Below are 144,179 nucleotides of genomic sequence, written 5' to 3' on the forward strand. Positions count from 1 at the left end.
TGCAAACCACCACAGGCCCCTTGTTCAGGCCGCCCCACACCCCAAGGGAACCCCCACCCTGATCTGGGACAGCCTTCAGGGCAAACCAGCTGGCTCCCACCCATGCACCAGGCCTCTATCCTATCTAATGAAAGAGTAATATGCAGATTGACCATCACTCCAACACACAAGATGGCTGCCCCCATGTGGTCAAAGATCCTGCCCCCATGTGGACACAAGATGGCCACCACAAGATGGCCAACAGGGGAGGGCAGTTGGGAGGAACCAGGCCTGCAAGGGAGGGCAGTTGGGGGCGATCAAGCCTGCAGGAGAAGGCAGTTAGGGGTGACCCGACTGGCAGAGGAGGGAAATTGGGGGTGACTGGGTCTGCAGGGAATGGCAGTTAGGGGTAACCAGGCCTACAGGGGAGGGCAGTTAGGGGTGACCAGGCCTGCAGGGGAAGGCAGTTAGGGGCAAACAGGCTGGCAGGGGAGCAGTTAGGCATCAATCAGGCTGGCAGGGGAATGCTTAGGGGGTGATCAGGCTGGCAGGCAGAAGCGGTTAGGGGCAATTAGGAAGGCAAGCAGGCGAGCAGTTGGGAGCCAGGAGTCCTGGATTGTGAGAGGGATGTCCGACTGCCCATTTAGGCAGTCAGACATCCCTTGAGGGGTCCCAGATTGGAGAGGGTGCAGGCTGGGTTGAGGGACACCCCCCCCCCCCCGGTGCACGAATTTCGTGCACCAGGCCTCTAGTTTAGAATAAAATATGAAAATATTCATTGGATGAACAAAAGTGATGCTAGTTACCTCAGAGGTGGGAGAATGTGATCAGAGAAAAGTGCTTCCCATATTTTATGTGACAACCACATGGGTTTTAATTAGGTGATTTTCTGTATCTCTCAATGTGTTTGAAATAACTCATAATAAATAAAAATTAAACACCATTTAGACTTCTTTTACCTGGAGATGAGAATAAGGGTTGGGAGAGGAGATATCAGTGCTATGTTCCTTCTTCATATTGCACCATGTCACTCCTTGTTATTAAATACACTTCACTAAAAAACCCCAAATGTTCATGGCATAAGTGAAGTTCAATTTTGCACATGCAGAGCAGCTGGCTTCCTTGTGGTGGCTCCGCATTCCATTTGGCTCCATATCAACCCATGTTTATACAACCACCATGGCGAACAAAGAGAGCAGGAATAAGGAATCGCCCAAGGGATCATCCATGCTTCCCAGCCTGGCCACATACGTCACCCGGCCATCCCTCACTTCAAGGGGGCCAGTTTTAGCCTGCATTACCCTCCCTCAAAGCAGCAGAACCTGAGTCAAGTGCATGGCTATCAGTCATTATTTTGTAAAGTAATCCTAGAAACAGGAGGAGACTGGGAGGGAAAGGCAAGCGGATTGTCTCTGTGAGGCTGTCATGCTGGGAAGCAGCACAGAAGCTAGATAAGATGTATTGCAGAATTGCCCATCTGAGTGTTAAAAAAAAGAAGAAGCGTTTATCCACTAGCCTCCATCCTCATCAACCAAGAACTGCCCCGTGGTAATAACTCTCACACTTCCTGCTGGGTGTACACGTCAGAGTGGCGAAGCTGGTTCTTGCCGATGTTCTACACTGGCGCACAGAAAAATACCAGGGCAACAAGCAAGAGATAAGCAGTGCAGCTGAGGTAAGTTGCTATCTAGTTACACCTCTCAGGAGTGGATCGCCACTGTGGTCGCTGGAATAGGAAGGTGGGCTGAGACAGGAGCAGAGCACAGGAGTCATTCAATACAGTTGCCCACCTGCACTGCTCAGATCCACTGTGCTCAGCATCACATCCAGCACGTCAGAGAGACACGTCCTGGTCCCTGCCGCAACTCCTCCCGAGGCTATCACTGCTTTTGTTATTTCTCTCCACCACACATTTTAGACTTCCCTAATCCTTGGGCAACAATGCAGTAGCACCAGAGTTCTTGCCTATGAAGATAATTAGATATCCAGGAGAAATCAAAGCCCTCCATTACTCCATTGTGGTTTACTCTGACCAGGCATAGAAGCACCTAGATATTCTCCTGGACACCAGATATACCCCTCTTGTCCCCATCATGTAACACCTCTATCACAGGGAATCAGGATCAATCATTCCCACCCAGACAGGAACTCCGGATAGTATCTGGTGATTCAGCAGCATTAGGAGTTAAAATAATAAGGTAGTAGTAGGGTGTTGGGCCATCTGAATCCTTACCTCTGGTAGAATTACTTCCCTGATAGGACCCAGGACCTCTATTGCAGCAGAACCAAGAACTGGGAAGCACAAATGCTAAGCGGTTACTTGGAATATTGGTGAGCAGAGCCAATCCTCCCTTTGGTTCTCATTCCCATGTGATCTAGTTATTGAGGACAGAGCACCATATTTCACCCTCTATAAACCATTGTTTCAGTGTATGTACTGCACCCTGAAGGACAACCCCAAACCAGTTGTGTGCTGGTACACTGGCTTCTTGTCAAAGACATCACTTGCTCTTGACCCCGTTCAGACCCAGCCAACTATCAAATCACTGATAAATGGGTCAGAGATGTATTCCCAAGAGCATTATATACCACCTCCAAAATCCAAAGAGGATTCTCCAGTGCCGAGTCTCTTTTTTATAGACTTCTAAACATTTTATATATATGACAGGCCCCTGAATCTTCCTCGAGTTTATTCCTTATGCACTGCTTCTCCTGTGTCCTACTGACACATCAGAGAACATCCTAATTCCCATTCAACATGTCCAACTAGCCCGATGCCAGTAACAGAGTGAAGCAGCATGATAGTAAACCATGTCAAGAAGCTCACAGTCTTCAGACTAATCTTATAAAGAACAGGAGAGTTAACATAACCCTGGGACAAGACAGCATTTGTGCAATGACTACAGGAGATAAGGCTCTCTAAACAGCATGGGCTGAAAAACTGAACCACTCATTTTCAAGGTTTCTAAAGCTGTTCAAAACCAGCCAACTCCACAATTATCTTTACCACAATATCACTCAGTGCTACTGTTAGTGTATACACCAGCAATTTTCCACCTTTTTCATCTCATGGCACATATACTAGTAAAGGAGTTACTAAAATTCTACACCACACCAAAAAATATATTTGTTTGCCAGTTTTACAAAAAAAAAAAATAGGTATAATTTTGATTCATTAATGCTGGATGGCTATTGTGATGGCTGTTGTGATTTTTTTATTGAGAATGTAAAGGAAAAAGGTCAGTGCCCCTGACTTAGTAGTCAGGTATTGCATGTTTTAAAAATTCTTGCAGCACACCAGTGTGCAGCGGCAGACCAATAGAAAATTGATGGTATAAGCCAATGGCTTATTATCTTCTCAACCCATCAAATTCTTAATTACTCTGCTGCTACTGCATGCCAAAAATTATACCACCCCACCTCGAGCAGTGGTGTCTGATCACTGTGTGGCCAGTGAGTCACCACTTCCAGAAAACCAGCATGAGTTCTGTCAGAAAAATACTACTGTAGCAACTGTCCGAGCCTGGGTTTCCTAGAAGCAGAGGACAACAGGGCTTGCAGGCATGTGTTTTATTGTGGGATGTGCTCACCCACTAAAGTGATTCCCCCAGAGGAACCACTTAGAACCTCAAAATTCTCTGCCAGTGGATGGAAAAGAGTAGTATTTATCTATCAGCTCCCACCCCATTGTCCAGGTTTATCTCAGGGGCGATAACTCTCTCACCCCTCCTGCTTTGAAGATTCGTCCAAAGGACAGGTGTCCCATGCAGGTGTGGCAGAGAAGCGCTGAGATAGAAAGGGAGAGACCCACAATACAGCCTAAATGGGGTGCTGTGAGGTTATACCTATTCACACCAAGTTTCTACAGCAGAGGGTTTGGGGAGGGAGAGGCACTGAAAGGCAGCAGCAGTGTACAGAGCAGGTCATGTTCCTGAAAGGAAAGGAAGTCTGAAGAGTCTGGTAAACACTAGCTGGTGTACCACCCACCGCGTTAAATACATAACAGGATCAATCAGTACACTCCAGGAGGCCAAGGACAGCGGGTGTTTAGTCATAGCAGGTGCTGAGCAAATATCTGAGTAAAAAACAAATTAAAACATGAGTAAAAGAACAAATTAATAAGTGAACAATGCTGCTCACAGTTGAATTCTGAATGGGATGAAATTAAAAAGTATGTCATCTCACCTACTAAGTAGGTAGGTATAGGTCCCCTCACTATCAAGTAACAGTGAACTGGAACATTTTATCCTGCTTTATGAAGCACACATTTTCCAGGCTGTCAATCTCCATGAAGTCTCAATAGCAGACAGAAATTAGAAACCAAAAAAGGCTCAAATACAGGTTCAACCAACTGTACTTACAGAAGACATAGAAATTTTAAATAATGACTCCGGGATTATTTTTTAACACAGGTTAACCTGGAATGTATTTGAAATGAAGTAGAGTTTAAGGTAGTTGGCAAAAGTGCTCTAATTTTTCCATCCCTTTTAAGGCAAAAAGCTTGCATATCTAACATGGCCAGTTATGCTGAAGCTATAGCCATACAGTGTGTTGTTTTTTTTTTTATGAGAAAAGTGCTAATTGGCTTAACGCTAAGCCAATGACCCCAAGATCAACATTGCCAACTTCTAATTTTATGGCTTTTTCAAATATGCAACCTCTTTTTTACTATTAAAAAAAAGGTATCAAAATCTCTCATCCTTGATAGCTACTCTTAATTCAGTTCTTATAAATGAACTTGCATTTTAATAGCCAGAAGAGTACTAAATATAATTGCAAATAGTCTTATGGAAAATATGTCTCATTTACAGTCATTGCTCACTCGCTGATAGCAGAGCACTCGTTTTAAAATGCATGATTTTAAAATTTAGACAATAAGAAAACTCCAAAGCTCAGTTTTCTCACCTATGAGAAAGAGGATGACATAACATACTTAACATGCTCTTATAAAGATTAAATGAGGAATTCTACGTAAAGTGTTCAGCCTAGTACATAGCAAATGTTAAGCTCTCACTCCGTGTTAATGTTTTTTAGCTGCATGCATATGGATCCATTGCCTATTTGTATGACATTGACCCCCCAAAAATATTGGGGAAAAATAGTTGTATTAATTAATCTACACAGTCCAAGTTGCTAAGCAAAGAACATTTAGACCACAACAGCTATAGCGTAGGAATAGAGCCATTACTAACGTGACCATGCAGTATTGGGAAATTTTTGGCTAGTTCATTGAGAATTATTGTTAAATGCCAACTGATTGCATTGGAATTTGACAACCTTGGAGTAAATTTAAGAATGACCCAAAACATGGAGTTTATAATTAAAGAAAAATTATCTAGAAAATAATCTTCATCACTTCTTTGATATACAACAAATCAGGAATCTTCTTAGTAGGAATTCTAAATTCCTTATTTGTAAACTTTATAATGCATATGTAAGAACAACAATAACCCATCTTTTGGGTAATCTGGGAAAAATTAATGTAAATTCTTCAGCACTGTACACATCTTAGGTAATATATCATGGAGGTAATTCAAGTGTTAAAAGAGAAAAAAGGTGATAACAAGGAAAAATGGCAATTCTTTTCTTTTTCTTATTGTTAGCCAACCCCCCCCCCCGCTCCACTACCACCACCAAAAAAAAAGAGCTGCATCATTTAATGTTTATACACTTTTCATGTGGAGATTCCTGTTCTACATGCTGTTAAATCCATGTGTGTTTTTATTTACCTTTTTTTTTTTACTGCCCGCTACTGTTCTACTTTTTACTTTTGTGATTTAGAACTATTTTTATGGACTAGAAAAGAAAAAATAATACAGTGGAATCATAAGTCTAATTCTCTTTGGTAGTCAGTGACTTTTTTAATAAAAGAGGTACAAAACTTTAAAAAACAAATTGCATTGGGGTAGACTGCTCATTATGAAACAATTTTCCTTGGGTAAAAATTATATAATTGTATCTGAATAAATATGCCCTACACAATTTAGAAGTACATGGGCTTAGCAGGTTTCTACCAGTGTACCTGGCATAAATCATCAGCAAAGCGACCTATTAAAAATGTTCACATCAGAAAGCAATTATTACTACATAACATGTAACTACTTAAGATATAACTACCTAACATTTATTAAAACATAATTATTATCTATTAAATATCATTATAATTACACTCCATGAGGGCAAATGTTTTTGTCTGTGTGTTCTTTACTTTGTCCCAAAACTTAGAACAGTGTCTAAAACAATAAAAATATTTGAATGAATAAATACTGTTATCAATGCTAGTCTAATTACTGTAATTGGCAATATAACAAAAAATATATGAACAATGTGTTACTATACTTATGCCACATGGCTGCAGCTGTGGTACAGTTATAGTTTTTAAAAGGCAGGCATTTTATTTTATTTTATTTTATTTTATTTTATTTTATTTTATTTTATTTCTTCCTCTGACTTGTTATATCAGTCAAGATTTGTAGAACCAAAAATTTAACACATTACACATGAATTTGCCATGATTGAAAAAAAACACACACAGTTTATTCTAAAAAAAAAAGTAGTTACATTATGTATGTGTATTTTGAATTGAATGTTTGTGTTTAGCTAGATGCTTTAAGTAAATTTTCCATTTAAACTATTATTATTAAACTCATTGTCATTTTATTAATCAAAGTTAATTAGTAAAGCTTTCATACACATATTTACCTATAACCAAAGTCCATGCTTTTTATTGTCATAAAACCTTTTTTTTCACTTTTTGCCTCAGTGGATAGAGCATCAGCCTACAGACTGAATGCTGCCAGGTTCAATTCCAGTCAAGGGCACATGCCTGGGTTGCTGGCTCAATCCCCAGTAGGGGGCATGCAGGAGGCAGCCAATCAATGATTCTCTCTCATCATTGATATTTCTATATCTCTCTCTTCCTCTCCCTTTCTCTCTGAAATCCATAAAAAAATATTTTTTTAAAAAACTTTTTTTCCAAGAGCTATAAATTTACACCAAATTTTCTTTGTGGAAATGCAATAGAGTCTCAGATATTTGAAGTAAAACAAATTACATATATATATACACACACATACTGAATGGCCAGATTATTATGATCTCTGAATGCATAATAATCTGGCCACTCAGTGTATATCCTATATAATAAAAGGCTAATATGCAAATTGTCCCCTCGACCAGGAGTTCGACCAGCAGGCAGGCCAGCCAACCGCCCATGTCCCCTCCCCCTGGCCAGGCTGGCCGGACCCAACCCATGCACGAATTCATGCACTGGGTGTCTAATATATATACACACACACACACACACACACACACACACACACACATACACTGGGTGGCCAGATTATTATGCGTTCAGAGATCATAATAATCTGGCCACTCAGTATCAGTATACATATATATATGTGTGTGTGTGTGTGTGTGTGTGTATATATATATATATATATATATATATATATATATATATATATCCTATCTAATAAAAGGGTAATATGCAAATTTACCATCACTCCAAGACACAAGATGGCCGCCCCCATGTGGTCAAAGATGGCTGCCACAAGATGGCCTGCAGGGGAGGGCAGTTGTGGGCAGTTAGGGGTGACCAGGCCTGCAGGGGAGGGCAGTTGTGGGTGACCAGGACAGCAGGGAAGGGCAGTTGGGGGAGACCAGGCCAGCAGGGGAGGGCAGTTGGAGGGGACCAGGCCTGCAGGGGAGGGCAGTTGGGGGGGACCAGGCCTGCAGGGAGGGCAGTTGGGGGGGGCAGGCCTGCAGGGGAGGGCAGTTGGGGGGGACCAGGCCTGCAGGGAGGGCAGTTGGGGGGGGCAGGCCTGCAGGGGAGGGCAGTTGGGAGAGACCAGGACTGCAGGGGAGGGTAGTTGGGGAGGACCAGGCCTGCAGGGTAGGACAGTTGGAGGAGACCAGGCCTGCAGGGGAGGGCAGTTGGGAGAGACCAGGACTGCAGGGGAGGGTAGTTGGGGAGGACCAGGCCTGCAGGGGAGGACAGTTGGGGGAGACCAGGCCAGCAGGGGAGGGCCATTGGGGGGGACCAGGCCTGTAGGGAAGGGAAGTTGGGGGAGACCAGGCCTACAGGGGAGGGCAGTTGTGGGTGATCAGGCCGGCAGGGAGGGCAGTTGGGGGAAACCAGGCCAGCAGTGGAGGGCAGTTGGGGGAGGGGGACCAGGCCTGCAGGGGAGGGCAGTTGGGAAAGGACCAGGTCTGCAGGGGAGGGCAGTTGGGGGTGACCAGGCCTGCAGAGGAGGGCAGTTAGGGGCAATCGGGCCAGCCAGGGAGCAGTTAGGCATCGATCAGGCTGGCAGGGGAGTGGTTAGGGGTTGATCAGGCTGGCAGGCAGAAGCGGTTAGGGGCAATCAGGCAGAGGCAGGTGAGCAGTTGGGAGCCAGCAGTCCTGGATTGTGAGAGGGATGTCCGACCTCCCGTTCTGGTGGTCAGACATTCCTCAAGGGGTTCCAGATTAGAGAGGGTGCAGGCTTGGCTAAGGGACACCCCCCCCCCCGTGTACAAATTTCGTGCACCAGGCCTCTCCTCTAGTGTGTGTGTGTGTGTGTGTGTGTGTGTGTGTGTGTGTGTGTATACACATGGCCAGTGTTTATTTTGCACTATATTCTTTTATATTTAGCTGGACTCCTTTTTCAGAGTGCAACCTTATATAGCATTCACATGGCAGTAACTTGAATAGAACAAAAAGGAAGAAATATGTAAAGTTATCTATTATCATTAATTATGCATTAACCTCCTGTTTAAAATCTCCACATTATAAATGAAAATCATAAGTGAATTTTCTAATAAATAATCATAGATTCCATTTTTTTAAAGAAACTAGGTCAGAAAAAGAATGAGAATAAAAGTTTCTATGTTACCAGAAAACAACTTTTCTAGTTCTTGTTATCCCCAACCAAATTCGAGTTTAGGTATAACATAAAACCGAGTCCATCAGATACCTTTCTTAGTCACATATTTGAGTATTCTGAATAGTTTGACTGACCTGGGTAGCAATTTGACCATTCTCCAATCAATTCAGTCAAAAGGATGTCTGAATAATACTAATTAAACTCTGGGATATCAAGAATGGGAAAAACAATGTGAAAACCACTTGTTATGTTATAGGGAATTAAAAAAAATTAAAACATATAGAACTGTCAGGTTTTCACAGTGCTTGTCCAGTCTATTACTAAATATGAAAAGAAATGAAAATTACCAAAGATGAAAAGAAATAAAAATGTCACCCGTAATTCAATAAAAATCAACTCTGAGATAACCCAAACATAGTATATAGTTGATAAAGACTACAAAGAAGCTTTTATGTAAAGAGATCTAAAGACTAATATGTTTGAAAATTCCAAAGCAATCATAGTCTTAATGAATAAACAGAATCTCAACTGCAACATAGAACTATGAAAAATATCAAGTAGAAATTCTAAAACTGAAAAATGCTGAATTCATTGAATAATATTAGAGATAGAAGAAGAATCAACTCAGATTAATAATAGGAATTATCCAAACTAAATAACAGAGAGAACAAGGGTTAAAGAAACTAAATAGAATCTCAGAGACATGTGGGATAATATCAAATAGTCTAATAAACTACTGGGAGCATGTGTAATTAAAGTCCCATAGAGAAGAGTGAGAATGACACGGAAAAGTCCTTCAAAAATAACAGCTGAACATTTTACATCATTGGAGAAAAACACAGACTTAATAGATACAAGTTTAATGAACACTTATGAAAACAGATATAAAATTAACACTATATACAGAGAATAACTATTGAAAGTCCAAGGTAAAGTGATGATCTGGGATAAAATCAGAGAAAAAAGACTCACCACATACAGGGCAGCAATACTATAATGCAAGAATTTCTAAGCAGCTTTGGCAGAAAGAGAAACAATGTGATAGAAAAAGAACTAAAGATGGGCTTTGTTTCATGATTTTGCCTAGAACTCACCTTGTTTAGAAGGGGGAAAAAAAAACAACCTAAATTTCTTCTGAAGCCAGTGGCAAGAAAGATAAGGAAGAGGAAGACCATTTCAAATCAGTCCTTCATGTGCTAAACAATTCCTGCAAAATCCCACAGCCTTAATATTTAATAATTCTTTAAAAATCTATTTCTGTAATAAATTCCTGAGTTGCTGCAAGTACGGCTTGTAACATAGTGTCAGAATATTGGACTTGGTCTTTTTCACTTGTTTTTCCCCTTTCATCTAATTTACTAGAGTGGTCATTGCAACATGAGACTTTTCCCTTGGGCCAATTATAATTTTTCCCCAGTTTTAGTATCAATACAAGAAATCAACATTTGAAAGACTAAGGAGAATTACATAAATAGGACTGAGAAAAGGTTCATGCATTTAGCTACCAGCATGTGAGTGCCAATTTTCAGTTAGAAAAAGATAAATTCAGCCAAGAGAATGCACTTGGCAGCTAGTGTAGAGATTTCTCAAGAGGACACCTAAATGAGATGTTGCAATTCTTGCTACATGCAACTTATCATTAAACAAAAGTGGTAGATGTTGTTGCAAAAGCAGAGACAAAGTCATAATTTTTTTAAAGTAAAAAAACAGGCTGGACTTAAACTTTTTAGCAAAATCATAGCGAACAGTTAGCTGTATATCTGAATGAACTAATCATCAGAAGATGACTGAAATTTCAACTGCTAAATAAAAACCTACAACGTACATATATTAAATAAAATAAAAACTATAAGGTGTTAACAGTTATTCTCTGAGTTCTGGGTTTCTCAGTTATTTTTAAACTCTGACAGTTGTTTAAAGTTTGTTTCCAAATAATTTATAGTAAAACTAAAACATTTTTAAATTAATTTGCAAAGTAAACCAGAAGTTTAGCAAAAAAAAAAAAAAAAAGTTTCGATTTGTAGGCAGGAAGATGATCCTAACAGCAAAACTGTTTGCCCATTACTTCCTCTCGCAAGATCTCCTTTACCTAACAGGCACCCATTGACCTTACAGGATATCTTTGCTTTTCTTAGTTATCTTTTTCCAACTAAATGAGCTCCATTTCCTGAACCTAACATCCAAGTATCTTCAATGTAGATGGAGGATCTGACTAAAACTGTAACTGCTTTGTGCGGTTTATTGAGATTTTGATGGACTCTGCCTGCACAGTTAATCCTTGGCCACTAAATTGTTCATGGATTTCTAGATCGCTTATCTGTGATACTTCTAAGTTTCATTGGTTCCAATGATATTCTCAGATATCAATTTTGAAGGTCAATGAAGAAAGGGATAATAACTAGAATAAAGACTACTAGATGACATCAATGCATGTTATCATGTGTTTAATGTTATGGTAAATCTGCACATGGATTATCTTAAACTCACAATAATCTTGTGACAAAAAATACTGAGTTATCACCACTTTGCATGTGAGAAAAATGAGACTTAGAAAGAGAAAATAATTTCCCAAGGTTATACAGCCAATAAGGGCTGAGTGAGGATTTTATTCTAGAGCCTGCATATCCCAACCCTACCTGACCCTGTTTCCAGAAAAAAAGGACCCCTGCGAGGAGCAGGAGCTGGCCTGATTCTGATGAAGGGTGATGAATGATTGGAATACACCTGTGCTCTCGGGGCAAGTCACAGACTCTATCTAGGGCTTTGTTCCCTCTTCTGTAAAATGAAGATATTGAATTCCACGTTCTACAGGGCCACTGTGAGATCTCAGGTTACAGTACCCTAAAATATACCAGTCGTATAGTGTTAGTAGAAAGAACTTGAACTTAGCCGTACAAGTCCAAAATTCACCATTAACTTTTGTGAGTTGGGGTAAGTCATTTAACCTCTCCAGCTATTTGCCTCACTTCAAAGGTTTGTTTTTTGTTTGTTTTAAAGATGTTAGTGGCTTCAAAAAGTGTAATATTGCACATAAAGTACTATCCCAACATCTTAAATAAATTTTATAGCATTGAAATTATGGATTTGAGCAATTATGATAAATTGGCTTCTCACTCTTTTTTATTCCTTATTATTTAAAACACCTAGTGTGAAATATTTTAGGGTAATCCTTATTTGTAGTAGGTTTAAACAGAGAGGGGCGGGCAGGAGGGAGGAATGGCGAGAGGGAGAGAGAGAGAGAGAAATAACCTCCAAGGTTCCGTTCACACAAGAAAAGGGTAGAGATGTCCAAAAGAGGCATACAATCCTATAAAGAAAGGGGAAATGTACCCACTAGGACACTAAAACTTTTCAGTAAAAAGCAGCAGGAAAGTAACCTACCTATACACTGACTCTTCTGCAGTTTGACCAGGTTAATAATTAAAAACGCTGCCATGTGTCACATTTTCCCCAGAGTGTCTATTTACCTTGATATTGATATTATTTTCTCTCTGTGAGCCAAGGATGCCCTGGCTTCTGTATAGAGATTAATGATTGATTAGTTCATAGCCGGGAAGCTTACTAAAAGGGAACTGGCTACTCTTGGCTGCCATTTTTTTCTGGATCACCTGCAGGAAACAGGTTGCTGCAGGACCTGCCAAGCCGGGAAATGAAGAGGATCCTGTTTCTCCTGCTCGCTGTGAACGCTCTGGAGAGAGGTGAGACTTCCCGTGCTGGGACCATTTACAAGAACTCTTACTAGTCTAATTGTCCGTCGCCACTTTAAAAAGTATACAAAGGTGGAAAACAGAGTAATTGGAGAAGATATTAGAAAGAGAAGATTCAAAGCAGGGTTAATCTGAGCTGAAACGTGGCCTAGAGCTTTCAACTGGAATAGCCAAGAAATCAAGATAATCTCATAAAAGGAAGAAAAAGTATACAATTTGTCAATTATCCTTCCCTGCTTTTTTGATAACCAAGACCTGGGGAGAACCTTTTGAAATTAGAATATTTTTTAAACGTATTTGAGAGAGAGAAACATCAATGTGTTGTTCCAGTTATTTATGTATTCATTGGTTGATTCTTGTATGTGCCCTGACCTGAGACTGAATGCGAAACCTTGGTGTATAGGGGCAATAACCGATTGAGCTACCCAGCTAGGGCAAAATTAGAATCTTTTTAGTTAATAGAAGATAATGCAAATGGAGGCTTTGATACATTCATGAGCACTTTTTTTCAGATTTCAAATATTTATTGCCACTAAGAGCATAGTATACCATATCAATGAGGTCAACTGAGATTTGAGTCTCTTAAAGGAACCCCAAACATATATTTGAAAATACATTGTAGTTTCTAAAATATCCCACATAAAATAATTTAATGAATATGAAACATGATTATCAAAAGATAATTGAGCTATATTTTATTAAGATTATTCTTCAAATAGTATCTTCATCTTTTAGCAATATTTAAAAACCTTTTTAAATGATACAGGTTGAAATTATGTGAAGTATACAACTTTATGGAAATTTCCCAAACTGAAAATTTTATAATCAGTTTCAATTTAGTTTTCTGGATGATGCTTAAAAACTTATAAGGGAATCAGCATCCATCCGGCTTTGAGAAATTAGTTTTCATTTAGTACTGTCAGTCTCACCGAAGTCATACATTAATATTCATACTAGTAATGTATTTAACCTGTGGAATAAAATGTGTATAGTCTAGGAATTATTGGTATTAAATGTGACATGAACAATCTTACTCCTGACTTATTCTATTTACATTAATTTTTCCTTGATCTTACTTTTGTCGTACAAATTATTTAAAATTTTGTCTCATTCACCAATAGATTTTTAAGTAAGCTATGGGTCTTATTTAAGACTACAAAATCTGAGATGTACTGGGGTACAAATAAGTAAAATAAATTGTGTCCCTTACGAGACCTCTGAATAGGCCAAGACCCAAGAAACCCTGAAAGCTTATTCCTTTGCCCAAGGGTTTCCCTGGAGTAGATCTGAACCTAAAAATGCTTACTGAAGCAGTATTGATCAGGATGTTCAAAACACCAGAAGGTTCAGTAATGGCTAGGACCTGGAATTACATGTGGATATTATCAGGTGGGACATGAGTCAACATGTTGGACTGCTGACTAAGTAAGTGTGCATTGCCTTCGCCTAAAAGAGTTATAGTGTCCTTTGAAGAATAACAGAGAATTCTGCAACCTCTATTTCGACATCCTTCAACATCCTCTGACTCTGATGAAATGGATGCTGAAGTCAGCTTTCTTGAAGGTGTAAACTTCACGTCACACAGGTGCCATAGGCTTGACGATATTCCCTGAGACGTATATAATACATTTGCAAGTAACCAATGTTCAATATTTGGCTATAGAGGTCCTGACCCTTCAGTCCTCTATTCCAGGGGTGGGGAATGTCTTGTCCACAAAATCATTTGGTCTGGTCCTGCCAAGGCATTAGGGGTGAATTAATTAAATGACCAAATATAGCAGGCTAATTTTTAACTTGATAATTTTGTATGACCCACAAATAATTTTATAAATATCCAAATGGCCATTGGCTGAAAAAAGGTTCCCCAACCCCAAATACTAAGTCAGTGATGTGCCTGGAAGCTAGAAGTGTGCTGGGCATTTTATATTTTTGCAATTTCATTTCTGTGGCATTTTTATTTCTGTGGGGGATTGCAAAGTACATGAATAAGAGAGTTGAGAGAACCTTGGATAGTGGAGGATTGGTTAGAGCTGCAGTTTTCTCTGCCTGTTACAGTTCTAGATAGCTAACCGACCACCCACAGCATTTGTCTAGACCACCTTTTCTAAAGTGTATTTCACTCAAGACTCGTCTTGGAAAAAAGTTTCTATGGTCAAACACATTTAAGAAACAAGCTATACATTAGTCCTTCTTGGTTGGTTCACAATCACTGTGTTTGTTTGCCTAAAGGTTCTGAGAAGTCCTGTAAGAAAGAAACCTTACTTAACCCAGAGTTTCCTAAACGTATTGGCTTTTCCCTAAATTGCTTATATCCTATGGGAGCATTTTTGGATATTTCAGATCCATAATGGTTACTGCTGTAGCTCAGCATGAACATCAACTCCAGTTAGGCCAGTCCTCTCCTATCCAACAGCACTGGGGATACAGTCCACAAACCCTTCTGTGCCTCTGGGGAGATGCACAGAATCTGAATGGTGTCACCCAATATACCTACCCCTTGAAAAACAAAACAACAGTGTTTGTCTATTGCCTCCATCTGGCTTCTTTCCCCAAGACTGAGATGAATGTAGTGCTAATCTACAATGTATCTCCCCCTCTTCCCAAAATACAAGCAAAGGCTGCTGACACAGCTATATAATTACCAAGGAAATAATGCTAACCGGAAGCAAGTTATTGCAGTTCAGAAGAGCTATTGGCAAGAACAGGATATTTATTATGAACATTTTCATTTTTGCATCAAGCACTTCATTCTTAGCGTATATATTTTTACTAAACATGATACCAAACAGCAAGAAAGTCATGGATGGGTAAGCTGTATTTTCACTTCTTCCATTTGCCTGTTAAAACAGCCCTAGACAGTCTGGGCTTTCCCAGTCTCCCAAACCACCACTGAATCACCTCGTTTCTCTTTTCTACAAGTTGCCTGCCCCTTTATCAGTAACCACTTGAAAATTAAAGTTGCCTTTAGTTTGATTCAGGAACATAGCTGTACAGAATGCCAGAAAGAAATAATTTAGGATTAGTAGATATCCTCTCTATTTTCCCAAATACTACATCATGGTTATTAAGGAGTTGATGTAGAAAGCGAGAACTATGTGACAAAAAGGACACAGCCATGTAAAGAGCTAAAAGTGAGTTTCAAGCAGAAGGAATTCAGGTGCAAAAGTCCTGAGCTAGGAACAAGCATGGCCAGAGTAAAAGCATAAAAGAGGCTTCAGCCAAGAGCAGACAGGAAAACAGCCAGAAAAACACCATCAAAGGCAATGTTAACCTCCCTGGAAATCAATAGCAATGTCACACTTCACTGTTGTGAGGTGCAATGCAAGGTTTCCCCTCACCACCATGTGTGTGGAATAGGGACAAGTGTGCATACTCTTTAAAAGGCCATAATTATTAATCTCTAGGGGAACGAGATTTTTTTAAATCCTTAAAAAGAATTGATCACTCTCTCCCCCAGTATCCACGGTCACCTAACTTCGTTATTCTGCCCACTGCTGTCCTTCCCCTTTTCTCTCCAATTTCCCCCCAGTTCACTCTGCTCTAACCACTCTGGCCCCCACAGTATCCCCCTCTCTATGTACTTGGCACTCCAGGGCTTTGCACTAGCTCCTCCCTCCTGTTAGACCACCGATCCCCGATATCCACATGGCTCTCCTCACCTCCTTCAGGTGTCTGCTCCAAGTTCATGTATAAAGCTGGCTTCCTTGAGTAATCTACCTCAAATAGCACCTACCACTCCATGTTTTCTCCTGTCCTCGTACCATGCTTTATTTATGTTTTAGCACTTGTCATCTGACCCTATCCCCAGCTGTTCATTTGTTTATTGTAACAAATTAAAATCTAGAATATAAAACGTAGAATTTGGGCAGAACCAGAATTTTATGCCAATGAGTTGGGTTTACAAACGCAATATTATCACTGCTGCCCTTATTTGAGATACCTCAAAATCTTTGACTAAAGACCAAGTATAAGAGAAATAACCAGTCACTAACACCAATGTAGAGGGAATTTAGTGAAATTCATGCTGCCTACGATGAATCATCCAACTGGTCCAAAAACCTGTTCATCGCTATCCCATAAAACTGTCTCTGTCTCCTAACTTCCCTTTTTTCCTGACACATGTTATCTGTTCAGTCCTGTACAGCCTTCGTTGGATTTTTAAATTCATTTTTATGATCCCTATTCAATCTTTCCACATTGTGTAAATTTCAGCCTTGAAGTGGCTCAGACTTATACAAAATATTCGACTATAGAAACCTCCTCAGCATCCTTTTTGCCTCCTCCTTTACGTCCTGCATATGCCTGGCTCTCCAGGCCTGTGAACACACCACTCAAGCCTGTGTTTCCACTGACATTTCCATACCCTGTCCTTATCCAGGCCCTCGTTCCCCTTTACTGGGCTATTATAATGGCTTCCTAATCTAATCCTTACCTCCCATGCCTTGCCCAACCAATTCACATTATTAAAATACAATAAGAAACTTGGCATGATGTGACAAATGGAGTCCATAAATGAACTGATTGTATTTTTAAAAATCAGGATACTATTTTGGTGAGATTACAGGGATCAGGCTGTCTGATACAAATCCACCCCAAGTCTACACCCTTTTTTACTAGAACCATGGAAACAACATTGGGCATTTTCCTTTCTTCTCTTGGATCCTAGATCCTAAGGGCCTTTAAGTTTGCCATTCTTGCATGGATAGTGCCTGATAATGAGTCTTCAATTTCTCACTGGATTTTAGAAAATTGTATTTCATTAAGGAAAAAAAAAGTTTGTTGGTACTTCAGCATAACAATTACATACTATAGAATTGTTTTGGCCTTGTAAAAAGTTTATAGAATTAATTTTATTAATAATAGAAAATAATGATTACTAATATTTAAAAAGGAAGTTTCTCTTTATAAAATAATGCCATTTATGGTAATCTGTTGGACTTAAAAATGCATTTAAATGGTTCAAGATATCTTCTTGACAAAAAACATGTATAATGGAGACCGACAGTGATAAATATATCTAATATAGGCTTGCTACTGGGTTAACCATATGAATAGAATTCATACAGTTTTAATAGCCATTGTAATGTATGGATGGATAGGAAAAGAAAAATCATCTGTGTCCAACATTTTCTAAATTATTTTAGTCAAGAGATAGAGTGCAGACCCTGGCTGGGTAGCTCAGCTGGTTAGAGCATCATCCTGATACACCAAGATTGCATGTTCTATCCCCTGTCAGGGCACACACAAGAATTAACCAATAAATACATAAATAAGTGGAACAACAAATCAACATTTTTCTCTGTCTCTTGTTGTTTCACTTTCTCTGTGTCTGTCTCTCTGTCTCTCTCTTCCCTCCTTCCTCTTTCTCTCCCCTTTCCTCCCTCTCTCTCTAAAATCAATCAATACATTTAAAAAGTGGTTTTTTTTTTAAAAAAAAAAGAGTCCATAACTAGCCAATGAAGCAGAATTATCAGTACTTCCTGTTTATATCAACTCAAATGTATACAATATGGAAATATGACTTTGCCATTCCTTATTGAATGATACTTTCTTCAGATTTCATAATGCTTAATGAATTGGCTTTTTGAAAATTCATGTGTGTTCAGAATTATGCAAGCACACAAGACCTAAAAATATGATCATTGCACTAAAGGAATTTCTATAAAAATAAGATAATTTTGCTTAAGGAAACAATTAGTATTGGCCTGCTTTTTAAGGTCTATTTGCAAGTACCTAGCGAGTATTACTATATGTCCCTGTCTTCACAAAAACCAAAGCACTAGACAGCCTTTCAGCCATACTGCTCAGCTTTCTATTTGTAAGGTTTAACAATCCTTACAACCTTGTTTTTAAAAGGGGAATATCGCCCTGGCCAATGTGGCTCAGTTGGCTGGGCATCATTCTGTGCACTGAAAGGTTCCTGGCTCAATTCCCAGTCAGGGCACATGCTGGGGTTGTTGGCTAAATCCCTGATAGGGGACATGCAGGAGGCAGCAGATTGAGGTTTCACTCTCACATCAATGTTTCCCTCTCTCTCTCTCTCTCTCTCTCTCTCTCTCTCTCTTTCTCTCTCTCCCCCCTCTCTGTAAAAATCAATAACAAATATTAACAAATATTTAAAAACATAAATAAATAAAGGGAATATGAAGAGGAAGAATGAACTTTTCCAGGACTTGTAATTACAAATTAAGACTTCAGAAGGGCAGTAATAATAATCTTTCAATACCATAAACAGAATAATACTGAATTCTAAGAGTAATTTTCAAACCTATAGATAAAATATGCTCAAAAAAGTTAATGTTGCTTATTTGTATGTTAACACAATTTTCCATATAAACCATTTATACACAGAGATGAAGTTCTTAAATTGACACACAAAAATGTGTAGTAAATATTGGAAGTGAACTGTGATAACTACAAATCTCATAGGAGTTTTGAGATTGAGATAATATGTAAAATATTTGGAACAGTGCCTGACTAATTGTTGGTACTTAAATGTGAACCATTATCCTGATATTATTTATTCTTCTATTGCTTTAAAAACTAAGCCCTGAAATGCATTCTAAGTTTCCAAGTCAGGATGTGGGGGACATCAGCCTCACCCATCCCAAACTTACTCCTTTATTTTCACCCCTCCAAAAGCATTTGTAGATGACAAAGTGTCCAACTTATGAAGGGAAAGGGAGGTGGAATGAGATCCATGGAGAAATAATGCCTCCTTAGGACTTTAGCGAATATATCATCTACACAGGCTACTACCCATGATGAACCCAACGACATTGGTTTGAGTGGCTATCAAGTCACTATTGCAGCTGGGCAACTAACCCATTTATTCTACATATTCTACTGTTTTTAAATTTTCAAGATCTGAAAAAACAGGCCCCATTTGTTCCACTGATGGCATACTAAGAGGGACATTTAATTTCCTCTAGAGTAGTTCATCGGCAGATGTCATGTAGACCTCTAGATTTAGTATTAAAAGAATTGAATTTCTTCTCATCGATTCAAACTCAGAAAATTGCACACCTGCCTGAAAACATCAATATCAATATGAAAAAAACAGATGAATGTTTCATATAAAGATGAAAAACATCGAAGGAGATGAAACCAAAAGAAAAAGCCTAAAATGGAATAAACTTGATTGCTACTTCTTCATTGACAGTGTTTCTAGTGATACATTTATAATTTTCTTTTTTTTTTAATATATTTTATTGATTTTTTACAGAGAGGAAGGGAGACGGATAGAGAGTCAGAAACATCGACGAGAGAGAAACACCGATCAGCTGCCTCCTGCACACTCCCTACTGGGTATGTGCCCACAACCAAGGTACATGCCCTTGACCGGAATCGAACCTGGGACCTTTCAGTCCACAGGCCGACGCTCTATCCACTGAGCCAAACCAGTCAGGGCCATTTATAATTTTCTTTAGCTCCAATATTCAGGTCAGCTTCCTAAAAGAGGCCAGCAATGTTCAAGTTCTCAAATAAAATCATTACTCCAAAATCACCAATATCTCGTCCGACCGCTTAATAAGCACTGCAAACCATAACCTTAAAAATAAAACTAAGAAAGCAAAAGCAAATATACTGACCTTTGCTGACATAGACGAGCCTGTCAGCATAGAATAGAAATAAAAATGCCACCGAAATGAAATTGCAAAAATATAAAATGCCCAGCAGAGCTCTGAAACCCCATGATTCTTCTGAACAAAATTGGAAAACAGCAACTTAAGACAATTCCCAGCTTTCTGTATCAGCATGTATTCAATTCAATATTATTTAGGGTCCATCCATCGCTCCTGGTATACAAACAGCTTTTCTAGGAGACCAAGTTGCTTTTACAGAAAGATTATAACAGCAATAGTTAAAGCATTCAAAATACCTTCCTAAAGTGGAGTTTGTACCAATACAGTATCTTATGTCTATCCCCAATAGATTAGCAGTTCCATGAGGGCAGAGATGTGTCTATTTTGCTCTTTGTTTGTATATTCAATACTGAACCCAATGTCTGGCACAGAGTAAATCTTTTAGGCATGTCTGTTGCATGCATGAATGAATATTGTCAGCTGTGTTGGGAGAGGTAAGTTACATAGAGCACTAAAGATTTTCTGAAAGTAAAACTAATTTCTTTTCAAAGTTCCAGAATTAGACATGACTTACCAGAATGTTTCACAATACAGGTAGAAATGAGACACACTATTGCAAAAACCAAAAATTCTGTTAATGAAATTTGTAAAGATTTAGTGCCGAAAGGTCACTGTGTGAGAAAGATTTCACCAGTGTCACTGAGATTATGCCAATATTTACTGGGGCCACGTCAAAGTCCAGAGTGCCCACTTTATAACCACGAGGCACATTAAAGCATAGAGGATGTCATTTACAATTCGTTCAAGATAGATTTAATTATATGAATCAACGTCGGCTCAACTGGAATGAAAAACAAATTTATTAAGCAGTACTCCATGAAATGGAAATTAATTTGTAATAATCACACTGCAAATTAACTTCAGTTTTTGTTGTCTTTTGAAATATGAGAATATGATTAGCATATTTGCCTGCTAGTTTTATAAGCTGTATATGTTCTCTTTGGATAAATAAAAATTTTTTTTTAATTTTTTTTTTATTAAGGTATTATATGTGTACATATCTTACCATTGCCCCCCCCACCCCACTCCCATACATGCCCTCACCCCCCAATGTTTTGCATCCGATGGTTACTCTTATATGCATGCATATAAGTCCTTCAGTTGATCTCTTATTTCCCCCACCTCTCCCTAACCTTCCCGCTGTAAATAAAAAATTTAAATCAGAGATATAGTTTGAGTCTTCCACCTGGAAGACACATGGCGCAACAGCTCCCTCTGCAGGTAGGTCTTGTAAGAGCAGTGTTACCTTTTTATATATTTAATTCTGAATTTTCTGAATGCCTCCCTTTCGGGGTTCCTCCTTGTTTCTGTCATGCTCAAGGCTGAATGTTCCCGTAAAAATGGCTTCAAAACCATTTTAAGTCTTATATAGTCAATCTAGGTTTCCGTTTCTCTCTAATAATTTTGTATTCTAGCGAAAGCACTACATAAAACCTGTGAATTCCAATGTACTTTGGTGCAAACACAAGTAGTTGATTTCATTAAAGCTATTTAACAAGGGATAATCTATAGTGGTCATTTACACTACATTCACATATACTCACACATTCCTGTAATACACTGAATAAAAACTTTTTTGTTGAAGTGAAAAATCCAACCCTGACAGGCTAAAAACAAATTATTTCTGAAAAGGTTCATCAGAGTGCCCCATTTGAATACAGGCTCCCACCATGAATGTTACTGAGTAGTCATGATGAAAAGTATTAACAAAAATAATATCTGCAATTTTACATGGAGATTTTATTAAACAAAGTTAGAGCCTATGCATTAAAAAGAGAAAGCTATTTTTTTGTAAACAAGCTTTTGGGTAAAAAGGTTCCATATAATTTCTTACTACTTCTAAAAGGGATTATTTTGTAATCCCTTGGAAGTGATTTTAGACATCAAGAGGATACAATCTTGTACTAAAATCAGGAATCTTTCATATACTAGTATATGGTTATTTCAGTTCCATTTGAATATTTCCAGTAACAAAACAAACTCACTTCTCCAAGAGGCTGTTCACCATTTCAGCTAGTATTTAGCCATGGCTACAGTCAAGTTCTGCCACTGAACCAAAGTCTCCTGACAGCCACTTCTCCCAGCTCTACCTTCAGAGCAACCTAAAACCACTCTGCAGACATCCTGAAATTACGGCTCTTCATTCCAGGAGGACAGCTCTACCTTCAATTCTTCCCCTATATGTCCTGCTCTCCAGTCCCACAGAATACCATTAATGATTAATGGACATTTTCTGCCTTATTTTGACCCTTTGAAATTGTGACAATATCCAACTTTGTAAACCAGTCAATAAATTCCGGGAAGTGTGCTAGATTTAAAGGTTCTCAGATACCAGTAGCTTTCTGTACTCCACGGACTATTAGTGTTACAAATCTTACTGTGTTTGTCCTAGTTTCCAAAATAAGAGGTTTTGAACATGTGGGTTCTTCTGTGTTGTTTTTATGGTATTTTAGTTGGTCCCTTATTACAAAGTGCTGCTTAAGAATGTCTTTGTACTAAAGACATTTAGTTCTGACTCTTCTCATGTCAGTACTTATACTTTGAGTCATCCACCTGAAAGATACAAGATGCAACAGCTTCCTCTATGGGTAGTTTGCACCAGTAAATCTAATAAATCCTATAGAGAATCTTTTTTAGAAGAAGAAGAAGAAGAAGAAGAAGAAGAAGAAGAAGAAGAAGGAGGAGGAGGAGGAGGAGGAGGAGGAGGAGGAGGAGGAGGAGGAGGAGGAGGAAGGGGAAGGGGAAGGGGAAGGGGAAGGGGAAGGGGAAGGGGAAGGGGAAGGGGAAGGGGAAGGGGAAGGGGAAGGGGAAGGGGAAGGGGAAGGGGAAGGGGAAGGGGAAGGGGAAGAAGAAGAAGAAGAAGAAGAAGAAGAAGAAGAAGAAGAAGAAGAAGAAGAAGAAGAAGAAGAAGAAGAAGAAGAAGAAGAAGAAGAAGAAGGAGAAGGGAAGGAGGAGGAGGAGGGGGGGAGGGGGAGGGGGAGAAGGAGGAGGAGAAGAAGAAGAGGAAGAAGAAGAAGAGGAAGAAGAAGGAGAAGAAAAAGAAGAAGAAGAAAGAAGACTTTCTCTAGCCTGTATCCAACCACCTTCACTCTAAACCATAAAACAAAAATTTCTATCCTCATTTATGTAAAGTTGCTCTTCCACAGATTATAACTGTTAGGGAGGTGAGGACATCTGGGTGATAAAGCATGACAGCAATTGCCATCACCTGAGATGGATTTTCTAATGTTTAAAGTCAGGAAGATAAGTCACTAAAGTTAAAACCACTTATCTCAGAACAGAAACTGAGTCATTTATATACTTTATAATTTATTTTATTTTATTTTTTTATTTTTTAATAAATATTTATTGTTCAGGTGTTCCTCTTTTTTATTTCCCCATAGCTCCACTCCACCTGATTCCCCACCCCACCCCATGCCCTTACCCCCCACCACTGTCTTCATCCATAGGTGTAAGATTTTTGTCCAATCTCTTCCCGCACCCCTCACACCCCCTTCCCCCTGAGAATTGTCAGTCCACTCCCTTTCTATGTCCCTGATTCTATTATATTCACCAGTCCATTCTGTTCTTCAGATTTTTTATTCACTTGATTTTTAGATTCACTTGTTGATAGGTATGTATTTGATGTCATTTTGTTGTTCATAATTTTTATCTTTACCTTTTTCTTCTTCTTCCTCTTCTTAAAGAATACCCTTCAGCATTTCATGTAATCCTGGTTTGGTGGTGATGAACTCCTTTAGCTTTTTCTTGTCTGGGAAGCTCTTTATCTGACCTTCAACTCTGAATGATAGCTTTGCTGGGTAGAGTAATCTTGGTTGTAGGTTCTTGCTGTTCTTTACTTTGAATATTTCTTGCCACTCCCTTCTGGCCTGCATAGTTTCTGCCAAGAAATCAGCTGACAGTCGTATGGGTACTCCCTTGTAGGTAACTAACCGTTTTTCTCTTGCTGCTTTCAAGATTCTCTCTTTGTCTTTTGCCCTTGGCATTTTAATTATGATGTGTCTTGGTGTGGTCCTCTTTGGATTCCTCTTGTTTGGCGTTCTGTGTGCTTCCTGAACTTGTAAGTCTATTTCTTTTACCAGGTAGGGAAAGTTTTCTGTCATTATTTCTTCTAATAGGTTTTCAATATTTTGCTCTCTCTCTTCTTCTGGCACCCCAAAAATTCGGATGTTGGCACACTTAAAGTTGTCCCAGAGGCTCCTTACACCATCTTCATATTTTTGGATTCTTCTTTCTTTTTGTTTTTCTGGTTGGGTGTTTTTTGTTTCCTCATATTTCAGATCTTTGGTTTGATTCTTGGGGTACACTGATCTACAGTTGAGTTTCTGTATATTCTTTATTTTAGACAGTGTATGCTTAATTTCTGACTGGTCCTTTTCCATTTTTTTGGCATTCTCATTAAGATCCTTAAAGGTCTCACTAAGTTCCACAGAGGTTTGTTTTGTTTTTTTTTTTAAATATATTTTTTATTGATTTTTTACAGAGAGGAAGGAAGAGGGATAGATAGTCAGAAACATCGATGAGAGAGAAACATCGACCAGCTGCCTCCCGCACACCTCCCACTGGGGATGTGCCCGCAACCAAGCTACATGCCATTGACCGGAATCGAACCTGGGACCTTTCAGTCCACAGGCTGACGCTCTATCCACTGAGCCAAACCGGTTTTGGCACCACAGAGGTTTTTAGAAGTTTCTTGAGTAACCTTATAAATGTGGTTCTGAACTCTATGTCATCCAGTAGTTTGCTTTCCTCCATTTCTTTCATTCGTGACATGTTTTTTGTCTTTGCATTTTGGCTGCTTGCTTGTGTTGATGGAGTGGCTTTGTGTGGTAAGGTGACCTATAGGGGCCAGTAGCCAGCCTCCCCAATCATCTGAGGTGGATGCTCTTGGTACACCCCTTTGTGGGCTGAGTGCAAAGTCTTGGTGTAGTTAAGCCTTGATTGCTGTTAGTACACTGGGAAGAATTGACCTCCAGGCCAATTGGCTGTGAGGACCCGCTGTGTCTATAATGGAAAAACTGCTGTGCTGGAGACATGCTTATGGTACAGGACTTGTTTCAGTGGGGCTTTGGTGCTCACTGAGTCTGTCTCTTGAATGTGTCACTTATGGATGTGAGGAGTTGAAATCTGGTGTCTCACACTGACCACTAGGTACACTGGCTTCTGGATCTCCAATAGGGTGCAGGTCAGCTACTGTCTGAGGCCACCCAGCAGGAGCTACAATGAGAACTACAGTTTTCTCCTCTTTTCTTGGGGTTTGGAGGTTTTGGAGCTGTCTGACCCAGACTGCAAGTTTGCTAGGTTAAGCTGCGATAGGGCAGGCCATTCATATGCTAAAGCCGCTGCTTGGAGCTTGGGTGGGTTTGTAGGTTGTGCGGGGTGGGGTCTCAGGGCGTCACTAGGCTAGGGTGTGGCAAACAGTGATGGCTGCCAGTTAGCCGGCTCTGCGTCTCCTACTGCGTCCCCGCGCCCCGCGCCCCAGCGCAGTAAACAATTATTCCTGCACGCAGCTCTGCAAGCAAGCCACCCTCACTTTCCGACCTGATGGCAGACAGTCCAGCTTCTCCCCGTAGGAGTTTGGGTCCCCCACGTCTCCCCAGAAACTGGATTTCAGAGTAATCAGGGGCTTGTCTCCCTTCAGGTTGAAAAAAGCAATGCCTGCTGCTAGCCAGGATAGCACGCCTCCGTACCTCAGCTTTTCAGCGCTTGTGCACGTCTCAATGCTCTTTTCTCTTTCCTTCTAGTTGTAGAACTTCCACTCAGCCAGCTTTCCCGTGGTTCTGGGTGATAAACGTTTTGTCTTTTAGTTGTAGTTTTGAAATTGTTGTGCGAGGCAGCAGTTTAGGTGTTTACCTACGCCACCATCTTGGATCCTCCTCTCTAATTTTTTTTAAAGAAAGAGCACCATAGCGTGTTGGAAAATGTCCTAGACTTATTTGCATAATGACACAGAGAAGAACACTGGTTACCTTCCATGTGTTTTCCCCCACCCCCCACCGCTGCCCCCGCCCACTGCGTATGGAATAGGTGTGTTGAACAAGTGAGTCTCACAGACAGTGGAAAACACATCTCCTCCTGAGCAATCTAGCTCTTTCCAGTCTCTTGAGTGGACTAAAGAGTAAGTTCCATGATTTTTCTGTTCACTCTCAAATAAAAGGTCTTCTGGTCCCTTTGAATCTCGAAATAACTACCTCGTAACAGTCGTGGGAATATGTTTGTGTTTAATAGACAAAAATGCTTAAAGGTGAAGCTATTCCACAGGATCAGGCCCAGGTCAGTCCCACTGCCTGTGGTGCCAAAGAGGGACAGGTACACTTTCCTCTCTTTTTCTCTGCTGCTCTCCTCTTTCCTCCCACTCTCTGGGCTGCTTTTGGTTCCTCAAACACAAGCAAGGAAGAAGCCAGCAGGAGAGGCAAGAGCAGGAAAAAGCAATTCACTGGGCAGCTTAGTGAGCAGGGTTGTTTCCTCTGGTTATGGGAGATGTTCAATGTTGACATTTTCTTTGTGGCTTCTTTGGAGATCTTTCTCATCATCCTTGGAGTTCTCTCACATCCAGCTAACACCTCAAAACTTTCCTTTGGACCTCTGATTTCAAACTGCCTGCCTCTGCACAGAGGTATCCCACAGTTGGTGGCCCACTGTCCTTTACTCAGGCCTTTGGGGGAGGGATGGGAGGAGGGAGCAACACAACTCCAGGCAAGCTTGCTCTTCTGTTTGATCCATATCAGGTCCACAAGCCTCAGCAAAGCTTCCCACTCACAACCCTCTCCTTTGTTGCCCCAGGCACTGAATCAGCCCCCAACACTTTAGCTTTCTCTAGTCTGAATCAGACACCTGTTCATTGTACTCCACACTCCAAAGGTCATCTGTCAAGGTCTCTGAGTATTTTTCTCGAAGCCCCTTTTACTACACTTGAAATGAGAGGAAGCACACCCCTCCAATCCCCCAAACCCACCACACTTTATCCAAAAAAACATTTTATTTAATTTTCATCTTTTGCCACCGCAGAATTCCTAGGTTTCTCTTATACAGTCTGGAAATGGGTAATAGAGCAGCTCTCACACAGTCCCTTTCAAGGTCCTGCATCAGTGGGGTAGCTCTTTACTTAGGAATGTAGACACTCTCTTTCCATTTATTTCTTATTCTTTTTTTTTTTTTTTTTTTCTTGAGAGCTTAGATGAAACAAAGATAAAGAAGGGAGAAAGGCCCTAGCTGGTTTGACTCAATGGATAGAGCATCAGCCTACAGACTGAAGGGTCTCAGGTTTGATTCCGGCTAAGGGCACATGCCTGGGTTGCATGCTCAATCCCCAGTAGGGGGCGTGCAGGAGGCAGCCAATCAATGATTCTCTCTCATCATTGATGTTTCTATCTCTCTCTCCCTCTCCCTTCCTCTCTAAAATCAATAAAATATATTTTTTTAAAAAAGAAGGGAGGAACAAAATGTCCCATTTTAGCATTATTATAAAGATGGGACCTAAGAGAATGATTGACACATCAATAGGCTCTGATAATCATTTGACTTATTTACTTTCAGTATTAGATCACTTTTTTCTGCTGTCCATTAAAATTTATAGCATGCCATAAAATTCTGATCTATTTTTATAAAACAGTTAGAAAGACACCAAAAAATGGAGTTGCATATAGAAAAATGCTAGTTTCACCACAGATAAGTCACATAAAGGATCCCATTATACATATGCATTTAATGAAACATTAATTAAAAGGGAATAGATACAAAACTTTTTTTGTTTTTGTTGTTTTGTTTTGTTTTGGTTCCTAGGCCGAGAATATGAGAAAGATAAAGTCTGCAAGGAATTAACCAATCTCGGAAAAGATGACTTCACATCTTTGTAAGTATGAAGCACTCACTCACCCTCTAGGTTACTTGACCTTGAATGAAACTGCATGTAAGGTTAACTTCAACTCAGCATGAAGGGCTGAACTGATTTCTGACAAGATTAACAGGATAGAGTCCAGGGTCAAAGGAAGCTGAGAAGGCAGACAAATGGAGGACATCCAAAGATTCCAGTTGAACTATCATTACTATGGTCTAAACATTTATTAAGCAATAGTTTTCTAAGGTAAATTAAAATGCAAACAGTACATGCTAGGACTGGCAAACAAAGGCAACAGTGTGCGGAGCATTTGGGGAGGCTTGAGAAAAGAAAGAACAGGAGGCTGTTTTGATGGAACTCTCAAGATCAACTTCTGCCACTTTATAAGATCAGTTTACCTAGAACAAAAACTAAAAGGCAACCTCATATTCTTTTCATTCATCAGAAAATATGTGCACTATTCCTTTAAAAAACTGAAAAGATTATTTTAACATGTGCAAATGTGGGAAAGAATAATTCTAATTGAGTATTGATTTACTTTTCCCCTCAGATCAATGGTCCTCTACAGCAGAAAATTTCCCAGTGGAACTTTTGAACAGATCAGTCATCTTGTGAAGGAAGTTGTCTCCCTGACAGAAGCCTGCTGTGCTGAAGAGGCTGACCCTGACTGCTATGACAACAGGGTAGGTTTCTGTGGCCTGGCAGGGTCTGTGGTGGCCCACAGAAGAAAGCCAAGACAGATCTTCATGCCATATCTTAGGGAAATCCTAGACAGCAACTCCACCTACTCCAATTTTGGAGGAAATATGAAGCCTGTTACTCTAGAGCTGAGATTTATTCTGGCATAACAAATCAACTCTGCCGATTAGTCCTACAGGTTCAAATGAGAAAACTGGGGAATGATATACTGACTCAGGAAATAGTTCTAATAGATTGTGTGTATCCTAAAATCTACACATTCCTTTATCATGCCAAGCCTGGTACTGATTGACCCAGAGCAGTGGTCGGCAAACTGCGGCTCTGTTGACTAATGAGTTTGCCAACCACTGACCCAGAGCAATTTATTGTTGGCCTCAAATTAATTTGGTGTTCAAAAGTTGCCCTTTATACATAAACCACCAGGTTTTGGGATTTCTCCCCTGAAGTATACATGCAGAAATTAAAATGCTGAAATGACAGGGTTCAAAATACAGACTGAAGAAAGGTGAACCCACATGTGTTTCTAGCAATTTAACTAGTGTAGTCATCAGGCCCAATGCAAATGACATTTAAATGTATCTTGATAAAGGCCTCTACGAGCAAATGTCTCCCCGTGTAAGCCTGCAGCAATTAGCCTGCGGAAACAATGTTCCAAAGATCATTGGACTAGAATCTACACAATGATTATTCTTATCATTAATTGCCTTATCTGGCCCTTATCTACTTTCTAAGAATTTCATAATCATTTTCTCCTATCACTAAGTCCATAAACAACCGCCATTTCAACCTGACCTTCTGAACCACCTTAAAGCAAGCAAGCATCAAACTACTGACCATGATCAGAACAACAAAACACATTGTTATTATATATATTTGCTAAGCCATGCCTTCATTTGAGAGAAGCTGCTGAATTATAAAGACAGATCATAAGAGAGCAGAAATAGCATTGGCATTTTTGCATACCACCTTCCTCTTTCTCCTGCTTATTCAAAGTATTTTTTTAAAATGTGTTGATGCTTTTTCTTTTTAAATTCCTTATTTGAAAGGAGGTAATAAAAAGAAACCATGGGAAAGTTGACAGGCAAATAAAGGGAATAGACGAGGATATTCACTGAAGAAAGAGAGAAGAATAAAAAAGAGTTCTTAAGTTCGGAAGTTAGATGTGGGAGAAGATGAGAGATATTCACTTTTACATAAGTGATTCATCATGTTGCTTTTCTTCATTGATAGAAACATCTTTAGGTGTTTTCCCTTGAAAAGATGGCTAACATGTAAAATAAGTATAAGGATTTCCCTTGAAAAGTTGGCTAACATGTAAAATAAGCATAGGGATTTGAAAGCACTTTTTCCCAAATAAATCCCAAAATAATTTTTTCCATGATAACTATTTATGCTCTAAATTTTCTTTTCAAATTCTTTCCAAAAAGATCATTTTTGTGGCTATAATTGCTTTGGTGGTCTTCTCACCACGGGCTTAGCTTGCCCACCTGTATCAGTGTATACGTGTTGAGGCAGTAGATTAAGTTGTACTAGTGATTTTTCAACACATGCTACACAGGAGAATAAGCTTTGGGAGAAAACAGATCCTAAGGCCTCATCTTTGACCTACTGTTTCAGAATTTATGTGATGGGAAACTCAGGCATTTAATTTTTATATATTCTATGAGAGATTTTGATGCAAAAGCAGGCTCAAGAACCACTGGCTAAGAGAATGCAAACCAATGTAGAAGACAAAAGCACTTAATAAGCGTCTGCTCAGGTAATAAAGGGAGGAGGGAAGGGCAGGAGGGTCCTGATTCTCAATGGGGTATTTGCAGCAGGAATCGGGTAGGATATCACATGAGATCTTTTGGAAATGACTTCCCTTATTCTCAGTGATGTTACTATCCTCGTGGAGAAACACTGGCCTAGAGGATAAAGCTTTTAATGACTGCAATCAAACACAGTCCATTTATTAATGATGGTTCTGTTTTCTCATGCTTTGAGGAAAGTCATTTATTAACATAAATAAGACCCTGTACTTTCCCATAACTATGATTATGCAAATTGCCACATTGCCAAATCATCGCATGGAGCCTTTGGCATGGACAGTTTGTTATTAATGAGAATTTTAAACTAAAGATGTTATACTGAATGGAGAACTATAAGCTTGGAAACTTGTATATATTAGATTGCTGTTTTCTTTCTTTCTAGACGTCACAATTGTCTGCTAAGTCCTGTGATAGTGATTCCCCATTCCCAGTGCACCCAGGAACTGCTGAGTGCTGTACCAAAGAGGGCCTGGAAAGGAAACTCTGTATGGCTGCCCTGAATCACCAGCCACAGGAATTTCCGACCTACGTGGAGCCAAGCAATGATGAAATCTGTGAGGCATTCAGGAAAGATCCCAAGGAATTTGCTAACCAGTAAGTTGCTTTCATCAGAAGTAAAACTTTAAGGCATAAAATATCAGAACTATATCTAATCTAAACCCTACTCTATACAAACACCTCTTCTACAGCAACCTGGATAACTTCCAATAATGAGAACTTGACTTCCATCCAAGACAGCTCATTGCTGTCACTGTCGACTACTGTCAATGCCTTTCATAGACAGAGATAAAAACCACCGTTCCCCAGTTCCCCAGCTCCCACCCAATTCGTCCTATCTAGTACTTGAAGCAGAACTACTTGGATCCCCTGTCTTCATGACAGATTTTCAAATATTTGACAGTAGCTATAGTGTTTTCCCTTAAGCTAGTGATAAAATTTTATTGCTATGCACATGTTTAATACTTAATTTTCACTAAATCATAATAAACAAACAGCTTTATTCTTCACATTCCAAGAAGCAGTTGTGAATAGGATGCATGTTGCACTACATAAGAGAACATATTACTCTGACCCTCTCATTGCTTAACATTACTAAGGAGCCAGATTATATAGAGATTCTTTAAATTTGTCTTGGAAGATCATAAAAATGAACACAAATGGTAAAAATTAATTATAATGAAAAAATTTATTTACTAAAAAAAAATCAAAAGCAATGGAATTCAAATGGGCTTTAAAAGCATGAAATTCAGGTCACAATTTTATAAAAATTGGCTGGCTTGCCCATCCCTGTAAATTTTCAGAGTCTCTTTCAGATCCATAGAGTCTTATGGTCCTGAAAGTTAAAAAGATTTCAATAAATAAGTAAACCTACTCATAGCAATTTTCTAGAATAGTAAACAGAGATAGGTTATGAAAGGTAAATTCATAATTGCATTTGTTTTAATTAATTCAACTAACATTAATAAACATCTACCATTGGCCATGCACTTGTAGATATTAAATGACTAAAGTGACAAATGGCCCCTCCTCTCAAACTATCTACATGGAAATCTAGAAAATCACGTATTTTTATTTAATGAAAATATTGATTAAAAGTTATTGGTATTATAAGCCTTTCTGTACATCCTTAGTGCTTTTTAGATATTAAAACTATAAGTTAACGTGTATCTTCTCTCCATGGAAATACTTATGAAAAAACTAGAGTCCCGGTGCACGAAATTGGTGCATGGGGGGGGGGTTTGTCCCTGCACCCTCTCCAATCTGGGACCCCTTGAGGGTTGCCCGACTGCCCATTTACGGGCAGTCAGACATTCCTCTCACAATCCAGGACTGCTGGCTCCCAACCGCTTGCCTGCCTCTGCCTGATTGCCTCTAACCACTTCTGCCTGCCAGCCTCATCACCCCCTAATCACTCCCCTGCCAGCCTGATCGATGCCTAACTGCTCCCTGGCTGGCCCGATAGGCCTTAACTGCCCTCCCCTGCCATCCTGGTCACCCCTAACTGTCCTCCCCTGCAGGCCTGATTGCCCCCAACTGCCCTCTATTGCCTGGTCACCCCTAACTGCCCTCCCTTGCTGGCCTGGTCACCCCTAACTGCCCTCTCCTGTTGGCCAGGTCGCCCTCAACTGCCCTCCCCTGCAGGCCTGGTCCCCCAAACAGCCCTCCCCTGCAGGCCTGGTCTCCCCCAACTGTCCTCACCTGCAGACCTGGTCCCTCCCAACTGCCCTCCTCTGCTGGCCTGGTCCCCCCCAACTGTGCTCCCTTGCTGGCCTGATCTCCCCCAACTGCCCTCCTCTGCTGGCCTGGTCACCCCTAACTACCCACAACTGCCCTCCCTTACAGGCCATCTTGTGGTGGCCATCTTGTGTCCACATGGGGGCAGCCATCTTTGACCACATGGGGCGGCCATTTTGTGTCTTGGAGTGATGGTCAATTTGCATATTACTCTTTTATTAGATAGGATAGATTTTGTTTCGCACAAATGATTTGACCAATGCTTTCTCTCCCTACCCCCCACAGGTTTATGTATGAATATTCCATTAATTATGGACAAGCTCCTCTGCCGCTGTTAGTCAGTTATACCAAGAGTTATCTCTCTATGGTAGGGTCCTGCTGTACCTCATCAAGCCCCACTGTATGCTTTTTGAAAGAGGTAGGTGCCATTTATTGCATAGTTATGCTCTTTCTCGTTTCTTCTATTAATGCTATTCCTTTTTAAGAATGGTAGAAATTCAAATTCTGGAATCAGTAAAAGTCCCTAACAGGCCTATTTTGCATTTTGTTAATTGGAAAAACAAACATACCATCACTTCTGGGAAAGAAATATCAGTAAGTTTCTTTGGTCAGAATTCAGTTTTGTGGTCATCAAAAAAAGTCATGATATTCAGAGTCTCTTTTTTCCATTCCTGCACATCACTGTGAATGGATCTTAACCGCCTAAAGGGATTCTCTCATTTCTTTTCTAGAGACTCCAGATTAAACATTTATCACTTCTCACCATTATGTCAAATAGAATCTGTTCACAATATGCTGCTTATGGGAAGGAGAAATCAAGGCTCAGGTAAGGATTAAGCATCAGTATGTGCAGCTGTTTCATTCTGCACTATCTATCCACAATATTAGGGTTCCCTAAGAAAGTGTTTGTGTTAGAAGATATTGACTACAGTCTTACGCTCCAATAGTTCTCAAATGTATACCCAGTTCTTTTTTGTCTACACAGAATATGAACAATAAGAAATAAGGCTATGTTGTAAAACATGAGATTTGCTCTTAATCAACCTTTTCCATATACTCATTAGGGAAAACCAGGAGACCATTAGAAATTATTTCCTCAATGTTCACATTAGCATTACAAATATAAATATAAATTACAAATATAAAGGAAAAAATAAAATCACCTGTTATTTGCTTTGTCCATTTTTGTCTTGGGAGGAAACTTCTTGGATTCTTATTTGTTATATGAAGCTTTGTGCTGTATAATATGTATCTCTTGAGTTTTGTGAATGTACACTAATTTCTTAGCTACTCTATTTGTAACTTCCCCTTTGTTTTTTGTATGGCTGCTGTTAACTCCATATTTTAATTTTGACACTTTCTATATTTATACTTCTCTCATATATCCTCAGACATCTAGATTTGCCAGCTTTATGTTATCTTTACAGCATTTAAGTCTCTTTAATTCCTTCTTCTCTGATCCATAAACTTTTTTTTCCTTTAATGGCAATAAAATAATTTATTTTGTGTTGGCACCAGATCCTAAGCTTCCCTAGTGGGAATAGAAACTACTTTCATTAGTCCTTTAAAAGTAATTTTCCACTAGAACTACTCAAATACTAAATGGCATTTTCTCTAGACCTTCAATTTGGTTTTCCTTTTATATTAAGATAATATAGTTGGAAAGTAGAACATAGGAATTTATAATATAAAAACAACTAAAAGATATACCTACCTTCATCATTAATTTATACTTACATTAGTGTCTAGGAAATTACCCCAAAGAAATAGCATTAAATGTGAACAAAAAAATTAGCTACAAATATTGCTATCCCCCCTTTTTAAAATATGAAAAAATAGAGACTTTTTAAATGTCCCTAGACTCGAAAGCATACTTAAATCAGTTATGGTATATCCATCTCAGAGGAGGCCAGTTTGTTGTAATTATAATAGACTATTAATGAAATTATAAAACATTACTAAAATTGATGAAACAAAATAAATAGGAAGACAGTCCATGCTCACAGATTAGAAGAATTAATAGTTAAAAATGTTCATACTATCCAAAGCAATCTACAGATCAGATTCAATACAATTCCTACGAATATCCCAACAGCATTTTTTGGCAGAAATAGGAAAAAAAAGGCACCCTAAATTCAAATGGAATCTCAAGGGGCTCCATATAGCCAAAACAATCTTGAAAAAGTAGAACAAAGTTGGAGGCCTCGTACTTTCTGATTTCAAAACATACTACAAAGCAACAATAATCAAGATGCAGTAGTACTAGTATAAAAAGATATATAGACCAATGAAACAGAATAGAGAGCTCCGGAACAAACCCTTATGTATTTAGACAAATGATTTTTGACAAGGGAGCCAAGACTACACATGGAAAAAGGACAGTCTCTTCAAATAGTATTGGGAAAATTGCAAAAAAATGAAGTTGAACCCTTACCTTATACCACATATTAAAATTAACTTAAAATGGATTAAAAACCTAAATGTAAGACCTAAAACTATAAAATCCTAGGAGAAAGCATAGGGAACAACTATAGGACATCGGGTTTGGCAATGATTTCTTTGAATTAACTCCAAAGCAGAGGCAACAAAAGCAAAAATAGACAAAGGAGATTACATCAACCTAAAACTTCTGAGCACTAAAGAAAACAATCAACAGAGTGAATGGGAAAAAGTATTTGCAAATCATATACCTACCAAGGGTTTAATATCCAGTATGCATTAAGAAACTGCTACAACTCAACAACAAAATACCAAATAACCTGATTAAAAAGAATTAGAGATTTCTCCAAATGAGATATAAAAATGGCCAATTAGCATATGAAAAGATGCTCAACATCACTACTAATCACAAATCAAAGCCACCATGCCATTTCACACCCATTAGGATTGCCACTGCCAAAAGCATCAGTGAGAATGTGAAGAAGTAGGAATCTTTGTGCACTGTTAGCAGAAATGCAAAATGGTGCAGCTATTATGGAAAACATTGCAGTTTCCTCAAAAAAATTAATAGAATTAACATATGACCCAGCAATCCCACTTCTGTAAACAGACGAGGGCAAAAGTAGGTTTTATTATGGAAAATATAATAATTAATAAATAATACAAGAATAAACTGTTTCGTGTACTCATAACTGTAAACCTACTTTTACCCCAACCTGTATATATATTCCTAGGAATTCAAAGCAGAATCTAAAGAGATATTTGCACATCCATGCCCATGGCAGCATTATTCACAATTGCCAAGAGGCGAAAGCAACCCAATATCCATTGATAGGTGAATAGATAAAGAATGTGATATATACATACAATGGAAGATTAGGCTGCCTCAAAAAGTCTTGTCACATGCTATTACATGAATAAACCTTGAGGACATTATACAAAGCAAAATAAGCAGTCACATAAGGACAAATACTGTATGATTCCAGTCATATGGAGTACCTAAAGTAGTCAAAATCATAAAAACAGAAAGTGAAAACATGGTTGCTAAGGAAGGAGTCCCAGAATCAGTATTTAATGGATGTAGAGTTTCAGTTTTCAAAGACAAGAAAATTCTAGAGATCTGTTATAACAGTGTGAATTTACTTAACATTACTGAAATATACTGAACTATACACTTAAAAATTATTGAGAGGTAGTCCAGCTGATAATGGTAGTGGTTGAGCATTGAGCTATGAACAAGGAAGTCAACGTTAAATTCCTGGTCAGGGCACATGCCCAAGTTTTGGGTTTGGTCCCCAGTAGGGGGTGTGTGGGAGACAAACGATCAATGATTCTCTCTCATCATTGATGTTTCTCTCTCTGAAATAAATTTTACTATATATATTATTATATATGTATAAATGGTTAAGATGGTAAATTTAATATTATGTTTTTTTCACAATAAAGAATATTTAATGATACAGAACATATTCCTGATTAAGTGAAAAGATAAATTTATCAGCAGTATAGCATAATCCCTTATAAAATGCTTAATGTCCTGTAAACCTTATAAAATATGTAAGGGTTTCATGCCCTATCATCAACATGTATTAACACTGTGATTTAGGGCTATAGGTCTTCACTACTTTATTTCTACTGTATTTTGTAAGTTGATTTATAAAAACATTTAAGAAGATTATGAGAGGCCCCAAAAACACCACATTGGTCTTAAATAGAGATATATTAGTGCCTTCTTTATTGCCATTTTTTTAAAAAATCCTCACCTGAGGATATGATACATTTTTATTGATTTTTAGAGAGAGAGGGAGAGACAGAGAGAGCAAGAGAAACATCTATGTGAGAGAGAGACATCAATCGGTTACCTCCCCTATGTGCCCTGACTAACCGAAGATCAAACCCACAACCTAGGTATGTGCCCTGCCCAGGAATTGAGCCCACAACCTTTTGGTTTATGGGATGATGCTCCAACCAACTGAGCAACCTGGTCAGGGTTTAAAGGCACCCTTCAACTATGTAGATCTGGCCAAAAGAGAATGTGAGTGCTGAAAATTTGAAAAAATCATTGGGGACGACTGAATTTTGAGTGGTAGCTTCAGCACATAGGCTCCATTGCAGAGTAGATGTGCTCAGTGCAGCTGTTAAGGAAGAACTGTTGAAACTATGTAATTATTTCTCTAGTGTGTTTGTTCATAATGAAACCAAGGAAACTGAGATTTGGAGAAAGCTAACGATTTTTTATAACTATCTAGCCATCTCATAAAATTAGCCCAAAAAGCACCTACTGCTAATCTGGAGGATGTTTTGCCACTCGCTGAAGATGTTACCACAATCCTCTCCAAGTGCTGTGGGTCTACCTCTGAGGACTGCATGGCCAAGGAGGTAAGAGAATCCCTGTCGTCGTCATCATCATCATCATGTGCCACACACTAAGTGGCAAGCACTCCTCTAAGCTGCTTTTTACATGTATCATCTCAATGATAGCACATATATCCTATGAAACTTAAATACATTAAGTCCATTTTACAGATGAGAAAACAGAATAGTGGTAAGGGTCAATAATTAAAGTCACACAGCAGTAAGTAGCAAAGTCCACACGTAAAGACAAGGTTATCTGATTCCCAGGAACTTAGTGCACCTGCAGAGCCTAGTACCACATCACTAGCCATATATAGTTATTTAAGTTAATTATTATTAAACTAATAGCATTTAAACTTCAGTTCTGTAGTCACCCTGGCCTCCATTTCAAATGCTCACTAGTATCAGTACAGAAACAGATAATTTTCATCATCATGTAGTAAAGTTCCATTAGACAATATACTATTAGAAATTATTATTGTTTTTATTATAACTGTCAGAATTTGATGGTCATTTCAGTTTTTTCCACCGTTTTTCATTTGCACAATACTTTCAAGCAGATAAGAGTTTGAACAGCTATCTATAATAATAAAAGCATACTATGCTAATTAGACCAGACAGATGAACGACCTTCCAGACGTCATTCCAGAGTCCTCCCAGACGAAGCTGCAATGGTGGGGGCTGAGGCAGAGGCAGTTAAAGGCGAGCAGTTAGGGGCAATCAGGCAGGCAGAGTGGTTAGGGGCGATGAGGCAAGCAGGCAAGTGGTTAGGGATGATGAGGCAGGCAGGCAGGCAGAGGGGTTAGGGGCAATAAGGCAGGCAGGCAGGCAGAGCGGTTAGGGGCAATAAGGCAGGCAGGCAGAGTGGTTAGGAGCCAGTGGACCTGGATTGCAGGAGAGTGCAGGTTGGGCTGAGGGCCTGCCCCCCTCCCCCACCCCACCCCTGCATGAATTTCGTGTACTGGGCCTCAAGTTTTAGATAAAAGTCACTCTCCTTTATCAAAAGTCTGTGGATCTCTTTAGGAACAGCAACATTGTGCTGCCTGGTCTTTTTCCTTTAAGAATATGTGTCTGTGTTAATGGGTGTTTTCTATAACCTGACCTACAATGGCTAAGTCATTAATAGGTCTCTCTCTCTCTGTCTCTCTCTCTGTCTCTCTCTCTCTCTCTCCCCCCCCCCCTTCTCCATATAGCTATATAAAATATACTACATTGATCGCCTAGGTATACCTTACTTTTATTTAACTAGTCCTCTATTATTGGGTTTAGGTGTTTTGGTTTTTTGTACTTTAAGTGACTCTGTCCTTAAGAGTCTTATAACTAAATCTTCTCTTCACCATAATTGTTTTCTGAGGATAAATTCTTGAAAGTTAAATTGTACATTTTAAGGTTTTTAGTACATAGTGACACATTGCCCTCCAAAAAATATCATACCAATTTACTTTCTAAGATCATTCCCACTGACTTTTTTTTATACACCATGCCAGGGCTGGTAAGCCTGTGTAAACCTTCCTTATTTTGGATCTACCAGAAAACTAACAATGCATAAAAATCACAATTGCTTTTGTAGCTGCCTGAACACACAGTAAAAATCTGTGACAACTTATCCACAAAGAATGATAAGTTTAGTGACTGTTGTCAAGAAAGAACACCCATGGACATATTTATGTGTGTCTACTTCACGCCAGCTACTCAGCCGCCAGAGCTGCCAGAAGTTGAGTTGCCCACAAGTAAAGATGTGTGTGGCAAGGGAAACACCAAAGCCAAGGACAGGTAAGTAGAGATGATCTAATTACCTTCTGGACAGTATGTATATTCACTGGCATTAAATGACAAAAAAACTAGATAGGGAAGAAATGGTAAGCCTGGCATCACTAAGAAAAGAATTAAAATAAATACACCATGAGTTGCATATACTATGAATAGTATATGAACATTCATGGATGGCATAAATTTCACAAGTAGGTGAAATTGCCAGCAAAAAATTTATCAATATCAGAGGGCAGAATGTAGACTGCACTGAAATTCTGTATTTACCTAAATATTCATTGTTTGCATAAATGCATAGAGAGCAATGGGATAAGATAATCAAAGAATTTATGCAAATCTATTTTCACAGAATAGCCACATAAAGTACCTACTTAATGCTTTATATAAAATTAATTGTGCTATAGTTACACAAAGGACAGTTCCATATGCATTTGATGCTTTATATAGAATTGTGTTATAGTTACAAATGGACAATTCCATATGCATTTGAAGTAGATATATATAATATAGTATATGACTATATATATAGTTCATACAGAGCTTTAGTTCAGTATTAACTAGTCACAATAATTTTAAAGCAACTATTAATAACTTGTGTTTCAATGAGAATATTGTTTTTAATCCTAAACTTATTGATTTGGATTTTAGCTAAATCTTTTATTTTTAATTAAAGATACAGAAACCAGGTGCTCTGCCTTTGTTATAGATGCCAAATTTCAAAACATGATACATATTCACAAGTATACCCATGCATGTTAAAGTGCATCTTCTTTCTCTCTTATGCCAGGTATACATTTGAACTATCTAGGAGAACTGATGTTCCGGAAGTATTTCTCAGTAAAATACTTGAGCCAACTTTCAAAAGCCTGGAGGAATGCTGTAACTCTAAAGATCCTGCTGTCTGTTTTAATGCTAAGGTGCAGTTTGCTAGATTTCTTTAAAAACCCTGTCGAGATCAAGCATTGGCAAACTGGGGCTTATGGGCCACAGTTAGACTAGTGCCCATTTTTGTATGACCTGTGAGCTAAAATGGTGTTACATTTTTAATGGCTTTAAAAAAAGATTAGCATTTCATGACATTAAAATTATATGGAATTCAAATTTCAATGTTCATACATAAACCATGATCACCGTTTATGCATTGTTTGTGACTGTTTTGTGTCATAACAGCAGAGTTGAGTTGTTACAACAGAAACTATATATGGCCTACAAAGCCTAAAATTTTTACTCCTGGGCCTCATACAGAAAATGTTTGCCAATGTCTGGTGTAGATTAAACACTCTTACCGACATGTTAGATGGAATTCTGATTTAGCACCTCCCGGAACAGGGTTAAGATAAACATTTTTGTGTAATTATTATTTTCGTACAGGTTCCACAACTGAAGGAGGAACTATCTTCTTTCATTGACAAGGGACAAGAACTATGTGCAGATTATTCAGAAAACACATTTACTGAGTACAAGAAAAAGTAAGGAACTAGTTCTACTTGTGTCCCCCAAATTTATCAATATAGCCTGGTATTGTAGTTTGAAAGCACAATTGAAGACTTAAGATGTGCTAAGTAAGCAATCAAAAAAGGAGGTTCAATTAAAATAGTTTTAAAAAGTACTTAGGCCGAAACTGGTTTGGCTCAGTGGATAGAGAGTCGGCCTGCGGACTGAAGGGTCCCGGGTTCGATTCCGGTCAAGGGCATGTGCCTTGGTTGCGGGCATATCCCCAGTGGGAGGTGTGCAGGAGGCAGCTGATCGATGTTTCTCTCTCATCGATGTTTCTAGCTCTCTATCCCTCTCCCTTCCTCTCTGTAAAATATCAATAAAAAAATATATTTAAAAAAAAAAAGTACTTAGAATCTATTATCTGTGTAAGAAACAGCTATTTTGGGGGGAGGAGGGAGGAAGTTACTTATATCAGCTTAGAACACAGCCAAAAATGAATAAATTACAAGATCTGTAATGACTTGATTAAGAAAACAAAATTAGTTTATTAACATTTTTGCCCTAAAACAATCTGTAAATTTTGCTCTATATAAGAAACTATAAAACTGCTAGAAAATGTTATCTAACTTAAAACTATTTTGTCTGACAAGAGGACCCAAACTTTCAATTAAGTATAGTATCACCCATCACCAGTATGTAGTCACTATAGATTGTAAGTACACATGTTAATCAATCATTCATAATGTACAATAGTCATTTTTCTCCATTAAGAGGAGAAGGCATTTCTTTACAAGGAGGTTTTTTAACATTAAAATAAGGAGCCATAATAATGAAAGTAGTTTTACTGGGTTCCCGGAAAATGTCTCTGTTGAGAAGATGCTGTCATTCTCAGTTTCATTAAGTAGATGCCTTAGATCTATTTCACAGCATCTTGAACAACAGAGGCCTCACGTAAGCACAAATAAAACTCCGCAAAAAGACCTTTCTAAAGAATCCCCAAAGTTGGACACCTCCTTCAATGACCCCCATGAAATCAACCTTAGCAAAGCTGTAATAGAAAATGAAAAACAGTGAAAGCCTTAGGTTCAAAATTGTTTAATATTTTATCAGAAAATTATATAATAGAATAACATGAAGGTAGCATAGGGTAATGTTAAACAGATAATGCAAGATTAAGTTTTTTTCCAACAGTTTTGAACACCAGGTTTGTCAGGGGCAATTAAGTGATAATTTATATAATCTCAATTCCATATAAACGTGTCCTAGCATTAAATTTAAGGTTGTGAAATTAGAGAAGATTGGGGCTATTCCATCTAAGTATTTGAAACCCCTCCCCCCTATCTCCTCCCCCACTCTCTGAGTTCCTTCTGGTCTCACTTGCTTTTCCTTCCAACTCGAACCAACTCATTTCAATAATGCTTTCAGGAGCAAACTAGTCCCCTAACCCTCTTATTCCTTCCCAGCATCCACCTTGCCAACCCCAACTCCAACTCAAGATAAATGTGGGTCTCTTCCACCTCCCATTGCCTACTACTGGGCTGGAAAATATTCCTGGAGAAAGTCATAAAACCAGGCTGAATGTCCACCATGAGAGTAGAGTTACCAAGATCATAGACAGTTCAAACTGGGAAAGAATCAAGTGAATTCAAGTCCTAGTACCACCTTGGCAGTGAGATGGAGAGCTGGTCAATAAGCAGAACTAAAAACAAGAGCCAAAGATCCCTGACCTTGTTTTCCTGCATAGTTGAGGAAAACTGAGGAGGAAATTGTTCAAAGTAGAAGAGGAAAAGCATTACAGTGGCATGAATTTCTGTAAGGGAAATGTCCTTGAAGGAGCTTGAAACTTAGAAGTGGAGAGAAGATGAAAGGTTAAGGAAAACAAGGAAGTTATCCACAATGATGTAATTGAGTGAATGAAAGGGGAAAAACTGGAATTCAAGTCAGCAGCAATTTGTATGTATAGTTTCATGATCTTTAGAGGTACAGATTTTACTTTCTAATCTCAAATTGAGTCATTAAAGATAGTTCCCCAAATAGATACATAATTTTCTTGTATGGCCTGTGAGCTAAAATGGTGCATTTTTTATTGTACCAGATCTTAAATGGCTATCTTTTGCATTAGAAACCTTTATAGAATACATCTATTAAACCTTACCAAAAAATGGTCTTTCAGACTGACAGAGCGATTGAGAGCGAAACTGCCAGATGCCCCAGACACAGAACTGGAAGAACTGGTTGACAAGCGCTCAGATTTTGCCTCCAAGTGCTGTTCCATCAACTCCCCTCCCCTCTACTGTGACTCTGAGGTAAGAAGATTTGATAATCCATTATCCCTGCACAGTTTTTAAAGACTCATGCACTCAGATTTACTCATTTCTTTTTGTTATTGAAATGCCATTCTGTCTTTTCCTGGTGCTGTGATAACTTTGTTGTATTTACAATAAAAGAGAAATGACTGATTTCATGCTATGCTAATTTAAAAGCAAATTGAGGGAGTTGCAAAACTTAGGAAATTTTACACTTTAGAGAAAAAAAGTGCGAATACAGTCAGCAAAGTGCAGTGTTTTTCAAATTGTAGATTGTAACCTTTAACAGCTTTTTCAAATGAAAGAAGAGAAAAAAGAAGACAGTAGGAATATTAATCCATCTAACAGAGCATGGTTAAATATTTTGTGAAAATTTTATTCCATATATATGGTATGTGTATACACACACACACACACACACACACACAAATGTATGAATATAGGTAGCAATAGGTAGATTAATTACTAGGTAAAAAATAAAAAAGACACAGAACTGCCACTTGACCCAATGATCCCACTTCTAGGAATATATTCTAAGAATCCCAAAACACCAATCAGAAAAAATATACAGACCCCTATGTGCATCACAGCACTAAGATCTGGAAACAGCCCAAGTGCCTAACAGATGAGTGGATAAAAAAGATGTGGTACATTTACACAATGGAATACTATGTATGCAGCAGTATAAAAGAAGGCTCTCTTACCCTTTGAGATAGCCCTGGAGAGTATTATGCTAACCAAAATAAGCCAGAGAAAGACAAGTATCACATGATCTCACTCATATGTGAAATAAAATGGTCAAAACAAACTGATGAACAAAATAGATCCAGAGACATAGAAGCATGGAACAGGTTGATGAATGTCAGAGGGAAGGGGCCAGTGGGGTCAGGAAGAGATTAACGAAATAACTTATATGCATATATGCATAACCCATGGATGCAGACAATAGTGTGGTGAAGGCCTGAGGGGAAGGGTGTGGAGTTGAGAGGGTCAATGGGGGAAAAAAAGGAGACATCTGTAAAACTTTCAACAATAAAGATAAAAAAATTTTAAATGTAATAAATGAGAAATTTCAAAAGAAAAAATAGATGCTTTTAGGAAAACTGGATCATACCATACCTTATATCTTAATTATTAAAATAAGTACTTAATTTTCAATGAAATGTATTGGGGTAACATTGGTTAATAATATCATATAGGTTTCACATGTATATTACTATGATACATGTTCTGTACATTTCATTGTGTCCCCACCGCCCAAAGTCACATCATTTTCTATCACTATATATTTGGCTCCATTTACCCTTTAATTTAATTTTGCTTCAATGTAACACAAGAAAAAGAAATGCAATTTCATTACTAAAGGTTACACAAATATTTCTTTACCATTAATTATTTTCTAAAAATTAAAAAACATACTAATATTAAAATGCTGGAGTCATTTTTTATTACAAGTTTTTCTTTTAGACACTACCAATTGGTTTCCAACTCTGAAAGGTAAAGAAATTTGAACTCATACTTTCTAGTTTCCCTCCCCACTCCTCCTAATTTGTTAGTTCTTGGGTTCATCTTTCTTTAAACATGATTCCCCTACCTCTAGCCCCCAGATCCCTCCCATTCCTGTCTCCTCCCTTCCCTCACCCCTTCTCTATATTCTCTTCCTCCCTTACATGTAGTTGCATAATTGGTCAGATCATTTATTTTTTATCTTGTGAGGCATTTTCTGATAGGAGGTGAATTACTGAATTCCTTTCACTGAACCCGAGCTTATTGGTTTCCTCCTATAAACTAACGTGAGGTTGGTACTGGGTGTCCTATCTTTATGTAGACTGAAGGAGTGGAGGACAGAGGAGAGCCCAGGTCAGGCTGTGTGGTCCATTGTTGGTAGACCTGATGTCTGCTTTCTCTAACATTTTGTTACATATCTTACACTAGGATTTTCTCCACCAACTCAGTTTCTATCCTATTTCATGGGGAGATGTCTGTTAGCCTTTTTCATATGCATTCAGCCCATTTATTCTCATCATCCATTTGACCTGTAACAATCCAGCAGTCAATTTAATTACTAGAAGAGTTGAAAGATAAGGACAGCACTTTCATTCACTATACTGCTAACTTGGAGACATAGTAACAATTCCAAGAATTCTGTTGTCTCACCCATTCCATTTCTGGAATATAGATTTAAGGGTAAGATCAACTCGATGCCAGATGCCATATTAAAATATTTTCCTCCTTTGCCTACTTTTTTTCCAATATATTTTTATTGATTTCAGAGAGGAAGGGAAAGGAAAAGAGAGATAGAAACATCAATGATGAGGCAGCATCATTGATTGGCCTCCTGCAAGCCCCCCACTGGGGATTGAGCCTGCAACCCAGGAATGTGCCCTTGACCAGATTCAAACCTGGGACCCTTCAGTCCACATGCCAATACCCTATCCATTAAGCCAAACCAGCCAGGGCATGCCTACTTCTTTCTGAATTTCATGATATTAAGTTTCATCCCTCCCCAACTCCGGTGGTGACTGAGATTTTTTGAGTGGGTTTTATTATTGTTTGTCATGTGTTAGAGAAGTATCATTTATGATGCGTTTTTTACTCATTCTTTTGCACATAAAATAATTTACCTACAATGTAAAAGCAAATACCACTTAGTCTAATTAATTAATGCCTATTAGAAGCTTTAACTATAAGTTAAAGAATGTCCTCCCCCGCCCCCCGCAAGAAGCCATATGAATTTTTATTCATTTATTAAAACATGAAAGCAATGAAGCCTGGTTTCATTTTATTGTTCTATTATTTTTAATTCTGTTTCTCTCATTTATTTTTATATTAGAGCACACTTAATATACCCAAAAACCTAATTTAAAAAATCGTATAAGTTTAAATGTGGGAAGAAGACTGTAAGAGCACCTATAATTTTTCACTCGGTATTTCCTTCTGGAGATCATTCTACCTCCATTTAAATACCTACACTCAATTTTCTTCTTGAGGTAGCCTATTTCACTGCCAGATAGCTTCTCTTATGAGAATATTATTCTGCTAATTAAGCCATAATTTCTGCTGAGTCTAGTCTGGCTTTCTCTATCAACCAGAAAAAGTCTATTCTGTTCTTAATAGCTTTTTTTTTTTTTTAATATTTGAAGTGACTTTTTAAAAATTAGGCTGTATAAAATCTGGAAGGTGGAGGTGGGTGGGTGGGAAGAGATCAGCCAAACAACTTGTATGCATATATGCATAACCCACGGACACAGATGATAGTGTGGTAAAGGCCTGGAGCGGGGCAGGCTAGAAGGGGTCAATGAGGGGGTGAGGGGGATATATATATATAATACTTTCAACAATAAAGATTAAAAAATAATAAAATAAAGGCTTGAACTATGCATACCAGTTCTCTTAATGATTTAGTGAGGTTTTGTTTGTTTTGTTTTTCACTGATAGTGTCTAATAAAGTCTTAACATGTCTAACGAAGTCTTAATCCATTTGACAAATTGAGCTACATCATCTTGTTTATCCTATATAATAAAGAGGGAATATGCAAGTTGACCATCACTCACTCCTTCACAAAGATGGCTGTACCCACAGCTGAGGCCAAGTTCCCATAAGGAGCCTTAACGAGCAATCAGCAGGGACCTGATGCTACGCCCTCCCCCGCCCCCATGGGGCTTGACAGGGGACCTCAGGCAGCACCCCCCACCTGGCAGGGCTTGACAGGAGACCTCAGGCCGTGCCCCCCACCCCAGCGCCAGGTGAGGGGACCTGAGACCATGCCCCCCGCCCAGCAGGGCTTAACGAGGTACCTCAAAGTGTGCTTCCCGTCCTGGTGCTGAGCTAGGGGACCTCAGGCTGCTCCCCCTGCCCCAGTGCCAGGCCGGGGGAACCTCAGGCTGCACCCCCCCACCAGGAAGGGCTTGACAGGGGACTTCAGGCTGTGCCCCCCCACCCCGGCACCAGGCCAGGGGACCTCAGACTGCACCCCCCGCCTGGCAGGGCTTGACAGGGGACCTCAGGCCATGCCCCCCACCCAACGGAGCTTGACGGGGGACCTCAAGGCACACCCCCAGTGCTGGGTTGGGGGAACTCAGGCCACGACCCCCCGCCCAGTGGGGCTTGATGGGGGACCTGAGGCTAAGCCCCCCTCCCAGTGCTGGGCCGGGGGACCTGAGGCTGCGCCCCCCCTGGCAGGGCTTGACAGGAGACCTTAGGCCATGCCTCCCACCCAGAGGGGCTTGACAGGGGATCTCAGGCCGTGTCCCCCACCTGGTGAGACTTGACAGGGTACCTCAAGGTACACCCCCTGCCCCAGTCTGGGCTGGGGGACCTCAGGCCATGCTCCCCATCCTGGCACCGGGCCAGGGGACCTGAGGGTATGCCCCCTGCCCAATGGGGCTTGACAAGGGTGGGAGTGGCTGGGTCTGGATCTAGCCCAATGCGGGGGGCCAGCTGGGTCTGGGTCTCACGAGATTTTGAGGCACATGTGGGTGGGTGGGGACTTGACTCTGGGTTTCGTGGTGCACCCCAGACTCTGACAGGAGGAAGATTTTCATATACATTTTACTAATTTTCTTTCATCTCTGACACTTCTATTATAAAGGGCAAATAGCAATATTAAATTATTTCCTCTAATTAATCCCCTTTTAATGTGCACGAATTTTGTGCACCAGGCCACTAGTTTTTTTATACTCTTAGAGATTCTGATTTCTCTTCTAATTTCTACATTTACTCTCTTGTCCCAAATCTAATTGCTAATCTTATTTGAAAATATTTATAAAGTCAGAATTCCAGATGAAATGAGCACAGTAGGATAAATGCCTATTCTTTAAATATGCCTGAGAAATATATATTTACCTTTAAAATATTGGATATCAATATTATGCTTTTGTTATTAGTTAAATTAGGGCTGAAATCTGAACAAGTAAAATTCAAACCAAGTAAAATTCTAAACAAACAATATAAAACAAACCTGAAAGATCTAGAGTGTTGGGATATTTTTGTCATTATTGACATGAAAACATTTAGCATTAAAAATTAAATTAAGCAGTTCCTTTCTTTACTACCAGTTTGCTTTTAGTAATATAACAGGTAAATTTAGGTTGCCTTATCCCAGAAAAATAAAATCATCTTACCAGCAGAATTTGCTCTGAGGATCTAAGTCAGTTATTGAAAAAAGGGGCAAAGTCTAAATATTTTTTATATTCTGTCATATCACTTTTGTAACTCTTCCCCAGTCCCTGTGATCTCTAATAAATAGTTTTCTTTTTTGACATCATACAAGACAAACAGCTTTATGATCAAAATGCATGCTTCCTTCCCTCAAACATCTTGCATTTCTCTGAGTTTCTTTTCAGTGTATTTTTCATTGTAACATATTATCATTTAAAAACTATTTTCAACTACAATGATGAGAAGGCAAGTGTTTAACTTTTTTTTTTCTTCCTTGATGAGCCAGTACATTTATAGCAGTGGTACTGCTGAGTAGCCAATCTTTCAGTGACTGCTAACGAAGGGTGAGATGAATGGAGCTATGGAGACACTTGTGCACATTTGATTACTTAGAGCTCTCAGAGGTTGGCCCTCTGCTGTTTCCATTAACCTTTTGGATAGTCTTTCTCCATTGATCTCATAGCTAGACAAGCAAGATCACCGCTGGCTTCTGACTTCATGTTCTGGTGAAATCTCATAGAACAGCATTCACTTTAAAGTTTTTAATGCTTAGTATGTATATTTGTCCCACTTACCCTATAACATCTGAATTATAATTTATTATTAAATGTCCTTGTCCTATATTTGCTTGACTAATTTTTTTTTCCCTTAAAAGTAAAGCCCATTCACTCCAAGTCATATTCAGGGATACATCCCTATCTGCCATTCTAAATATACTTGGCAGAGTCACCCAAAGAGTGGAAAAAGGGGCATCTGAACCCCACTTGTGCTTCTTCTATGATAATCTAGCCTTACCCTCACCCTGATCTTGAAATGAACAGTAAATAGAACAACCAGTGCAATTTTCATTTGCCTTCACTATGGCACTCTATGTTGCCAGTGAGGTTCACTGATTGCAGAAAAACCTTCTGCTGCAAAATCAGACTTGAAATTATTTTTTCTCTCTCCACTATCATTCAGGCAGGGCATCCTTATGACACTTCTGAGAACTCATTACTATGCTTCCACTACAATGTTCCAAAGGAGTGCTAGTGGGCATCAACTATGATTTCCCAAAGTATTCAGAAAGCCACATTACATGCTGGAGGTGATCATTAAAATCTTGAAAACATAGAGACAAATGCAAATAGCCAAGTGGGCACTGGGCAAAGAGGAGACTATCTTTTCCTCTCTCATGCCCTCCCACCTCTCCCTCTTTCTTCGTCTCTCATATTTCAGGAAAAGCTGGCATATCCACTAAGATTTCTCTCTCTCAGTATATAACTAGATTTTGTGATAATAAATGTTAGCTATGACATTAAGTCAATACTATTTAATAAGCAGAATATTAATAGCCTTGTTAGGCAGAATATTAATAGCCTTATATATTTGTGTTTATAGAATAATTGAAAACAATTCTAGATATTAGGTACCATTTTAATTCCCCTTTTACAGATGGGTTGAATGATATATACAAGATTTCAAGATGTTTGGAAAATCCTAAGTATATTCCACATGAGTCTATTACTCTCCATGTCATTGTCATATTTCAGCCCTAATGTAACTAATAATAAAAGCATAATATTGATATCCAAAGACTATTAACTATTGATTAAAGTGCAAAATTATTTTTTATTGTTAAAAATATCAATAATTCACCAGATCAGTAGTGACACTGAATTCCATTATCATATTCTACATTTTATCCTTCTATGATCCTTTGCTTTTCATTCTGTGTCATATTATCCTCTTCTTCTACCCACACCTTAAATTTATGTTTTCCAGAGAATTGTTTTTTCATGATCTTCTTCTCTGTGAATGCCACATCCATTTGCAGCTAGTGTTCCGGATCTAGAGAAGGGGCCATGCACAAATGGATACACTAGACAAGAAATATGAATTTAGAAGGGATGGGGGGGCCAGACGGAAAACCTTTCTCTCTAGTGGAGAGGCTCCTCCGAAACTCTGTCCTGTCTGCTTTTATTCACTTGAATACACATTTTCCCTTTTAGGAGTGCAAACAGGCATATCAAAGGTAAAGTTTGGTAAACAGTAAAAGGATTATCAGGTTAGGGGATTGCCTTGAGCCATTTGGCCAATAGCAGGGCAATATTATGCTGATTTTCAGCCCTGCTGAATATCAAAGTCTATTAGCCTTCTAATGGAACTTTCGCATAATTATGCTAACTACTGTTGGTCTTTGCCACCAGCAATTCCCCCTTTTTGTTTTCTTAATAAATCTTGAAAGGTGTATGCTTGCAGGGCTCGTGTTCTTTTAAGACTGTTCATTCTCCATCTGCAGACTAGAAATAAACATATAAGAACAAGAATGAGACCGGCAATAGTGGTTATGATAAAAAGCAGATGTAGGGAGATTCAATGAAAAGGATTGAGTTCTTTCATGTCCTTTTTAAAAATTATTCAGGCATTTAAGGAATTATTCCATAGTAGGCTTCTTTCTGGGCCATCAGTTCTTTAAGTCCCCTTCCAAATCACTGTCCCCTGTGACATGACAGCAATGATATTCGAGTTCTGAATTGTGAACAGTGGGCAATGACAATGCAGGTCCGACCTTCTTTGGCTTTGTCCAGGGCAACCTGCACCATCGCACAACTGATGACTGCTAGCATGGCAAGGCTTCTTTATCATTCCCCAGGTCATCTCTGGACTGTTTCTCCTCTGTCTTGTTCTCCTCCCATTCCTTATCTTCAGCGTGTTTTGTCTGCAGCCACAGGTACAGGGTGAGGCCTTGCAGGAATCCACACGGGCTTGAAGGAGTTTTCTGGAAATACACAAGCATATACTTGACCAAAGGTTAATAAAGGGACCCTTCCATAAACCAGACTCTGGATCTTTCCATTTAACCAGACCATTTTCCTTTGGCTTATTCTGACACCAGTGTATTACCATAGGTGTCTAGCCATCAGCATTATAAGTGAAAAAAACTTAAAGTAATTAAGGCTTGATGTAGTTTACTTACAGGAGATTTCTCCACTATTCCCCCTTTTTGCTTTTTAAGTTGGGATTTTAGAGACCCTTGAGGCAGATGTAATATTCAAGGGGGACATTCCTTGATAATTTGTTTTGCCTGCTGAGCAATACTTTGGCAGGCTGATTTAAAAGTTGATGAGATTCTGTGGCCTGTTTCAATAAAGCAACTAATTGATTGGCATATGTGTTTCCTTTTGTTAAAGGACCAGGAGCTGTTTAAGTAGTATAAATAGACTTTGGTCACTGAACCATTTTAATTGAGTAGTTGCAATTCTGTTTACCAGGCCAGTAGCATAGGCAGATCAGAAATAATATTAAGAGGCTTTTGAAATCCTGCAATGCAGCCTTAATAGCTTTTAATTCAATTCTTTGCACAGAAGTATGACTGGTCTGAATTCATTGCATGATAAGCAGCTTTACCATTAAATGAACCATCAGTAAAATCAGTTAAAGCTCCAGGAAGAGGTTCCTGCCTAGTATTTTTGGGTATAATAATAGGGGTGTAAGATAAAAAATGTAGTAATTTGTTTTTTAGTAGGTGACAAGTTTCCCTGAATATCCACTTATTTCAATTTGCCAATTTAAATCAGTCTGAAATAAGGTTTATTTTCTAACTTCATTCATCCTTGGGTGTGGACAGTAAATGACACTAGTTGGATTTTTTCCTATCAGTCTTTTTAAGTATATAGACATAAGCTTTGTTTAAGGAGGCAAAAATGCAAATTATTTACTCTTAAGTGTCCTTGGTTTAGGGAAGATAGGATTTACTAGATGGCCCCAAACCGCTTGGCATTTATAGAATTTTAGATGGTTGCAAACTGCTGTTACATGTGAGCCATGAAATTAGAAAATGATTCTGTAGGTCTTTGTATACACTTAACACGTTAAGCACCATGTCACTCACTGGTGACTGACATTATACTTTCTGTCCAGAAGACAAAACAGGCTGGGCGCTTAACGTGTTAATAAAAGCTATCTTAGGATTTCTAAGTATATTGAATAAATTTGTTATTTCTCCCCTAGAGATTTTTAGATAAGGTCTTAACTAATTAATGTCCTTTAATAATTTTTTTTAAAAAATTCATTTAAGGTCTTAAAGCAATCCTTTCATATTTCTACTTTTTAAAGCCTAATACATTGACTTTGAATTACAGTTCCTAGACATTGAAGAGCATTTCCCTTTACTTCCTCCCAGAGCAATTTTTAAGCTACATTTAGGGAGTTTCTTTTAAAAAGTTTTACTTTCTTTTAAATAGAGCAACAAACTTAGTTGCTTTTTATTTTTTTTTAATTTAATAAATCTTTATTGTTCAGATTATTACAATTGTTCCATTTTTTCCCCCATAGCTCCCCTCCACCCTGTTCCCATCCCACCATCTGCCCTTCCCCCCCGCCACTGTCCTCATCCATAGGTGTACGATTTTTGTCCAGTCTCTTCCCGCACCCCCACACCCCTTTCCCCCTGAGAATTGTCAGTCCACTCCCTTTCTATGCCCCTGATTCTATTATATTCACCAGTTTATTCTGTTCATCAGATTTTTTTATTCACTTGATTTTTAGATTCACTTGTTGATAGATATGTATTTGTTGTTCATAATTTTTATCTTTACCTTTTTCTTCTTCCTCTTCTTAAAGAATACCTTTCAGCATTTCATATAATACTGGTTTGGCGGTGATGAACTCCTTTAGCTTTTTCTTATCTGTGAAGCTCTTTATCTGCCCTTCAATTCTGAATGATAGCTTTGCTGGGTAGAGTAATCTTGGTTGTAGGTTCTTGCTATTCATCACTTTGAATATTTCTTCCCACTCCCATCTGGCCTGCATGGTTTCTGTTGACAATCATATGGGTGCTCCATTGTAGGTAGCTAACTTTCTCTTGCTGCTTTGAATATTTTCTGTGTTTTCCTCTTGGCATTTTAATTATGATGTGTCTTGTTGTGGTCCTCTTTGGATTCCTTTTGTTTGGGGTTCTGTGTGCTTCCTGGACTTGTAAGTCTATTTCTTTCACCAGGTGGGGGAAGTTTTCTGTCATTTCTTCAAATAGGTTTTCAGTATCTTGCTCTCTCTCTTCTCTCACACCCCCATAATTTCGATGTTGGTACGCTTGAAGTTGTCCCAGAGGCTCCTTACACTATCTTCATATTTTTGGATTCTTTTTTCTTTTCTGGTTGAGTGTTTTTTGCTTCTTTGTATTTCAAATCTTTGACTTGATTCTTGCGGCCCTCTAGTCTGCTGTCAGGTCTCTGTATAATATTTTTTATTTCAGTCAGTGTATGTTTAATTTCTAGTTGGTCCTTTTTCATATCCTCAAGGGTCTTGCTAAATTTATCAGCCTTTTCTAGGAAATTCTTGAAAAACCTTACAACCATGGTTTTGAACTCTATATCCAGTCATTTGCTTTCCTCCATTTCTCTCATTTGTGATCTGTTTCTTTGTCTCCGCTTTTTGGCTGCTTCCCTGAGTTGATAGAGAGGCTTTGTCTGCTAGGTGTCCTATAGGGCCCAGTGGCTCAGCCTCCCCAGTTACCTGAGGTGGACACTCTTGGTGCACCCCTTTGTGGTCTGTGTGCACAGTCTTGTTGTAGTTAAGCCTTGATTGTTGTTGGTATCACTGGGAGGAATTGACCTCCAGGCCAATTGGCTGTGGGGATCAGCTGTGTCTACGCTGGGAGAACTTCTGTGCTGGAGACACCCTTATGAAACAAGACTTGCAAAAGCCTCTGTGCTCAGCTTGGATGGGGCGGAGTCTCAGGGCGGAGCAGACAGCATTGGTTTCCCATCAGCCCTGCCCTAATATGCCCCTGTGTCTCAGTGTCCCATGGTAATCGCTGCAAGCACCTCTGAGAGAAAGCTGCCCTTGAGTTCCGCCAGCTGGCAGACAGTCCAGTTTTTCCCCGAATGAGTCTGGGTCCCCAGAGTCTCACCCGGAACTGGAGTTCAGTGCAGTCGCGAGCTTTTGTCTCCCTCTCACTTGAGAAAGCCAGCAGAGCACTCAGTTGGAGTCCTCTCCGTGGGCGCATCTCAGTACCTCTGCCTCCTGCATCTCCTCTGAGTCTCAGTGTGCTTTTCTCTTTCCTTCTAGTTGTAGAATTTCCACTCAGCCAGCTTTCCTGTGGTTCTGGATGATGTCCGTTTTGTCTTTTAGCTGTAGTTTTGAAATTGTTGTGCGAGGCAGCAGTTTAGGTGTTTACCTATTTTGCCATCTTGGTTTTCAACTTACTTGCTTTTTAGAAAAACCAGTAGGAGAGAGGTATGCTGGCCAATACTGCAATGCATATATTTCAAGTGAAAGTAACTCTCTTTTTCCTTATGGTGTCTCATTAATGGTGAGATTTAATGCTAGAATAATAACTTTTAGTTTACTTTGTAAATAGTAGCAGGAGAGATTTTAAAATTTCTCCTTTTTATTAATCTTAAATTTACTTTTAAACAGCATTATTTTTGGCTAGTGCTCATTTGCATATGTATGCAAATTTTACTTTGGACTTTGTTAAAACCAATTGCTCATAAAATATTGGCTTCTCATATATATGAGACCTTAATTATATTGTGAAAAGCTAATTTATTAAGTAATTAAAGTATGCATATTTATTGAAAAAGTAAAGTAAGCAAACTTATATATTTGACCTATGAAGTACAGATGCCACCCCACCCCCCAGCCTATTTGAAGAGCAGTCTGACTGAGGCATTATGTATGCAACCTTTTTCTGCCCTCCCTTTCTGTATTAACCATTTACTCTGTTCTTGGCAGGAGATAAGGTTAATGGTCTAGCCTTTGTTTAAACTTCCCTGAGATTTTATGACCCTTTTACAACTTTTGCAAATCGTTAACTTTAGAATTCATTTTTCTCTTTCAAAACTTTTTTCCTTCTCATCATATACATAACCTTCATAAATTTCATACTTTCAAATTAGTCTTCAAACCTTTTTATGTCCTTCAAAAATGCATTTCTACTCTAACATTCTTTCTTTCTGTCATTAACTTGTATATACCTACAGCAATTTGTATAGACCCTTTTCCTTTAAAATGTATGTCCTGCCTTCTATTATTAAAACTATATTATATTTCAACATTCATTTTTCCATGATAATTAAAAGTAAAAGCCAGCATTTCTTATATTGACATTTATCAGTACACTTTTTGTAATTATTCTAAAAGATATCAATTAAATTTAAACCAGTTTTTATACTAAAAATTTGGTTCAGACCATAGAATTAATCCTCTTTTTTAATCAAGCCAATAAAATATTATATCATAGGTTGAAATTTTACCACACATAGTACACATAAGGACTACAATATATTTTGAACTATTAACTTTTCTAGAATATAAGAATTATTTTTCTCAAAAATAAATTTCTATACCTTATGCATTTTGATATCACAACCACATAATTTCTTCCAACTTAATTTGAACTTTTATCTTTTAGAAGCCTCAAATTTTAGGTGGCAAGTTAAATACTTGGCATTTCTTTGATTAGTAATATATTTATATTTTAAAGGATGTATTTCAAATAAAATACGACATAATAGATTCAATTCTATCCTCTAAATTTTTTATATGAGGCAAACTCAGTTTATTTCAGTATTTTTTTCCTTCCTTCTCAGCTTTTCTTTTTTTATTGTTTAAAGTATTACATATAGTAGTACATATATCTCCTTTTTTCCCCCATTGACCTTCCCCCAGCCTCCCCTACCCCTGTCACATGGCGTCATCCCACCCCCTCAGTGTCTTGTGTCCATTGGTTGTGCTTATATGCATGCATACAAGTCCTTTGGTTGATCTCTTCCCCCCACCCCACCCCAACACCCCCCAGCCTTCCTGCAGTAATTTGACAGTCAGTTTGATGATTTACTGCCTCTGTATCTATCTTTTTGTTCATCAGGTTATAATGTTCTTTATTTTCCACAAATGAGTGAGATCATGTGGTATTTTTCTTTCATTTCCTGGCTTATTTCACTTAACATAATGCTCTCCAGATCCATCCATGCTGCTGCAAAAGGTAAGAATTCTTTCTTTTTTATAGCAGCGTAGTATTCCATTGTGTAGATGTACCATAGTTTCCTAATCCACTCATCTGATGATGGGCATTTAGGCTGTTTCCAAATCTTAGCTATGGTGAATTGTGCTGCTATGAACACAGGAGTGCATATATCCTTTCTGATTGGTGTTTCTAGTTTCTTGGGATATATTCCTAGAAGTGGGATTACTGGGTCAAATGGGAGTTACATTTTTAGTTTTTTGAGGAAAATCCATACTATTCTCCACAGTGGCTGCACCAGTCTGCATTCCCACCAGCAGTGAACAAGGGTTCCTTATTCTCCGCATCCTCGCCCGCACTTGTTGTTTGTTGATTTGTTGATGATTGCCATTCTGACAGGCTTGAGATGGTACTGCATTGTCATTTTGATTTGCATCTCTCGGATAATTAGTGACTTTGAGCATATTTTCATATGTCTCTTGGCCTTCCTTCTCTCTTCTTTCGAAAAGTTTCTACTTAGATCCGTTGCCCATTTTTTTTATCGGATCATTTATTTTCCTTTTATTAAGCTGTATGAGTTCCCTGTAAATTTTGGAGATTAAACCTTTATCAGTGATAACATTTGCAAATATGTTCTCCCATACAGTGGGCTTTCTTGTTGTTTTGTTGATGGTTTCTTTTGCTATGCAAAAGCTTTTTATTTTGAAGTAGTCCCATTTGTTTATTTTCTCTTTAGTTTCCATTGCCCTAGGAGCAGTATCAGTGAAGAAATTGCTTCGGCATATGTCTGAGATTTTGCTGCCTGTGGATTCCTCTAGTATTTTTATGGTTTCCCATCTTATGTTTAAGTCCTTTATCCATTTTGACTTTATTTTTGTGTATGGTGTAAGTTGGTGGTCTAGTTTCATTTTTTTACATGTATCTGTCCAATTTTCCCAGCACCATTTATTGAAGAGACCGTCTTGACTCCATTGTATGTTCATGCCACCTTTGTCAAATATTATTTGAGCATAGTGGTTTGGGTCGATACCTGGAGTCTCTATTCTATTCCATTGGTTTATATGTCTGTTCTTGTGCCAGTACCAGGCTGTTTTGAGAACAGTGGCTTTGTAATACAGCTTGATATCTGGTATTGAAATCCCACCTACTTTGTTCTTACTCAGGATTGCTGTGGCTATTCGGGGTCTTTTTTTATTCCAGATGAATTTTTGGAGAGTTTGTTCTAGGTCTGTGAAATATGCTGTTGGTATTTTAATGGGGAGTGCATTGAATCTATAGATTGCTTTGGGTAGTATGGACAATTTAATGATGTTGATTCTACCAATCCATGAACATGGTATGTTCTTCCATCTATTTATGTCTTCCTCTATCTCTTTTTTCAGTGTCCTGTAGTTTTCTGCATATAGGTCTTTTACCTCCTTAGTTAAGTTTATTCCTAGGTATAAACTTAATTTTTTTGGTGCGATGGTAAATGGGATTGCTTTTTTGGTCTCTCTTTCTGTAAGTTCACTATTGGTGTATAGAAATGCCATAGATTTCTTGGCATTAGTTTTGTATCCTGCTACATTGCCGAATTCATTTATTAAGTCTAATAGTTTTTGGATGGAGTCTTTAGGGTTTTTTATGTACAGTATCATGTCATCTGCAAATAAGGACAGTTTTACTTCTTCTTTTCCAATTAGGATGCCTTTTATTTCTTCTTCTTGTCTAATCGCAATGGCTAATACTTCTAGTACTATGTCGAATAGGAGTGGTGAGAATGGGCATCCCTGTCTTGTCCCTGTTCTTAGGGGAAATGGTTTTAGTTTTTGCCCATTGAGTATGACATTGGCTGTGGGTCTGTCAGATATGGCTTTTATTATGTTGAGGTATGATCCTTCTATTCCCACCTTGCTGAGAGTTTTTATTAAGAAAGGGTGTTGGATTTTGTCAAATGCTTTTTCTGCATCAGTTGATATGACTATGTGATTTTTATCTCTTAATTTGTTTATGTTGATGTATCATGTTTATTGATTTGTGGCTATTGTACCATCCTTGCATTCCTGGGATAAATCCTACTTGGTCATGGTGTATGATCTTTCTGATGTACTGCTGGATCCGATTTGCTAGAATTTTGTTGATGATTTTGGCATCTATGTTCATGAGGGATATTGGTCTTAATTCTCTTTCATTGTGTTGTCTTTATATGGTTTTGGTATTAGAGTGATGCTGGCTTCATAGAAGGAGCTTGGAAGTGTTTCTTCCTCTTGAATTTTTGGAATAGTCTGCGGAGGATAGGTTTTAGTTCTTCCTTGAATGTTTGGTAAAACTCCCCTGTGAAGCCGTCTGGCCGCAGGCTTTTGTTTGCTGGAAGCTTTTTAATGACTGCTTCAATTTCTTCCATAGTTATTGGCCTATTGAGAGGTTTAGATTCTTCCTGATTGAGTTTCGGAAGGTTGTATTTTTCTAGGAATATGTCCATTTCCTCCAGGTTGTCCAGTTTGTTGGGATAGAGTTGTTGGTAGAATTTTTTAACCCTTTGTATTTCAGTGGGGTCTGTTGTTATTTCTCCTCTTTCATTTCTGATTTTATTTATTTGGGTCCTATGTTTTTGCTTCTTGGTTAGCCTGGCTAGAGGTTCATCAATCTTGTTTAACCTTTCAAAGAACCAGCTCTTGGTTTTGTTGATCTTTTATATTGTTTTTTTGGTCTCAATGTCATTTATCTCTGCTCTGATCTTTATTATTTCCTTCCTTCTGCTTACACTGGGCTTTTTTTGTTGCTATCTTTCTAACTCTTTGAATTTTAGGGTTCGGTAGTTTATTACCATTGTTTCTTGTTTTCTGCAGTAGGCTTGTAGAGCTATGAACTTCCCTCTCAAGACTGCTTTCACTGTGTCCCATAGATTTTGGATTGTTGTGTTTTCATTGTGGTTTGTTGCCATGATGTTTTTTATTTCTTCTTTGATCTCTCTGGTAACCCAGTCATTGTTTAATAGCATGCTGTTTAGTCTCCATGTGTTTGATTTTTTTGGATTGTTTTTATTGTAGTTGATTTCCAGTTTTATGCCATTGTGGTCTGAGAAGATGCTTGATGTGATTTCTATCTTCTTGAATTTGAAGAGACTTTGCCTGTGACCCCATATATGTTCTATCTTTGAAAATGACCCATGTGCACTTGAGAAGAATGTATATTCTGTGGCTTTGGGGTGAAATGTTCTGAAGATGTCAATTAATTCCATCTGGTCTAGTGAATCATTTAGGATTGATATTTCTTTGCTGATTTATTGTATAGAGGATTTTTCCAATGGTGATAGTGGGGTATTAAAGTCTCCTACTATGACTGTATTGCTGTCAATCTCTCCCTTGATATCCTCCAGGAGTTTTTTTATGTATTTGGGTGCTCCTGTATTGGGTGCGTATATATTTACCAGAGTTATTTCTTCTTGTTGGATTGCTCCCTTTAGTATTATGAAGTGGCCTGCCTTATCTCTTTTTATGTCCTTTGAGATCTCATTTGTCAGATATAAGTATTGCTATCCCAGCTTTTTTTCATTTCCATTCACCTGAAAAACCTTTTTTCCATCCCTTCACCCTCAGTATGTGTGCGTCTTTTTTTCTGAGGTGGGTTTTCTGTAGACAGCAGATATATGGGTCATGTTTTCTTATCCAATCGGTTACCCTATGTCTTTTGACTGGGGCATTTAATCCATTTACATTTAAAGTTATTATTGATAGGTACTTGTTTGTCGCCATTTTTATTCTTTACCCCTGTATTCCTTCTTCACTTCCTATTTTTTCTTTTTACAACAGACCCTTTAGCATTTCTTGCATTGCTGGTTTGGTGGTAATAAACTCCCTTAGTCCTTATTTTGTCTGTGAAGCTCCTGATTTCACCCTCAATGTTGATTGATAGCCTTGCTGGATCAGTATTCCTGGATTCAGACCCTTCCTTTGCAAGACTTTGTATATTTCATTCCATTATGAGTTTCTGTTGAGAAATCAGTTGCTAGTCTGATTGGGGATCCTTTGTAGGTAACTTTCTGTCTTTCTCTGGCCACTTTTAAGATTCTTACTTTGTCATTGGTGTTTGCCAATGTAATTATAATGTGCCTTGGCATCGTTCTTTTGAACTTCATTTTGCTTGGGACTCTGTTAGCTTCTTGGATTTGTGTGGGTTTATCAGGGAAGTTTTCTGTCATTATTTCTTCAAACAGGTTTTCTATTCCTTGCTCAGTTTCCTCTCCTTCAGGGACCCCTATTATGCGGATGTTGTTTCGTTTCATGTTGTCCCAAAGTTCCCTTAGGCTCTCCTCCTGTTTTTTTATTTTTTTTTTTCTAGAAACTTCTCTACTTGGATATTTTTTCCTACCTTGTCTTCTGGCTCACTAATGCGGTCCTCTGCTTCTTCTAGTCTTCTCTTGATGCTTTCTATTGAGTTCTTTATAGCAGAAATGTCATTTTTCACTTCTTCTTGGTTCTTCTTCATTTCCTCTTGGTTCTTACACATATTGTTGAATTTGTTTTCCATTCTTTTCATCCCACCTTATGATCATTTCTCTGAATTCTTTCTCTGACAGGTTGCTTGCCTCCATTTCATTTACTTCCTTTTCTGGTGATGCCTGCTTTTCTTTCATATGCGGGCTGTTTGTCTCCCCATGATCTCTCTTCTCCGGGTGTCTGGTTATGTAGTTCTCTCTCTCCTTTCCATGAAGGGGTGCAGAGCTCCTCTGAATCTGCGTGCTCGCGCCACTTGGGAACTGGTGTTCTTGGGTTCACAGCTGTTCACAGGATGCCATAGTTGTAGATTTTCAGGCTTCTGATAACACCCACTTTCCCCTTCAAGATGGCGTGGTCTCTGTGTCAGAGCTGGTCACTGTGGGAGGGAACCCAGCAGCAGTGGGGGTTGCCTGTTCAGGGGAACCCCATCCAGCCATCCCCCACAGTCTCCTGTAGTATAGCTGTCCCTCAACTCACCAACAAACACTCCCCATGCGACCACACACTCTCCCTTTGTTCTCTCACTCACACACTATCTTGTAGTCTGCCTTCCCTTTGGCAGCCATCTTACCTTGTCCTCAGTATTTTTCTCATTTTAAAATACATAGATATTTAAAAATTTTTTATTATTTAATTCAGCAATGTTCTAAAGTTTTAAGTTACCAAAGACTTTGGAAAATTATACATGAGGCTGGCAAATATCCCCACCTGTCATGTGGAAGGCTGATGAAAAGGCAGTGGAGGAGGGAGCAGTCCCATAGCAGCTTGAATGTAAAACTGCTACATTCTTCCTTAGAGATAACATCTATGATTACGGTTGCGGCTTCTCTGGAACTAGCCCTTTCCTCCAACAGATAGCACAGCCAGTCTCCTTTTGAGTGACTGGACTTTCATTATTAATACATTTATAATTATTACTGAAAAGCTTTATTACAAATTCTTCATTTTAGTTACATTCATTTACTTATGTTTTAATAATTTTGAGATTTTTAAAGCCAATTATTATTATCCAAGGCATTTTCTTTTGGCAAATTCTGTAACAGAGATAACTTACTGACTTTCAGTGGCTTTAATGTTAAAGTATTATTTTATTTTTATTTTATTAAAATGGGAGTGCCCCTGGACCTGTGAGGCACTCACATTATTACAATAATAATATTATTGCATTCCATTATTATTCAAGAATGACCTTTTATTATGGAAACACTAATCTTGTCGCCCAAACCCAGCCTGTATATTTTCCTTGTATCATTTTTGCCATTTTTTAAATAAAAAACAGTCTTGGGTTTAGTCTATAGCATCTGTGAAGAGATAGGGCTCAGTCCAAGAGGCCACCCAAAATAAGGCACACCTTTTCGTAAGCTAGCCTTTTTCTCTTCATGGGTACAGAAATCCCAGATGCAGCCCTAAATTGTGAGAAATGTTTCATTTATCCAAATTTCAAATGATGAACTGGGAAATAAAAACATGGCCAAAATGAGACTTTTAATAGCACTCCCGGGAGTGGGCATCCATTTTACAGGATCACCAAAAGACCTAGTAATTAATGGGCTGGGGCCTTTTTTAGATACTTCCCTTTGTCTAGGGAATTTTCTTAGAGCCTGTGTTATCGGCCACATGTACCACTCATATTCTTTCTCCCCATCCCCACATCCTGTTTGCTTTGGGGAAATTTAGTAATGGCCTGTCCATCTATTGTTTCTTTTCTATTAAATTAAAGGCATGCTTAATAAACTAACAATAAACAACAAAGACAGATAAAACAACAATCAATAGACAAGCACCAATAACATTTAGACAAGACTTAATAAATCAGAGTTCTTTTCATGGATCTTATCCTATTCTGCTCTCCATAGCATTGACTGGTCTCAAGTTATTTTAGCTAAAAGCTTCCTGTCCCAAGGCATCATGTGGTAATTTTTAGACAAAGCATTAAAAAGTCCTTTTGTAAAATGACTGTCAGCCCCATTTTCTCTAGGTTTTGAGCCTTTCCACACTAGAGGTGGAGGATCCAGAGCCTTAGATATTACAGACTTTTGATCCCCAATATGAATTGGACATAATGGAGTTCGAACAAGAGCCCACCTAGTTAAAGATGACAAGGGCACTTGTTTTCCTTCAGCCTGATGTAAGAGAGTGCCTTTTGACATTTTAATTCCTTTATCCTTGAGCATACAAGCTAAAAATTTACAATGATGTTTTTGCCTTTTACTTAAATCCTTCCCCATTATAGCCTGGCTGAAATAAAAGACGTTCCCTCCCACTTATGGCTCGTGACTCTGAAGCTGGCACAGGTGTTGTACGTGGTGACTTTCCCCAACTTTTCAGTGAACTTCCCACCTTTCTGGTGAATTTCTTCTTTTTTTGCTCAGGCAAATATTCTTCTCCAGGTCCCTGTTTGGGCGCCAGATGTGAATGCCACATCAATTTGCGGCTAGGGTTCCAGATCTAGAGAAGGGGCCATGCACAAACAGATACACTAGACAAGAAATATGAATTTAGAAGGGATGGGGGACCAGGCAGAAAACCTTTCTCTCTAGTGGAGAAGCTCCTCCAAAACTTGGTCCTGTCTACTTTTATTCACTTGAATACACATTTGCCCTTTAGGAGTGCAAACAGGCATATCAAAGGTAAAGTTTGGTAAACAGTAAAAGGATTATCAGGTTAGGGGATTGCCTTGAGCCATTTGGCCAATAGCAGGGCAATATTATGCTGATTTTCAGCCCTGCTGAATATCAAAGTCCTTTAGCCTTCTAGTGGAACTTTCACATAATTATGCTAAGTACTGTTTGTCTTTGCCTTTAGCACTTTGTCCAAGTGTTCTCATCCATGAACATGCCTTTAATCTCCAAATCTCTACCTCCATTCAGGATATCTCCCCACAGTACCAAGCTGTTTATTCAAATGATTAAGGGCTCTATTATCCTACAAGAAATTCAAACTCAATATGCCCCAAATATTCCCCTTAAAACCTCTTCTGTTATTGCCTAAATTTATCACTATCATTACCATTCATGCATTATCCAAGATACAAATAGTGATCCTTAATTTCCTTTTCCATATAAACCCAAAAATATTCCAAATCCTACCAATTTTAACTCACTATCTCTAAGTCCCACCCCCCAACTTCTTCTACATTATTGATGCTTTTACCTGGATTATCTCTTCCCAATTGGTCTCTCATCTCCAGTCCTCCACATACCTCACACCAATCCCATCTCTATACTAAGGCAAAATAACCTTTGTAAAACACAAAATGGTTAGTATGTTCCTCTAATTGCTCTACATCACTTCTAAATTGAAGTCCATTCTTTTTTTTTAATCAAGAGAGTTTGGTCCTGTGTTTTCCTCTCCAGCCTGATTTATCACTGCTCCTATTCTTCCTGCTTTGGTTCTCCTGTATCACTTGCAGTTTTCCTAAGTACATTAAACTTGCTCTTACCTTAAGGATTTTGCACATGAAGACTCATCCTATATTGCCCTATCTTCATTCTGTAACCTGGCTGTCTTTCATTAAGATTCAGGATTCAACTTAGATCTTTCCTCTGGGAATCCTTGCCTGGCACTCAAATTCTTCTGTTGCCCCTTAACATTCTGTGCACACCCAATAATTAGCACTTATTTTTCTCTTATCTATTTTTCATAGGACACTGTAAATTCTTCAAGGGCAGAGACGTTGTAAAACTAAATGTGAAGGATGGCCAATAAAAAGTTCAATATAAAACTGCATTTTAACAAGAATCCTTCTCTTTAATCTAGGTTCAAATTGTGTTTACTTTCATGATCCAGTAGTCTATAAATAAAATGCTTCATGAATAATTAGATAGCATTTTTTTTCATTCTAGATTGATGCTGAAATAAAAAATACCCTAAGGACTGATGCATATATATTATCTTAGGTAAGTATTGTTTGTAAAGGCAGAAAAAAAAAAACCAAAAAAAAAAACAAAAACAAATAACCATCCAGCTTTGTGCAATGTATTTTAAAAATCTTAGAATAAATAATTTGATAGTGTTCTTCCCTTCCTATTCTAACTATTCTCTATTCAAACTCATTTTACAGTGAGAATATTAAGCATCTGGAAAAGTTAAGGAGCTTACACAAGTATGCACAACCAACTTTTGGCAGATTTAGGACTAGAATCTGGGTCCCCAGTCTGGTACTAGATCCTATATAATAAAAGCCTAATATGCTAAGTGTCCAGTTGCCCGATCATCTGGTCATCCATTCAACCAATCAAAGCATAATATGCTAATGATATGCTAAGGCTGCCAACCACTTGCTATGACGTGCACTGACCACCAGGGGGCAGACGCTCCGACCGATAGGTTAGCCTGCTGCTGTGGTTAGCCTGCTGCTGTGGTCTCTCCCTAAGTGTACCTGATGATTTTATATGCAGGTCTTGGGAATTTCCTACATTTTTTATTCTGGACTCATTAGGTGAGCCATGGTGGATATATGGGTCATGCTAGACAGGTTTATCTTGAAACAGAAAAATAACTTGACTGCTGAGCAGTGCTATATAATTGCTGCCCATTAGCTCTGTGTTTCTAATATTCATTTTCATTATTCTCGTAGACCTAGAACTGGAACCTTCCTGTAAACGCCATCTGAGGCCTAACTTAGGCCAAACCAGGGCTCTCAGGGAGACAACTCGGTACTCCCTGATTTTCATCAGCTCCAGTACAATAAGTATGATGATTTGCTATAAAAATAAATTGAAATACAATGCAAACCATAAATGCTTCTGAGGGTGATATACAATGCGGACCACCAGCACTGTTCCTGTGATTTTCACCAAGATACCACAGTAGGCAGCCTCAACCTCACAGCTCCTGTTTTTTTCTAGATCTCTGCTGGGTCTCTCTATAATACTCACCACTTTAAGCATCCACTTTACAATTCCCAACACACTAACCTCCATTTCTTGATTGCTTCTTAGGCTTAGGTGGTATTAAGGAAAAGTTAGGCAGCCTTCCACCAGAAATAGCCTAAGATGGCACACTTCTAAAAGGAGAAGGAGAGGAGAAGGAGGAGGAGGGAAAGGAGGAGGGGGAAGAGGAGGGGGAGGAGGAGGGGGAGGAGGAGGGGGAGGAGGAGGGGGAGGAGGAGGGGGAGGAGGGGGAGGGGGGGGAGGGGGAGGAGGGGGAGGAGGGGGAGGAGGGGGAGGGGGAGGAGGGGGAGGAGGAGGGGAGGAGGAGGAGGAGAAAACTCTTGAGAATACCTTCTTGCTCCCAGCTGCAAATTGTATGGCATTAGTTAAGTAGTACCTGCCTTGCAAAAAATAAAAATAAATAAATCTTTGTGGGCTGAAAATTTAATTTTACTAAAGCTTACTCCTAAGAGCAATTTATTGAGTCAAAGTTCTAGACATCTTAATTTCAGCTTGATTTAATTAACCATATATATACACTGTAGATTATATTCTATGTGCTTTCTTTGCCCAGAGAAAATGAAGGTGTTCTAACTTAACATGTTTTGCTTTGAAAGAAAGATTCTATTTTCATAATGAATACCTCTCTGAAACGAATACAAGTCAAGGAAAACCTATATTTATAATTAATTGCCTCAAGGAATTCAAGTTCACTAATGGGAGATACAGAGTTACATGTAGAGATGAAACATATTTTATAGCAAATTTAACTGCAGGCACATTAACCAAAGTCATCCCTGATCACTCCTCAAGATTCTAAGTCCCAGGAGGGAGCAGTTCGTCAACTAAGCCAAGGTCAAGCACCCAACATGTAAACTGCCAGGAACTGAGAATAAAATGCCTGCCCCTTGCAGCTTCTATAGAACATATAGTCCCACCTCCCACAAACATTTCCAATGAGAAATTAACCTCAAATAGAGACGTTCATCAGATGCCACCAAGTAGCAAAACCAACAAACTATCCACTACATGTTTAGCAGCATTTTTTAATTTTTTAAAATTATATTTTCCTTCCAAAATTACCTTGCTGAAGCTTCCAAACCTACTCTGGGATGTAGGCATCACGGATAAAAGTATGAGGAGAAGAGGCTCCATAAAGGCAAATGAAAGTAATACCGTTTGTAAAGAAAACACAAAAAACAGATTTAGCTTTCAATTGCAGCATGCTATGCAAGGTTAATGGGAATACTCGAAACAAACATGGCATATCACCCTGGGAGAGACACAATTTACTGCACACAATTTAGTTTTTCCTGAATTTAACCACTGACCCCTTTCCTTAGATATCACCCAGAATTACTGTTCTGAGAAATTAATTTTGGAAAAGTCTCTTGTTCTTGAGAAATTACATTTATGAATTGTTCAGTAACTACTAAAAACTAGTCCATTTTGGTCAAGTATTTTTATGGCTAAGTAGGTAGAACCATGAGATTTTTGTCACAAAATATTCACTAAATATTATATGACTGCTTGAAAGCAGTGTTCTCATGATTCCCTGGAGCTTTTCCAAGGAGCTCTGAATACCTTTCACCATATTTTTTTTACAGTAAGAATCACTGACCTAGATATTTCATCAGCTTAGTACAGAAGTTTTAATTTTAAACCTTACATGCATTATTATGCCTGCATCCATTCCATTTTGTAGGTAGCTGAGACCTTTTGAGATATTGCCAAAATCTAGGCTTACTTCCCAAGTGCTTTCCAACATTAAAGAAATGTTTTTGAATGTCCATCTCCTCTCACCCATAGCTGATTCGACTGGCTAATGTAAGTTATATATAAGTAGTCCTCAATTTTTTATACCTTACATACCACCTTCGTTCAAAAACCTGGCACCTCACTATGATAGACACAAACAAACAGAAGTCTACTTTGTTTCTAAGAATGACATTTATACAATGCATCAGTCAGGGTTCTCTGAGAAATAAAAGTAATAGGAGGCAGAGGGATGGAGAGTTTATTTTAAGGAATCAACTTACCCAACTGTGGAGCTGGCAAGTGTGGAGTCGCTAATGCAGGCCAACATGCAGGGTTTTCACGTTACAGTCTCAGAGGAGAATTCTCCCACACGAACCCTCAGCTTTTGTTTTTACGGTCTTCTACGGATTGGATGAAGCCCACGTGCATCCTCAAAAGTAATTGTTACTTAAAGGCAGCTGGTTATAGATGTTAATCACATCTACAAAACATCTTCAGAGCAAAATCTAGAGTCTCTAGACTGATGCTTGGCTAAGCAAATGGGCGCCATAGCCTGGCCAAGCTGACACATAAAACTTAACCATCACACACAACTTCTGTTATTTTTGTTGTCCTTTACAAGGTTTAAAGTCTTTCAAGTTTCACTACTAACTTTCTGTGTTTTTCTGGGTTCCTAAGTCATCCCACAGGTGATTTTTAAACCATCACCTGGGAACTATCCCCTCAAAAGGTCTACACAGGATTAGTGTATTAATTAAGGCTTCACCTTGAAATTCTCGGGAAAAACAAAGCTCCTGTTTATGGAGATTTTAATACAAAAGCATAGCAAGGGAAAAATATTTCTATTGTGTCATTTAATTCAACAGCAATATGCTCTAATAAATCAAGAATTTAATCACCTTGACAGTTTACCCACTTTGGCGATAACTAGCTAAAACTAAAGGCTCAGAGAATTGTCTGTTTATGCCTCTGGTCTCCCCTGTGTGCACCTCTTCCCACCACATAAGTCTCAGGCCCACCCAACTTCTCCACCAGTGATTCTTAACTTTAACTGCACATTAGAATCATCTAGAAGAATTTTAAATTTGGATTTAATCACTCTTAATTGGAAACTGCTGTGCAAACCAGCCTGCAAATAACTGCTTTAAAAGCTTGGCACCCTCACCCAAATTAAAAAAAAATAAAAGCATCTGAGATCAACCAATTAAGCACCTGTTGGCTAAGTAACTGATTATATCACACAAGGTTAAATTTCTAACACAGCTTTATCTCAGACGGCCATTGCATTATGAGAACTGTGTCAATTATAAAATGAAATTTCTGTCTTCCATTAAAGAAAACCCAGCCATAGATACTCAAGTAAAAGATGTCCTCTCCCATTGGCTACTTCATCCTTGTCCATTTCTTCCAGGCTCTGGAATATTCTTTTCTTCATTAAACTAAGAGGGTACTTAATTGTTCGTTCAACCACACCCACAACCACAAGGCTCCTACTTTCATTAATTTAAGCTTTGGGGCAAATTCTAGTTTGTAGTTAATGATAGTACCTACTTACCCATTCATAGGTCAGGAGTTTGGGATTCCTGTATTGTGTCTACCCCAGGACGAAATTTCCTAAAAATGTGTGTCCTCACTCTTCAACATCAGAAGTAGGGATATCCCCTTTGCATCAGTGTATGCTGCACCATGAAAAGCCTCAGGAAGGCATGCCTGTTTCACGTAAAAATCTTTGCCTCCACCTTGTGGACAGCAGGTCTAAATGCAGATGGCTGTGCAGAAATCTACCCTGAAAGCAGATCTTCACGGAAATGACAGCACACAGTCACCTGGAACAGGCTTACTCCGTGCTACCGCTCCATTTACAACATGAAAAGCTTGAAGCCAAGTTAGCAAGATACAGAATTTTCTATCTTTTTTCTCAGGGATTTTAACACTTGTGTCAATTTGGCTGCTTTGTACACACAGACTAAATGACTCATCTAATTTTTTCATTTAGTTCCTGAGACTTAATAAATATGAGAAAATATTCAACCCTTTTTACCTCTAAACAGATTGCATTAGTGATGGAAGTACAAATACCTTCTCCGCATTAAACAGCTGCTAAGATTAGGTAAGAACATCGTAAAAAACAGAAAAAAGAAAAAATAGTAAAATTTTTACACACTGTCTTACACACTTTTTACACACTGTCTTACTTTTCAAAATACTTTCCTACATTATCTCACCTAATCTTCATCATATCACAGGAAGCAGATAATAAAGGTCCTAGTTCATCTAATTTACAGACTAAATGGGTTCAGTGAGACATGAATTAACAACCTAACAGCAAAGAATAGTCTAACGATACAAACACACTTAGCTACTGCTCAGTAGCTCTAAGCTAAAGCAGCTTAAAACAAACTTGCTCCTGAATCTGGGGGTGGACTGGGCCAGGATTGCTCATGCAGTTGCTGTCAAGTAGTGGATGGGGCTGGGCCACGTTGAATGCCTTTTCTTTCACATGAGCTAGACGGGCCTCAGAGGCATCAAATGGCTGGGGTCTGTAACACCTGCGCTCCTTGGACATCCCTCTCTAAGTGGTCTATTCAGGGGGTCTCCACACAGCAGCCTCAGCACAGCCAGACTTTTCACATGGAGCTGAAGGTTTTCAGAGGGTTCCCCAAGACACACAGAAGTCCAACAGCACCCACCTCCGCCCCCCCAACACACACACACACCCATCCACAGTTTTACTTCCCATGGTTTCAGTTATCTGTCGTCCAGGTAAAATATTACCTGGAAAGTTTCAGAAATAAACAATTCATAAGTTTTAAATTGTGCACCATTCTGAGCAGCATGATGAAATCTCACACCATTAACTCCGTCCCTTCCTGGTCGGAAATCATTCCTTTGTCCAGTGTATGCTCCCCACCCCTTAGTCACCTCGTAGCCATCTAGGTTATCAGATCTACTGTCTCAGTATCAAGTGCTTGTGTTCAAGTCACCTTTACTTTACCTAATAATGTCTCAAAGCTCAAGAATAATGATGCTGACAATTCAGATATGCCAAAGAGAAGCTGTAAAGTGCTTCCTTTAAGTGGAAAGGTAAAAGTTCTCAACTTAATAAGGAAAGAAAAAAATATGCTGAGGTTGCTAAGATCTATGATAAAAAACAAATCTTCTACCCATGAAATTGCCTAATTTAGAAATTATTACCATAGGTATGTGTGCATAGGAAAAAAAATGTACATATAGGATTTGGTACTATCCACGGTTTCAAGCATCCACTGGTGGCTTGGGACACATTCCCCAGGGGCAAGAGGGGACTATTGTAATGGCAGGAGCTGTCCTTTCTAATCGACCCTCAGAAGTCTGGCAGCATCACTTCCACCACATTCTATTCAAGGGACAGTGCAAACACCCATCCACTTTCAAGTGGAGAGGAAATAAACTGCATTTTTTAATGAATGGAGCATCAAATAATTTGTGGATGTTTTAAAACCACCATCTCTACATTAGCTTCATTGACCACCGTGAGGTGGGTACTACTACTATCCACATTATATAGATGTGGAAGTTGAGGCACACTGTGGTTACATTATCCTCCCAAGGTCAAAAACTAGTTTGACTATTAAGATTTTTAAATCCAGATTGTTTGACTCCAGGCTATCTGTATACACTTAACATCTATACATACCCTATTGACATTAAAATTGGTAGCTGGATATACAGGACAATTCTGAAGGATATTTCACTATCAACCTTAATTATCATGTTAAAAAAAATAGGAAAGCTTATATTTATACTTCCCTTCATCCCATTTCCACAAGAAAATCATATCTAGCTAGGTTATGTTTTACAGAATACATTATCTTTTAAATGTACATTTACTGAGCATCTAGTCAGCATTTACAAAGCACAGTCCCTATCCTCAGAGGAAATTCTTTCTCTTAGGAAAGACAGTCACCTTCACCACCAATGAACCAGGGAGTAAATGACTCAGGCAGAAAGAAGGGAACCCCTGAGGTGAAGATAAGAAGAAAACTCAGTGGGAAGTTTCAAAATTTGAATATCAACACAGGCTCCTTAAAATAAATTGCTGCTCTCCGTCATTAAACTCAACTCCAGTGGAGGTTACTTTGTAAAGCTTCTTGCCCAATGCAAGGAGCACACCCTCTGTCATTTCCATTTCGCTTCCTGCAGCCCAGCAGCCAAGTCAGCTTTCCTGAAATTCCATCTGGGAACTGAAGTCCAGAAGGATGAGAATGATGCATCAGTCATCAGTCTCCAATTGAAAAGTCACCAGAAGTTGTTTCATTTTATATTTTGTGTTTACTTTAGTGATAGGTGGGAAGATGACACATCCTATCTAATAAAGAGGTAATATGCAAATTGACCATCACTCCAACACACAAGATGGCCGCCCCCATGTGGTCAAAGATGGCTGCCACAAGATGGCCATCAGGGGAGGGCAGTTGGGAGGGACCAGGCCTGCAAGGAAGGGAAGTTGGGGGCAATCAGGCTGGCAGGGGAGGGCAGTTAGGAGCAACCAGGCTGGCAAGGGAGGGCAGTTAGGGGTAACTGGGCCAGCAATGGAGGGCAGTTGGGGGCAACCAGGCCAGCAGGGGAGGGAAGTTGGGGGTGACCAGGCCTGCAGGGTAGAGCAGTTAGGGGTGACCAGGTTGGCAAGGGAAGGCAGTTAGGGGTGACCAGGCTGGCAGGGGAGGGCAGTTAGGGGTGACCAGGCTGACAAGAGAGGGAAGTTAGGGATGACCGGGCCAGCAGGGGAGGGCAGTTGGAGGCGACCAGGCCTGCAGGGGAAAGCAGTTGGGGGCGACCAGGCTGGCAGGGGAGGGCAGTTAGGGGCAATCAGGCTGGCCAAGGAGTGGTTAGGGGGTGATCAGGCTGGCAGGCAGAAGCAGTTAGAGGCAATCAGGCAGGCAGGCAGGCGAGCAGTTGGGAGCCAGCAGTCCTAGATTGTGAGAGGGATGTCCCAGATTGAATAGAGTGCAGGCTGGGCTGAGGGAAACCCCCAGCCCCGTGCATGAATTTCATACACCGGGCCTCTAGTCAAATAATAATAATTAAAGTAAGTCATGGTGCCACCTGTCCAGTCAGACTCTGGACCACCTACCTGGGCAACTAGGGGGGGTGACAGAGTAAGCCTTCAAAGGCCCTCAATTAACCACCAGCTCTGGACCTTTGAGCTTTTTACTTAAGCCCCCTTTTTACTCAAATCTTCTCAAGGTTTCCAGCATTCTGATAACAATGGATTTGTGTTTTTATTATTATACTAGAGGCCTGATGCACAAAGATTCATGTGAGAATGGGCCTTCCTTCCCCTAGCTGCCGGCACTACCTTTCCTCCATCCTGGAGCTGCCTTTCCGCCTTCCCACACTGCCAAGAGGCCCTGAGTGGCTGGGGCGGTGTGGAATGCCTGCATCGTGGCCATGGCGATGACACAAGCGTCCCACCCCCAGCCACTCGGTGCCAGCATATGCAAATTAACCCACCATCTTTGTTGGGTTAATGTGCATACTCACTCCTAATTGGCTGGTGGGTGTCACGACTGTACAGTCAATTTGCATCTTTCTGTTTTATTAGTGTAGACTAGAGGCCCAGTGCACATATTCGTGCATCTGTGGGGTCCCTCAGCCTGGCCTGCGGGGTTCAGGCCAAAACTGGCTCTACGACATCCCCTGAGGGGTCCTGGATTGTGAGAGGGAGGTTCTCGGGTGACATACCCCAGAATTGGGCTCCCTCCTCTCTTCTCCCAATATTATGTCACTTTCTGTATCTGTCTTGCTTCTTTCATCTCACTTTACCCTAAGTTTGGTGGTAACTGACGACTTGTGGGCATTTAGCTGCAAAATGCAATTATTTTGCAAACAGGATTTACTTAGCCTGGAATCTAGTCAGCCTAGGGCAGGACCCCACTCAATGTCAGGCTCCCGCCCAGGCCCTTCCACCCAGGTGGAGTCCTGTAGCAGCGGGAACCTCCTTCTTCCCACCTGAGCTGCTCCTTCACTTCCTTCCCTCCCCGGAGGTTGCCCCCTGGCACTACTGTTCGCCCAGAAGGTGGGAAGTGGCGGCAGATTTCCCAGCCAAGAGTGGTAGCGGGGAAATTCTCTGCCTCCACTGGAAATCGATATTAAGCAGATGGGCCGGTGTGGGCGCCAGACATCAGAGCCACAACCAGTAGGTCCTGAATGCCTCATCACTTAGCTAATAGAGTCAAAAAGTTTCTGTAAGGGCCAGAGGTTGTAAGGGCCACAACCTCTGTCTGCAATGGGCTAGAGGCCCTGTGGGGAGCCAGACCCAAAGTGGGGAGCCAGACCCAAAGTGGGGAGCCAATGAGCTAGAGGCCCGGTGGTGCACAGATTCATACACCAGTGGGGTCCCTCGGCCTGGCCTGCAGGGATCGGGCCGAAACCTGCTCTCTGACATCCCCTGAGGGGTCCTGGATTTCGAGAGGGTGGTTCTCGGGTAACGCACCCCAGAATCTTCTCTCTGGTTCCGGGAGCGTCACCCAAGAAGCACAGCTGCCAAGTCACCGCAGCTCGGCAGCTCAGCAGCTCCTGCATTGAGTGTCTGCCCCCAGGTCGGATGGTCAAATGGTTGGCCCGTTGGCCAGTCATTTAGGCTTTTATATATAGAGAGATCTGATATGTTTATCCAGTCTTCAAATTGGGTTAATCCTTTAAGCTGATTTAATTTGGTATTCTCTTTCCCAGAAAAAAAAAGGTTTTCTTAACACGTTAAGCGCCATGTCAATCTCCGGTGACTGACACTATACTTTCTGTCCAGAAGACAAAACAGGCTAAGCGCTTAACATGATAAAAAAATATATTGGCTGAGAATAGAAGCCAAAGGACTCAATATGTAACTCAAATTTTAGAAGCACATGGATGGGAGGAAATATTTTAGAACAGGAGACACACCAGGGAGACCAGACTGAAGCATGTGGACCTGTGTTCTCTTCCTGTTAGTGAGGCAGCCAACCCCACAGTGACCTTATCACTGCCTCCAAATTACCCCTGCCTAAAACAACATTCTTTTAACTCTTCTCCAATTCAGTGTCCTTGAAAATATAACATTAGCCCTGGCCAGGCAGCTCAGTTGGTTAGAACATCATCCCAATATACCAAGTTTGCAAGTTCGATCTCCAGTAAGGGCACATACATGAATCAATCAATGAATGCATAAAAACATGGAACAACAAATTGATATTTCTCTCTCTCTCTCTCATCTCATTCTTTCTCCTCTCTCCCTTACTATCTCTCTCTAAAAATAAATATATAAATAAACTTAAGAAAAGAAAATATGCTCTAGCTGGTTTGGCTCAGTGGATAGAGCGTCAGCCTGCAGACTGAAGGGACTCAGGTTTGATTCCAGTCAAGGGCATATGCCAGGGTTGCGGGCTCGATCCCCAGTAGGGGGCATGCAGGAGGCAGCTAATCAATGATTCTCTCTCATCATTGATGTTTCTATCTCTCTCTCCCTCTCTCCTTCTCTCTGAAATCAATAAAATTGACCCAAATCCATAAAAATATATAAATAACAGACCACGAATACTTTCTCAAAAGCCAATCTTGTTAGGAAAGAAATGAGGCAAAGGCCTTTAACAGGGGTGAGATTCAAAATATCTAACAATTGGTAAGGCATAGGTTCTGACTAATCAGGATAGAACAATGAACAGTAAGGACAGATGATGGCCATGAACAAAATGGCAACTGGCCCAGCCATACTGATGCGGGTGGGGGGAGGTCAGGGAGGGGTGTACATCTGAATATTCCCTGGCCATTAGGAAATGGGGTAGCTGAGGTAGTTGGGAAAAGCCTTAGAGAAGGAAAAGGACATCAAAAGATACAGTGAGAGAATCAGAGATAAATTTTACTCACTTAGAAATTTTTTGGATCAACATATTTGCCATTGGCAGTGGCCGTGCAAAATATGACAAAACACACCTAAGGCTGGTGAGATAATGTAAGTAGAAGTCAAAGGTACACTTGCTGAGCAGAAATGAAATCACCAACATTTTTTAAAAATTACTTTCTATATTAGTAATCTGAGAAGTAGTTCATAGAATAAGTTTAGATATCATAAAATTAATCAGATGAAAATAAGAAACTAAGATAAGCTCACAATAAGGCCAAAAGTGCTACAAACTTAATACAGAGGGGAAAAATTAAGGTAAGTTTTTCAATTCCAGTTTATATTATATACAATTGCTCATTGTCATTCATATGTTTCCAAATATGATATCTAGTATACTCAAGTTAAACCACCAATTATACTCAGACACTATTCTAATTTCTAACAGATTGTTTTTATGTAAAAAGCAGAGAATTATAGTAATTGTGCAGAATTATCTGTTATGAACTCAAAAGACTGCAATGATAAAACCTGTGATTAACTTTAATTCAAACAAAATCAATACTGTCATCAATTGGCAAGTATATAAAGTCAATTAGATTATTTTGAATTAGCACAGCCATATTTTAAAATCATTGTTGCTCCAAACATTTCCATGGTTATATAATGCAAACATTGAGGAAAACTGACATGTTAAAAATTTTAAGAAAGCATTGTTATTGCCATAAATTGAAGAAAGATCAGTGTTTCTGAAAATAGATCTTCCAGGTCTTTCTTCTATTTCTTTATTTCATTATTTTTATTTTTTAAATTAAATTTATTGGGATGACATCGGTTAATGTGAACATATAGGCTTTAGGTGTGGGTTTCTATGTTACAAGATCCGTATATTGCACCATATGACCACCAATCAAAGTCAACATTTTCTATTTTTTAACCATTTCTGAAAACAACCACAAAGCCAGAGTGTGATGTGGTTTAAATACTTAACTCACGAGAAGAGACAGTTTTCTCAGGAGCACCTGTCTGTGAGACTGGCCACTGCCTCCACTGCTCTGCTCCAATCTATGAGCAGAACATAGGAAACCTCAGACAAAGGACTGAACTTCTACCCAGAGACCCAGGCTATGAGAGTACACTAACTGCAAGACCTAGATCCCCCATACCTTTGTGTGCCAAGTGCAATGAGGTCAATGCTCTTCACCATTCCTCTAGTCACAGGATCTAAGGCACAGGAAGGACAATAAATGGCCATTGAAATGCCACTGTCTTTAGACTTGCATATCTCTGAGATTTGAGCCTTTTCTCCTACTTTATATTAAATATGCTACTGTCAAGCCCTCCCAAGCAGATATTGATATGTGCAGCTGCCAATCCAAAACACAACATTTACAAGATAGGAACAAAGTTTATATCTTGTTCACCTTCCCCTCCTTAATAAAAGACTGATTTTTCTCATTGAATATAATGCTTAGAACATTAATGATATGGACACTTTAGGATTGGGCTCTTTTTTCCATACCCAGGTAAATGAAGTAAACACATTATTTGATTTTATACCCAATCATACACAACTTGAAGACAGCTCTTCTGTCCACACTTAGTGAGGTTGCTTTCCCCAATCACCATCCACACTTTCTAGCTTCTGTTGTAAGTCACAACATTCTCACTTCCTAGCCAGGCTGAGAAAGAGGGAATTGTGATTCAGGTCTGCCTTGTGCAGGTAGAACAGAAAGAAAGGGGATTTAGAGCGAGAGGTCTCTCTTCTCATAATTCACAACTCATTTTACTCCCAAAGCATTTTACCCCCTGCACCGTGTTGGGCAACAACTTTGTCTCTTCAGAACTTAAGTGGAAGGAAATACATTTTCCCTCGAAGCTTAAATGAAACAACAGTACTGATCAGTATCCTCTTTAAACCCAGGCACACTTTAGGGCACCATACTTTAGGCTGCCCTGTTCTAGGCTTTGTCCAGTCAGAAACCCTCCCCATTGGGCCAGGCATCCATGGGGCCAGAGGAACATGCCACACAGAACCCACTTTCTTCCTCCTTCCAGACTTCACCATAGCACCCAGGACGCCAGAATCCCATACACATTTCCAACATCTGCACAGGCCTCTTCTCTGGGCAGACCACACCGTCACTGAGCCAAAAGGCAGTCGTTTGTAGAGGATGTGAACAGGGTTTTAAGATATTATCTGATTGATTCATGGTGCCACTGAGCTAAGATTAGACTTGGATCACTTCAAGGTCTCTAAACTCGAGCCTCTCAATAGTATTTTAATAACTGAAAATTACTGCTTACTATTTGTCAAGCATTGTTCAAAATACATTAACTGCACTATCTCATATTCACACACACAAGTAAACCTCTATGAAACAGCTACAATAATTATGCCAATTTTATAAATCAGAAAACTGACACGTAAGGTGATTAAGTGACTGGCTATAGGCTACCCGTAAATTGTGGTGCAGCTGGGATTCGAGGTGGGCAGTCTGACCACAGAGCCCATGTACTCATCTTGGACACCCACTTCTCTGCCCATCGGGCATGGTGCTTAATTAAGGAAGAGCAGCTTCTCGAAATTATGCCCAAAATTATGATAAAAGAAACTTTGCATGGTTTGGTCAGAAAGGTATTTCCTACCTACATGTTCTAATAGTTAGGCTCATTTCATACATATTTGTTTAGGATTAAGGGTTTTAAAGTTTTCTTTCTTTTAGGTATTATTATAAAATTGCAGAATATACAGTGGAATTGTTTAAATGTGGCCAGCATCCTGAAAATTTCAAGATGATAACAAATGATAAGACACTTGATAGTAGCTTCTGCCTATGAGAGAAATACATCCAGAAAGTATAGAAAAGAGGTAAAAATCAAGAAAATCTCCAAAATCTCCCATATGAATGAGATCATCCAAAAAAAGACAAGAACTGCTTTTCCCTAAGAGAAGCCTGTGTTTCTCTCCCTGTTGCTTCTTCAAAAGAACAATTCTTTTAAATGAGTTGTTCTTACTCCCCCAGATATTCAGTACATTTTTCAGGCAAAAGAATTGAAGAAACGAACTAGAAAATGTGACAAAGACAGGAGGATCCACAATTTTAAGTTACATTAATGGAAGGGAAAATACAAATTTCATCCACAGATTCAAGAAACCAGTTATTAAAGAATATTTATAAGTTTATTGTGTTAGATCATGTATGCTCCCTGATATACAAAGTAAATTTGTCAAAAGTAGAAATAAAAATCTGTTTTTGAAATAAGCATCTTTGAAACTTGTTATAAAATTCCTCTACTGTTATGACTATAATGGCTTAAGGTTTATTTTATATAATGTACACTATATACTCTATTAACCTTTTTAAATTTTATTAACTTTTAAAAAAATACTAATCAGCAATCTAATATCATTCAGTGTAATTCTAGGCTACCCAAAATTATCAAGTGCCCAAGAAAAGGGAATTTATTTTAGTGCTGGCCTAAGAGAAAAGATTATAGATATAGAGGGGTAGACATAGCCATAAAATACATAGATATGGAGGTATAGGCATAGGTATAGGTCCATGTTACATACACCAGGTTTCCTTTCCATTAATGTAACTAAGAACTGACTGCCACCTGGCCAGTGTACCTCAGTGGTTGAATGTTGACCTATGAACCAGGATATCACCGTTTGATTTCTGGTCAGAGCACATGCCCGGGTTATGGACTTGATACTCAGAAGGAGGCGTGCAGGAAGCAGTTGATCAATGATTCTCTCTCATCATTGATGTTTCTATCTCTCTCTCCCTCTCCCTTCCTCTCTGAAATAAATAAAAATATATTTTTTTAAAAAAGAATTGAAATCCTTACCAGTTAAAGTATTTATTTACGTAAATACTTTAACTGGACTCTGTGAATTGAAAGGCCCTTTCCTTTCTCATTGGTGGAATACCGGAAGAGAACTGAACTGCAAGTGTAGACAGAGTTTTATCCCAGTTTTGCCACCACATTGTATGACCTTGGAGATTTCATTCAATCTCCCCATTTTCCCATCTGTAAAATATTGGCAATAGACTAAAGAACCTCTATAATTCCTTATTCACCCATTTTCTCTGACAAGAGTATACTTGTGCAGTATCTGAAACTTTTCAAAAATATTAATTACTCAATTGTCCCACTAGATGGTAGCAGATTCCTGGTTACTGTATCATTGCAGGCTGACAATTGAACTTTCTGAACATCTCTAACTTCTACCATCAAAAGTTAAGAGAAGGACTTTGCCTTAGTTGTCAAAAGACTTGAGTTTTACTCTCAACTCTGACATTTATTACTAGAGGCCCGGTGCACTGGTTCATGCACCGGTGGGTTCCCTTGGCCTGGCCTGTGGGGATCAGGCCAAAACTGGCAGTCCAACATCCCCCAACATTCCCCGAGGGGTCCCGGAGTGGGAGAGGGCACTCTGCAAAGTTGCTGTCACTCGGCAGCTCCTGCATTGAGCGTCTGCCCACTGGTGGTCAGTGTGAGTCATAGCTATGGTACTGGCCAGTTGGCCGGTCGCTTAGGCTTTATATATATAGATTTGTGTGATCTTGGCCAAATGGGGCTTTGGGGTTTCTGCTTACCTTCCATAAAATCAAAGGGCATCTTCCCAATATAAAACTATGACTGAATACTATAACCATTGCAAGAATAAGAGACATTTAAATAGTATTGTCTTCTTTTTCTACCTTGAGTCATTTAAACAGTCTGCATTTGTGATAAAGAAAAATTCCATTTTCTATCTACTGAGACCATGAGCTATTTACAATATTTTTATTTCCTCATTTGCAAAGGTGGGAAAATAATTCACCAAGGGGTATTATAATGAGCAAATAGATATGACAAGTAAAGCAGTTAATAAAAATTATCCATTACTGTTTTGTAAATTGTTATGATTTTGTTCCATGGCTTTAGACTCCCTCAGACCATTATTCCTAACATTTTTATTGATATTTCCAGGTATAAGCCAGTGCCTTTAAGCTGAGTCTCACTTAAAGGTTCAGAATCTGCACAGAGCAGTACATGGTCCAGAAATACCTCATGAAATCCTCTCATCTAAGTTGCTACAAAAAGTCCCAGGCCTTGGATCAGCAAGTCCTAAAGGAGTCTAGGTGTCCTGCCTTAATCAGTCCTCATTGAAACTCCTTAAATGAGCCCTCCACGGGCCTTCCAATCTGTAGTTGTGTCCTATAGTCTCTTGGATTCCCCCTTTAAGGAGAGGGAGTCAACCTAAAGGCCTCCAGGTAAACATGGTGGGCTTCCAATCTTAACCAAACACTACAAAGATTACAGAAGTTGTCTGGTTCCTCCTCGAGCTGGCTCTGTTCATTCACCACAATCACACTTCTAAAAAAAAATATCGTGTTACATATTGCATGACAAGAGTTGCTATGTTCTCTTAGGTTTGGGGTTTAAAGCCTCGAAGACATAAAATACTGAAGAGGCCGAAGGCATCAAGTCATTAAACAAATAAAACTCCTAGGAGCCACTTTGACCTCATTAGCTGTCATCACTTTGAAAATATTTGATGTTATAATCTAGCAGAATGAAGGTGAAAGCAGAACAAAACTGGCTATAGTTCCTACCAGAAACCATCCCTTTAATCACCCCATCTCTTTTTTCAAAGAACTGCACTGGAACCGATTTCTGTTTTGCCCTTTCTCTCTCTCTCTTCTCTCTCTCTCTCTCTCTCTCTCTCTCTCTCTCTCTCTCTCTCTCTCTCTCTCTCTCTCTCCCTCCTCTATTCCCTTCCTTCCTCCCTTTCTTTTATTTTTCTTTCTTTTTTTAATATAATCTTTATAATGAGAGGCTTCTGTTATGGACTAAGTGTGTTCCCCCAAAATTCATTTTTTGAAATCCTAACCCCAAAGTGATAGTATTGCAGGTAGGTCCTTTGAGGTAATTAGGTCATGAATATGGACACCTCGTGAGTGGCACTAATGCCCCTATAAAAGAGACCCCAGAGAGTGCTCTTTCTTTTCCTGCCAGTGAGGACACGGCCAGAAAACGGCTGCCTTCTATGAACCAGGAAGTAGATACTCACCTGATACTGAGTCTGCCTGGACTTCCCAGCCTCCAGAACTGAGAGAGCTAAATGTTTGTTCTTGAATCTGCCTCCCTACCACCTGTAGTATTTTTGTTATAGCAGCCTGAATAGGCTAAGAGAGTTTCCACATCTTTCTTTCCAACCATCAATAACCAATATGAATATATAATACAAATTCCACTCAGAAGAGTAACAAAAATTATAAAGTACCTGGGAAAATACTTAAAACTTTTATAGAGAAAACTATATATTTTACTGAAGAAAATAGAGGAAGATGGAGGAGAAATGCTACTATAATTGAGGTAAATAATTTCATATGGCAAAATATCAGGTTTTCTCCAATTCAATCTATAAATTCAATACAGTCAGAAACAATATTGTCTGTGAGTGTGTGTGTGTGTATGTGTGTGTGTGTGTGTGTGTGTAATACATAGAAAAAAATAACTGGAATTTTCATTTACTCATTTATTGAATTTATTGGAATGACATTGGTTATTATAATTACATAGGTTTCAGGTGTATAATTTTATAATACATCATTTGTATGTTGTAGTGTGTGTTCAGCACCCTAATCTTACTTTCTTTTGTATTTCAGTATGTAGCATATAATTTCTCCAGCAGTATTACAGATGTATGTGTAACAGGGTGAGTCCAGTGAAGATATCAGTGTTGACAGGGGTGGTGAATCAGATAGCATGGCCCAGCCCAGGTCAAATTCGGTGAGGATGCAGCCCAGCCACTCAAGATCCGAGCAGGTGATGAGGAAGCAGAACCAGGGATGGGCTGGGTCTAGAGATAACCAGCACCCTTTAGCAGGTATGAGGACAAGAACCTAGAGACTCAGGAGCACCCCTAGATAAGAAGCTGCCAGGGGTATTGAAGAAACCAGAAAATAAGTGTGGTTACCCCTTCAATGAGGCAGTACTAAGAATCTATCTGTTCACACCACTGGTTCTTTATTCACCAAAGATGACTCGGGGACTGCAAAAAGGCACATAAGATTAAAATACTTCTTAAAGGAATATCCACACTTAAGAAAGAATAATGACTACAAACTAGAAGAAAAAGAAAAGTTGACCTCCGATTACGTATTCTTTAGCTTAGGAAAAATTCTGTAGATGCAGACTACACTACACTCAGTTCACTGAAGGCAGAGCTTGAACTTGGCCTGCCCCTTTTACCACCAGAGACCAAGCTGCTGCCTGGCACACGTGCTCTCAGCGAATGTTTGCCTTCGTTGCAGTTGCTGTGGATGACACTGCTGAGCATATGCAAAAGCAAAAGCTTGTGATAGTGTCCTGTTGAGTGACCCTAGTGTAGAGTCATAAACCCCCTGACCTTTGGCCCTCTCCTGACCTTTAAGATGAATGCATATATAAGTACACAATAGAATTCAACCACCCCAAACAAGAATGAAAGCCAAGATATAGGCTCCAAAAGAACATAAACTTCCTGCTTGCCTATTACATTTGGTAACCCCTGGCACCCTGAATACCATTCCCACTAATGGTGAGTTCTTTAGAATTGCTTCACAAACACGATACAATAGCCTGGAAGTCAGGCCTGGTCTTGGCATCTACTAGCTGTGTAACCTGGAGCAAGTCATTTAATTTTGCTTTTTTTCATAAGGTAGACTTACAGCACAGTTTCAGCAATAATGGTCCATTTCAGCAATTATATTCTGATTCTAAGCTGATTGTGAAGAAGAGAAAATTGGATTCAACAGGGCTAGCCAGTGTTCCTGATCTTTGTAAATTCCCACACAGTCTTTTACTCCCCCTAATCCACATACTTTTCAGTGTGTGAACAACTAAACTGCTTACAGGAGATTTACTGGTGACATAAACCCAAGGAGGATTCCAGCAAATTACATATAATCATCTTTCTGTGTGCTTTAGAGCAGTGCATACTCTCACATGCTCCTGAGTTGGTTAACTAACAGTCTAAAAAATGTTCTTTAAATAGCTTAAAGTGAAGCTATAAAAATATAAGGTTCCTATGTTTTATCTAATAAATTTTATATGCAATGGTCTTTAAGATTACTAAAGACGTCATACAAATGATAAAATTAGCAAATGTTGACAAATTAAATCATCAGTAGATAACTGACTAGAACTATAGGCTATGAAGGTAGAATTCTGTGATGGTAAGTGTGCCATCCTGTGACTCTGAGACTTCTGGTAAATGGTGTCCCTGAGTAGAAAAGAGCTCCAATTTTTTAAAACGAGGCCTTCAAGGAGGCCAGGGAGGGGCAGGGGCAGGAAATAATCAGTTTGGAAGTGGAGGCAGCTCAGAGCGAAGTTATGAAGAAGAAGCTGTTTAACTTTGTTATTCACATAAACCCCTTATCACCATCCCATCCTGGCACTGACTGGTATCCTCCATCAAATTTACAATTGCAAAGGTTCATCAGTTCAAAGTACATTACCTTCCCATCTAATAGAAATTTCCTATCCAGTTCCAGTTAGGAGTAAGATTGAATAAACACATTATATCCTGTCTCACTGAATATAGCTCAAAACCTAGACTAATAACTCAGAGCAAGTGGAATGGGAAAGAAGGTAAGATGTGGAGGGCCACTGAAAGAGCAGTGTATTTACCTTTCTTTACCACTGGTATCTCTTGGCCTAAACTCCAAGCATGCTAACACCTAGAAGCCAGCATCAGTAAAGACAGAAGTTCCAGGAAAGTTCTCTAGTTTAAGCTTGAGGAGTGGATAAGGGGTTACTTAACAGCACAAGGAATAAGGGCCTGCAGGTACCTAAAACTCTGAGGGAGGAGAAACTTATTCCCAACTAAAAGGAGATGTGGTCCTAAGACCTAAAACACTGGGGTGCTCTGTCTTTCAACCACCAAGCCACAAACTCTGGTGGAGTCATAAGAAATGTCTGATAGAGCAGAATAAATCTAGTTCTAGCTTTCAGGCAGTAGGACTGAAAAAGGGAGCCTGGAAAGTAATAGAAAAATCACAGAGGGGGAGGAACTCAGAAAAGTAACCAGATAAAGTTGGCTGTGAACTTCTGGACTCACCCCCATGCAAGCTGGGCACACATTGATCTCACACTAGTCAGCATAGAAAAGACTCTGAGAATGAAACAGAGAGTTAGATCATTGCCCTTGTCTCAGACTTGCCACTGAATGATACAGGCACAGGTCAGATCCAAATAGGACTGTAAAGACTGAAAATAAGAATGAAAGAAGTGATGCCACAACTGACTCTGCAGACACTGAAAGAAAAATTAGGGGACACTATGCAGAGGTCTATGCTTATAAATCTGACAGCTGTCTGAATTCACCCAGGATAAAACTGGAATTCTATCACCATTATTAAGAAAATTAAATTTATAGTTATAAATATTCCAAACAAGAAATCCCTAGGCCCAGATAGTTTCACTTGTGAATTTTACCAAAACATTGAAAGAAAAACACAAATTCTATGTAATCTCTCCCCAAAATTAGATGATAGGGGAACACTTTCAACTGATCTTGAGGCTAGCATGATTTTCAAACTAAAACTATACAAAAATAATACAAAAAAACTACAAACCAATATTCCTTGTGAAGATAGATTTCAAAATCCTCAATAAAATATTAGCATATTTAATGTAGCAATACTAGTATACAAAAAGAATAACACATCATGGACCAAGTGGAGTTTATTGCAGGAATGTAAGGCTGGTTTAATATTCAAAATTCAACCAATATAATCCACCATCTTAACAATTTATAAAAATTTTTAAAACTCACAAAATTATATCAATTATTGCAAAAAAGCATTTGATAAAATTTGATAACCATTCATGATTTTCTGAAACCCCTTAGTAAATGAGAAATAGAAGGCAACTTTCTCAATGTAATACTACTAACATCATACTTAACTTTAAAAGAATGAATGTTTGCCCAAGGATGGGAACAAGGCAAAAATATGACTCTCACCACTACTATTCATTATCATACTTATCCTATATAATAAAAGCCTAATATGCTAAGTGTCCAGTGGTCCAGTCGGCCATTCAACCAATCAAAGCATAATATGCTAATGATATGCTAAGGCCGCTCAACCACTCACTATGATGTGCACTGACCACCAGGGGGTAGACGCTCCAACCAGTAGGTTAGCTTGCTGCTGGGGTCTGGCGGATCGGGACTGAAGGAGAAGGGCCAAACACGCCCTGGAGCCCTCCCACGGTCCCTCCCTGGCTGGCCAACCTACCACATCCCTCCCTGTCCCTGATCCTGCATTTATTAATTATTGTGTTATTTTCCATATAAACAACACTAAATCTACTTTTACCCCACCCTGTATAAAAACATCTCCATCTGGAGGTAGCCCAAGAGAAATGTTATCTAGGATTCTATTAGATAGAGGATGTGTGTTGCTTTTCAATAAACAATATTGACAAGTATATCCCTGGAGAACAGAGGCACCAAGGACTCTCAACCTTTCTTCCACAGTGAGCACTCATGAGAGATGATGGCATTTATATGTGCAATGGACATAAATAAGGTTTCAGTGCAATCCCATATATAGTATTTCTGATGCTACCTCTTTTTCTCCCACTCCAGGTCATATAGTTGAGACTCTTAGAATTAAGTTCATGTTTTTATAGGCATACACAAGAGCCCACTAGCTTCTTGGATGCTCCCTATTTTTAATGCCCAAATAATTAGCATCTAGGTCTCTACTATGTGTGATTACACAAAGTCCAAACTGCTTTACAAGTTGGTTGTGGCTATGCCAGGTTTCCCTGCCATGTTTCCCCATCCCTGCCATCTCATAACTACTCTCCATGCTGGTGAAGTTGGCTCTGCTCTGCCTCACTCCAAAACTAGACATCACCTTCCTTTCTCCGAAACACAGCTGACATGAGACTTTATTCTTCAAAACACTTCACTAAAGGAATTCTGCTATAATATAAGTTGCTCTCAGTTGGGTATCTTTGTTTTGAAACTGATGTATCTCAAACACCTATAATATTGCCTGGTATATAGTACATGCTCAGTAAGGCTAATTGAATAAGTGGAACAATTTATGAAAACATATGTAATTAGAGTAGGAAATCCTATCCTTAAAATCCATCTGTCATTCCTCAATTCTCAACTAAATTTCTAGGATCCATTAACTTTTCTCACTGAGAAAAAAAACAACAACCATCTTTAGCTGATTTTTGGAGCAGTTAGGTTTCTTTTATTTCAAATCCAGCATTTCAAAATAGGATTTTATTTTACCTTTGCATATAAAAGATCCATGCAAGTGTTTACTCCAAAACCCCAAACTTCTTCTAACCCAGAAGTGGCAGGGTATTCATCTTTAGCATGTGCCAATGAAAGCTCTGCAGATCCAGGTTTTTTTCCTTAAACACTTCAAGGAATCTAGATCAGTTCTCCAGCTCCCCCAGCTCCTTCCCGCCTTGTATACACACAGCAGTACTGAAAGTGGAGAGCATTTCCCAATCCATCATTAAGAGAAGGTAAGGAGAAAATCAGTCTTTATTTATGGAATCACAGATGTCACGCCTCCCCCCGCCCCACTCCACCCCACTATACACAATGGCAAATCCCTCTGCTTATGCTCTGGACCCATCTCCTCTCACCTTGTCACCTGTTCAGCCTTGCTCTGTTATTCTCTATCTCTCCAACATATCTCTATTGGCTCCTTTCAATCAGCATTCAAATATTCTTCAGTCTCTCCTAACTAAAAACAAGTCCTTCCTCAATTCTATGTCCTCCTTTAGTCATTATCCTATTTTTTGTCTCTCTCTAACAGAAAAATATATTGACACTTTTCAACTTGTTTCCTCAATTCTTAATGATAACTCTGCACACTGCAACCTAGTTCCCACCCCTATCATTCCACTGCAGTGCTTTTGACTAGATCATCAGTGCTCTTGACAAGACCTCCACCCCTATTTTCAATATATTTTAGTCCTAATATTTCATAAATTCTCAACAATATTTGATGATATTGGTAACATTGTCCTTCTCAATACCTCCTTCCCTGACTTTAATGACACTGAATTCTAAGTTTCTGGTTTTTCTTCCTCAGTATCCTTTGTGGACTCCTCCTCCGTTACTCATTCCTTGCTCATCAGTGCTCTTAAAGGTTCTGCATGACGACATTTTCTGTTCACACTCTTCTAAGCTTCCCGATGACATCGATTACCATCTTCATGCTGATGACCTCCAACTAGATGTCTTCAGCCCAGATTTCTTTCTTACTTTTTAGATCACAATGCCCATCCCTTTTGAAAATGTTTATTGATACCTTAAACTCAGCATATCCCAAATTAAAGTTATCTTCCTCAAAATATTTGGCAGATATTCAGTCTCAGCTGAAGTTTGTGCCAGTTCTGAACGTTAATAAATGTAATGGAAGAAATAGAGAAGTTTCACTTTTGGACTAAAACAAAAAACAGAATAAGCCCTATTATCCTGCCAGTGATGATCACAGAAGCACATGATGAGGCTTAAAATCAGTTTTTAAACGATGGTCTTTGCTTCTTTCTCAGCAACTCAGCCTCACAGGCCCCTTCACCCTACCTTCTAATTACTCTGTTAATCATTTTCAATATCCTTCCATTTTACTACCATGCAGTATGACAATAGATTACCCTCACTATAAAGGCTATCTTTGAATTCCCACGGGCATTTAGCAATGTTTTATTATCCCCAGGCATAATCCTATGAGAAGATTAGATCACTAAAAGTAGTTTTATGCGATCAGCATAAAGCAACCAAGGAGGGCTTGCCTATGATGTGGGGTTTGAAACCTGAAACCCTGCAGCTTACATGGGGGCCTCAGAAGGAGCGCTGGGAAAGTCACCTAAAGCTGACTTGCTTTGGTTTGTGCAAGTCATTGACCAAAAAAAAACTTCAAGAAATTTCTTATGGCTTTACAAAAACCCTAGACTTAAATACTTGATGTTATACAAATTTTACATCCACACACAAATTGTCATTTTATTAATTGTTAAACATTTTTATTAGCAATGTTTTCATTTTAACTTTAATGAGAAGTCTCAATGATCAGAAAAGACCAAGAGTTATTTGGCTTAATTAAATTCTTTGTGCAAATTTAAACTTTGTAATCTATTGATGTCTAAAGGAGAAAAACACATTATGGATGATAGATGAATTCAGAAGCATAGTCAGTTTCCCAAGAGAGCATTTCACAGAAGGGAGAGATTTGGGCAACCAAAGACCACTAAATGGCATTCATGGCCTTCAAGTTGGGAGAAGTATATCTAGGGAAAGACTAAAGGAATTCTAAAAAAGAAAAGTGGAGGGATATATAATGTCTTACCCACCTACTAATCTATCTCTCACACTGAATTCAGATTAATCATTTAAAAACACAAATTGAATCATTTTCATTGCCCTGCTTAAAATTTATAAATGGTTTATCATGGCCTTTAGAAAAAAAAATACAATATCCTAACTTGACCTAAAAATGGCTTGGCCTGGCCAGTGTGCCTCAATGGTGGAGCATTGACCTATAAACCAAAGATCATGGTTCTATTTCCAGTCAGGGCATATGTCTGGGTTGTGGGCTCAATCCACAGTAGGGGGCATGCAGGAGACGGCCTATCAATGATTCTCTCTCATTATTGATGTTTCTATCTTTCTCTCCCTCTCCCTTTCTCTCTGAAATCAATAAAAATATATTTTTAAATGACTTATATGCCTGGACCCTAATTATCTTTCTAAGATTACAACAAACAATAATTCCTACTCCTCTCTCCAGGCTAGGCATACTGGGCATTATGGGTTGACTTGTGTCCCCACAAAATGTCACATGTTGAAGCTCTAACTCCCAATATCTCTGAATGTGACCTTCTTCGGGTCATTGTAGATGACTTCATTCTGGACCTCATCTAATATGACTGGTGTTCTTATAAAAAGGGGAAATTTATACATAGACAAAGATGTAGGGAGAATGCCATGTGAAGATGTAGGCAGAAATGGGAGTGATGCTTCTACAAGCTAAAGAGCAACTGAGACTGCCCACAGCAATCTGCCAGAAGCTAGGGGAGAAGCTTGGAACCGATTTTTCCTCACAGCCCTTTGAAGAAACTAACCCTACTGACATACTGATTTGGACTTTGAACTATGAGACAAATGTATGTTGTTTAATCCACCACTGTATGGAACTTCATTGCAACAGCCCTAGGAAACTAATACACTGGGCTTCTGTCAACTCTTTGTATGGACCTTTGCCCATGCTGTTCCCTTCACCTAAAGAGAGCAACTTCCCTTTTTTCCTCAATCTGCACTTACCATAAACTCAACAAGAACCTGAATTTCTTCAAAGCACTGTGCCCTCCTAAAGCATCTAATTGTTTGCTTAATATCTATCTTCTGCATCAGGCTATAAGTCCCAGCTAAGACTGTTAATTTCATTCATAACTGTATCCTCTGTGACTGGCACATAATCAATGCACAAGAAATATTTATTGACTGGGCCCCTTGATTTTCTCTTGGAATCCTCTGTTCCCAAATATTATTTCAGAGATTCTGCATCCTTAGTAATAATTCCCACCAAAATATTTCTATCCTCATGTATATATTCATGTGCCTGAAGGCTGCCACATATTTCTGTAATTCATTGTTGTCATACCTAACATTTTATTTCATTCCACTACACATCTGTATAAGCAATAACATTTGTAAATGTACCAGTCTCCAGGAGTGTTTTTAATTTGAGTCCTATATTACTGAAAAGAATTTCAATTATTTGGCATGCTGACATCCTCATAAGATTCTATCTGTCCAGCAAGGCAGATGAAGGAAATTGGGTGTGAGAGAACACTGAAGGAAAACTTTCTAAAACAAAAAGTTGGTTTAACCTGTATTTCCTGGTATAAAAATTTCTGGTGAGGTATTGAGGTAAGAGGTTTGGTGAGAATTATCTAGAATCTATAGAAGAGTGAAAGTTAATCTCAAAACATACTAGTATATATTGATATATTTGTAAAAGGGTAAAAGAAAGAGCAAATGGTTCTAGGTAGGATATTTCTACCTCTCAGGTCAATTCTAACTTCATTTGACTTTGAACTCCAAAGAATTACACTAATCCTTGAACAGAGTCTACTCATAAGATAGATCAGAAACTAGTGTAATGAGCTGTTAGTGTGTTCACTGAGTGGAAGCATTTTGATATTCTAAAGAAATGTTCCTGAGTCGATGTGAGTTCAGAAGACATTCTCTTAATGAGATAATAGCTAGAGATACCACATGAATTAGTATCATGTCTTCAGATGGATTCTCACGGTCACAAGAGAACAAAAGGGTGGCAAGTCTATTTTGAATTCCATTATATGACATAAACTGTAGTTAAACCTACTACTCGGGCACAGGAGAAACAACATGACTAGATTTGTCCTAGTCACTCATTCAGTAAATATTTCTTGAGCATTTATTCTGTGTCAACTATTGTGGCAGATGCTGTTAATACAAAATTGAATAAAAATAATAGTAACAATAAGAATAGCTATTCTTATTGAGTGTTGATTATATGCCAATCACCCTACTAAATGCTTTCAATACTTTTTTTCCTTTAATCATCACCACAGCCCTGTGAGGTAGGTACTATCATTGTCCTCATATTATGAAATTAAATTCCAAAGGGGTCTAGTAGTGTGAACAAGATCAAAGAGATCATATTTATTTATAGTTATGCCTGATTTCAATGCCAAGTTCCTACCCAATACTAACTCACAATATATAATGACTCAATTACTATAATTTTCTCCCCAAATCCATAAACTTTGGGTTGAACTTCTGAGCTGTGAAAGATATTTAAAAGTAAGTTTGAAAGGGGGGATTTAACTTCACAGTAATACAGAAATGGCATTAGTAACATTTTCATTAGAATGAGTTTATGGACCATTTCACATAAGCTCCTCAAGTTTCCAAAGCCAGGATTATGGTAATTTTGGCTCCTCTCAAGTGACCTCAAGAAAAGCAGAAATGAAAGAAAGAGCTTTGGATCCTCAAGTCCAATAGGTGTCTGTGTGTGTGTGTGTGTGTGTGTGTGTTGGGGATGGGTGGTGGGGCGGGGGGGGGGGGGCGGAGAGTGGAGGAGGGTGTGTGTGTGCGCGCAAAATAAAAACAGTGTAAAAAAGAGACCTGGAATTTGAGTCAAAAAAGAATTTTTTTAAAAAAAATCACTAAGACAGAAACCGAGTTTGCATACATTTTGTTAGGGAAGAGACCACAGTGTTCATGAGCTTCTCTAAAAACACTCTGACCCCAAATTTTGAACCAAAACAGAAAAGGAAAATATTTTTCAAGGGTCCAGAGAGAAGATGGTATACAGATGTAACTACTAGCTGAACTCAGAATTCTTGAAATCATGTTAGGGCTACCCCAAAACAAGAGATTAGTTGGCTTCTGCTTATAACTGAGCCTGTGTATTCTCTGACATGTATCATTTTAGGACTTGTCTTTCATGTTCAAGAGGGCAAGTATCTTCCCCACCACTGATCTTTCCTTCCATTGTAATTTAACAATCCTGGCATCTCTCTGCCTCCCTCAATCATTTAGTCCTAGAAGAGGAGGAGTGACTTCATCTAACTGGCAAATGTGAGAGAGAAACTGTTGAAGCTTTCAGGAAAATGTGCTCTCTTCTACAGCTTGGGCAAAATCTTGCTTGGAGAGGGGGTGCCTGCTTTGTTCTAGTGCTAAGAAAGATAAACAGATGAATCTCCTGATTCCTAGATACAGCCCTAAGAAGCCAACTCCTTCACAGATATAAGTCAAATTCTCCAAGAGCAGTTTTATCAGTAAGTAAGGGCACTTTTGGCCTTTATATACTGACTCTATTCTTCTCAATTATTCTGAAACTGAATGAGGAAGCAGTATACTACCTACTAGTTTCCTTCAAAGACCCCAAAACTAAAGATAAATTGATAACAGTAGCTTGCAAGCAAGACACACACACACAAAAAAAGAAAAAGCTTCTTTTTGGTATATTCTGGAAATAAAAGACTAGAATTGGATAAAAGTGGTTTAAAAATAATAATATTGGTTCTGTTTTTTCATCCCCAAGCATTACTAATGTAGCCCTGCTTGGCCAGATCCAATGTGACCCATTTGTAAATGAGTATGTTAAAAGTTTAACTGAAAAGCCCAGAAACGTGGCAAGAAGATGGCCACTAACCCAAGTTTTGCAGCCAATAGAAACATTTGATAGAATAGAATTGGAATTAACCTTAGAGGATGAGTGGGGATAATTCTGAATAGTGGTGGATAGTTTTCTATTTAATGCTGAGACATTTCCTTTTTAGCCATCCTATCTTTTATCTTCTTGCCTATTCATTGTAATTGAAGCAGGACTTGTACACAGTGTGGGGGCATGACATTGTGCTTTGCCCACCTCCTACTACAGACAGTGTGATTGATCAAGGGCTCAACTTGGAAATCCATGCCAGTATTTATATCTAGACAGCCCTCCCATGGTTTGTTCCAAGCAATGACTGAGTACAGCAATGACAGTAAGGCAGATCCCATTCCGGAGAGACATGAGATGTTTGTTGGCCAACTTTGTCTGGAGGATTCTCTGATGGTTTTGCCAAAACTATGTGTCACTTCATCCAACATTCTCTCCCTCTCTCCTTCACTCTAGGTTAGACTTGCACAGTGGTCAGATGGTTCTCCAGGCTTCCCTGGGAGATACCTTCCTTTCACAATGATATATTTTCCTAGTAGAACCTTTTTATACATGTTTAATCCCATTTTTTGGAGGACACCAAAGGAATATTTTACAGATAGCACAAGTAGGGTCCATTTACATTGGAGAGGAACTAGAGACCAGGATTTATACAACGTTATTAACTAAGAAAAGAACAGAGTTAGCTAGAGCTTTAGAATATAGTTAAAGCAACTTCCCTGCCAATGCAGAGTGGCTCTGTACTTTAAAAGATGGATTTCGAGCACTGCCAGAAAGAGGTAATAGCAGTGGGGTTCAGTTGAGAATGAACTGTTAGTGTAGACTCAAAACAAAGAAAGAGCAGTATTAGAGAAATCCTTAAAACTGACCACAAATTTTATCAGTACCACATAAACAAGTAATTGGTGATTAATACTGGAAATACATTATCTGCCTCTATCCAGTATGGTTTCCAAGTGAATAGACCAAGAAGCAACAGCCTTTACAAATATGTGCCTGAAAAATATATATTCTTATTTATGTGTGCACACTTCCAAAGTAATTCTTACTTTTTCCAATCCCTCCAATGCATCACACCTCATAAACAACTAGAAATGAAATATTTTGCACTTGGGCTGTGGTGTATTCATAAATAGATTCTAGAGCTGTGTTGTCTAATATCATAGCCATTAGCCACATATGGCCTTTTAAATTGAAAATTAAATTACTTATATTGAATAAATGTAAAATTTAGTTCCTCACTGTGCTATTCACATTTCAAATGTTCGAGAGCCATATGTGACTAGTGCTTCTTGCCTTGACAGCACAGATATAGAACATTCATCATTGAAAAAGGTTCCATTAAACTGTAATGTACTAGAGGAAGTCCCTCAGGGAAACTTAGTTCCCTGACTTTTTAAAGTAATTCTCTGATCTGTTTGTGTGGGAAGAGAGTGCTGTAAGGTCACTGTTCCAGCACAGCTCCTCTTCACATCTACTAAAGAGGCTGAAAGGCTATTGCAGGCCATTGACATTTTTAGGAGCTACAGAGCTGTTTCATTTATCCATTCATATGAGGATCAGTAACAAAAATATTGTACTATCTTCAGTTAATTTGATATTTTTTTTCATTTATTGACTAATGAGATTAAGTTTTAGGACAATGGAGTAGCCTTATCAGCCTCCAGGTAAATAAGCAATGGGCCTAAAGAAGGGATGCACCACCCTATTGACCTATGGACAGAGGTCAGCATGATGGATGGTGTGTCTGAGAAGAGCCAGGGTTTGGGAGTCTCCTGTAGCTAGGGGAAGAAACAGAGCTTCAAATGGGAAGTGCAAAGGTAACACACCTTCCTCTCAAGAGGCACCATAGCTCTGCTCCTGAGAGAGTCCACATGTGCAGGGCTTACTGAGCTTTAAACAGAAGAGTGGCATCTCAAGAGAAAATCCTTCTGCTAGAATTATTGACTCTGCCGGGTGGCGGGGTGGGGGAGGGGGGAAGACAAGCAATGACAAACCCAACTGAGAAACTCCAAGGCTTTGGGGCCGACATCTAGGTGACCAGAGAGAGGTATGGGTGTCCAAATGATTGAGAGAGCACATCACTTAGGCACAGAGACTGGACTGGAGATGCAGAGAACCGCAGAACTGCACTTAGAGCATCTAGAGGCATGTTTGTCTGGTCTCATGGGGGTACTTCTCTCATACTCCCATGACTTGAGTTATTCTGCTGATTTTAAATCAGGTTGGGTCTATGGCTCCATTTGCTCTTCTTGGCTTTCACTGAGACTGCGCATTCCTCACTGAGCATGAGTTTATTTTTAGCTGCATGTCCCCCTTTAAAACAGGGCAATTTTGCCCAGTAAAGCCTTGGCCCATAATCATTCTCCTGCTCACAGTTATTGCCACAGTCTCAACTCCATTCTGCTCAAGCCTCTTTTCTTCTTCCAAGTCAGACTTGCCTGCACTGCTACCAGTGGGTACTGTCTCTCCAACCAGAATTATATAGAGAAGAGTTTCATTTGCTAAGAATGGATTTATATACTCAGTTCACCTTCTAGATGATTAGAATTCTTTGACATCTTCAACTTCATTTATTATTTCAATCTTCATTAAATGAATCCTTTGTTCACTCATTCAACAAATACTTATTGAAGGCAGATGATGAGCCAATACACTGGCTTAGCATTGACAATACAACGGTGAGCAGACGTACAAAAGTCCTGAAATAGCTGTTTACATGTCAGTGAGGATAGACAGACAACAAACAACCGGAGATGTACATTAAATTATTTCTAAGAGTAATAAACGCTATTTGAAAATAGGTTGCATACTAGGACTTAGAATATCAAAGGAGAGGATCAATTTAGTTAAGCTGATTAATGAAGGTCTCTCAGAGGAGGTGCAAACTGAGCAGAAACATGAATGATAAGGAGTCAGTTATGTAAAGACCAGGCTTTGCCAGGTAAGAGAACAGCAAGTGTACAGGCTCCAAGACATGAATAATGAGCTTGGCACGGACATGGGAAAGAAAGAATAGCGGTGGGGTTAGAACAGGATACGAGAGGGAGAGATTGGAACAAGATGAAATTGGAGAGTTAAGATTATGAGGTTCTGTCAAGGAGTTTGGATTTTGTTCTAATTGTAAAGTAAGATTTTTAAAGACTTTGGAATAGGGGAGTGATCTTATTTGACTTAGGTTTTAAAAAGAGCTCTCTGGACAACAAATGAAAAGGGATTTATATGTCAGGGTCCTAGCAAGAAAAAGAGCCACACTCAAAAGAGGATAACTGTAGAGTTTAATGAAGGAACTACATATAGAACGTGGGAAGGACTGAGGCAGCCAGGAAGGGATAGTGACTAGGGACTAGCAACAGAGAAAAGCTATTATATCCCAGAGCCTGCAGAGCTGAAATGACCGAAGAAAATCACTCCATAAGAGCCACTGCCAAACTGTGAGAAGGAATAAGGGGCAAAATAAATACCCCTTTCTCTCTCTTTCTCCCTCCAATCTTCTACTGGGACACTTAGTTTTCTGGACCCAACCATCAAGGCAGGAGAGCCAGCTATGGGGGGCAAGACAATGCATTTTGTAAACCTGAGGATCAAAGCAGAGCAGGAAAAGTTAGAGAGCGAATACGGGGAGTGGAGTGGAGAGCATACCAGACAGGTGGCAGTGGAGCTAGTATAAAGAGGATCTGTCCATATTAAATACCATTTTCTTAAAATAAAGGGTGCAGAGATGTATATAAATATTGTGCTAACTAGTTTATTAAGGTAATTTCATTCTACTTTAAAAAAAACAGTGCCTACGAAAAATAACTTTAGTATCTTTTGAAAAAAAAATAAAGGAAGAACCAGTTATATCAAAGTCATAAAATTAAAAAATAACAAAAATAAGGTCATATGAGAAAATCTACTTTATCTTCTGGGTTTGTTCCCCAAGGTATGTATTCATGCTGTCCTCCCTAGCTCTTAAATAAATACTCTCTCAGGTAAAAATATGAATGATAAATTATTATGGGCAGATATTAAAACTATGCTTTTATGAGAAGCAAACATTAACTTGATGAAGAATGTCCTCACAACCATAGTGCCTGAGACCCAGTTTTTCTCCCACTCTTGCAACATCTCAGTGTTTTCTTCACTCTTCACCCCCTTCTGAAGTCTCCTTTTGGGATACTGAGCCATAAGACACTAATAAAAACAAGAGAGTTTTCTTAAAACAGAGGGGAAAATTAGGGATTCTGTTAGCATGGTAATATACCAGACGTATGAGAAGGGGACAATCTTAGCAATATTAAGTAAGGCTGAAAGGGGGACAGAGAAATCTTGATTGGGAATCTTGTTAATGGAGGAAGCAATCTTCGAAGTAGAAAGATTTGCTTGCCTTGTAGATGCTTTACTCTCTTTTTCTTATCCCCCTTTTACTGTGCAGGTCTAAGTTTTTCCCAAAAAGTAAGATAAAAATAAATGCTGAGGGCTTGGGTAGTGAGGAAAAGAGCATGATAATAGGAAACATGCTGAGGGTAAAGAAGCAAAATAAATATTTACTTCTGTCCATAGAGAATAAGGCAATTTGGAATTATCCTCCAGGCCACTAGAAAACTGTATAAAATACAGAAAACAACTATTTACAGATATTAGATAATAGGTAGCACAATCATGATCCTGGAGAAATGGAGGTGATGTGGAGGGGTTGGTGAAGAACTATTTGAACCTCATCATCAATCAGTGATACAGGGAAGAAGAACCCAAAGAGAGTTTAGAACTCTCACTCTATTAAGCAAACATAGATTGAAGTTTAGGGAGGCCAGAGTTGCTAGAATTTGCAAGGCAACACATCTGAGAGTACAAAATCACATAGAAAAATCCCCCCAGAAATTTGTGTAAGGTTTACATGAGTCTTGCCTAAATAGCAATCTGCCCACTTATAGGGTGAAAGCTCAGAACAGACAAAAATTACTGAGAAAGAAGTTATCACTAGAGACTGAAAGGTAGATAGTTCCTAGAGCTAAAACTGGGCCAAAAATAGTTTTAATTCTCTCCAGCCAGAATGGAAAGACAGCAGAAGGGTCATGCCCCTAGAGGTGGGAAAAAATTAGTTCTAGAAAATAAGCTACTCTATATCCATGCAAGATAAAAAAGATTAAAAACAAACTGTGAAATAATCATACTAATCCACAAGTAATTTAATTGTCTTTAGAAAAAATTCAAAGCTCTTTAAATTAACACAAAAATATCTAGTAGTCCACAGCATAAAATCAGAGGTCTAGCAAGCATTAAAAAAGATATTAGATTTGCAAAGAAGCAGGAAAATATAACAAATGACCAGAAGGACTAGTCAATGGAAAACTACCTACAAATGATCAAGTAGAACATTGAGAGCATAAAAGGTTATCATACTTTTGCTCTACATATACTAGAATGCAAAGGGGGAAAGTGAGCATAACAATGAAAGAAATGGAATACATACAAAAGAACCATAGGGAACTTCTACAAATAAAAGTTATAATAATCAAAATAAAAAATTTACTAGAAGTAATTAACAGTAGTTTAAACCCTGTAGAATTTAAACCAATGAAATTGAGGCCATAGCAACATAACCTATCCAAATGAAACACTAAGACAAAAAAAGACTAAAAATATCAACAGAATAATATCAAGCACTTTAACAAAGATATAATTAGAGTATGAAGAGTAGGCAGAAAAAAGTATTTGAATAGTAAATGCCAATATATTTTCCAAATTTGATTAATTCTATCAACAAATAGATCCAAGAAGTTCAATGACACCCAAGCAAGACAAATATAAAGAAAATCACACAAAGGCATATTATGATCAAACTTCTGAAAACATGTGTTAAAAACAACATTTTTCAAGCAATCACAGGAAAAAGAGATATATGCATAGAAAAACAAAGACAAGAATATCCATAAATATCCTGTCAGAAACTAAGAAATCTATAGATAGAACAATGCAAAGAGAAAAAAAGAAACTATCAACAGAAAATCTACATTCCATGAAAATATTATGTGTGTGTGGGGGGGAATTAAAATTTTATCAGAAAAACAAAAGCTGAGATAATTAAAATAATAAACCACTAGTAGAAGTAAAATATAACCCTACAAACATTAAATTAATTCAAAAGGAGGTAGAAAAAATGAAAACAGAGAAAACAAATACCAAGATGGTAGATTTAAACTCAGCAACATCAATAATTACAGTACATATAAATAGTTTAAATATTTTCATTGAATGACAAAGATTATCAGACTTGATTTTACAATAAGACTCAGCTATATACTACTTATAAGAAACCTATTTTACAGGTAAGACAAAGGTTAAAGTTTAAAAGATGGGAGAAAAATATAATATGCAAACATTAATCATAAGAAAGTTGGAGTAGCTATATTAATATCAGACAAAGTAAACATCATAATGTTATTATGAAATGTTATACATTTTTAAAGTGGTCATGGTACATTCATCACAGTAGACCAAATATCTTGCCATAAAAACCAGTTTTAACAAATTTAAAAGGATTAAAATTGTACCACATATATTACATTACCATAATCAAATTAAATTAAAAATATATAATAGACTAAACATCTAGAAAGTCCCCAAATACTTGGAAATTGAACTTCTAAATCACATATTGATTAAAGAAGAAATCACAAAAGTAATTAGTAAGTGTTTTAAAAGTAAAAAAAATAAAATCCTGTATATTGTCATTGGTGGGATGTAAAAAAAACAGTGCTTAGAGAGAAATTTATTGCTTTAATTGATTGTATGAGAAAATATCTCAAATCAAAGGTCTAAGCATCATACTTTAGAAGCTGGAAAAATAAGATCAAATTAAACCCAAGCAGAGGGAAGAAAAGAATAAACAACAGAAATCAAGGAAAACAGAAAAGTGAAAATCAAAGAAACAAAAAGGAAGTTGCTTTAAAAAAATCAATGACATTAATAAACTTCTGGTTAGACTTATTAAGGAAAAAAATTGAGAAAAATTATCAAGAATGAAATAGAGGACATCACTATATATTCTGTAGCCATTGAAGGTAAAGAGGAAATATTACCCCCACAAATGATAACTTAGGTGAAATGGCCAAATTTTTTGAAAGACACAAATTACTGAAACCACTTAAAAAAGCAATAGAAAATCTGAATAACCCTGTCTATTAAAGAACCAAATATGTAATTTGAAATCTTTCCACATACAAAACTCAAGGCCCAGTTACTTCACTATTGAATTCTTTTAATCATTTACACACGCACATACGTGCACACACACACACACTACCAATCTTACACATACTTTTTCAGAAAATGGAAAAGTAAGAATTAACTCCCAAGTTGACTGTCCTCCCAGAGAATGTGAACATAGGTATTCAGTTAATTCTTTCTAATACTGAGAGAGACAGCCCCAGGATTCATCCAGGGCTGACTGTGTACCCTTAGCTCCTATGAGTGTGTTTCTAGCCCCTGGTGTGGAGTGGCCAAGCACACCAGCACCATGTCTTCTGTTGTGGGACCATTGCTAACACATGGTGTTGTGGGTTTGATTTACTCTTTTATGTGTCCTTTCCTGAAAGGTCAAGTCTAGTCTAGTTGCTGTTGATGTTCTTATGGAGTTCTTTCAAGGATGAGAGGCCCAAAACAGGTTGAATTTTAGAAGTGAATAAACTACCTTCTCTAAGGTTGGCTAAAATAAATGTGAAAAGGGGCATTTCTTAACAGGGAGAATCATTAAACAGTTTATTCTGGCTCTCTTTTCATTCTGGCATTACTTCTAATCTAAAGTGTCTCTGAGGAAATTGTGTTTGACCACAAGTCCCACAAACAATTTCTAGTTTCCCATAATAAATCCAAGAGAGAAACCTCAATCTTCAAACCCACCTCCCTTTTTACTCTCTTTTCCACACTAGATAAATTTCCCCAGGGATGAATGAAGATATTTACAGCAGCCCATTGAAGAACTCTGTACCGGAAAGTTGTCCTGGCCCAGGAAAGTTTGCCTGCTTCCTTCCCACCGTCCACACAGAGTATTGACGGCATGCCCACCTGCCAGACCTCAGAAATTAACTGCTGCCCTTCCTAGAGCCCGATTCTCCTGCATTTTCTTTAACCTGTAGGTTAGGGGCATGCACTTTCCTGTACAATCATTTTCACAGGTCCCTGAAATCGCATTGGCATAACTCCTAGACAGAAGAGTTTGGAGACCTCACGAAAACTATTTCCTTTTTGGCATCTGGAGATAAACACATTTGTGCTATATTCTTTTAAATATGTAATTATTCAAAATACAGTGCTGTTTTGAAACCAAGTCCAAACAATAGAGAGCTACACAGACAACAGGACAAAGCTAAAATGGAATCAGGAAAGAAAGCAGTTGGGAGGATTTAAGAAGTTCCTGTTTCAACCTGGGCAAGTAAAGGAGGCTAGGAAATTGGCATGGGGCAATGCTGGCCTTCTGGAATAGCCTGTCTCCTCCTTTCCAGTCCTGATGCCTCTTCTCAGGCTGCCTTCTCTCTCCCATCCTCTCAGACTGCTTTCAGGAAATGACCCCCTATTTCTTCACACGAAAAGTGTACCTAAATGTGTAATAAGAAGTAATGAATTTTCTCTCCTCAGGATTTGCCTTTTATCAGAGGACAAAGGTCTTCGCAAAACCAAGAGGAATACTGTTATAGAATGAACAAACCAGATTTGGGAACAGGCTGTAGCAGACATCACTTTCTCTATGGAGGATCTGGAAAATGCAATGTAGATGGGAAATATTCTCAATCAACATGGAAGGCAGTACTCCGGCCACTTTAGCTAAAGGCTAAGGAGCCATCAAGTGTCCTAGTGAAGAGGCAGTCAGGCCCTATCAACTTACACTCACACATTTGAAAGAATCTAACACAGCAATAGTATAGGATCTCCAATACCCCAGGTTCTTTTTTCGTCACACTTCCAAATAATTGGAAGGAGTTCCTATCCCTTCTTCCTGAATATGAGATATGTTTCCCCTTCCTACCTGTGTTAGCATTCCCTTGCTCCCTGCTCCCTGTTTTAAATGTTCCCCTTTGTCTTTTCACCTCAGCCTGTCAAGGTTCCTTAAAACCTATTGTGATTTCTTAAATTATTATCTCCCCATCCAACTTAATGCTACCAACCAACTCCTAAAGGGAGTTGTGTTAGCTGCTTTCAATCAATCTTACAGTACTCCAAGGATAACTATAGCAAGTACAACCTAATTTCCAGGACCGAAGGTTTTAGAAATCATCCTGGCGGCTGCCTGTGTGTTTACTACTTAGTAATTGGTGTTAACCTTACACAACACTTTCCTCCATACCACAGGGGTGCACTGCTGGCAAGAAATGGCTTGGCTACCTATCAATGCTACTGAAAACTTGTTACCTCAACCTTCCTAGGGTGCCCCAGGCCTAGAATAAGTAAAGTGGTAAGCGAAGAGAAGTAAAACAGAATGTATTTCGAATCACAAAAGCGATTGTTCAGATATTCCCTCTTTTGGTCAAGTGAGGAGTATTAAAGTTAAGTGAGGCACATGGGGAAAATATAAAGCATACTTAAAGAAGTTAATAAGGCTTTTTAAAGTCCCAAAGCAGCATCTTGATTTATGAAACAAAGGCTGAACTTGGGCGGAGGGAGAGGTGTGGGAAAGGTGGCTGGTCATGTGATATACCTGAGGTGCCCAGCAGGCACCTAAAATGTGTCCCAGCTGGGACTCAGACACCAAATGAATTAAGCAGATGTTATAGGAGTTCCTTTGCTTTCAGACTAAGGACTATCTTGGGGAAGAACGCTTTGTGGTCATGACACTGAGAATAAACTAAACACTCATGATTTAAAGAAAGTGCTTCAAGGTCAGAAAGAAAAGCAACGTTGAGAAGCTCACAGAGCCTGATCCTGGATAACCCCTGATCAGGCCCTCATGGCCTCAGCTCCAATTCCCTGGGTTTCCTGTGCAAAGCTGAGTCACCAAAGGCCTGGTCCTTTTAACAGTTGCTAGGACCCCAAAAAATAATCAGGAAACATCTGTTCTCAAGGACTTCTTTTATTCCACTCTAAGCGCTCAAAAAAAAAAAAAAAAAGTTATCTCTCTAAAATACATCCCAAAAGATACCTTAAAATTCTTGGCTCCTTTCCTCTCCCCTCTTCCCCCAGTGACTCTCTGCGCTTTGCAGTGTGACTTTGGCCTCTCTAGACTCTCCATTGTCTCCCCACTTACCTATTGCCTCCCTTGACTTGGCAAAAGGAGCAGGCTGTGGTCTAGTCCAGAGCCTCCCAACTAGTACAGAGGATGACCAACTTGTCCTGGTTTGCCTGGGACGGCCCCAGTTTTAGCACTGAAAATCCTACAACTGAGACCCTTCTGTGTAAACCAGGAAGACTGTTTGCCCTACTGTTATAAGATGATTGGGTCAATGTATTGATGCCCTCAGCTCTACAGGCAGAACCTGGGGTAGCTGAAGTTTCTGGATCCATAACTTCCAGTCACAAGGTGTCTCCTGCATTTACCCAAATGGCCTATAAAAATATTATTTTCTATGTGTGCCATGCTGTAAGAAAGGTGATGAATCATTGGTCTAGACGACTTCTTTTTAGTACATTTAGTTGAGAGGGGTAGATAGAGAATACTGCAGACTAATAGCTTTTCTTTTTCCCCAGTGCCCTCAGTTAGAGACTATAGATTTGGAAAAAAACTCAGAGGCACAGCCCAAGGTTGCTCTTTGTCTCTTGGGCTAGGGTTTCAGCACAGTGGTGCAAGGTCACAGTCTGACTTTGAGGTATCAGGAGAGAGGCTGCCATAGCAAGCCCCAGAGAGGGAGCATGACCTGGAGCACAAGAGGGAGACCAGACTGAAGCATGAGGAGACATCAAGGGCTCTTAGTGTAACAGGAGACTAGGATCACAATAGTTTATATTTATTGAGTGCCCACTATGTGGCAATGCTTCACTAAGAACTCACATAATTATCTTGTTTAACTCCCTCCAAGCTCTGTGTTATAGATGAGGAAACTAAGATTCACTGAGATTAAATTACTTGAAAACATCACTCAACGGGTAAAGAAAGGACCTGAAATTAAACACAAGTCCTTCTGATATGGAAAGCCGTCTCCCATCTGCTCTGCTGCAGAGACAGCAGGTCCCTCCATAGATGCACCCAGCACGAACAGCAGTCCCAGTAGGATCTTAACTGCCAAAGATGAGAGAACGACTTCGTAGGTCACAACTGGCATTCAGACAGCACCAGATCTTCCCCAGTCTCTTCTCAAAGCGTCAGTTAAAAGTGACGATCTTATCAGACCTGGAGATAAGGGCACTGGGAAAAAAGAAAAGCTATTAGTTTGCAATATTCTCTATCTACCCCTAAATGTACTAAATGTACTAAAAAGAAGTCGCCTAGACCAATGATTCATCAACTTTCTTATAGCATGGCACACATAGAAAAATAATATTTTTATAGGCCATTTGGGTAAATGCAGGAGACACCTTGTGACTAGAAGTTATGGATCCAGAAACTTCAGCTACCCCAGGTTCTGCCTCTAGAGCTGAGGGCATCAATACCTTGACCCAATCATCTTATAACAGTAGGGCAAACAGTCTTCTTGGTTTACAAAGAAGGGTCTAAGTTGTAGGATTTTCAGTGCTAAAACTGGGGCCAGATACAGGGAAGCATCAATCAGACTGTCAAACCTCAGAGGGAAGGTAGGGGAGGGTGGGGGTAAGGGGGAGAGATCAACCAAAGGACTTGTATGCATGCATATAAGCCTAACCAGTGGCCCTGGACAACAGGGGGGTAGGGGTATGCTTGGGGAGGGGTTTCGGATGGGAATGGGGGGATGAGGACAAATATGTGATACCTTAATCCAGGGGTCCTCAAACTTTTTAAACAGGGGGCCAGTTCACTGTCCCTCAGACCGTTGGAGGGCCGGACTATAGTTTAAAAAAAAAATAACTATGAACAAATTCCTATGCGCACTGTGGGCCCGGGACGAGTCGGCTGCTAAGCAGGACAGGCAGCGGCACCCGGCGGGCTGGATAAATGTCTTCGGCAGGCCGCATGTGGCCCGCGTGCTGTAGTTTGAGGACACCTGCCTTAATCAATAAAGAAATTAATAAAAAAATAAAAAAAGTGACGATCTTAAAACATAAAGCAGATTATGCCTTTCTTCTGCTCAAAACCTATCTCGCTGTCAGGAAAAACCACAGACCTCAGTATGGACTCCAAGGTCCTGGTCCATCTCATTTCTCTAACTGAACCTCCAACTCCCCTTGCCCTCCCTCACCACCTCTACTTCTGCAACCTAAACCTTCCTGCTGTGTCTCATGTAGGCTAAATCCTCTTCAATCTCAGGGCCTCTGCACTTGTGGTTTCTTCTGACTGGGTTATACTTATCCACATATCCTATCCCTCAGTTTTATTAGATCTCTGCTCCATGCGAGCTTCTCACAGAGCTCTCCTGACCACTCTAGTTAAAATAGCAAACCCCAAATACTCTTACCACCTGCCACTCTTTATGTCCTCTCCTTGCTTTATTTTTCTGCATGTCAATATTGGATATCCTATGTATTTTACTCATTCATTATATTTCTCCACTCTCTAGAATGGAAGCACAATGAGAATGTATATTTTTTTTTTGGTCAGTTTTATTCACTACTTAACATCTGGAGTGATACATATGTATTGAATGAATTATTTAATTAATGAATAATTGCTAGTGTTATATATTGTTTTCTTCCTATAAACTCATAGAATCATTCTCTTACCGTTAGGTAACTCCACCTACTTGAATTGGCTAAGGTTCTAGGTGAACTTAATGACATTGGACTCGTAAGATGAGAAATAACTGCCTAAGGTTTCTATTGATTTTGGTCTTAACTGTGGGATGAGGAATATTAGATTTCCTGAGCAAAGAGGGAGGGGAGGGCCTTAAAATGAAATTGAGATGTAGGGAAGAAATTGTTTTTTGGTTGAAACAATCCTAGTTATCTTTGCCTTTAATCCTGTTTTGTATGGTACATTACCTACCCTGGATCAGGCTTCTCCATTATGAATGTAAACACCTCAGACATCAGTAAGAAGTGGATGGAAATTTTTATATTATTTTTTCTCAAATAATGCCTGAGGATCAGTTCTATGATGTGGCCACTATAATCGTTTACAGTCCTATAAATAGTTCACTGTTTAAAGTCTTCAGGACATTTGTATTTTGATAGAGACAAAAGAAAATATGGACTATGTATTAGATTATCTGCTTCTGCATAACAAGTTACTCCAATACTTAGCTACTTAACCATTTGTGGTCTTGCATAGCTTCTGAGGAAGGAGCTTAGCTGGGTGTTTCTGGCTCAGGGTATCTCAGGAGGTTGCAGTCAAGATGTCAGCTGGAGCTGCGGTTGTTTGAAGCCTTGACTGGGATGGAGGATCTGCTTCCAAATTTGCTCACGTAACTATTGGCAGGAGGCTTCAATGACTCAATGCTTGAACCTCTCCATAGTGCTGCCTATGACCTGAGAGCTGGCTACCCGCAAGTGCATGATGCAAAACAGAAAGAAGCTAAGATGGAAGCTACAGTGTCTTTTATAACCCTACCTCAGAGTGACACACCATCACTTCTACCACATTCCATCAGTCACACAGACCAACCCTGGTACAAAGTGGGAAGGAGTTACACAGCAGTGTAAATACCAGAAGGCAAGGATGATAGCAGGCCATTAACAAAGCTTCCTAAAAACACTGCTACCTCAAAGTGTCTTTAGGAAGCTTTGTTAATGGTCATTCTGGTTCTGTCAATGGAATTCTGTCTTGTGAATTTGGGGGAAGTTTTGTATCTGCTCCAAACTTCACTTGTCTATAGAATAAGAACAACACTTACATAGCACCTGTTCCATCTCATACAGATAGATAGGCTGAACTCCAAGCAAACAAGCTAAAAGGATAAACAAGACAAAAGAACAATAGCATCACATCAGTGCTACATGGAGGGCGAAGCCAGCTGCTGATTGTAGAAGACCAGCAGAAGACTATTGCATCTAGTGAGATTTCTAAGAGTGCATGAAAGCCAGGAATTCCAACTGAACCGGAGTTTTATGAAAGGTGCAGCAGTGATGGACTAAGGGTCAGACAACAATCAGGCTGTGTGCAGAAGAAAAGAAAAAGCTGAGCATCAAGTAACCTTTACAGATAGCAGTGTGGCCCTAATGGGGCCTGTCCACAAAGCCAGACCTGATGATGGTTTAAAAGTCAAAACTAGCAAATAGCAGTAATCTGCTACCATGATTCAAAGGGTTCCAGAAAGCTGTGGTGTCACTGTGTACCATTCCCTGCTTCTCAAATTCAGTGGGCTTCAGGTCACCTGGTGATATTGTTATAGAGCAGATTCTGAGTAAGTAGATCTGCAGTGGGATAGAGAGTCTGCATTTCTAATAAATGCTCAGGTGATGTAACTGCTATTTCTCTGCAGACCAAATTGAGCAGGCAGTATACCTGGTAATATTAGGAGCAATCAGGGCACCACTGAAGGGCTGGAATCCAAGAGCCACCTGGGAATATCCACTCAGTTTCAAATCATTTCTCTTCATCCTGCTGCCAGCTCCCCCTCATCTAGTAAGCTCCATAAACAAATCCTTGTAGATTGGAATAACTGGTTCTTCAATCTTTATAAAACAGGTTTTAAAAAGTAGGAAAAAGTCAAAAGACTAATCCTATACAAATAAGATTTAGTTTCAGACTAAAATGCTCACTCATGCTGGGTAAATAGCTCCTTCAAGGCAAAATGCTTCCCTAAATTGAACTTCCTTTTATAAAACTCACATGTCCCTTCTGTCCTTGAAAATGCTTTGCCTCAAGGGAGTATTTGATCTCTTAGGAGTGTGTCACATTTTATGATTCTTGATTTGATTAGAAGTTAAACTAAATGTTTAAACATGTCATAAATATTTAAATTAGATTCTCAGTTTTGTACATATACAGAAGTAAAGTATTCAAGTTGTTGACAATAATTAATCCTGGGTAGGTGTAAATATTATGGGGAATTTAAATGTTATTTTTTGTACAATTCTATGTATCCCAAATTTTCTATAAGTAGTGTGTGTATATAAACAAATATATAGTTACTGTATATGCAAGAAATTTCTCTGGTCAAGCCATATAGCTATCATCAGATTTTGTTGTCTCTCAGGATCAGAAATGTAAGCAATATTATGCTTTAGACATAATAGTAGAAAGAGTAGATAAACACACACACACACACACACACACACACATCCCTGTTCTTAAAGAATTTATAGTTCAGTCCTGCTATAAGTATCACAGGGTATGGGGAAACACAGGACGATGCTTATGTCAGTCTGGGCAACTCAGGGAAGTCTTAAAGAACAAATCAGTTTGTCCCACGGAAAATCAAAGAGAGGACATTCCAGGCCAAGGGAAGGACATGAAAGACACCTTCACTGCCTAATCTTTCAGCCAGTCTGATTTTAAAGCGCATTACCCTCATTAACTTGTTAGTCCATAGCAAATCTTGGAGGGTTATTTATGTGAACAGTAAATGTGGTTAATTAGATTTTGATGTTAATAACAACCTCCTGTTAATTGGATGGGCAAAAGAATGTGCACAGAGAAATTAGGGTGAAGAACCCTAAAAGACTTTAATCCTAGCCCATAAGGGCATTCCAAAACAGGTAATTCCAGGGATTTGTTCTCTGCTGTTCCTGAAAGCCAGGTTTTTGAGGGTATATTTAGGAAAATAATTTTTTCTTGCAGCCTTCCCATCCACAAACACACATAGCACATACAAGCATACACTCTCTGCATAACCACCAACACCACAAAACATATATATATATAAAAGGCTAATATGCTAAGTGTCCAACTGTCTGACCAGTCACTATGACCTGCACTGACCACCAGGGGGCAGACACTCAACACAGGAGCTGCCAAGCTGCAGTGATTTGGCAGCGGCAGTTCTCGGATGACACACCCCGAAACCAGAGAGGAAGGAGCCCAATTCCTTGAAGGGCTGCATGATTCCACCATCGGCCATGGGTTATGTTGTTGCTGGGACACCGTTTGTGCTGACTCTGGTTTACTTCACACTTGCATTTGCATTCCACACCGTGTACAACAGCAACTTTGCAGAGTGCCCTCTGCACTCCTGGATGCTCAGGGGATGTCGGAGAGCCAGTTTCAGTCTGATCTCTGCAGGCCAGGCCGAAGGACCCCACCTGCCAGAGGGACCCCACTCATTCAGCAGACTCTGGGGAAGGACCATGGGAGATTGGCTCAAGGTGTGTCTGGCCTATCTCATCCAGTCCCACCCCGCTGGCCACCTTCTAATTAATTTCCTTACAATGTGCACAAATCACTAGTATACATATAATACTGAACTTCATGGAAACCAAGAGAAAGAAAATAAACTAATCAATATTTTAAAAACTAGTCCACTTCTGAGCAGGGGGGGAAAAAAACAAACCTCAAAATTATGCACCATTAATATTGGTCAAGCAGCTTTGTTTATCCATGCCTCTACTCGCCTATTTAACAAATACCTATCAGTTCTAGGGATTCAGATCTTACTGAGACAAGATGTTTGCCCTGAAGAAGTTACTAATCAAAGGCCAGGGCACAGTGCAATAAGCTGTGATAGATGGAAGGAGATGGGCAGCGTGCTAGGGGCAGAGGCATAGAGCACCTCAGTCGGCCTGGGAGGGAGCTGTTCTGGAAAGTTGTCTGGTTCTCTGGGAAACTACAGAGAACTACACATTGCTCAGTGTGGCGGGAGCAAAGGTGAATGTGAAAGAGTGGCAGACAATAAAGCTGAAAATATGGACAGAAATGGGGTCACGAAAGGCCTTAGATTCTAAATGAAAGAGTTTGAACTTTATCCTTGAAAGCTTTAGGGAGCTATTGAAGGATTTTAAGCAAGGAAATGGCATGATTAAGCAGATCGATATCACAGCAGTGTGGAGGGCAGATTGAAGGGGGGCCACACTGGGGACAGGAAATGCAGTTAGGGAGCTACTGCAGGATCTAGAGACAGTTAATGAGTTCAAGTTAGTTGTGCAAATAAAGAGAAACGGAAGAATTTAAGAAATAGTGAGGAACAAGATCTTCACAACAAAGTGAGTCACCAAGGGTATCTGCCTCAACTCCAGAGTCTGAGATACTTTGTGTAGGTCGGGGGGTAGGGTAGGGGGCTAGGAATCACAGGGCAAGTGCTAAGCTCAAAGCAGTTTTCAGTGAGAGTAAGAAGGTGAAAGGAATGTTCATAGAGGAGACATGATGTAGGTGGGGGCAGTTTGTTGGTTCTGGAGGCCTCAGTTGAAAGTTCTGAAGGTTCAGGTGGGTGGCATGATGGAACAAGTTAAGAGAAATACAGAGCAGTCTGGAAATAAGCATTAATATAAAGATAGGTTACCTGGAAGTCTTGAAGGGGAATGTGAGCTCCATGTGGTCAATTTCAGATGTGGCATATCCATGTTAGGCAACTTATCTGACCATAAAACATTTTAAAATCATAATTTAATGCATTTTTAAAACGTTTTAAAGATCATCAAAAGGAGTTTGTGAAATATGATGAACTCTTTGATCAAAGTACGTGATTTTTAACAGTGGTCTTAAGGATAAATTAGTTGCTGCAAAAAATTATCAAAAATATTTTATTTGTGTTATGTAAGGCTTCTAAGAGAACAAATTAGAGGAAGCAGATCTTTTTGTTCGTTTTAGTAAGAACAAAAACAAGAAATGATAAAGATTGAGGTCTGTGCAGGGGCTCTACTACCACATGCCCAGAGGGTCTACCCAATTCCATCCAGTCCAAGCTGGGCGATTTCTCCCCAGTGTCCCAGCCCTCTTTCCAGGTTGGTGTCAACCTTTTAGTTTCTTCAAAGTACCCTGTCCCTAGAAAGGCAGGTTCAGATTTAGAATGATTGGACTTCTTGGAGTTTAAACCTAAAGCTGATGGGGAGATTCTACCTCCAGCCCTAGCCCCAGTCCCCAGCCTGAAAACTTCCAATTCCATCCCAAGCTACCATCCAAATAGCTAAGGTCAGCAACATGGCCTTCCTAATACAATGTCATAATCAGGCCCTTGAAGAGGGCTCACTTATGTTTGGACGGGGGATTCCAGGGACTAAAGCATCCAGAATAGAGTGTAGATGGCAGTGGAGGAAGTGGTGGCAAGAGATGCAGATCAGCCCATCCTCTTGACCATAAAAACTCCTAAACCTCATGGAGGAGGACCAGAGTGGATCTTCCAATGCAGGACTCAGAGCCAGGGCCGTCTTGCCCAGGGTTAAATGTGGAGCTGCATCCAGAAGTGAGAAAAAGCATAGATACTTCTCACCACATGCAGACTTCACCAAGAAGCCATAAGAAAAAAGTTACAGTTGTTAAAAACAAGATAGCAGGTCCAAAATGGAGTCACTTATGCTAAGCTCCACATCACCAAATTGACACTTCATTTGATTGGAGTTATGGCTCTTCCAAAAATAGAATATTAAACCAGTCAATCAGGAATCACCAGATCAGCACTAGTTAGATAATGTGCCTGATAGATCCACGCCATGCCATTTAAGGAAAGTAACTTTGCAATAGCCAACCTGCTTTTCACTAATACAATTTGCTTCTTCCGGCTCCCTTCTCCCTATAAAAGCATTTCACTTTGTACAGCTCCTTGGGTCCTCGTGTGCTATTTTCTCACAATAAAAGCTTTTGGAAAATTACTATATTGTACATAATTTTATTAATATATATACTTATATATACATATATACCGTGTTTCCCCGAAAATAATACATCCTCTGAAAATAAGACCTACTTACAGGATTCCTTCTGAGTGAAATATAAGGCATCTCCCGAAAATAAGGCCCCCATGCTCTGTCTCAGAATGAAAATTAATTTACTGTAAACCGGTCGCTAGGGCCGCCCCGACTGGCGTCTAGCAACCAGTGACGTTACGCGGAGTCCTGACGTCACTGCTGTGTGGAGGCGGAGCGGAGGTCGGAGTGAGCGGTGAGCGCGGGGCAGGAGAGAGGAGGAGACTTTCGCAGATGCGTGTAGAAGAACAGGAGGATTAGAGCGGACAGGACGCGGCAAAGGTGGTGAGTGCTGGTCTGTCTCTGGTGACACTACCTGATGCTCACGGCCGCCTTCATGATGACTGAAGGTTCTCAGTCAGTGGCAGACCCTGCTCCAGCCCAGATCCAGGCCCCAGCAAGCCCAGTGACAGTCCCCAGGCAGGCCCCAGGGGGTAAATGTCTGATAAAGGGGTAGGGGGGATGTCTGGTGAAGGTGTTCAGTGGCTCAGGGGTGGGGGGAGGGGGATCACTTAAAATGACACAGGAGGATCAGAGGGGGCAATCAAAATGACACAGGAGTATCAAAAGGGGTTACTAAAATGGTAATCCCCCTCTGAGTCTCCTGTGCCATTTTGATTCCCCCCTCTGATCCCCCTTGTGTCATTTTGAGTGATCCCCCTCCCCCCACCTTGATACCCCAATTACTTTTTTTTTTACCCCTAGAAATGAGCGCAAAAAGAAAAAGGTACTCCGTGGAGTACAAGAAAGGAATCGTGGAAGACTCTTGGGGCCAAAATCTTACTGCTTTCTGCAAAGAGAAGATGTTGAGTATCCGATTGGTCCGAAAATGGCGAGCAGAGTATGGTAACCTCATTGAACAAGTGGACAAGGGAAATGCTAAAAAGCGCAAGTGTGGATCAGGTCGGCAACCATTATTTTCCGAGCTGGAAGACCTGATCTGTGAATGGGTTGTTGACAGGAGAGCAAAGGCTTTGGTTGTGAATAGGGCTCAGATTCAAGAATTTGCCCTTGCAATGGCACCACAGTTTGACATAGCCCCCGAAGACTTCAAAGCATCACAACACTGGGTGGATAATTTCCTTCAGCGAAGTGAACTGTCTTTAAGAAGATCTACAACATTGTTTAGGTTGGAAGATACTCAAGTTATTAAGCAAGCACTTGCATTCAAGTCCTTTATTGATGATGCTGACTTCTCTAAATACAATCTTTCCAACATGATTGCTATGGATGAAACTGCAGTGTTTATGGGCCAATCATCTCAAACAACAGTTGAACAGCGGGGTGCCTCCTTGGCGTACATTCCCTCCACTGCTTACGAAAGTGCACGTGTTTCCTGTATTTTGGAAATTTGTCTGGATGGCACTAAAATCCCACCTTTAATCATTTCTAAGGGCAAGAAGGAAAAGATTGAACGTGTTTTGGGCGTTTTTATTCCTGAAACTGAAAAAGCCTGGGCCACACAAGCAGTTATAAGGAAGTGGGTCGATTTAATGCTGCCGCTTGTTATGCGAGGGAGCCAAAGAGGTCTGCTAGTCTGGGATGCAGCCTGCACTCACCGCGCTAAAGACATGAAGACATTTCTTCACCAAAGAAAAATAGATCAGATAATGATTCCCACAGGAATGACGGCCTATCTCCAGACTCTTGATATTGCAATAAACAAGCCATTCAAAGACAATTTGCGCATGGAAATTAATGACTACATTGAAAATAAAATGGAGAGAAATCAGCGTGGAAACTTTGTAAAACCTAAACTGCAAAAAGTTGTGACTTGGGTGAAGAATTCATGGGAGAAAATCACTGACAGTTGCATTGCAAATGCACTGCGAGCAGGCTACCTTGACAAGAAGTACTACTCATTTAAAGACAGTGCTATTGCTAAACATGAGAGATTTGGTCCACTGATTCTGAAAGAAATGGAGTCACAAGAAATTCACCAGGAAATTCAGGAATTGGATTGTTATGATGATGTTCCAGAAGATGATGACATGATTGTCATTGAATAAATGAGTAAATTCTTGATACTGTAGGATTCACAGTTTGTCTGGTTTGTGTTGACAACTACCATACTACCATACCGTATACAGGTAATAAATTTCCTTTATTTTCATTTAACAATAAATGTGTACCGTATTCTTCTTCATGGAAAAATAAGACATCCCCTGAAAATAAGACCTAGCATGTCTTTGGGGGCAAAAATTAATATAAGACACTGTCTTATTTTCGGGGAAACACGGTATTACTCCTCCTTTTCACACACACACACAAACACACACCTCTATTATATTTCTAAATTACTTATCAGTGTCTCTTTAAGTAGCATATGAATCAGGCAATGCATCTGGCAAACGACTAGCTTGTATAATATCCATATATTTCCTCAATAGAAATAGAATCAGAATACTCACCAAAATTACTCAATGGTGCATAGATTCCATTCTATGAAATTTTTACATTCTCAGGATATTTATGAGCCCATATACTCATAAATATTAGAACTTGAAATTGATCTCAATTATTAGATGAGGACAGAGAGAGGTTAAGTGACTTTCTTAAGTAACAAAGAAGTTGGTGAAAGAAAATACAGCTGACATGATCAATCAATTACCTAATTAATCAATTAATCAGCTATTCATTGAATTCCCATACCTCTGGTTCTCATCATTATACCATTACTCACAGAAGGGTAACTTTACACAAAGTCATATAGAACAGCCAGACCTGCACAAAATTGTGAGGTCATTAATGTTTTTCTTTCTTTCACAAATTTCTCTTCCATGGATTACCATCAAGATCCTCGTTTTCTGAATGTGTTACCTTGGAACCATCACTTAATATCTGTGAGCTGGTTGCCTTACATTACATTGGAGATAATGCCTATTCATAAAGCTGCTTAGTTTCCTAACCATCTAACAGTGAAAAGCATTTTTTCTTCCTTCCTCTCTTTAAGACAGTGATTTTCAACCTTTTTCATCTCATGGCATGTATAACTAATTATTAAAATTCTGGACAAAAAAAATATGTATAATTTTGATTCATGCACACCAGACAGCTATTGTTGTGCTGGCTGTTGTCATTTTTTTTTATTTTATAATCTAAAGGAAAAGAGGTCAGTGCCCCTGACTAAATAGTCATGAATTGCATGTTTTAAAAAAATCTTGTGGCACACTGGTTGAAAATTGCTACTTTAAGACAGTATGGTTTCCTAGTGTATAACATCCTACTTCTATCAAAACAGGAAAAATATCTCTCGATCTAACTTACTCTTTGACCAACTAATTTATACCATTTTCCAAAAAATACTTCTAAATTATTTTAAAATAAAAAATTGTTTGACTATAGAAAAGAAATATTTATCACAACTTTGTGATTATATATTATAATGAAAAATAATTATGTACAAAATAAAATTTGACACATTAACTTTGCTACAAATTTATTACAATCACAAGGGAAGGTACAGTAAGAAGAGTACTAGATTGGGTGGCAGGAAACCTTGCCTCTAACTCTGGCTCTGTCATTATTTAATCATGTCATTTAGGGTAAATCTCTTAATCTCCCTCATCTACAAACTCAGGGAGCTGAGCTTGGTGTTTTCTGAGGTTATTCACCCCAGAAAAATCTCTGTTTCTCAATACTTATATAGATGCTCAATCATCCCGAGACTTTTCTCCTTCCTTGTATATTTGGATCTTACACAAAATTATCAAGGACTTTACCATTTCCTAGAGATGTGCTCTTGAAAATTGGACACAGACTGAAATTCAATAATAAGGGAATATGAAAGCATAAGAGTCATGGTTACACAAATGCTCAGATATATGTGGAATAATATGAGTCTCACTCATCTGTATTGTTAGGCTACCATAGCAATTTCTCTCAGGATATGCATTAAAGAGAACTAAAAAGAATCTGAAGAGTAAGAGTACTTATTTTTTCATTCAGTTAAAGGAAAAGGCTATGCCAACTGTCAAAGTTGACAGTAGACATAATACAGTACTGTATCACTTTTCAAAACTTGAACATGATAAATGATGAGATACTTGGAGACATCTAAATTTTTTAAGCCACTGAGGATAGTATTCTCTGAAGCCATGTTTACCTGCTACTTATCCAACCACAGCCTATCTAAGAGAACACTTTCATTCATTTTATTCATTCACACATTGTCTCATGTAGACAAAAGCAATTTTTAAAAATTGGATTTCCAGCATTGGCCAGTGTGGCTCAGTTGGTTGAGAATCATCCCATGCACCAAAAGGTCACAGGTTTGATTCCTAGTCAGGGCATATGCCTGGTTTGTGAGCTTCATCCCCAGTAGGCAGAGTGCAGAAGGTAGATGTTTCTCTCTCTCTCTCTCTCTCTCTCTCTCTCTCTCTCTCTCTCTCTCTCTCTTTTCTCTAAAATCAATGAAAGAAAATATATTTTAAAATTTGAGTTCCTTCAATTCAAATGCAATTTTAAAAACAATTAAAAAAAAAATGAAATCTTGCCACTTGTTCACTGGATTCCCACTCTTTTCACCTATTCAAGAAAATTGCTACAGCAATTCACCCCTAACCCCCATATATGTGTCCTCTTTCATGAATATTTCCCATCTACATAAAGGTGCTATAATTTCTCCCAAGAAAAAATAAAGCCATTTTTACCTCACATCCCCTCTAGCTTCTCTTCTTATATAAAAACTAGAGGCCCAGTGCATGAAATTCATGCATAGGGGGCGGGTCCCCTCAGCCCAGCCTGCACCATCTCCAATCCGGGACCCCTCAGTGGATGTCCGACTGCCAGTTTAAACTGGCAGTTGGACATCCCTCTCACAATCCAGGACCACTGGCTCCTAACTGCTCACCTGCCTGCCTGCCCGATTGCACCTAACTGTGCCCCCCTGCTGGCCTGGACACCCCCAACTGTCCCTCATGCAGGCACAGTCGCCCCCAACTGCACCCCCCAACTCCGCCGCCAGCCTGGTCACCCCTTAGTGCCCCTCTACTGGCCTGGTCGCCCTTTACTGCACCCCCTGCCCGCGTGGTCGCCCCTCACTACCCCCCTCTGCTGGCCTGTTTGCCCCTCACTGCCCCCCCCATGCCAGTCTGGTCGCCTCCAACTGCCTCCCCACGGGCCTGGTAGCCCCATGCAGCCTGCTGCTCAGTCATTTGGTCACCCCTCATTAACCCCCTGCCAGCCTGGTTGCCCCACGCAGCCTGTTCGGTCATCCATTCATTGTTTCAGATGCAATGGTCGCTTAGCCTTTTATATATATAGACTCCTCACAAGAGTTGCCTATCTCCAACTATTTTCCTTCATTGTTTCTTAACCCTACTCAACCAGGCTTTCACCTTTACTATACTACCAAAATAGCTCTAGTCAAGGTCAACAATTACCTTCATGCTGTTCAATCCAATCTCAGTTCTTATTTTACTTGGCATATCTGCAGCACTTACATATATGATCACTTCCTTTTCCTAGAAACAGTTTCTTCATTTAGCTTCCAGGATAACTTAATAAAAAACAGTAATAATGACTAACACTAGCTAGAACTATTCCATTTTTGTTTTTTTTAGTTCACTTGTATCTGCCATAATACATCTGGTTTTTCATAAAGGCTGTACAAATGAATTCAATTTTGATATGATGAAGACTACTACCCTTACATCTTATTAGTCTTTGGTGGAATTTCCGCAGTTCCTCCTTGGATGAAGTACGGTGGTACTACTCTGATTCACTATGTTAACCAGAGTATAATGTGGGAGTTGGGGTGAGGTGGGGGTGGAGAAGGACAGGCAATTTCAAAGGCTTCCACTTGGCCTTTCCTAACAGAATGGGTCTTACTCCACCGGGGAGGGAACCAAAGTGATTCCTGTCAGTTGCTGAATGTAGCCACTGTGATTATGCACTCAGGGACTGGAGAAATGATCCAAGATGGGTTATGGGTTGAGCCTACTATGAGTTGAATGTGGGCCAGGATTGCTTTGTTTCTTGGCCCTCATCTTTAGCAAGTCTAACAAGGGTGCCATGGCAGCATTTTGAAGCCTCTGGTATCAGTACTGGCTCAGCCTTCATATCCAATAATCTTCACAAGATCTGAGTATTTCCCCAACTCCAGTGTACAGTGTATTAGTAAATGACCATACAGCCCTTTGGCAATAAATTGGTAATCAGTTTCTGGAAATATGTGTTGTAGTAATACATAGATCTTCCTTATGGGGACTGGCTTCCTCTTTTCAGTCAATAGGCTCAGGTCTATAAAATGTAGGGGTGATTATTTTTTTATTGTAGCAGTTGACTTCAAGACTCTACTTGCAAACTCTTAATATTATTTGGTTATATAATTCAAGCAATATTTTCATTGGCTACTACTCTAATGTCCCTCAAAAACAATGGTTCATCAGCCATTGCCACAGATCTTTGTATATCCAGGACCCCTGGTTGCTATCTAATTGTGGTGTCCATTTCAGTAATTATGCCTCTGGTGGTTAAGTGCCACCATTAGGTTTCCTCTATTTTAGAATCCTATCATCCCTACTGATATTTCATAATTAGTTCCATAGTAGCAATTTCTACCACCAACTTCCTTACAGCAGACAGCCATCACCTGAGCTCAATGATGCCAATACCCTCCTCACCAGTGCTTCTTCATTGCTTAAGTGAATGAAATGTCCTCTGCACATACAGGGAACACAGTCAGCTGTTTTATGTAATAAACTTATTCTAGCATGGCCACTCCTCTAAGCCTTACCAACCCCTTGATCAGTTGTCTACCAAGGCAGTTATAGTATGTCCAACTTACTTTCTTTATCATTGTTATCACCATAGTTTTAAGGAATGATACAAGCAGTGCTATTGCCAGTATGTTAAGCCCTGAGTCATGAGAAAGTATCTCCATACAGTAAACTCTTCCCTATGTAGTTTTATATTTTGCCCCTGCCCCATCCTATACTACTCCCATACACATTCTCCCAGTTCCTGTCAGTATTAGCCATGTACTATAATTCTTCAATTAATAATCCACTTCATCCAATAACAGGGACTTACTTCCCTGTTCTGTCCATGCTAAGACTTGACCCAGTTATTGGCCTAGAAACAATGAGCAAATGTCTGAGCAAGTGTTGAGGAGGGTAAACATAAATATGTTCATCACATTATGTTCTGGATGTTGGATTGCATTCTGAGACTATTATCTAAGAACACACACTCTTTTGTGTCAGACATATAACCAGACAATCATCATAATAGATAATAGCAATAATTAGCATTTTGAGGGTTTGTGATGGGTTGCGCATTATCATAATTCACCTTTATAACAACTCTATGAAGTTGGTTCAGTTGTATTATTATCCACTTCACAGATGAGGAAACTGGGACTTACCGAGGTTAAGTGATTTATCCAAGATGACACAGCCAATCTGTGGCAGAAGTTCAAGGTCATGTGCTCCGCATGCTCTCTACAGAGGCAGGAAGGCCAACTTGTCCTGGGGAACTTGGAAAAGATTTCTCTGAGAAATGACATGTGATCTGCAGCTTAAGGAATGAGTCAGGGGGTTTTCTGACAGAAAAGAGGGGGAGGGCAAACCCAGAAGGAGAGCACGGTCACATGAGTGGAGGAGCATGGTAGATCTGTGGTAGGAAAGAGTTCAGAGAAGCCGAGTGCTGCTACATGGTAGCATGTACATGGAGCGGAAGCAGAAAATTTGGTTGGAACCAGACTGAGAAAGTCCTGGGTTAAATCTCACCTGATCAAAGGAAAGCTAATGGTAAGTTTGGTCTTACACAAATATAAATATTCTAGGTAATGTCCTCTGTCTTAAATGCGAGGCCCACAGACTGTACCCCAGGAAAACACAAGTGCCAGACTTATTAAACCACATGGATAATTAAAGACAATAAATTAGAAATGCGTAATCTGAAATAAACCAACAGCACTGCTCCTCTTTTCTTCACTTACTTTGCAGACATGTCAGTCCTAGACAAGGAGGTGTAGCAGGTGTCTGACTCAGCATGGGAGAGCCACCAGGGCCCAGAGTGGGATTTGGGAGCAAGATCAGGGGGAGAAAAGCATTTCTGTGGTAGGCAGCCTGACCTAAGGTACTAGAGCCTGAACATTTCCACAGAGGCGTAGCCCAGTGCAGGGTATGGAAGCTTAGGAGGATGAGGAAGGCACCAGTGGAGGATCCTGGCGCAGGTTTCAAAGGCCCACAAAATGAGGAGAGTGTCTGTGGGAATGGTGGCCTGGGGTGAGAACTGGAGCTTGGGTTGGGTGAGGAGGGTGGGTGTGTGGGGATGATTCAGTGCAGGGCGGCAGAACCAGGAGGGGTGAGGAAGGTTTCTGTGTGGGAGAGTAAAGAGCCCCCTTGGAGGAAAGAGGGTGTCCACAGTGGAGGGCATGTGGCAGCAGCCCAGCACGAGGCCCTAAAACCTGAGTGGAGTGAGGAGAATATTGCTGGGAGGGAAGGGGCAGGAACAGTGATGGAGTGAGTTCCGTACATTCAGATTAATCACTAAGTATATTAAGGGTAATGGTGCAGGTTTTTCACCGCCAGAGAATGGATTTACAATTATGGGAAGGAATTCTATGGTGTTGACTGCAATTGAAGGCTTCAGTGTAAACTCAGGATTTCACAAAATTATCTGTATGATAGATGGAGAAATAAGTATAGATGTGTGTGTACATGTGTCCCTATACTCTCTAGATCTGAGAGAGTATGATGAGGCAAAAGCAATATGCACACCTAGCTCTCATCTTGGTTTCTAATGACCTTTATCCACTGGAAACAGGGCTTCTTTGAAGGAATAGCTGATTCCAAGTCTGGGAAAGAAAAAGTATAAGATGAGCCTATAATATCTTATTGTATCTGAAAGTGAGGAAATATTTAAAAAATTATGGGGACTTGTCAAAAGCAACAAAAGCCAGATTGAAGGGGCTCCACTGGCCAAGTCAGGAATCATTTGAAGATCAGAATAAATGCAAAATAACAGATGACAACCTATTAAATAAAATAGAATTGTAACAGATGTACCACGCTGGTGAAGGGTGTTTCTGAGGGGGACTCTATGCATGTGTGGAGTCAGAGGGTACATGGGAAATCTCTGTACCTTCCTCTCAATTTTGCTGTAAACTGAGAACTGTTCTTAAAAATAGCCTTTATGAAAACCATCAGAGGAACTGGGAACCTCCTAACTTACCTGAACATGTGGAAATTGTTGCACAAAGGTCACTGAGAACCACCCAAAGACCAGCTGAATAGAAGTCGTCCTCTAAGGTTATAAAGAAGGAGCCACGTTGACACAGGCTGATACCATCATGCCTCCTTGGGTAGCCTTCCCCAGCCTCATACTGCTTTGGGAAGATGCTGTAGTTTCTGTGTCATATGTGACTGGAGTGGTGGGTCAGTCTGTCACGCTACCCTGCATCTTTTCAACAGCTCATGAAATCTCACCCACGTGCTGGGATCGAAGGGCATGTCCTTCATTCAATTGCTCAAATGAACTCATAATGACCAATGGCTACCATGTCACCTTTGAGAAGGACAAACACTATAGGATGAATGGAATCATTTACAGAGGGAATTTGTCTTTAACCATACAGAATGCAGCCCTGTCTGACACTGGCACCTATTGTTGCCGTATTGAGTTCAAAGGGTGGTTTAATGGTTATAAAAAGAATATATTTTTGGAGATAAAGCCAGCTCCACCTAAAGTCACCAGTGTTCCAACACCATCTAAGGTCTTCACCTCTGCTCCTACAACTCCAGCACCAACACTGAACCTTAAGACAGCTCCACATAAGGTCACCATGGGCACAACATCACCTATGGTCTCCATGTCTGCTTCTACAAAGCCAGCAGGCGGGTGGCAGACATTCAAGACAGAAACCACTTCATCTTCTGCAGTGCAGACAACAGAAACCCAGCCTATCAGACCACAGGAAACAAGTGTGACCAGCTCATCATTGAACTCTTCTGGCCCAATGGATGTGAATAGCACTGTGACCCAGCCTTCAGATTGTGGTGGGCAATATAATGAAACTCACACAAGCTTGAAACAAAATACACAAAGGAACACCAGTAAGTTATACATTGGACTCTCCAGTGCTGCCATGATATTGCTCACCATTTTGGCTGCCATACTTTCCAAAAAATATTTATGTGGGAAAAGAAAGGTGTTTCATATAATCAAAGAGTTTCTGACTGGAACTTCACAAAATGGAACCTCAGTGCACTACCAACCACATGAGAACCTCTGCTTTGAGAACGATCTTTACAACATTTATCAAGACCCAGCAGTCCTCTAAGACTTTAGGCCCTTGACTGCAGAAAGCACTGACCATATCTCACCATGCCAGTTCTTTTAAGCTCCAGGATGATTTTTCTGTCCATATTTCATGGCGTTCCAATCTGTCTGTGATGTTGGTTAGAGTATCTTTAGCTCATCAGTGTGAAGTCAACCTCATTGGTAATTAGTATTAATTTTTTTATATTAAAATTGGCTCAATTTTTCTGGTCATAGCAGAGCCTTCTCCTAAATATGAACTGAACACTTAAGAATTATATATTCTGTATAGACCTTATGAATCCTGTATCCATCAAGAATTCTCATTGGGTAGGCATGAAATAAACCAATACCTTGGTCACTAAAGCTGTCACAAAGAGGGGAATAGGACTTAAAATCAGAAAATTCGATTTGGTACTTAAATGAATTCACTTGGAAGCATTTCATGATTAACTCTTGTTTGTTTGTTTTATCTGGCAAGCAAAACATTACATTTCTTAAGTTCCCCCAAAGGTTTCAAATTATGGAGGAATACAGATTTTTATTTCCTTCATGGGGAAATAAAGTCAGCGTGATTTCACCGTTTAAAAAAAATAGCCTTTAGCCTAGCTAATAAAAGAGTGATATGCAAATTGACCATACATCTGCTACACCCACAAGCCACGCCCACCAGCCAATCAGGACCAAGTATGCAAATTAACCCAACCAAGATGGCTGTGGTCACAGTGAGAGCAGGAGGCTTGAGTTTCCCTGGCAATGGAGGAAGCCAAGCTTTCCACCTGCCCTGGCCTGCCTTGGCCTCCGCTTAAGGCTACAAAGTTTCAATTATAGAAGATAAATAAATCCCCCCCAAAATGGCAGCAGCCACGGACCTGGAGAGAGCAGGAGGCTTGGGTTTCCCCGGCAATGGAGTAAGCCAAGCTCCTGCAGCCCTGGACTGCCTTGGCCTCCACTCAAGGCTACAAAGTTTCAATTATAGAAGATAAATAAATCCCAACAAAAATGGCTACAGCCACGGAGCAAGCAGAAGGCTTGGCTCTGCTCAAGGCTACAAAATTTCAATTATAGAAGATAAATAAATCCCAGATACCAGGGCCTCTGCTTGGGTCCCTGGGGGGCGTGGCCAGCCTTCAAACCACCACAGGCCCCTCGCCCAGGCCACCCCACGCCCCAAGGGAACCCCCATCCTGATCCAGGACACCCTTCAGGGCAAACCATCTGGCCCCCACCCATGCACCAGGCCTCTATCCTATCTAATAAAAGAGTAATATGCAAATTGACCGTCACTCCAACACACAAGATGGCTGCCCCCATGTGGTCAAAGATGGCCACCACAAGATGGCCATCAGGGGAGGGCAGTTGGGAGGGACCAGGTCTGCAAGGGAGGGCAGTTAGGGGTGACCAGGCCTGCAGGGGAGGGTAGTTAGGGGCAAACAAGCTGGCAGGGGAGCAGTTAAGCATCAATCAGGCTGGCAGGAGAGTGGTTATGGGGTGATCAGGCTGGCATGCAGAAGTGGTTAGGGGCAATCAAGAAGGCAGGAAGGCGAGCAGTTGGGAGCCAGCAGTCCTGGATTGTGAGAGGGATGTTCGACTGCCCATTTAGGCCCAATCATACTGGAATTGGGCCTAAACGGGCAGTTGGATATCCCTCGAGGGGGCCCAGATTGAAGAGGGTGCAGGCTGGGCTGAGGGACACACCCTCCCCCCGTGCACAAATTTCATGCACCGGGCCTCTAGAGAAAAAAAAATAGAAAATCACGGGTCCATATTTAAATAAGCAAACAAATGGAAACCATTATGATAAAGAGTATTTTATATGAAAAATGTACCTTTTACTGAAAAAAAAAACAACTGAGAAAGGAAAAAGTAACTTCACATTGGACAACCTGGCTGACACCACCTCATTCAAATCATTAAAGTGAACACCACCAGCAATAAAACAAATGAAATTGTGCTCTACCTGATAAAATGCAAAGAAAACAGTGGAGTATCACTTTTGCAATATTCCTGCTAAAGATGCATAACCCGAATCTAAGCATAAGGAAATGTTAGACAAACACAAATAGAAGGACATTCTGAAAACTAATTGGCCTATAGTCTTCAAAAGTGTCAGGATCATTAGTCAAGGAAAGACTGAGGAGGTGTCCCAGACTGGAGGAGCAAAAGCAATAAGTCAACGAACTGCAGCATGTAATGTCGAACTGCATCCTTTAGCTATAAAGGAGATTATTTAAATGTGGTCTGAGGGTGAGTCTACTCAAGTCTCCAGGAATCAGCTTGAAGTGAAATATAATACAGGTGGGTCTTTGTCCTTCCAAACCCCTGGCAATACACTGCTTCCATTAACTAGCAACTTACTAAAAATCATAGTCATTCTTATTAATAATTCATAACAAATTAAACTTGGTTTTCCATCTTCTCAGCCAATTACTTACTACATAACCACTGTTGAGGTTGACAGACCAAAGATTACCAAGAACATACCTGTAAAAAAAATTAGGTTGAGTATGTGTTCAGTTAGCGACACCCCTAGGAACCACAGGAGCATCTCGGTAAGGGGGAGTTGAGAAAGGTTTCTTATGGGATTTGAGTTTATGCTGGATGCTTCCATGGAGGAGCAAAGGAAGCAAGGACCAATTCTGGATTGGAAGCTCTCAAGAAGCAGGGGAAACTCCGTGACTGGGAATCTTAACACATTTTGTCTGAAAAGTAGAAGATTAAAGCAAGCCTAGAATGGCCATTGATAAAGAAGAAGCAATAATTCATGTTAGACAGAAGAGGGGAGTGTTTAGTCATTTCTGTTGTCATGTAGGACCTTGAGGATGGCTGTTCTTAGCACTGTTTATTTCTATGGAGAATGTTGTGGTCTGATTGTCATCAGTGCCATTTTTTATTTTCTCAACAAAAAAAAAAAGAGGGGGGATAAGTAATACTATAAGAAGGAGACACAGTATAAACAGAAGAAGCAATAATTGACAACGTGTTATTGAGGGAATAGTCAAAACATTAGAAGAAAACATTGAACTAAATTAATAACAAGAAGGAGGCGGAGAGGGAGAAGAAGGAGGAAGAGGTGAAGGAGGAGGAGGAAGAGGAGAAGGAGGAGGAGGAGGAGGAGGAGGGGAAGGAGGAGGAGGAGGAAGAGCTGCTGCTAACTGCTGCCAATTCTAATAACACATTTTCATATATTTCTGTGTAAAGGTCTACTTTGGCAGACCTTTCTAACTTTTAGGTTTGGAGGAAACATGCTTTTCTCATGTTTCCATAGAGAGAAGTATGACTGGACATAATACTAAACACTGACAAAACCTGGACAGTGTTCACAGATTGTGGAAGTTATTTCAGACTGTGGAATAAAGAGTGAGGGTGAATTACATTCAGTTCTTTTCTGCAATGACTTAATGCCTCATTGCTTCTTTGGACCATAAAGAGTTCCCAGACTACTCTTCTAAAAGCTCTCCTTTTCTTTGATCCATTACCAACCAATTGTTCAAATGGATAGGCCATTGGTTCTCCATCAAAAAGGAGAGATGGAAAGGATGGGGATATAGTCAATATGGTGAGGGCTGTGAACTGAGCCAAAATAAATGAAAGGCAAGAGTCTCTAAGGGGAAATACTTATTTTAATTCTTCCGCCCATATCACACAGTTAAAATTCAGCATAGAGGGATCATTGGAAGATACTGAAGAGCCATCATTAATATCAGGTGTACAAATTGTATCTAAAACTGTTAGGCACTGGGACGCAGTCAAAAACACTGATCAAGAGGTACACACTTACTTCAGATCCTTCAAAAATCCTCTGAAAAAGTCAGTGTTCTCTGGTCTATCTGAGAAGTAAAAGCAAACAGTTGCATGTTATATATATATATTACATATATATTAAGTATTTACAGTTGCATGTAATATCTATACTAATAATAGAGAAATATGCAAATTGTCCGGGATGTATCACATAACGACCAATCAGGACAGAAGCAGAGCCATGGTGGAGAGCTCTCAGCATGCCTGCACCAGCGGTCTCAGCATGTCTGCGCAGGGGAGGAAGGTAGAGCCTGTGCTGGAGCTCTCAGCATGTCTGTGCATGGAGAGGAAGGGAGAGCAGATAGGCAGTTAGGGGATCTGGCTAGCAGGGGAGAGCAGATAGGTGGATCAGGCCAGCAGGGGGGAGCAGTTAGGCAGTTAGGGCGATCAGGCCAGGAGGGGAGAGCAGTTAGGGCAGGGGTGGGCAAACTTTTTGACTCAAGGGCCTCAATGGGTTCTTAAACTGGACCGGAGGGCTGGAACAAAAGCATGGATGGAGTGTTTGTGTGAACTAATATAAATTCAAAGTAAAGGAGCGGAGGGGAGAGCAAGAGAACCGGATAGAACAGCCGGATCCAGCCCGCGGGCCGTAGTTTGCCCAAGGCTGAGTTAGGGGGATCAGGCTGGCAGGGGAGAGCAGTTAGGACCATCAGGCTGGCAGGAGAGCAGTTAGGGGCATTGGGCAGGCAGGCAGGTGAGTGGTTAGGAGCCAGTGCTTCCAGATTGTGAGAGGGATCCTGGATTGGAGAGGGTACACTATACTAGAGTGCACTATATAATACTAGAGGCCCAGTGCATGAAATTTCGTGCACTGGGGCCGTCCCTCAGCCTGGCCTGAACCCTTTGGCAGTATGGGAGCCCTCAGGGAATGTCCGACTGTGGCCTAAACCACAACCAGACATCCTAGCACTGCGGCGGAGGCTAGAGAAGCTCCCGTCATTGCCACTGCGCTCACCAGTCGTCAGCCCGGCTTGTGGCTGAGTGGAGCTACCCCTGTGGGAGCGCACTGACCACCAGGGGGCAGCTCCTGTGTTGAGTGTCTACCCCCTAGTTGTCAGTGCGCGTCAGAGCGACCAATCGTTCCAGCAACTGGTTGTTCTACCGTTTGGTCAATTTGCATATTACCCTTTTATTATATAGGACTAGAGGCCTGGTGCACAAAATTTGTGCACAGGGAGGGGGGTCCCCTCAGCCCAGCCTGCACCCTCTCCAATACAGGACCCCTTGGGGATGTCTGACTGCCGGCAGACATGTTTCTCACAATCTGGGTCCACTGGCTCCTAATTGCTCACCTGCCTGCCGGCCTGATTGCCCCTAACTACCCTGCCGGCCTGGTCTCCCCCAACTGCCCCTCCTCCCCTGCTGGCCTGGTCACCCCTAACTGCCTCCCCAACCGACCTGGTCACCACTTACTGTCCCCCCTGCCAGCCTGGTCGTCCCACACAGCCTGCTGGTCAGTCGTTTAGTCATCCCTCGCTAACCCCCCTGTCAGCCGGGTCTCCCCATGCAGCCTTCTGGTCAGTCGTTTGGTCGTCCCTCACTAACCCCCCTGCCAGCCTTGTCGTACCTTGAAGCCTGCTGTCCGGTGGTTACTGTTACTGTGATGGCGTCCTGGACAATTTGCATATTCCTCTATTACTAGTATGGATATGTATCATGTGCTTTTTGTTCTAAACATACACTAGTGAAGGAAAGCATCAAATATCCTTTGTCTACCATGATTTCCATTCATATGTATATTGTTAGAAGGTTTGAGCTGTCCCTGTGGATGAAACACTCTGGTAAACCAGGTGCAAACTCATTACCACCAGCAGAAGCCTTCTGCTAAAATATCTAGGGGGAAAATAGCAATAAATATCCCTGGCCATTTTTGTGTTCTTGATTTATTACTTCTTATAAAACTATAAATCATCCCAATTTTATTTACAGTATTAGAAGATAATACTTAGAACATTATAGTGCATTCACTTCTTATGATTAATGAACAGATATTCATGGAAAGCAACTTAGTTAAGTATTAAACAGTCTTTATTGTTGGGAAATTGTCCTTTAGAACAAGTGTTTTTAGCATAGACTATATAGAAGAGCTCCAACATTCTTGTGGATTCTGAAACATCATGAAAAGTTTTGTTTATACTGACATACAGATTTCTCTAGGACATGGATTCACAGCTTTAAGCAATGAAATGAAGGCAGTCATGGCAAATAAAACATCACAAAATGAATTTTCACTGTTTTAAAGCCAGTCCTTGTTCTTTCATTCCATAATTTAAACTCTGGATCTTCTCCATCTATTTTCAGGTAAGATCAAACACAGTTTTTTCCTTGTATCTATATTTGTTTCTGAAGTCTTTCACTAGGTAACAACCTCACATCATCTTCTAAAAACTAGAGAAGCAAGGATTCATTAGAGAAAAAAATAGAGAGGAATGGTCTTAACAGAAGTGAAAAGGCCAAAATTAAAGTCATTTTAAAGATTTTTTGTCCACTCTGGAGCAAAATAAAGTACAAAATTTGCTAAGAAATAATGTGTAACTTTCATAGTGCTAAATAGAATCACAATAGAATGTCAAGGCAGCTAAGACATCAGGTAAGTACCTTTGTTAAGTCAACATTTCCCTCAAATAGTAAATGTTAATATTAACATGCTTTCCTAGAAAATGGTCATCTCCACCATAAATAACACAACAAATGCACAAGAGAGGCCATTTTTGAAAAATCTTTTAAAATCTGCAAATAAGGAAGTATAAAAGCATAATATATAGTAAAACAAATTGTGGCAAATTTTATAAAATGGTGATATTCTGCACCTTTGCCTCAAGTAAAGTTGCTCTTCCACCATTAAATTAAGATAAATTCAGAACATGATAACCTTATATGGAATTCTATTAAAGAAATCCCAAACTGGCAAGAGTAGATTGGTTTTCAGAATTAATACAACACCAAAGTATCCTTTGTCAATAGAAGTTTTATTAGACATTTTAAAGAAAATGTCAGGATTTTTTTTCATTAGCACTGTTTTTATTTCAATATATATGGCAAGAGTGAGAAGTAATATTTTGGTTTGCTCATTCTTAAATCACAGAAATTAATCAAGGATTAACATATTCTATATCAAATACGTTCAATGAACAATTCATCACTTAATGCTGACTCAGTATCCAACACTGCCCTAAGTAAGTAATGATACCTAAGGGCATGTAATGGTGAAAAGGAACAGGAATGATTTCTAAGCCTAAACATGGACAGAATGGATGGAAAATGAGCAAATCATTTTGTCTTAAACCAGCATGGATAGTATTTACAAAATCTTGATAACCACAGGTCAGTCAGATACAAAAAGGTGATTGTTTTAAACAATAACAGCAACATCATGTATGCTTATTAAGTACCAGATATTGTACTAAGAAATTGATACAGCATTCTGGGTCTCAACCGCACAGAAACCCTATGAAGTAGACATCTATAATATAACTTTGAGTCACAAGAGACAGTACCCACCTCACAGAATCCAGTAATAAGAATGTATTTACACCTGGCAAGTGTGGCTCAGTTGTTTGAGCATTGTCCTGTGCACAAAGAGGTCACTGGTTCAATTCCCAGTCAGGACATATGCCTGGGTTGGGGGCTGGATCCCTAGTGGTGGAAGTGCAGGAGGCAGATGATCAATGTTTCTATCTCATTCTCCTTCTCCCTTCCTCTCTCTCTAAAATTAATAAAACACATTTTTTTAAAAGAATGTAGTTATAAATCTGAAATATCAGGTTTTACAAGAAATGCTGTCATGTTTCTTATTCTGACTCTTCTTTCTTGCTCTATAGATTAATTTCCTCTGGTTCTCATGCCTATATGTCCAAAAACATGACCACTAATAATCTCAAGTTTTACATCTTAAACTTTTAACACCAAAGAATGGCTATCCTTTCCGAGTTATAATTCTAATATTCCTGGAAAAAGATCACAGTTGGCCAAGGTTTATTTAAATGCCTAACACCAGGCCAACAGGGTTCATTAGGTCATGTCTGTTACATCAGGTAACCAGATCTTGAAATGTCAATATTTTCTTATTTTACTTTCTTTCATGCATGTTCACCTTCCCCTCAATTGGTTAGAGAAATGTGGAAGATTTAGCATTTTTATAAGGAAATTAAAAAGAAAAAATACATTTGTGTTCATTTCTAAGTTTAGTTTGGTTGTTATTGGCTTGTTTGAATTTGTTTGTTTTGCTTTTAATGCTTCCTAATTAGTCTCTTGAGATTCTAAAGGAAGTCCCTAAAGGAAGTGGGTCAAAGAATTTATATAACAAAGATTAAAGTGCAAAAGAAAAAAAAGAGGGAAGAAAATGACTTGGAAGGAAGATGGTTGAGGGTTACTTGGGCTGAGAGAGAGAGAGGAAAGAAAATGGTGAATCCAAGATCTCAGAATCTCCAGACCAGAAAGATCACAGGGAGTTAGGGATGCAAGGAAGCAGTTAGCATGCAAATATGGCCCATTATGAAAAAGTAGCCAACTCTGGGAAGCAGAGTGGAAGCCAATATAATAAACTATCTTTGTGCTTACAGAAAAGCCATGTCACAGGCCGTCATCACTATTGGGCAGAGAATGGCTGCCATTCCCAGCTGCCTCCACCTCAGCCGTGTATTATCCAACATATGAGCATTTAGCTTTGCTCAAAACTTCGGAGAGCCTCTTGTGGACACTATCTTTATCATCAGTCCAGGACACTCATAAATACCCCAAAATAGAGCAGAGGAAACTTGAGCCACCCAATGGCAGCAGTGGTAGGGAAGAAAATCCCAGGACAGGTATATGCGTGGGCTGATGAGTAGATAAACTCACCCATATTTCACCATCTTGGCAATTTTCAGGACAATCATGTAGATTAGAGGGTAGAAAAGAGAAAATTTTCAGAAAAAGTGCTGGCATGAGTTGCAGGGCAGATAGAAAATAGGAACCTCCTAGAATATAAATATTCTCATTTGACACATGAGGCAACTGATTCTGAAAAAGGTATTTACCCAAGACCATATGGCTGGGAAATGCTCTGAACCACAGTGCAGCCATAACACTCCAATTTTTGTGGCAGCTTCTTTAATAAATAAAAATGTGCAAGATGCATTTGTGGACATTTTTAGAATCAAAATTCCAACTTCTGCAACCATAGGATCAGATAGTTATCTGAGCAGCCTTGAAAAGGGAGGGTCTTACAGTATTGGGAGAAAGGGTTTGATTTACCTTTGTATTTTGAAGGAAAATATCTGTATCTAACACTTGTCTAGATCTTTGTGTCTTGAATAGATTAGGGTCCAACGTTATTTTGTGTATGTTTCTGTTTTGATGGGAAATTGATATATGCACATTTGGATCATGTGGTCCATTAAAATGCCCATTTTCAAGGGACAGTGGGAATCCAAAGGCCATAGAAAACATGTGACTTTAATCCATATGCATTTTTCAAAATCTTAAATAAAATTTATGATAATTGTAGGAAAATCTTCAAATGTGAATCACTATGCTTCTAAATAGTTTTAATAGTTTTATACTATTTTACTGTTTGAATATGCTAGATATATACTAAATGACAAGTCAGACAAACTTCATTCAAATTAACATAAACAACTGATGGTTATTTTGGCTCATATAGCTATAAGAGATATTGAAAATATGATGATGTCAATCTCAGTCTTCCCCCTCTCCCCTCTCGTATTCCATCCATCATCTCTCCCATTCTCTCCTACAACATATACATAGAGAACAAGTCTCTAGAAGCTCTGAGTCTATAACATCACAGCTCATTCTTCAAGAACAAAGAACTTCTCTCTAGCTTTCCAATATCAAATTCTTTATAAAGATCTTGAATAACCCAAACTGTCCAGCCTTGGACCAATACCTAAGGCAAAGGAATTGGGCATGAGGACTGGCCACGTCTGGTCCATGTGTCCATCCTTTTGTTTGGAGTGTTGTCAATGTCAGCCCCACCAGAGCCAATGTTGGTAAGGGATAGGAGTGGTGGTGGGCTGGAGCCAGCTTTAGCGCTCTGGCATTGACTGTGGGCATCTCTTTTCAATTCCAGATGGGTAGCCAGAGACCAGCCATGGTGGGAATATTTGCACAGCAGAAATCAGCATACACTGCAATCCAGTACTTTTTTTTTATCTTTCTGAGAACAGGTTGTTAAATATTTACCAGAAACTCCTGGATGAAAGCATTCCCCTAAAGGGCTGAGGTAAGGAAGACAAAGAGTACAGGGTAGAGACGGCAGTATGCTATGAGCAGACCCATTTGTGCTCTCTGAGTGCAACAATAAGTAGTATTTATAAAACCAGCAGATTATGAGTATTTATAATGAATTTTTATGAACCAAATGCTGGGATTAAAGAGGTCTTTTTAAAATTCTACTATTTCAGACTACTTTAAGCAGAGTTTGGAAATTGTTTTCTACATAGCATTTACTTACCTGAGCAGTATTCAAAGAGAGGAAAATAATATTATCATGTTCTACACAAAAAAAGAATATTAGCTGCATTCAGATAATTCTGTGAAAACATTTCCTGTATACCACAGCATTTCACTTGGAATAAATTTCCTCAGGTCATTTATGGGAAATAATCTTATTGATGAGTCTGTCTTTGCCAAGGAAAATATCAGCCCTGATGCATGCACCCATAGTAAATAAAGACATATTTAGATAAATACAATCAAAACTTTTTCAAATACCCACAGGCTTTACAACAGCATTCATTTCGCAAGTATAATTTAAACACTAGCTACAAACCAGTAGATATTTTATCATCTTATTTGATCCACAGGACAGCCCTATGAAACAGGAAATCTTATCCCCATTTGAGATATGAGGACACTGAGGCAGAAAGAAGATAAATAGCTCTGTCAAGGTCAAATAGTCATTGAAAGGCATTGCCAGGAATCATATCCTGAAGTAACACCAAATTCCATGCACTCAACTGCCAACACACCTGCATGAAGTGTGATTGCTGTCTTCTCAGACAGAACACATAGGTCATTAACCTCTTATTGGGTTCATTTCATCTTTTATCTTTCAATGAGATAGCTCTTATATTTCCTCCGAAGTCCTGTTGCAGCCAGGTTGTAGACCTCAGACTAGGGTACAGGTGCTTTAACCTACTTTCACGTTCTCTTTAATGTACTGGAGTTCATTGCTTCCTCCCTGATACAGAGGTGGCCACTTAACCCTACAGGGGTCCTCAAACTACGGCCCGCAGGCCACATGCGGTCCACCGAGGACATTTATCCGGCCTGCCGGGTGCCGCTGCCTGTCCTGCTTAGCAGCTGACTCGTCCCGGGACCGCTGTGCGCATAGGAATTTGTTCATAGTTTTTTTTTTTTAAACTATAGTCCGGCCCTCCAACGGTCTGAGGGACAGTGAACTGGCCCCCTGTTTAAAAAGTTTGATGACCCCTGCTTAGAACAACACATGGCTGAGGAGAAGGTACAGGTGAGTAGAGAGAGACACTATTAGAAGAAGCAGCTGATAATATCGCTGGGGGCATTTGCATTTTAAAGAGGATTACTGAAAAATTAACCAGTGCTATCCCTGGATCAAAGAGATATTTTAAAGCAACAGAACCCTCAAATCAGACCAATTAGACCAGGGGTGGGATCAAAGAGATATTTTAAAGCAACAGAACCCTCAAATCAGACCAATTAGACCAGGGGTGGGCAAACTTTTTGACTCCAGGGCCACAATGGGTTCTTAAACTGGACCGGAGGGCCGGAACAAAAGCATGGATGGAGTGTTTGTGTGAACTAATATAAATTCAAAGTAAAGGAGTGGAGGGGAGAGCAAGAGAACCCTCCGCTCTTTCGGCTCCGCAGGCCGGATAGAACAGCCGAACGGGCCGGATCCGGCCCACGGGCCGTAGTTTGCCCACGGCTGAATTAGACAAATTTCTACTTTGACCAACTCTAAAATATCTGTTCACCTTTTAATTATATTTAAAAGTTAGTGTGACTGAAACAAGGGGAGTGTCCTCAATCACTACATAAACACAGTAATGAAAGCTACTGGGAACATAACATGAATATCCTTTATTTCTTTCCCTCTCAAGTAAAAGCCCTATGAGGGCAAGGACAGCAGCTATTGTATTCACCAATTCTTATTAAGCCCATGCCTCAATACCTGGCAATAGTACACACTCAAAAAATAAATGCTGAATACATTATGAATAAATAAATTCCCTATGTATAGCTTCTTTGAGTTACAGTTGTTGTTTTTTATCATACTGTTACATTATTTGCAATTTTTTTCTGTGATATAGTAAACTATAAACTTATTGGAAAGGTTTTTAAACTTTGAACTTAAAGTAATAACAACTTTCTGCCATCTCTCAAAATAATTAGAATAAGCCAGGGTCACAAAGTCAGTGAGAAATCACTGCTACAGGTAGTTATGACAAAGGGGTTTAAATACTTTTAAAACATTTTTTAGCCTTCAAGATGAAGGTTTCGTTAACCTGGCGAAAACTGTGCAAGTGAACAAATGTACTCTGGAAAAAGCGAACTTTGAGTAATAATGGCCAGAGAACAGAGGGATTCAGACCTGAATGATCCCCACAGGTGGCTAACTGCACATCAGTCACAGTGACAGCAGCGACCACTCTGCTGGGACAGAAGAGCTGCACTGATTTCTGCTCGACATGCTTCTGCTAAAATAGATTAATTCTTACTCATCAGAATCTGATTTGGGCTCCGGCTTAGCTGGCTAATTTTCAGCCTATGGGAATAAAGTCACGGTAACATTTGATCATTTCATGGAAAAGAACCCCACAAAGATGAAAGAAAAACAACACACCAAGAGGCCACTGATGTCAAATATTTCCTGCTCTCTAGCCCATTAAACATCATCTGGTTGGGGTTTACCTTTAAAGGCATAATTCCCCTAGTAATTAGGGGTGGGATTGCTAGGGTGCATAGTTTACTCTTAGGAAAAATGTCACTGGAGCAAGGCTAATTAAACCTTTGCTTTTCATCACAGTCTAGCTCTGGTTGCTAAAGTTCTCTGTGATTTGAAGCAATGGTCTTGTGCTATATTTTATTTTCAAAGAAATATAGGGTGCTTTAGAGCAAACAGCAGTAAGCAGAAAGGAATATTTCAGTAGGAATTTGATTTTTAAGGAAGTAGTAATTGGTGGTTTTTCTTCACTGTATTTCTTATATTAAAATGGCCATGCTTCCTTCATAACTAATTGTCTCAAATACACATGTATTCATTAAATGCATATATGCCTTCCAGAGGTATTTTGTCAGACATTGAACACAAAATAATGACTAGATCCTGTTCCTTGCCCTTGAGATTACCAAATCCACTGGGGAGATGCTGAGATAAGTGCTATTAAAAGGGGTTAAGCACAAGGTGCTATGGAAACCCTATGTCTGAGGAAGGTAAAGGAGGCAGTCCACAGGCAGTCACCATCTAGCCAAGTCTTGAAATATAAGTAAGACTTGACCACAATTATGAACTTCCAGTTAAGCCTGGCAAAGCACAGTTCCCTCATTGAACTCCTCTACGGGGATTTATTTTCAAACTAGAGGCCCGGTGCACAAAATTCGTGCACGGTGTGTGTGTGGGGGGGTGGTCCCTCAGCCCAGCCTGCACCCTCTCCAATCTGGGACCCCTTGAGGAATGTCCAACTGCCCGTTTAGGCCTGATCCCTAACTGCCCTCCCTCTCACAGTTCAGGTCTGCTGACTCCCAACAGCCCTCCCCTGCAGGTATAGTCCCCCCAACTGCCATCCCCTGCTGGCCTGGTCCCCCCCAACTGCCCTCCCCTGCAGGCCTGGTCCCCCACAACTGCCTCCTCTGCTGGCCCTGTCACCCCTAACTGCCCTTCCTGCTGGCCTGACTGCCCACAACTGCTCTCCCCTGCAGGCCTGGTCCCCCCCAACTGCCGTCCCTTGCTGGCGTGGTCACCCTCAACTGCCCTCCTCTGCTGGCCTGGTCACCCCTAACTTCCCACAACTGCCCTCCCCTGCAGGCCATCTTGTGTCCACATTGTGGCAGCCATCTTTGACCACATGGGGGCGGCCATCTTGTGTCTTGGTGTGATGGTCAATTTGCATATTACTCTTTTATTAGATAGGATGCACTCTTTATTTTGGAGTAATTTTATACATTTATAAAAAGTTACAAAGATAACACAATTTCCCTTAATATTAACATCTTGCTTGACCATGGTACATTTATCAAAACTGAGAAGTTGCCCTAGCCCATGTGGCTCTGTTGGTTGTGCATCCTCCCATGTACCAAGAGGTGCAGGTTTGATTCCTGGTCAGGGCACATGCCCATCCATGTTGCTGTCTCTATCCCCAGTAGGGGGTGTGCAGGAGGCAGTCAATGGATGATGGATGCTTCTCTCTCATTGATGTTTCTCTCTCCCTCTCCTTTCCTCTTTCTCTTAAAAAACAAACAAAAAAATCAACAATCAACAAAAACATATTTAAAAAAAACCTGAGAGGTTAACATTGGTATGGTACTGTTAAATAAAAAACAGACATTATTCACATTTCACTTTTTTTTTTTTTTTTTTACTTATGTCCTTTTTTCTGTTCCAGGATTCAATTCAGGATAGATACACCATTGCATTTAGTTGACAGGTCTTTTTAGCCTGCTCCAATATATGGCAATCATACCCTTTGTTGAAGCTTTCAGATTCATTAAGATGGATCTTGAAATCCTTTTGGTTGGGTTAATAGTTCATGGATAAGAGACTAAAGGCATGAATCTACCCCTATCTCCAAGAAACTTGCTCAAGTCACCTGTAATTAAGTTTAGAGGAAGAGGCAAGTCTTAAAAAAGAATTGTGAATGAGCCTGGCCTAGTGGCTCAGTTGGTTGGAGCATCATCCCACACACCAAGAAAGGATGCTGGTCCAATTCCTAGTGAGGGCACATATCTAGATTGAGGGTCTGATCCCTGGTTGGGGCACATGTGGGAGGCAACTGATTGATGCTTCTCTCTCACATCTATGTTTCTCTCTCTCTCTAAAAAAAAATGAATAAAAACATGCTCAGGTGAGGATTTAAAAAAAATTGTGACTGAGGCTATAGACACATGAAAGTGGGCTGGAATCAAATAAATGAAAGAGCCTCATTCTGGGAGTATTATACCACTTAGGAATAAATCTGACTGTGACTGTTCTTAACTAAAAATGACCCCTGGGACCCTCAATATTCCATGTAGAGTAAGTAGTCTGAGAAAGCTGCTTAGCCCCAAGGAGGACATATTTTTCAACGTCCTCTTCAACTATGGCCAAGAAGGATATTGAGGAAAGAAACATTTTCCGGAGGGTAGAGTCAAGAGCCACAGAGGATAACAGACCAGGAGCTTATTCTCTGGAAATAGAAGAGGAATCTAATCAAGTAGACCTCATGCTCAGAGAGGGGAGGGCGTGGAAGTAGGGGTGGGGGAGGCTTGAAACATTTACCCAATCTGATCTCATATTTGCTGCATGCCTCTCCTTATTTCTTTTTCTGAAAGAGGATATTTGTTGCAGTTATCCTCTCTCTCCTATCATTACATTTTGGATGTGTGGAGTCTCTTGATGAAGAGAAACTACTCAGACTTGATGTAGTAAGGATAAACACAAAATTGTTTACTTTCATCTTGATGCTGTTCCTGGACTTTGGATTTTTTCATCTGGGAGGGAAATGAGTATGTTTTATGTGCAGAACAGAGGGAAGCAAATATTTGTAAGTGAGACTGGAGACTTCTAGATTGTGTTTTACATGCTTCTTCATTTTAAGTCTTTCTCTGAGGGCGATTATACATACATTCCTCCCTGTTGACCTAGGCTTGGCCATGTGACTTGCTTGGGACAATGAAATATGAACAGATGCTTTAATAGCCATCAGTGGTTCTCTTGTGCTCCACTTTCCCTGTGCCGTGAACTCGGCTATATCCAAATGGGAGTACTCCATCAACCTGTATCTTGCAGCAAAGATGACACGGAGCAGAGCTTCAGCCAACCAGTAATGGACTCTGCAGAAGTCAGAAATAAATCTTTGTTGTTATAAGCCTTTGAGTTTTTTGAAGCCTCTGTTGCTTTCTCATGTTCTCATCACATCAATGAGTTTGGGAAGAGACCTGTGGAAGCTTAGCTCATCAGGTTTCCACTTCAGCTGGGGATCAGGATATATTCCTAGAAACCACATAGAGATGAAAACCCTACTTTGAGAAATTAGAAGAACTTTTGGCATAATTCCTGTGCTTATTTTGAACTAGAAAACTGAAGTTACTCTTTTTTTCATCTTTATTGTTGAAAGTATTACATATGTCTCCCTTTTCCCCCCAATTCTCCCTTCTAGCCCACCCTCACCCCTCGCCCCAGGCCTCCGCCACCTTAGTGTCTGTGTCCATGGGCTATGCATATATGTATATGCGTACAAGTTCTTTGGCTGATCACTTTCCACCCACCTATCCTTCCCTGCCTTCCCTCTGAGATTCTGCTGTCTGTTCTATGCTTCTATGTCTCTGGATCTATTTTGTTCATTAGTTTATCTTGTTCATTAGATTACACATAGGAGTGAGATCATGTGATGCTTGTCTTTCTCTGACTGAAGATACTCTCATGGTAGCCCAGAAACAAAAGGCTTGAGTGCCTAAGACAACTGAAGGAAGCCTTTACTGTAGAGCTAGTTCCCCATTTATTGGCTTCTAAACTATCACTAGCTACTTGTTGAGTCCACTGGCTTGTCACTGCAGCGGGACCTAGGGAAAACAGAGCTAACAGAGCTCAGAATATGTATCCAGAAAAGGAACAATAACAACCTTGTTGTCTGGTGAATGGGGAGGAAGGCTGAAATATTTGATATGTAAATTATTTTAAATTTATTTTCCAAGTACAGTTTGTAGTTGTGTATTAGTTTCAGGTATAGAGCCTAGCAGTTAGACAATCATATACTTTATAAAGTGTCTCACTCCCCCCCCCCCACACACATATTTCAAGTACCCACCTGGTACCATACATAGTTATTGCAATATTGTTGACTATTTTCCATGTGAAAACTTTTGCTTTATAAAGCATGTCATTAAAGTGAATTGTTATAGCATACTCTCAAGGCTGGGGGTTGATGCGGGAGGTTGGCCAGCCGTGGAGGGACTGCGGGAGGGCTCTAGGACATGTCCCACCAGTGTGGCTCAGTCCTGATGAGCCAGACCCTAGCAGCAAGCTAACCTACCGGTCGGAATGTCTGCCTCCTGGTGGTCAGTGCACGTCATAGCTACTGGTTCACTGATCTGCTTTTCTGCCCCATGGTGGTCAGTGCACATCATAGCAAGTGGTTGAGTGGCCTTAGCATATCATTAGCATATTATGCTTTGATTGGTTGAACTGATGACCAGACGACTGGACACTTAGCATATTAGGCTTTTATTATTTAGGATGGTATAGCTCAGTGGTTAAGGGGTAAGATCCTGGAGCCAGACCACTCAGGTCAGCACTCATTAGCTGCATGGTTGTCTTAGGTGGGTTCCCGGAAAACAACGCTTATTGGAGGTTCTCTGAGGATCAACACCTGTGAGGGAGTGAGGGGAGCAGGGCCGAGTGAAAGGAATAATTGGACTGTGAGGGAGTTGCATCAGAGGCCTCAGCTGATCCCCATGGGAGCTCTGGAGCTGCAGTGGCCTTTCAGAGATGTCCGGAATAGAGGTAAGGGATACTGAATGCAGGATGGGAATAACCTTGGATGAAGCAACTTTCTGTGGCCAAAGAAAATTTCTGGGAAGGCCACCACAGCACTAGTTACCACAAACAAGTTACTTAACTTCCCTGTCCCTTGGTTTCTTCATTTATAAAATGGGAGAAATAAAAGTACCTCTCTCAGTGGGTTGTTATGAAGATAATTTGGAACGTTGCCTATCACACGGTGAGATTATATAAGTGATTGTTAAATAAAAAAGTGTCCACTAGAGATTTTTAAATACCCTTTAACAAACAGAGAGGGGGGTTTTTAGGGTTAGTTATTGTTTCTATGGACATAGTCACTCTGAATTACTTTTAAATATTTGAATGCAATTGATTCTCAAGTAGTTTAAAAGTCCTCCATAAAAATACTGAGAAAAATATTCATTTGCTTGGGAGCTGCTTTTTTAGCAATCATGCAAATATAAAATTTATCTCAGGCTGTAAACAAATTAGTATATATTTTGAATTGCTGAAATATGAATTAAAGACATAAAATTTTTGACAGGTACTGCACTAGATATCTTATATGCATTTTCTCATTCCTCATTATAACCAATTTGAGAGATAGATACTATTCAGTTACTACCTCTGTACAGAAGGGAACTTGAGACTCAGAAGGTTTTGCAAGACTGGGATTCAAAACTGACTTCTAAGGCTTACTCTTAACCATTGCACTCTCCTTTTTCCATGTAAGTAACCCACACCCCCAGCTCTTTCAAGTGTTTGAAATATTTGATCATTTAAGCATTGCACTCAAAGAAAACATAGCTCACTAGTGCTATGCTTCACAAAGATTTTTAAATAACCCAACATAATCATTCTGCAACAGCGTTGGGGTTTTTTTTTTGTGTTTTTTTTTCAGCTTCTTAATGGAAAACTCAAGCCTCTCATCTCAGATAATAAGTAATTAAGATATTGAAATGTTAAACCTAACTTGTATTCATGATGAAGATGACAGCTTGCATGTTATTCTGGAACCGTTATATAAAAAGATACATTTTGTATTAAGTTACATTTTTAGTATGAGGATATGTAACATAGCATCTAAAATATACTCAGCACTTTTTCAATCATAGTATCTAATCACAGACTCACCCTTCAAAAAGCTGATCCTTTAAAAACAGTTTATATATAGTCACTAATCCACTAGTTCATAGCGACTTGTCGTTCTGCCCAAAGTCAGCAATTGTGTCTGCCAGTTGAGAAACCTAATCAATAATTGAAGCTCCACAACTGCTAATGCTCAACCAATGCACCCTGTTGACAATTCTACCACTGAATGTCAATGTCTGAAATATCCTGACTAAGCTGAATTTTTCCAGGTCAGCCTGACATACAAGGCCAAGTTAAATAGGATGAAAGAAATCAGCAGTAGTCCAGATACTTGAGAATGGTTGTTTTCAAAAACAGAACATATTACTGTGGTATTTCCTTTCAAACTGCAATCTTCCCATCCCCTCACACCACCTCCAGTTTGTCCAGGTAGTAGACGGAGATACTTTAAGCTCAGAAAAGATAAACCCCTCCTTGACTGGCATGGCTTAGTGTTTGATGGTAGACCTATAAACCAGGAGGTCAGGGCTTGATTCCAGGGCATATGCCTGGGTTGCAGGCTTGATCCCCAGTGTGGGGCATGCAGGAGGCAGCCCATCAATGATTCTCTCTCATCATTGATGTTCCTACCTCTCTTTCCTTTTTCCTTCCTCTCTTAAATCAATAAAAATATATTTTTAAAAAATGAAAAGATAACTCCCCCCAAACTCCAGCCTAACCCCCCAAGATACTAATCAAATTCTCTTCAGGCAGTGATTGATCTAAGTGTAGGTGTGTAATTCAGATTTACCCAATGAGACATAAGGGGAAGTCTACTGGGCAGACTTCCTTTCCCAAATATAAAGGCCAACCCTAGCTAAGAGGAAATCCTTTGCCTGTCTACTCACTTCTTCGTGTTTTAATATGACTGAAAGTGCCATAGGTATCTTGTGAACATGAATGAAAGAGCCAAAATGATCTCAGGAAGGCCAGCTCTGACAGTAGCTACACACTGAACAAAAGCCAGAAGCTGTCTAACCCAGACTATTTCAGCCAAAATTAAAACTCCGTTCTTCCAAACACATGCTGACTGATACAGCTGCCACGCTTCGCTCCATCTTTTCCCTCTCACTTCTATGTCCCAACATTCTGTTAGCTGCCTTTTACATTGTCAAGAGTAATCTCATTCGCGTTTGGTTCTGTAACAATTTTTAATGTTCTGTGCTATGTCTATGGGTTGGTTCTGAATGTTGAAACCAATAAATAGTGTTTCCATTATTATGGCTGTGTTAATATTCTAGTAGAACCAAGTATTGGACTACAATTACAAATCCAAAATAATTATGCCCTAAGCCACCTAGAGATTAGCAAATTCTGTTCCCTTATATTTCATAAATAGCTAAAAATTTGTCTACTACATATTTGAAGTATTATTGCTCATAAACATAAACATAAGCCTTTTTCACCATATCCCAAGTATATTCCAGATTCTTACTTTTTGGAGTCTAACACATTCTTTTCCTTAAAGTTGGCTAACTTCTACTCCAAATTGAACTGATTTCTTAATATTTGAACTATGACTTTCTTGTGCAACTTTTATTTTTCCAGAATTTTCTAATTGCTCTTTTTTTTTCCAATGCCTTTATCATATACTCAAGTTTTCCAAATTTTGGGTTATTTTATCCATTTAATGGTATACTTTTCTATGTGCTTTTCCAAAGCCCTTTGTCTTTCTATTTTAGTTTTGATTGGTTTTCCTCTAGACCTGATGCACATCTATTATTCTTGGATTTACTGTTCAACAAAGTTGAGTCAACTGTTTTTTGTGACCTTTACTTTTGGTCTCAATGTAATTTCTCAGTGAGCGATTTCCTAAAAACAGGTGAGTGTAAGATAAACTGTTTGGAATTTGATTATTTATACTTTGTTTTGCCTTACACTTGATTTATAGGTTAGTTGGATCTAGAATTTAGGTTTAAAATAATGTTCCCCTAAAACTTTAAGACATTACACTATCATATACATCCAATTTTGCTTGAAAAAACTGTCACCATCTTGGTTTTTATTTTCCTCTATGTGATCTCTTTTTCTGGACCACTTTCAGATATTTTTATTCTTGGTTATCTGAAATTCCATAATGTTGTGTATATATATTTTTAAATTGTCTGTTGTTCTAGGCATTCAGATTTTTATACAAAGATGTGTATCTGCCTTCATTTCTGAAAAAAAATCTTTATTATTTTATAGATTGATACCCTTTATCATTTCTTACATATTTTTCTCTTTTCTTTTGATTTTATATTTTGGGATATTTTATAATCTTCCAATTATTCTTAAATTTTTTTAAATGGAAATAATATTTTTAACATCCAAGTGTTCTCTTTCATTCTTTGACTATTCTCTATGCTCCTATTCAAATGTTGTACAGGTAGTGTTTTTCCAAGCATAAAGAAAATTAGAATGATTTCTTAAAAAGTTATCTTCTACTCTTTGAAATACTTATTTTCAGAAGGTTGATTTTTTCTATTACTGTCAATCTTTCTCAGTAGAGCTTAAAGGATTTCTTCAAATGTTTTGTGATTCTTATTCTGCATACATATCTTCACATTTTAGAATGAGAGAAAAGTATTCAACAGGCTGCTTTATGTCTGTGAGTGAGTCTTATTGACTTTAAGGCCTGAGTGTACAGAAAGATAATTATTCATTAATGTCATATGAATTGGTTTTTTTTAAAACAGGTTCCCAATTTGCCCCAAGGCAATTTTTTCAATTATCTTAGAGAAGAATTCTAAATATGGTTTTCTAATTGTTTTCAGAGAGAAGAAGGGAGAGGAAGAGATAGAAACATCAATGATGAGAGGGCATCATAGACTGGCTGCCTCTTGCACACCCCCTACTGATTGAGCCTGCAACCTAGACATGTGCCCTGACCAGAAATCAAATATGACCTCCTGATTCATAGGTAGACGCTCAACCATTGAGCCACACTGGCCGGCCAGAACTCTGATTTTTTTACTTACGGATAAGAGCTTTCCATTAGCCTAATTGACATGCAGAGGTGGGAGGGGGTTCTATATAAACACACATCCTATTAATCTCCACTCACAGCCAGCTCCACTTCCCATTCCCATTCTTTGTGCTACCTGCAAAGTCTGAGTCTGAACACAACTGTGATTCTCCTGGCCAATGAAAGCATGTCAAACTCATGGCCTGTAGGCTGCATGTGGCTTACAATGAATATTTTTGTGGCCCAGCCAATATAACGGTATGTAAGAAGTGTTTTAATAAAAATTTCAAAACTTAATTTTTACAGTATCCTATTATACATAATCCTATCTAATAAAAGAGAAACATGCAAATTGACTGTACCTCCACTGCACCCACCAGCCAATCAGAGTGAGTATGCAAATTAACCCAACAAAGATGACGGCGGCCACAGAGCTGGAGCAAGCAGGAGGCTTGGGTTGCCTTTCTTGCTTTCGGAGAACAAGAAAAATAGGTTTATTTGCGTTAAGCTTATTAATTTGTGCAATTATTCAGTGTCTGGTAAGTTAATGTTCAAGAAAAAAAATAATTTTTATTAATATGTTCTATTATTTTATGTTAACGATTACTCATTTATTTCAGCCCTTTGTATTCAGCATGTCTCTATTGAAATAAACTTACGAAAATTAAAGCTTTTGTGTTTTTGCAGCCCACATAAACTTAAACCTTGTTTATTTGGCCCGTGTTAGCCTTTGAGTTTGACATGCGTGATTTATGGCCTTAATTGCATCCCCCTTCACATGTGTTCTAGGCTGCAGCTCATCATCCAAACTTGCATTTACCTTTCATCACAAGGATTTTGTGGGAGTCTCTGGTCCACCTTTGTCACATTCCATACTTTTTTTTATTCACATACAATCATTTTAATGAAGTCTTATTAACAAGTCTTAATAGGGGCTTAATCACAAGGAACAACAACAGCCTGTAATTATTGGAATCGAGAGTTTTAGCAGTTTGTACAGAAGTTACTTTTACATTTAAAAAAAATAACCTTGAAGGTAGGGTAGGAAGTATATATTTTCAACAGGCAAACCTAGGGGCAGAGGCTAGTTCAGTAATCCAGGATGAAGGTGAAGGCCATCTAGACT

At 39.6% G+C, this 144,179-nt stretch overlaps 2 protein-coding genes across 5 annotated transcripts; both read left to right on the forward strand.

Annotated features, from left to right (window-relative positions):
- The first annotated feature begins 12,319 nt into the window (after positions 1–12,319).
- GC (GC vitamin D binding protein) lies at positions 12,320–65,425 on the forward strand. 4 transcript variants are annotated; one of them, XR_013961157.1, is made up of 14 exons: positions 12,435–12,544; positions 27,982–28,051; positions 28,587–28,719; positions 30,929–31,140; positions 33,067–33,199; positions 33,513–33,607; positions 37,470–37,599; positions 39,146–39,348; positions 40,133–40,262; positions 40,717–40,814; positions 42,956–43,088; positions 56,105–56,221; positions 64,524–64,577; positions 65,258–65,418. XR_013961157.1 is itself a non-coding variant. In XM_080679484.1 (14 exons), exons 1-13 carry the CDS (start codon positions 12,496–12,498, stop codon positions 64,537–64,539), a joined length of 1,425 nt encoding a protein of 474 aa, XP_080535610.1. In that variant the 5' UTR covers positions 12,441–12,495; the 3' UTR covers positions 64,540–64,577; positions 65,258–65,418. The 4 variants fall into 4 exon arrangements, 3 of the variants coding, with proteins under 3 accessions (XP_080535608.1, XP_080535610.1, XP_080535609.1); XM_080679484.1 differs by having other exon boundaries at positions 12,441–12,544; positions 56,199–56,221; XM_080679482.1 differs by lacking the exon at positions 56,105–56,221 and having other exon boundaries at positions 12,320–12,544; positions 65,258–65,425.
- A 55,097-nt stretch (positions 65,426–120,522) lies between these two features.
- Positions 120,523–121,512, forward strand: LOC308241954 (hepatitis A virus cellular receptor 1 homolog; the record flags this gene model as incomplete). The annotated part of the gene is made up of 1 exon (XM_080655655.1): positions 120,523–121,512. One exon carries the CDS (start codon positions 120,523–120,525, stop codon positions 121,510–121,512), a length of 990 nt encoding a protein of 329 aa, XP_080511781.1.
- Positions 121,513–144,179: the final 22,667 nt, after the last annotated feature.

Source organism: Plecotus auritus, assembly GCF_963455305.1.
Source record: "Plecotus auritus genome assembly, chromosome: 1".
NCBI lineage: Eukaryota > Metazoa > Chordata > Mammalia > Chiroptera > Vespertilionidae > Plecotus > Plecotus auritus.

Excerpts from the sequence above, each read along its gene's own strand:
- GC (XM_080679482.1), top strand. The coding sequence starts at position 12,496 with ATGAAGAGGATCCTGTTTCTCCTGCTCGCTGTGAACGCTCTGGAGAGA. Across the intron at positions 28,052-28,586 it reads AAAGATGACTTCACATCTTT|ATCAATGGTCCTCTACAGCA; the intron begins GTAAGTATGAAG and ends TTTTCCCCTCAG. Across the intron at positions 33,608-37,469 it reads AAGGAGAAATCAAGGCTCAG|CCATCTCATAAAATTAGCCC; the intron begins GTAAGGATTAAG and ends ATAACTATCTAG.